General features: G+C 35.3%; 1 non-coding gene across 1 annotated transcript; it reads right to left on the reverse strand.

The window, feature by feature from the left end:
- Positions 1-67,331: 67,331 nt before the first annotated feature.
- LOC115703460 (small nucleolar RNA R71) lies at positions 67,332-67,438 on the reverse strand. The gene has a single exon (XR_004009222.1). It is a non-coding gene; the product is annotated as a small nucleolar RNA R71 (small nucleolar RNA).
- Between the last annotated feature and the right edge of the window lie 76,741 nt (positions 67,439-144,179).

Genomic DNA, 144,179 nt, shown 5'->3' on the forward strand with positions numbered 1-144,179 from the left:
TCCATACATCCGATACTGGTAAACTTTGCCACTGTCTTGGAAAGGACATAACACTTTTCCAAGGTGTAAGAATACCTATCGCTGATTATACCATGTCAGTCTAAATCCAGTGTTCTGACAAATCAGGGAATAAACTTTTGAACATATAATTAAGATTATATTCCACTGTGCTAACAACACTATAATCTTTAACAAACTCATATGTTCTGGACTTAAAAGAAATTCATACATTATATACATATAATCATGAAATAAATCATGTGAACCATGCAACATAAAATGTTATTTCTGATCTTTATTAATAAGTAAATCTGATTATATTAAAATGAGTTTTATTTAGGGCACAAAACCCAACAAACTCCCACTTGCACTAATATAAAACAAAAATTGCATTTCAAATAATCATTAACACCTTGATATACCAATCAAGTGTAATAGTAGTAAACTCCTCGTAATAGGATCTGACAGGTTGAATTAAACATAACCTCTTCTCCACCATTACTCTTCCTTAATCACAAAATCCTTGATAATGTGAAATTCCTCTCTATATGTCTACTCTCTTGGGATAGTGGATTCTATACTTTTGGCAACTACTTCTTGGTTATTCAGGAAGTAACCCTAGTAGTTAAGGCAAGTTGGAACAGTGCCACAAATGTATAGAACTTTCCTTAGACTGAATAAGTACCTTTCCTGCAACTTTAACATTCAGTCTCTTTCTGGTAGAGTAAGAGATTTCAGATAGGTTTTTACACTTCTCCAAAAATCACTACTCCACCACCAAAGTAATCACCATCTTATCAGCAGACTTTCTAGCACACAGGCAAGTCTCGAAATCTGATGTGGTGTAGTCTAAGAGTTTTAAAACCACCCTTATTGACTAACATATAGTTCCTCTTCTTAATCTTAAGATTTACTTGATTTTCTTCCAATATTCCTCTCCTGGATTAATCTGATACTTACTCATTACTCCCACTCAACAGCAGGTGTCTGGTCTAAGGCATACTAAAGCATATCTGCGACCTCTCACTGTTGATTTAAGAAATTCTCTCATGGCTTTATCTTTTCTGGAATAGTTGAGACTTTTCCTTAGATAAATAAAATCTATATCTAAGAAGTTGTGAAGCTTCTATAGATTGCCATTGGAAAGAAAATGCTTCAGCATCTAATGCTTTCATTAGAGTAAGTAATTACCAGGTATACCACAAGCCATAGGTTTAGATAAACTCAAACCTATAATACTAGGAACAGGAAGTTTTGTTAAGTCCATTGAATAGACTAATTATGAACGAAAATTTCCTTTCATGTCCTTGTAACAGAAAACTTTAGGTTGCTCCATGTGAATGGATCAAACCATAGTTCTATTGGCTTTCTTCTTAGTTTCTTATCTTGAAAATCCATTACTTGTTTAAACTCACAATGGATTTTAATCACTAGTGTCTTCCAATTCATAAGAAGGTGAAGTTCCTTGAAACTCTCCCACTACGACAAGGTACCGTGAATTATGTCTAAGAAAACTAAATGGTATTGACCTCTTCGGTTGTGTTAAGACAACAGAGGCAGTGGGATCATCTTGTAACGAATAAGATGATAGAACACTTATGGAATCAAGAAAAAATAATCTCCTTTATTTGCTACTTTATTTTCAGACTTAGTCATTTTCTTAGAAAAGTAGTATTTGTTTAAATAAACACTTTCTTGTCGAATGACTATGGGATGGTCCACCCCTAATCACTTAGAATAGATAACAAACATGCAAATCAGGGTTAGCAGTTCTAGCTTTTCTTAAGATTTCGATTAGGTCATCCATGAATCTAGTAATGATTTACATTAAGTATACAACCATTACATCCTTCTGAAATTATATTACCATAGAAGGATTTAGGCAACAACTAGTAACTAACCATCAATATGCAACTCGAATTTCTGGGGAGGTAAGTTTGGATATAATTCAAAATCAAATTAATGATCTTTGAACTGCACATCTACTAACTTTTTCTCTCCACCCCTATCAGTTCGCAAGATCTTTAACCACTTACCATTGCTAGAAATTCATGAAATTTTTCAAACATTTCAAATTTCTTTTGCATAAGGTAAAATCTAGAGTGATCGTTTTATGAATACAACGAAAACACATATCCACCCCTGAATGTACATCCATCTGCGAATGAGATGAACTTACTTTCACTGGATATAGGCATATTAACTCTTTGCAGAGAATGATCTTGTCAAAACAACTATGAACAAGATACAAATGCCATAGATTTATAAAATATGTGGTTGTATCTTTTGATGACTTAAGTTTAGTTACATCAAAGAGTTCTTAGAATAGTACAAGTGGATTCTGGTCACAAAATACTAAACTCATACAGTTTAAATCCATTGAAAGAAAATGGTTATGAAATACTTATGAAAGTGTAACTGTATAATTAGTAATTCTATCTTGGACCACCACTACTAATCTAACTCTATGATTTGCCTATACAAGTAGGAGATTTCTAAGATTGAGGATTTATGTCATTTTGGGATAGAATTTCGGGAATATAATCATATGCGTCATTTAATTTCTTAAGACAAAATATTGAATGACTTTATATGATTTATAAACCATTCACCCAATGATATGTTGTTAAGCTGATTCCAAAAAGAATAAGCTAAAAGGAATTAGGATAATTTCGTTTTAAATAAGAATCCAACGATGCTCCGATTAGCGAGAGTCAAAGTAATCTTATTTATACAATCTTCTTGTTTCATATTGTAAAATACTAGTCTAAGGTGTCATCAATTGATGAACAACTAGATGTTGCATATACAATATTTATCTTTCGAGATCTAACACTATTATGTTAGTCTAATGGTGAAAATCCATTAGGGATTTATCTCATTAGAAAAACAAACCAAGTTAGACCAATAATGAATATTTGAAATTAAACTACAATTTAATAACAGAAAATAACATGGTTCAATACAAATTCATACACAATTCAGAAATTATGAAGCACGTAGCAAGTAGGAATGACAAGTGAAAATACTAAAACATACAATCTTAAATAATTTTCAAGGTTTTCAACAAACTGATATCAGTGTCCCGTTTAGGCGAGAGTCAAAGCTACCATTCATTGAATAGAGTTGTCAGCTCATCTAAAATGATCAACATTCTAGCAACCTTTTATTTGATCAAGATTGGAAGTCGCGTTGTCCCATTTAGGCGAGAGTCAAGGCTATTCTATCTTATGAGCTTCCACCATTTTTTCATATTCTTGTAAGTCTTATACAGTCGCTACCATTAGGGTGATAAAAACTATATAAAAAAACTTACAAGATTACTTATCTTTCGAGATTAAACGGTGCTAACTTGCTAATGATCGTTCCTCCATTAGGGAGGATTACTCACTAAAACAATAGCTATGTAAAACCAACAATGGAGATCGAATATCCTTATAATAATAAAGCTCATTATTTAATGAAGGTTGTATTTTCTTCTAATATTTATTTTAAATATATATTTATTTAATTCAAATTTCTAATTTAGAATGAACAATTCCAAATATAAATTTTAATTTAATATTTACAAATTATACTTAGATGGATATGAAAATAACGTGAATTATTTCCATCTTAGTAATAATTTCCATAAATATTTAGAAAATTATTCAATTTAAGTTGTTTCAAAATTAATTTAAATTAATTTACAACTCAAATTTAATTTTCTATAAATATATAGTGCATTTCGAAAAATGAAGTGTATAAGAATACTATTTTCGAAAATGCTTTAAAATAAAATAAAAATAAATCCTGGAAAATTACTCTAATTTTATGTTCTCCCAAAATTAATTAAAAATTAATTTTCCGCAAAAAATATAATTTTCCTATTTAATTAAATATATAAGAAAATTTTTAAATATTTAAGTATCATGATTAAGAATCAACTTAAATATTAATTTTCTATTTAATTAAATACACTAGAAAAATACTTCAAGCAAAAGAGATAATATCTATCTAGACTTTCATACACTAATTAATTCAATTTCTAATTATAATATATTTAAGTTCATTTATTTTAATTAATCATTAAATGAAAATATCATTGATTTAAGTTGGTCCAAAATTAAATAAATAATTTTCAACTTTAATCTATTTTTCAAATAAAATTCGAAATTTCTGCAATAAAGAAATGCAATTTCGAAATTTTGGGAAATGATTAATAAAATAAAATAAAATATATTTTGAAAATTATTCAGCTTTAAGTTATTCTGAAATAAGATTCCACACTTAAGATAATTTTCAACTTTAATTAAATAACATGAAAATAACAATATTTAAGTATCATGATGAAAATCAACTTAGATATTGAATTTTCAATTTATTTAAATGTATTAAATTCAAGAAATAAATAATTAAGTATAGAGGAAACTTAATTATTAATTCTAGTTTAATACTAGGAAAATATACTAAACTTAGATTGTACTAAAATTAATTATGAGACAATTAATTTCACAATCTATGATATTTTCTTAATTAAAATTAGAAATAATAATTAGTACTAGAAATAACCATCTAGAATATATGTCATTAACTAAGTGTTTTCCTAAAATTAACTTTAAAATATTACAATGAAAAATAAATTTCATATATTTTAAAAGTTAATTATGTTGCTAATTAAATTTTAATTAGTTTAGACTAATATAATTAACCTAATACAATTATTTAAATAAGGCATATGGGCCTTCACAATTAGGGTAGTTCATGTGAGGGGGAGCTGGGTTCAGTATGTCGTACCCACTTCTATTGGCCCCCAACTCTCACACAAGGCCCAAAAGAGAGGAATTTAACCTTTAAATAAACAATTGTTATTCATTGAATAAGCCCAAATCTAATTGGACCTAAATAAATTTCCTTATGTCAAAATTTATTTTAGCAACCTAGTCTATTTACTTAGTAAAAACTTAATGGGCTTCCTATATGCATCTAAGTCCAAAAGCAAACATATAGGCTCACACAGGTCAAATGATTTGGATGGGCCCTATCATGTTACTAGGTTTACATAGATGAAAGAAGTACAAAATTTACCTGTTACAAATGATTTATAAGATTTATCGTCAATTGGACTATGATTAAAATCAGATCATTGGATCTGTCAACAAGTTAATCATAGCAATTTAGATCAAATAAATAATAGGTTTGTTAAAAAAGTTTTTTGAATAAACAATATAAAATAAACAAACATTGTCCATGTAACAGATGTGATAATAAGATATTAATATAATTAAATTATTATTCTTAAACTAACCAAATAAAGGAAACTAATTTTAAAATATCTAGGTTTATTTGAATTAAATATCAAATAAGATCAATTATTTGAAAGGAAAAAATATTCAATATCACTTTCAGATCTTATAATTTAATAAAATTAAAGTAATAAAATAAACCAATTTTAAAATAGATTTGGTTAGATAATTATTATTTTAGGAGTAAAATAATAAATGAATAATAATTACCATAATTATATGTCAAAATAACTCAAATTAAGCAATATTCAAATCTCTACAAAAATATCTATGTTATTTAAATATTTAAGATATGATTTATAAATTTCTAATAAGGAAAAAAATGATATATATAAAACAATATTATTTTTAAACTTATAATTTATAAATAATTAAATATTTAACAAAATAACAAATTTTGAATTTGAAAATATTATGGTAAGTATATCTATAAAAATATCTATGTTAATTTCAAATTTATTAATTATTTAATTTGTCATATAAGATAATTTTAATATAATATTTTAAATAAAAAGACAAAGTTATCTTTTAATTTAAAATATTTGAAATATAAAAATATCTAATCTTATAATTAAATAATACATAAATATTAAAGAAGTTAACAAATTTTTAAATCTGACCATAATAGGAAATATTCCAAAAAGGCAATATTTAAAATTGGAAAAATTCCAAATTGAAAATATTTAAAATTGGAAATATTTCAATTTAGAAATATTTAAAATTGGAAAAATGCATTTTGGGTAACAATCCCAGGAAAAAATTGGATTTTTGGGGAAAAATCGCAAAAATCGCAATTTTTGGGGTTGGCAGTCCAGGAGGGGCTGCTAGCAGCCCAGACGCGCGCGGAACAGGGGAGGCCGCAGCGTCAGGCGTGCGGCAAAATTCGGTGCATGCAGCATGTTCGTGGGCACTACTCATCACCCCGGAGGTGCAGGGTGCATACGGGCGTGTCACGCGCGCGCGATTGAGCACGCATGCATACCCGAAATCCCGATTTTCCAAAATTCATAACTTTTTCAATTTTTATCGGAATCCAGTTCCGTAAAAAAGAAAATTGCTTAATTTTTCACAAGGAATCCAAATAAAATATTTTCAAAAATCGAAAAAATATTTTTCATGGAAAAACTACTGTACAACATCAACATTCATCAACTAACACATAAACCAACATGAAACCATCCAAATCAACACAAAAACATATCAATCATCGTTTTTATTCATATTACATGAAAGTAAATCGTTACCATGGCTCTGGTGCCAGTTGGTGGAAATTATTTTACCAGGATCTAAATTTACTAACAAGTATGTTTGATTAACAACCTAATATGAATTCTAAAACAATGAAAATAAACACATATAAAGTTTAGAAAACCTTACAGTGGGTGCAGCGGAATATTAGGACTCCTTCCATTTAGATCTCTAGCCCTTGATTCCTTTCTGTAGCAGAGCATAATCAAGATCTGAATCTGGAGCTTCTTTTCTCCTTCTTTAATGCAGAATTTCCATAGTCTTACATACTATGATTGAGATACCACTTGATGTGTGTGGGCACTACTCATCACTCAAGGAATTCGAAATTACATAGAAGAAAAGAGAGAGAGTGGCGGCTTGCTAGTGTTTGAGAAAATAAACAGTAAAGTGTCTGTCAAACCTGAAGCCTTTACCTTCTATTTATAGAATATCACATAGGGTTGAATTATTTGGCATTTAAAATAGAAAAATAAAATGAGAAATAGAGGCAAAGGTGGCCGGCCATGTATTGAGGAAACAAGCCTTCCACTTTTCCAACTTTCCTATTTCATCATTTCTAGTTTCCCATTTTCTCAAAGATTGCCAATTCTCTCTTTCAACTACATAAATATCAAATCTAATTATTTAATAACTATAATTAATTATTTAATAATAAATTGTCATTTATTTTATTTATTAATAAAAACTAATCAAAGTTTCCCAATTAATAAATATACCCTTTAAACTCTCTATTTACTGTTTTACCCTTGCTTTGTGAAAATTCATAAAGCAGACATAGTCAAACTTTTAGAATTTTAATTGATTAATTAAAATCAATTAACTGAGTCTTACAAGCAGTATTGTCTAAACTAGTACGGCGACCATGGGTCTATATAACCGAGCTTCCAATAAGTCGAACCGAATTTACCAAGTAAATTCCCTAACTTATTAATTCCTCATTGAATCCACACATAGAACTTGGAATTGCACTCTCAGTCATATAGAACGCTCTATATGTTCCATGATATAGACACGTCATTATTTATCCATTGTTATAATCTTAATGTGATCAATGATCATCTATATAGATGATTTACACTGTAAAGGGATTAAATTACCGTAACACCCTACAATGTATTTTATCCTTAAAACACTTAACCCTGTATAAATGATATTTCAGCTAAGTGAAATGAGATCTCCACCATTTATTTTCGTTTGGTTAAGCTCGAAGGAAATCATCCTTTACTTTCTATTCGCCAGATTGAAGCTATAGATTCCATATTTATGTTAGCGCTCCCACTCAATTGCACTACCGTGTTCCCAAAATGTACGTATCACCCTGACCCAAAAGTAGGCTTAACTAACAAATCAAAGAACACGGATAACACTCTTGAGATTAAACCTAACCATATCAGGATTAAGATCATTTGATCTAGGATCAACAGGTTATATTGAATTGAATAGATATTATGGTAAGTTTTAATATATCTAATCAAAGTTCAATATCGGTCCCTTCCGATGTATACTCCATACATCCGATACTGGTAAACTTTGCCAATGTCTTGGAAAGGACATAACACTTTTCCAAGGTGTAAGAATACGTATCTCTGATTATACCATGTCAGTCTAAATCCAGTGTTCTGAAAAATCAGGGAATAAGCTTTTGAACATATAATTAAGATTATATTCCACTGTGCTGACAACCTATAATCTTTAACAAACTCATATGTTCTGGACTTAAAAGGAATTCATACATTATATACATATAATCATGAAATAAATCATGTGAACCATGCAACTTAAAATGTTATTTCTGATCTTTAATAATAAGTAAATCTGATTATACTGAAATAAGTTTTATTTAGGGCGCAAAACCCAACAGAAACTTTTAGTCATGTCGCCATGCTCAAATCCATCCGAATTCTTCTCTCCATCGCAGCCGCTTTCGATTATGAAATCTGGCAAATGGATGTCAAGACAACCTTCCTTAATGGGCTTCTTGAAGAAACCATCTATATGGAGCAACCAGAAGGTTATGTTCTTCCTTGGGAGGAAAATAAAATTTGCAAATTAAATAGGTCCATTTATGGACTTAAGCAAGCTTCTCGCTCATGGAATAAAACGTTTGTTGGGATCATTAAAACCTACGACTTTCATCAGAATGAAGATGAACCTTGTGTTTACCAACTCAAGGAAGACCAAGTAGTAGTATTCCTGGTCCTTTATGTTGATGACATTTTGATCATTGGCAACAATTTCAAGAAAATGACTCACATCAAGGAATGGCTAGACACTCAATTCGACATCAAAGATTTGGGTGAGGCCGCCTATGTTCTCGGTATCGAGATTATCAGAAACTGGAAAAGAAGATCCCTTGCTCTCTCTCAAACAACTTACATTGACAAAGTTATAGAGAGATTCTCCATGACTAATACCAATGGGGCGAATATGCCTTCTAGATATGGTATCCGTGTATCTAAGGAACAGTGTCCTACTGATCCTCAAGAGATAGAAGACATGGCAAAAGTTCCTTATGCTTCTGCAGTTGGAAGTATAATGTATGCAATGTTATGCACTAGACCTGACATCTGCTATGCAGTTGGAATCGTGAGCAGGTATCAGTCAAATCCAGGACAGGAACATTGGAATGTTGTTATGAATAATTTGAAATACTTAAAGAGTACAAGAAATTATTTATTAGTCTACAAGGGTCGTGCTTTAAATCCCATAGGCTATATAGACTCAGATTTCCAAGCATGTCTTGAAGACATGGAATCTACATCTGGGATGGTGTTTACTCTTGGAGGTGGAGAAGTGGTTTGGAGAAGTGCGAAACAAACCGCGATTTCGGATTCTACCATGGAGGCAGAATACATAGCTGCGGTTGAAGCAGCTAAAGAGGTTTTCTAGCTTAGAAAGTTCTTCACCAGTCTTGGTGTAGTACCTGGAATGGAAAAGCCTCTAGTCCTGCTTTGTGATAACAATGGAGTTATAGCCAACAGTAAGGAACCTCGGAGCCACAAGAGAAGTAAACATATAGAAAGAAAATATCATATTATCTGAGACTATGTGGCAAGAGGGGATGTACTGGTGGAGAAAGTGGACACACAGGACAACTTAGCTGATCCATTCACCAAAGTCTTGGCAGTGACTGCATTCGAAAAGCACCGTCAGAATTTAGGTTAATTGAAATGTACTAATTAGTTTTATATTAGTGCAAGTGGGAGTTTGTTGGGTTTTATGCCCTAAATAAAACTCCATTTCAATGTAATCCAGATTATTCAATATCAATAAAGTAACAGAAGTATTTTTCAATCATTTGTGTATGTTTTGGTTCACCTTATCAATTGTTTGTCTATTTGATTTATAAATTCATTCAAACCCTTTTCACATACTTGATCATGTTTACTGTGTTGTCAACACAGTGGAAAGTAAACATGACTATGTAAATAAAAGATTCCTAGATTTATCAGAACATTGGGTTTTACTGATATGACAATCTACAACAGAGTTTACTTGCATTTGGAGAAATGCTATGTTCTTTCCAGAACATTGGTTAAAGTTCGGGTTGGATGCATGGAGTATGCATTGGAATGGATCGATATTAAACTTTGAAAAAGATTTATAAAACTTACCGTAATATCTATTCAATTCAATATCACTAAGTTGATCCTTGATCAAATGATCTAAATCCTGATATGGTTAGGTTCAATCTCAAGAGTATTATTCGTGTTCTTTGATTTGTTAGTTAAGCCTACTTTTGGGTCAGGGTGATACGTACATTTTGGGAACACGGTAGTGCAATTGAGTGGGAGCGCTAACATAAATATGGAATCTATAGCTTCTATCTGGCGAATAGTAGGCAAAGGATGATTTCCTTTGAGCTTAACCAAACAAAGAAAGATGGTGGAGTACTCATTTCACTTAGCTGAAATATCATTTATACAGGGTTAAGTGTTTTAAGGATAAAATACATTGTAGGGTGTTACGGTAATCAAATCCCTTTACAATGTAAATCATCCATATAGAGGATCATTGATCAAATTAGGATTATAACAATGGATAACTAATGACGTGTCTATATTTGGAACAGTTGGGTTTTATGCCCTAAATAAAACTCATTTCAATATAATCAGATTTACTTATTAATATAGATCAGAAATAACATTTAATGTTGCATGGTTCACATGATTTATTTCATGATTATATGTACATAATGTATAAATTCATCTGAAACCCTTTTCACATACTTGATCTTGTTTAATGTGCTGTCAACACATTGGAAAGTAAACATGACTATGTGAATAAAATTTCCTAGATTTATCAGACATAGGGTTTTACTGATATGATAATCTACAACAGAGTTTACTTGCATTTGGAGAAATGCTATGTTCTTTACAGAGCATTGGTTAAAGTAAAGCTCAGGTTGGATGCATGGAGTATGCATCGAAAGGGACCGATATTGAACTTTGACTTAGATTTATTAAACTTACCATAATATTTATTCAAGTCAATCTCGCCTAGTTGATCCTATATCAAATGATCTTAATCCTGATATGATTAGGCTCAATCTCGAGAGGCTATTCGTGTTCTTTGATTTGTTAGTTAAGCCTACTTTTAGGTCAGGGTGATACGTACATTTTGGGAACAAGGTAGTGCAATTGAGTGGGAGCGCTATCATAAACATGGAATCTATAGCTTCTATCTGGCGAATAGTAAGCAAAGGATGATCTCCTTCGAGCTTGACCAAACGAACATAAATGGTGGAGTACTCATTTCACATAAGCTGAAATATCATTTATACGGGGTCAAGTGTTTTAACGAATAAATACATTGTAGGGTGTAACGGTAATTTAATCCCTTTACAGTGTAGATCATTCATATAGAGGATCAGTGATCAAATTAGGATTATAACAATGGATAACTAATGATGTGTCTATATGATGGAACATATAGGGCATTCTATATAACTGAGAGTGAAATTCTAAGTTCTATGCGTGGAGTCAACGAAGAATTAATAAGTCAGTGAATTTAAGTAGTAAATTCTTGATCTGCTTATTGGAAGCTCGGATATATAGACCCATGGTCCCCTCACTAGTTGAGACAATATTACTTGTAAGACTCTTTTAATTGATTTTAATTAATCAATTATAATTCTCAAGTTAGACTGTGTATATTTGAGAATTTATCACTTATTAAGGGCAAAACAGTAAATAGATAATTTGAAGGGTATATTTATTAATTGGGAAACTTTAATTAGTTTAATTATTAATAAATAAATTAAAATATATTATTTGATAATTAATTTTAATTATTAAATAATTAGATTTGACATTTATGTGGTTGAATAAAAGAATTGGCAGTTTTTGACAAAATGGGAAACTAGGAATGTAGGAAAAGGAAAGTTGGAAAAGTGGAAAGCCTTGTTTCCACAATGCCTAGGCCGGCCACTTTGCTTCCCTTTTCCCATTGATTTTTCATTTTTTTAATGCCAAGTAATTCAACCATAACCCTATGTGGTCTTCTATAAATAGAAGGTAAAGGCTTCAGTTTTTGAAACACTTTGACAGAATTTTCTTTCACTCAAAAACATGTTCAAAGCCGCCACTCTCTCTCTCTCTACCTTCTCTGTTTTTTCGAAATCCTCTAAGTGATAGAGTAGTGCCCACACACATCAAGTAATACGTCAATCATAGTGAGGAAGGCTGTGTAGAATTCAGATTCAACAAAGAAGGACATTCGGGCTCAGATCTTGATTATACTCTGCGACAGAAAGGAATCAAAGGTTAGAGATCTGAGTGGGAGGAGACAAATATTCCGCTGCACCCAATGTAAGATTTCTCTTACTTTTATGTGTTTAATTTTCCACCGTTTTAGAAGTTCATATTTAGGTTGTTAAATCAACATACTTGTGAGTAGATCTAAGATCCTGGTAAAATAATTCCAACAGTTTCACCATTCACCACGCTTCCCGTCTGTCTGGGATTAACAGCCGGCAGAACCCTTGAACTCCATGGGTCCTGTAATGCCGGATCCAGCGTCTGTGAATTTTCAGGGTTAGACAGGCCTCTATGACTTTGCACCATTATGTTGATGGTTGAGTGTCGAAAAGAGCGATTTGTCATCCTTCTCTCGATGAAAGCACCAAAATGTTGACTTCACTTTTAGCCAACGACAATGAGTCTATTTTATAAGCGATAGACGATATTTCGTAACAAATATATAATAAAGCAATAATAAGACACATGAATTTTATAGAGGTTCAGCCCCGAGCAGTTCGGTAATAGCCTAATCCTCGTTATTTGTATTGACTTAAGAATAAGGAAGAAGATTCCTTTTCTTATAGCTCTTACAACAGTATCTCTGAATATATGATTCTTAGATAATAATATAGTCTTAGCTTAGCTCCGTATCGACTTTAAATCTCTCGGTCCCTTTGCCCAGTGAACATGTATCACTATTTATAAGGCTGGGAAACTTGAGGAGGAAGAGTTTCCTCTCTCGTTACAATGCGCATAAACTCGTGGGATCAATGCTGAATGCAAGGATCGTGGGATTGAGGCTGAGTACACTGATAGTGGGATCGTGTGTATGTCGTATCCACGTAAATTGATCCCTGAGTTATAGGGATTGAGCTGATGACTCATGTTGCGAAAGCTGAATTTGGTAAGTGTTGATTGCTCTGCACGGATCGCTAAATATCTTACTCTGGACATGTCAGTGAGGCATCCTACTCGCCCTATCTTCCCGAGCAGATGTTCCAAGTGGACTCCACGTGTCACCATTCTTGTGATGCCACATTAGAGTGCAAAATTTGGGATAACAGAAAGCATAGCAGACAATAACTGCTCGCGCACATAGTAGATTACTAATTACTTTAATAATATCAAAGGAAAATAAGAGCGATGGAAATGCTTCAAGAGTTTTAATTTTGATTAAAGTATAATTGTTTAATTTGTGAATAAAAAACTCAAGTAAACAAATGTATTATGTTCGAATGCAAAAGTACAAGGCATTACATAAAAGATAAAATAAAAGCAAGGTTAGCCATCCAACTTTGCAAATTTGTCTTAAAAAAGAGCCACAAAGGGCAAACCACTGTCTCGGTCGTATGGCCATTTTCCAAAAAAAAGTTAAAATTAAATAATTAAAAACCAAGCCTACATAGTAGGAGAGTCGGATGGTTCTTCTTTTACTACTTCTCCCGATATCTCGACTTCCTCTTCTACCTTTCTAGCTTGCTCGCAGTAAGCAAGGAATTCGTCTTGGCCCTTCCCAAGAAACTCAAATCCATTTCTGGATTCGCCATCCAGGCTCGATAGAGCGTTTGGCAATGGCATTGCATCGCTCCTTGGTGTCGGCCTCTTTCCCCTCGAGCGTTGCATTGCCTGCATTGAGTTCTTCTTGGAGTTTATGGCATAGCTCGGACTTGTCCTTCGCCTCCTTCTGAGCAGCTTCGAGTTCAACTTTTTTGGCCCTCTTCACCTCCTCGACTTCGTTGTTTAAGTGAGAGATCTCTGACTGTGGCGCGTTCCATTCCCTAGACACGACCTCACACTGACCAATCACCTTCTGGATCTCGTCCTCCAGTTGTTTCATCCAGTCTAGACCCCAGCGTTGGGTGGCAAAGGAAATGAAGGTTTGCTGAAAACAAATGAACAAAAATGCATAAGTATTTTTGGGGGTTGTTAGAAGGAAAAGCAAAACGAAAAGGATAAAGAATTACTGAGATGCCAAAAGCGACGCCTCTCTCGAGCATCTCGTTTAGGTTGCTGTTAGTGATCAAGTCCCAATTGTTTGGAAGGAAGGATCGGATGTGACGCCAACAAGCCGCAGCATACTGCGCAGAATGCTTAGAGCTAGCATTCCCGGCCTCGATGGGCAGAGTCTCAGGCGCTTGGCTCGAAGAGGCAACAACTTGATTTGCTTTGGGAATGGGCTCTTCAGTATGTGTGAGGGCCGAAAGGTGATTCTGAACCTGGTTCTTAAAGGCCTTGAGGTCAATGGTCAGGGAGGCTCGCTGCTTGTTGGCAGTTGTCTTCCTAGGCCTTTGGAGGGGCTCCACGTTGACATCTGAGAAATTTTCCGAGGCAGTCAACCTTTTCATTCCCTTCTTGCTTGAAGAATGTAGAAGGTCCTCGGAATCCATCTATGCGAGACAAAACAATGTGTTAACATTTGTTTAAAAACAAGTAAAAGGGGAAATTAGGAAGTTATTTCCCACCAAAGGGATTTACCATAATCATAAGAAGACAAGGAAAGAGGACTATAGTATTCACTAAAATCTCTATATCCTGTGATCCTGAACATGTCATAGGAATTAATTGGTTCTAAATCCCAGCTCGAAAATATATGACCTGACCTATCAAGCATGGTCCCATACTACTCGGGTATCCCATAGTAGTAGTTAGTACAGCTAATTTGAACGTGGAATTCTGGTTACCAACTATCAAACCTATGTGCAATGCGATCTATGAGGAAGGAATTCCAGGTGTAGAAATTATACTAGCTATCTCGAAAAGAGACTAATGTGGCACGTTCAGCCCTAAGCACTACGGGTGTGTTGGGTTCTATGCCCTAAATAAAACTCATTTCAATATAATCCGATTTACTTATTAATAAAGATCAGAAATAATATTTTATGGTGCATGGTTCACATGATTTATTTCATGATTATATATAATGTATGAATTCTATTTAAGCCCAGAACATATGAATTTGTTAATGATTATAGCGTTGTCAGCACAGTGAATATAATCTTAATTATATGTTCGAAAGTTTATTCCCTAATTTGTCAAAACACTAGATTTAGACTGGCATGATAATCAGCGATAGGTATTCTTACACCTTGGATAAGTGTATGTTCTTTCCATGGAATTGGCAAAGTTTACCAGTATCGGATGTATGGAGTATACATCGGAAGGGACCGATATTGAACTTTGGTTAAATATATTAAAATTTACCGTAATATCTATTCATATCAATATCACCTGTTGATCCTAGATGAAATGATCTTAATCCTAATAGGGTTAGGTTCGATCTCAAGAGTATTATACATGTTCTTTGATTTGTTAGTTAAGCCTACTTTCGGGTCAGGGTGATACGTACATTTTGGGAACATGATAGTATAATTGAGTGGGAGCGCTAACATAAATATGGAGTCTATAACTTCTATAGGAATTTAGAAGTGAAACGATGATATCCTTCGAGCTTGGCTAAACAGAGATAAATGGTTGAGATCTCATTTCACTTCGCTGAAATATCATTTATACGGAGCTAAGTGTTTTAAGGATAAAATACATTGAAGGTTTGACGGTACTTTAGTGCCAATTCAATGTAGATCATCTATTAGAGGGTCATTGATCAAATCAGGATTATAACAATGGATAACTAATAGCGTATCTATATCGTGGAACATATAGAGCATTCTATATGACTGAGAGTGGAATTTCAAGTTCTAAGTGTGCATTCAATAAAAAATTAATAAGTTAGGGAATTTACTTGGTAAATTCGGTTCGACTTAATGGAAGCTCTGTTTATATAGGCCCATGGTCCCATACTAGTTGAGACCATACTACTTGTCAGACTCAGTTAAGTGATTTTAATTAATCAATTATAATTCTAAAGTTAGACTATGTCTAGTTTATGATTTTTCACTATGTTATGGCTTGATTGTGAAGAAATAGTATTTTGGGGTTTATTTGTTAATTAAGAGACTTTATGGAGTCTAATTAATAAATATTATACATGACAATTTTATTTGATAGTTATTTTAATTATTAAATAAATAGTTTGGCATTTATAAGGTTGAATTGGAAAATATGGTATTATTGAAAAGAAGAATAAGTGGTTGAAATAAAGTGGCAAAATTATAACTAGGGATTGGCTCACTTAAGTGTACGGCCAAGTGTGATTTATTGCCCAATATTTTATTCTTTTTTAATCCATTTAATTCAACCCTAACCCTATTGAAGAATAGTATAAAAGGAAGGTTATAGTCTCATTATCCAACAAATGCCTCCAAAGCTAATAACCTAGCTTTTGATGAGACCTCTTCCTTCTTCTTTCTTTTTCAATTTTCAAAAACACTATATCCTATCTTCACAAATATTTTTTCAGCCTTGAGTGAATGAGTGAGTGCCCACACACATCAAGTGGTATCTCAATCATAGTGTGTAAGACTGTAGGAGAATCCAAACAACAAGAAGGAGAATCAGCATCAAAGGAAGGAGAGAAAGAGATCCAGGTTCAGATCTTGGTGATGCTCTGCTGCAGAAAGGAATCAAGGGCTAGAGATCTGAATGGAAGGAGTCATTATATTCCGCTGCACCCAATGTAAGGTTTCCTAAACTTTATATGTGTTTATTTCATTGTTTTAGAATTCATATTAGGATGTTAATGAAACATACATGGTAGTAAATCTAGATCCTGGTAAAATATTTCCTACAACTGGCCTTAGAGCCATGGTAATGATTTACTTTCATGAAATATGAATTAAAACGATGATTTGTGTTGTTTTGGATGGTTTCGTGTGGTTTATGTGCTTATTTGATGATAGTTTAGAAATCGCAATATATGTTACTAAAATATTTTTTATTTCGATCTGGAATAATTTTTTCTGGAAAGTAGACAAAAAAATAAAAAATTTATGCTTTTACAGAACCTAATTTGAATTTTTTATGAATTAGTTATGATTTTTTGAAATTGAACAAAAATATCAGGGTTTGAAAGCACCCTTGCGCGCGCGCATGGGACAAAGCCTTGTCCCAAGCATACCCCTGTCCCGCCCGTGTCCCTCGGTCAGATAGGCTGCATGCAGCCTTGATGCTGGGGTCAGACACCCCAATCCGCGCGCGCAAGGGTATGTGTACCTCAAACTTGTTTTCATCATAACTTTTGATTCAAAAATGGTTTTTCGTTGAAACAAAAGCCAATTTTTGGTAGAATTTTGTATAGAATCTTAATTTTCAATAAAAAATCTAATTGTCATAATAAAATTAATTTTTATTATTTTTTTAATTAATTAAAATTAGTTTCAGATATTAGTAGGATTTGAATTTTGAAAATTTGATTTCTTACAAAGGAGCCTTATGGTTAATTTTGAAATTTTAGATTATTTCATTTATTTTAATTATAAGATCAGATGTTATTTTTTATTAAATTTAAATGATCTTACTTTGATATTAAAATATTATCTTTTAAAATAATCTTGTTCAAATTTCAAAGTTTGCTAACCATATTTTTTTTTTCAAATTTGTTATTTTTTGAAATATATTTTATTAATTAAAATTATAAGATTAGGAATATGTTAAGTTTAACATTTTATCTTATTAGACATTTTTTTTTATTAAAATTTTATTTTGGCAAAAATAACATGAAATTTGAAAAATTGGTTAGTTTAGTTTGAATAGATATTTTAGGGTTTCAAACCTTAAATTTTTCAAACTTATTATTTTTATTTTTTTTAAAATATTCTAACCATATAAAATATCTTATTTTTTTCAATTAGTTTATTTATGTAATATTTAAATTTATTAAATTATAAGACTTAGAATATAATAAAGAAATATCTAGATTTAAAATTCAAGATATTTTATTATATTATCTTATTACAAATTTTAAATAAATTTTAATTTTGAATAAACTTGATATTTGAAAAATTGGTTAGATATTTTTGATTTTCTGTTAGAATTTAGGAAATTTAAGAGTTTGTTGAATTTTGAATTTTTTCAAATATTCTCTAACAACCTAAATTTGAATTCTAGTAAAATATTAATTTTAAAATTTAATTTTTTTTTTAAATTTTAAAATTGAGATATTTTAGCTTACTTTCCAGATATTCCAGATCAGTTATTTGTTTGTATTGTTTGTTTATATATTAATATACAATTTTTTTTTACAGACCTATTATTTATTTGATCTAAATTGCTATGATTAACTTATTGACAGATCCAATGATCTGATTTTAATCATAGTCCAATTGTCAATAGATCTTATAAATAATTTGTAACAGGTAATTTTTGTTATTTCTTTCATCTGTGTAAACCTAGTAACATGATAGGGCCCATCCAAATCATTTGACCTGTGTGAGCCTATATGTTTGCTATTGGGCTTAGATGCATATAGGAAGCCCATTTATGTTTTACTAAGTAAATGGACTAGGTTGCTAAAATAAATTTTGACATGAGTAAATTTATTTAGGCCCAATTAGATTTGGGCTAATTCAATGAATAACAATTGTTTATTTAAAGATTAAATTCCTCTCTCTTGGGCCTTGTGTGAGAGTTGGGGGCCAATAGAAGTGGGTACGACATACTGAACCCAGCTCCCGCTCCCATGAACTACCCAAATTGTGAAGGCCTATTTGGCTTATTTAAATAATTGTATTAGGTTAATTATCTTAGTCTAACCTAATTAAAATTCAATTAGCAACATAATTAACTTTTAAAATATATGAAATTTATTTTTTCATTTAATATTTTAAAGTTTATTTTAGAAAAACACTTAGTAAATGAAATATATTCTAGATAGTTATTTCTAGTACTAATTATATTTTCTAATATTTAATTAGGAAAATATCATAGATTGTGAAATGAATTGTTTAATAATTAATTTTGGTACAATCTAAGTTAAGTATATTTTTCCTAGTATTAAATTAGAATTAATAATTAAGTCTTCTCTATAGTTAATTATTTATCTCTTGAATTTAATACATTTAATTAAATTGGAAATTTAAATATTAAAGTTGATTTTCATCATGATACTTAAATATTATTATTTTCATGTTATTTAATTAAAATTGAAAATTATTTTAAGTTTGAAATCTTATTTCAGAATAACTTAAATTTGAATAATTTTCAAAATATATTCTATTTTATTTTATTAATCTCTTTCCCACAATTTCGAAATTGCATTTCTTAAATGCAGAAATTTCGAATTTATTGGAAAGATAGATTAAAGTTGAAAATAATTTATTTTAATTTTGATCCAACTTAAATCAATGATTTTTTCATTTAATGATTAATTAAAAATAAATGAACTAAAATATATTTAATTAGAAAATGAATTAATAAGTCCATGAAAGTCTAGATAGATATTATCTGTTTTGCTTGAAGTATTTTTCTAGTGATATTTAATTAAATAGAAAATTAATATTTAAGTTGATTCTTAATCATGATACTTAAATATTTGAAATTTTTCTTAAATATTTAATTAAATAGGAAAATTATATTTTTGTAGTAAATTAATTTTATTAATTAATTTTGGGCCAACATAAAATTAGAATAATTTTTTCCAGGATTTATTTTTATTTTATTTTAGCATGCAATTTCGAAATTTGTATTCTTAAAACTTTCATTTTTCGAAATGCGATATATATTTATAGAAAAATTAAATTTGAATTGTAAATTAATTTAAATTAATTTTGAAACAACTTAAATTGAATAATTTTTCTAAATATTTATTGGAAATTATTACTAAGATGGAAATAATTCATGTTATTTTCATATGCATCTAAGTAAAATTTATAAATATTAAATTAAAATTTATATTTAGAATTTTTTATTCTAAATTAGAAATTTTAATTAAATAAATATATATTCAAAATAAATTGATTAAAATAAATATTAGAAGAAAATACACTTTAAATAATGAGCTTTATTATTATTAGGACATTCGATCTCCATTGTTGGTTCTACATAGTTCTTGTTTTAGTGAGTAATCCTCCCTAATGGAGGAACGTTCATTAGCAATTTAACGCCGTAGAATCTCGAAAGATAATATTATTTGTAACCTTTTTATATAGTATTGATCACCCTAATGGTGGCGACCGTATTTGACTTACAAAAGTATGAAACAATTGTGGAAGCTCATAAGATAGAATAGCCTTGACACTCTCCTAAACGGGACAATGCTGGATTCCAATCTTGATCGAATAAAAGGTTGCTAGAATGTTTATCATTTTAGATGAGCTGACAACTCTATTCAATAGATGGTATCACTGACTCTCGCGTCAACGGGACACTGATATCAGTTTGTTGAAGACCTTGGAAATTATATAGGATTGTATGTTTTCGTATTTTCACTTGTCATTCCTACTTGCTATATGTTTAATAATTTATGAATTGTGTATGAATTTATATTGAACCATGTTATTTTTTGTTATTAAATTGTAGTTTAATTTCGAATCTTCATTGTTGGTCTAACTTGCTTTGTTGTTCTAATGGGACAAATCCCTATTGGATTGTCACCATTAGACAAACATAATAGTGTTGGATCTCGAAAGATAAATATTGTAAATGCAACATCTAGCTGTTCATCAATTGATGACACCTTAGACTAGTATTTACAATATGAAACAAGAAGATTGTATAAATAAGATACTTTAACTCTTGCTAATCGGAGCATCGTTGGATTCTTATTTAAAAACGAAATTATCCTAATTCCTCTTAGCTTATTCTTTTCGAATTAGCTCAATAACATATCATTGGATGAATGGTCTATAAATCATTTCATGTCATTCTATATTTTCTCTTAGGAAATTGAATGACGCATTTGATTATATTCCCGAAATTCTATCCCTAATTGTTATAAATCCTCAATCTTAGAAATCTCCTACTTGTATGGGCAAATAAGACTTAGAGTTAAATTAGTAGTGGTGGTCCAAGAAAGAATTACTCATGTATATTTGGTATAAGTGTAAGTCTTTGAATTTAAATTTTAGATTCAAAATAATTTTTTTTTAATACAAGACAGTTTCACTTTCACAAGTGTTTAATAACCATTTTCAATCAATGGATTCAAACTGTATGGAATATGAGTTTAGTATTCTGTGACCAGGATCCACTTGCACTATTCTAAGAACTCTTTAATGTAACTAAACCTAAGTCATCAAAAGACACAACCATATTTTATAAATCTATGGCATTTGTATCTTGTTCATAGTGGTTTTGACAAGATCATTCTCTACAAAGAGTTAATATGCCTATATCCACCGAAAGTAAGTTCATCTCATTCGCAGATGGATATACATTAAGGGGTGGAAATAAGTTTTTCGTTGTATTCTTAAAACGATCACTCTAGATTATCCCTTATGCAAAGAAATTTGAAATGTTTGAAAAACTTTCATGAAATTCTATCAATGGTGAAAAACCATTAAGGTAAGTGGTTAAAGATCTTGCGAACTGATAGGGGTGGAGAAATAGTTAGTAGATATGCAGTTCAAAGATCATTAAATTGATTTTTAAATTATATCCAAACTTACCTCCCCAGAAATTTGAGTTACATATTGATGATTAGTTACTAATCGTTGCCTAAGTCCTTCTATGGTAATAGAATTTCAGAATGATGCAATGGTTGGGTACTTAGTGTAAACCATTACTAGATTCATGGAAGACCTAATCAAATTCTTAAGAAAAGCTAGAACTGTTAACCATGGTTTGCATGTTTGTTAGCTATTCTAAGTGATTAGGGGTGGACCATCCCATAGTCATTAGATAAGAAAGTGTTTGTTTAAACAAATACTACTTTTCTAAGAAAATGACTAAGTCTGAAAACAAAGTAGCAAATAAAGGAGATATTTTTTCTTGATTCCAAAAGTGTTCTATCATCTTATTCGACAAATGATGATCCCACTGCCTCTGTTGTCTTGACACAACCGAAAAGGTCAATACCATTTAGTTTTCTTAGACATAATTCACGGTACCTTGTCGTAGTGGGAGGGTTTCTAGGAACTCACCTTCTTATGACTTGGAAGACACTAGTGATTAAAATCCATTGTGAGTTTAAATGAGTAATGGATTGTCAAAATAAGAAACTAAGAAGAAAAGCCAATAGAACTATGGTTTGATCCATTCACATGGAATAACCTAAAGTTTTCTATTACAAGGACATAAAAGGAAATTTTCGTTAATAAGTCTATTCAATGGACTTAACAAAACTTCCTGTTCCTAGTATTATTGGTTTGAGTTTATCTAAACCTATGGCTTGTGGTATACCTGGTAATTACTTACTCTAGTGCAAGCAACTTACTTTAGTAAGATGCTGAAGCATTTTCTTTCTAATGGTTATAGAAGCTTCTCAACTTCTAAGCATAGATTTTATTTATCTAACGAAAAGTCTCAATTATTCCAGAAAAGATAAAGCCATGAAAGAATTCTTTAAATCAACAGTGAGAGGTCTCAGATATGCTTTAGTATGCCTTAGACCAGACACCTACTGTTGAGTGGGAGTAATGAGTAGGTATCAGATTAATCCAGGAGAGGAACATTGGAAGACAATAAAGTAAATCTTATGTTAAGAAGAGGAACTATATGTTAGTCGATAAGGGTGTGTTTAAAACTCTTAGACTACACCACATTAGATTTCGAGACTTGCCTTTGTGCTAGAAAGTCTGCTGATGAGATGGTGATTACTCTGGGGGTGGAGTAGTGATTTTGGAGAAGTGTAAAAACCTATCTAAAGTTTCTTAGTCTACCAGAGAGAGACTGAATGTTAAAGTTGCAGGAAAGGTACTTATTTAGTCTAAGGAAAGTTTTATAGATTTGTGGCACCGTTCCAACTTGTCTTAACTACTAGTGTTATTTCCTGATTAACCAAAAGTAGTTGCCAAAAGTATAGAATCCAGTATCCCAAGAGAGTAGACATACAGAGAGGAATTTCACAATATCAAGGATTTTGTGATTAAGAAAGAGTAATGGTGGATAAAAGGTTGTGTTTAATTCAACCTGTCAGATCCTATTACGAGGAGTATACTACTACTACACTTGATTTGTATATCAAGGTGTTGAGATTATTTGAAAAGCACATTATGTTTTATATTAGTGCAAGTGTGAGTTTGTTGGGTTTTATGCCCTAAATAAAACTCATTTCAATATAATCAGATTTACATATTAATAAAGATCAGAAATAACATTTTATGTTGCATGGTTCACATGATTTATTTCATGATTATACATATATATAATGTATGAATTCTATTTAAGTCCAAACATATGAATTTGTTAATGATTATAGTGTTGTCAACGCAGTGGAATATAATCTTAATTATATGTTTGAAAGTTTATTCCCTGATTTTGTCAGAACACTGGATTTAGACTAGCATGATAATCAGCGATAGGTATTCTTACACCTTGGATAAGTGTTATGTCCTTTCGAGGGCATTGGCAAAGTTTACCAGTATCGGATGTATGGAGTATAAATCGGAAGGGACCAATATTGAACTTTGATTAGATATATTAAAATTTACCGTAATATCTATTCAATTCAATATCACCTGTTGATCCTAGATCAAATGATCTTAATCCTGATATGGTTAGGTTCGATCTCAAGAGTATTATACATGTTCTTTGATTTGTTAGTTAAACCTACTTTTGGGTCAGGGTGATACGTACATTTTGGGAACATGATAGTATAATTGAGTGGGAGCGCTAACATAAATATGGAGTCTATAACTTCTATAGGAATTTAGAAGTGAAACGATGATATCCTTCGAGCTTGGCTAAACAGAGATAAATGGTTGAGATCTCATTTCACTTCGCTGAAATATCATTTATACGGAGCTAAGTGTTTTAAGGATAAAATACATTGAAGGTGTGACGGTACTTTAGTGCCTATTCAATGTAGATCATCTATTAGAGGGTCATTGATCAAATCAGGATTATAACAATGGATAACTAATAGCGTATCTATATCGTGGAACATATAGAGCGTTCTATATGACTGAGAGTGCAATTCCAAGTTCTAAGTGTGGATTCAATAAGGAATTAATAAGTTAGGGAATTTACTTGGTAAATTCGGTTCGACTTATTGGAAGCTCGGTTTATATAGGCCCATGGTCCCCATACTAGTTGAGACCATACTACTTGTAAGACTCAGTTAATTGATTTTGATTAATCAATTATAATTCTAAAGTTAGACTATGTCTAGTTTATGAATTTTCACTATGTTATGGCTTGATTGTGAAGAAATAGTATTTTGGGGTTTATTTGTTAATTAAGAGACTTTATGGAGTCTAATTAATAAATATTATAAATGATAATTTTATTTGATAGTTATTTTAATTATTAAATAAATAGTTTGGCATTTATAAGGTTGAATTGGAAAATATGGTATTATAGAAAAGAAGAATAAGTGGTTGAAATAAAGTGGCAAAATTGTAACTAGGGATTGGCTCACTTAAGTGTACGGCCAATTGTGATTTATTGCCCAATATTTTATTCTTTTTTAATACATTTAATTCAACCCTAACCCTATTGAAGAATAGTATAAAAGAAAGGTTATGGTCTCATTATCCAACAAATGCCTCAAAAGCTAATAACCTAGCTTTTGATGAGACCTCTTCCTTCTTCTTTCTTATTCAATTTTCAAAAACACTATAGCCTATCTGCACAAATATTTTTCAGCCTTGAGTGAATGAGTGAGTGCCCACACACATCAAGTGGTATCTCAATCATAGTGTGTAAGACTGTAGGAGAATCCAAACAACAAGAAGGAGAATCATCATCAAAGGAAGGAGAGAAAGAGATCCAGGTTCAGATCTTGGTGATGCTCTGCTGCAGAAAGGAATCAAGGGCTAGAGATCTGAATGGAAGGAGTCATTATATTTCGCTGCACCCAATGTAAGGTTTCCTAAACTTTATATGTGTTTATTTCATTGTTTTAGAATTCATATAAGGATGTTAATGAAACATACATGATTGTAAATCTAGATCCTGGTAAAATATTTCCTACAGGGTGACCAACCACATTGATTACCTCGAGATGCTCCTTCTTCAGCTTTTCGAGGGACTTCATTCTGGTGGCTGTGCGCCCGAGCCGCATAATCGTTAATTTCCTCATCGGTTGGGATTGGAACGTGCTGCCACGATGCTTACTTGGGATATATATAGTCACTAGTATAGTCGTTCTTAGCGAGGAGGCCCACAGACCTCAGGTTGACCTCGTTCAAAAGGAACTTAGCCGACCGAAGACCATATGGAAGACCCAGCAGGAGCCTGCGTCGCTCAGCCATCTCGAGAGTAGGAGTTGGTCTTTTTGACATGGCTGTCAAAATAATAAGATTGCAAGCTAGTGAGGCTAAAATTGAAGACATGGAGTAATTTAAAACAATGTCTAAGGCAGATAGTCACTTACTTATTATACTGAAGGTGGTTGTGTTGATTGGGGAAAGGTCGGTCGTCCAAAAGAAGTCATCTTTGAAAGGGGTCTTGTTTGGCAACCCAACAATGATCTACGATCGCATGTGTGCATTCTTCCTCGCAGGGACTGCCTTCACCGAGTAGAGATATACTATTTCTAGGAAAGTGGGGCACTCCCATCCTAAAATTTTGTACAAAACCTTTAAACTTGCAAGGATTCTATATGAAATAGGAACCAACTGGAATGGGGCATTTCCAAGATGGTTGAGGAAGTCCTTATAGTAATCTCGTAGGGGGAGAATTGCTCCAGCCCTGATGTGGTTAAGGCTCCAAGCGCCTATCCCTATCGAGCCACTCGTACTCCCCTCGCCACTGGTCCCCTCGGGTGCTTCGCGAGTAAGAAATTCTAGTGGGTAACAACTAAACTCGCCAAGAGCCACAGATCTAACCCGTCATTGTCATTTTTGGTTAATGCAACAAGTCATTAAGATGCTACCTACGTAATCTCTGATGGCTTGTACCCTCAACTCGATAAATTCTGCCTCGAAGGTAACGTTAGGATCTTGGGAGTCTTTGATTTACGTGGCTGGGAAGTTATGAGTTCAAAATCCATGTCACCTGGTTAAAAAGCAATCCTGACTCTGGGTAAAAGTAAAGGCCTAGCAAAAGGAATAGATGATAAACTGGGAGGTTCAGGCCAAGCAGCATCTCGCAAGAAACGATGTGTGCCTTCTATTATTTCTTGCAAGAAGTACCTATGGCAACTAGCAATATCATCTTGGTGGGGTTTTAGTAAGTGGTCCCTAATATTTGCATCATTTATCTCTATTTGGACTGGAGTTTCAAAATTCTGGGTTTAAACGGGATGGCAAGTTCGCTGGGGCACTCTGGTTCTAAAATTTCTGGACGATAAACTTCTGAACCAGATTGGGACATTATTACAAAAAGAAAGCAATCCAAATTCCTGAATGAAATTTATCAAACCAGAAGCTTATAAATTTGAGAAACCCAAAAGTCTACATTATGCCTAAACCCTAAAAATTACCCAGAAAAGTTTAACCTAAACTCGCCAAAACCAAATATAATGACAAAGGTGCAAATTAAGAAAGTAGTGATCAAACCTAGAAAAGTAAAATAGAAGAGCACATAAGAAATAGAGAAAGATGAATCACTTACTGTTTGAAGTCGGGTTTTGGTGCGATGAACAGTTCTGTAATCGACAATGCAGCAAACGACGTGGTGATCTCTCTGGATGCTGGAGGTCGAAAAACAGGTCTAATGAAATTTGCAAGAAGTAGGACAAAGACAGAGATGACATGCAAAGGTTCAAAAAATTTGGGTGGGGTTTTTTGTAGAAAAATCTCAAGAAATTTTTGAAATGGCAAAGATGAGAAAAGGTGGTGCCTTTTTTGATTTTATACCATTAGGTTGATCTCCGTTGTATTAAGGAGTAAATGATTCACCGGGTAGAAATTAAAAAAAAAAAGTGGAAAAGATGGTTATTTAATGCTCATGATGTGCCTCGAAATCACAAAACCGCACAAAATCAAAGGCATGCATTTTTTTCAAAACAGATTATGACCAAAATACCCTTGGTAACCATTTAAAAAGCACTTTTCACTGAAAAAGACTTTTTAAGGGGCAATTGTTGTACCCAAAATTCGTTTGGTACTTCAGAGGATGACACGTCTAAACCTTGGGGGATACGAATCAACAAATATAAAGGAAATTATATTAAAATATATCAAAAGGAATAACTCATTAAATGCGGAGTTAATAGAGCATATCTATAACTCGCTGACTATATAGTCTCTAGCGAGACAAAGATGTATAAACTATTGATTCACGTATTGACAAGAAAACCATTTCGCATCAGAGGACATAATCGTAAGGATGACATCGATGATACATAGCGAGTCATCAACCTCTCTATGTGTAAAAAGGTATTGACGAGGCGAATAGGCTGTTAGAACAAGAGACTGGGAATAACAGTTCCGCACCCAACCAGGGCATTCATAATACGATTGTTTCATCTGGAACCAATGCCCAGACGACTATAGGAGATGCCACTGAATTACAAAATCTCCGTGATGCTGTTGGACTCATGCAGAATCATAAGAACACCTTGCATCATGATCAGGACGAACTGCGTGCTGCAGTAAATCTTGCATTCGACGAATAAAGGTGCATGTTTGCTGAATGGAGGGATGGAGAGATGGAGGCATTAAGGGCTCACCATGAAGAGATCGAAAATTGTAGTCGACAGGCTACCGTGCTGATACAAAAAGCCTATCAAACTGTAGGTCAGCAGTCACCGAATGTCATTCCCCTGGGTGGAACAGACGAAGATCCAACGATGAATACTTCCCACACTACAAATGGTCAGCCCCCAATCCCCAGTCACGATTTTCGCTCGTGGGCCCAGCAGTAGGCGAGCAGACCTTATCTAGTAATTCATTAGGAGAAGTTATACCTGATGGTTTCAACCAGATTAATGGTGCCATTCCACTCGTCAACCAAGTGAATCAATCGCTAAGGCAACCATGCACTTATGTGTTCGAAAGGTTGGGAGCAACCCATGACCTAAGGAATGATCTGAACAGAAGGAGGGGAGTAGACGAACAAAATATTACGACGAACAAAAGGTAGGGAGCCCGTACTCAAATTCCCGCTCAGAAAGATGCTGACGTAATTCAAATTGACCATAATGCCGAGCAAGTTAGCCCACCCGTACAAGCTCAGCTTGACAAACTGAAAAATATGTTCCACGGCATGGCTGGACAAAGAAACAATGATCTTGAGCTGGACCGAGCACGCGGAACTCCTTTCTCATCAGAGATCAATCTCTTGCCACTGCCCCACAACTTTAAAATGCCGACGTGGAAAATGTACACGGGGAGAGAAGATCCCCTTTCCCATCTCAAGTACTTTGAAATGCAAATGGATTTTTAAGGGGTACGAGGAGATATATGCTGCAGAGTCTTTCCTGCCACTCTATCGGAAGCCGCTCAGCAATGGTATTTCAAGTTGGCTCCTGGAAAGTTTAGTTCATGGAAAAGCTTCTCTTCAGAATTCCATGCACAATTCTCCTCCTCACGCCAACTTCCATTGCATTTGGGAGACTTGGTCGAAGTTAAGCAACGACTAGGCGAGCCACTCCAAGCATACATCAGCAGATTCATGACGGAGGCAACCAAAGTTTCACAGGTAACCGAGGATGGAAAGTTATCCGCGATACTAGGGGGCATCGAAGTCCTCGGTGATCTTTAGAAGGATATAAGGAAGAACGGGCTGGTAGACTCAATGAGTGATTTCCTTGACCGAGCCGAAGGCTTCATCAAGCTCGAAGAAGCCATTCAACGAGCGGAAGGTGAACAAAAGCCAGGCAAGTCAAAGGCTCCTTCCACTGGGACATCCAGCCTGTCTATGGTTTCTCCGGTCAAGGAGTTGCACCTCTAGGAAAAATTCGGCTGCCCCTCACTGTTGGACAAGCTCCGATGAGCATGACTATTATGACACAGTTCCTAATATTGGATGTTCCTTCAGCTTTTAACGTAATGCTTGGTTGGCCGGCCTTGTATGACTTAAAGGCTGTCACATCAATATTTTCACTCGTGCCTGAAGTTCCCAAAAAAGAATGGGGTAGGGTGTCTAACAGGAAACCAGCAGTCTGCACGGGAATGTTATAACCTTGCAGTGGCCAAGGCTAAGAAGGAATTATCTTCCAGCCAGAGCACAGACAAGGGAAAAAACATTCCGAAGTAGGGAACTTCCCAAGGCGGGGATGAAGATGTGGATCCTCGACTTGGGGACGCAAGCAACAATGTTGGACCTGTAGCAGAATTAGAAGAGATCGAGATCGATCCAGCTATCCCGACCAGAAAGCTAAAGATCAGAAAAGGTTTGTTGCTCGAAGTAAAATCAGAATTGATAAAATTTCTGAGAGCAAACCTAGACGTTTTTGCCTGGTCACATGCGGATATGGTCGGAATTGATCCTTCTATTATTTCAACAAAAACGAAGGCTATTGGACAAAGAATGAACAGTAGCCCTGAAGGATGAAGTTGAAAAGTTGCGCAACAACAACTTCATAATTGAAGCTTTTTACTTGGCTTGGGTCACTAATCCAATACTAGTCCCCAAGCCGAACAAGAAATGGCGAGTCTGTATTGATTTCACAGACCTCAACAAGGCGTGCCCTAAAGACTGTTTTCTACTTCCAAGAATCAATCAGCTTGTAGATGCAACAGCAGGGCACGAAATATTAAGCTTCATGGACGCTTACTTGGGCTACAATCAAATCATAATGCATCCACCAAACCAAGAACATACAAGTTTCCGAACATATATGGGTCTCTATTGCAACAAATTCATGTCGTTTGGTTTAAAAAAACACTGGGGCTACGTACAAAAGATTGGTAAACAAAATGTTTAAAGATCAGATCGGGTGAAATATGGAAGTATACGTGGATGATATGCTCATAAAATCCAGAAAGGCTAGGGGCACATAGACGACTTGGACGAATGGTTCAAAGTCCTCAGAAAATACAACATTAAGCTAAATCCCTTAAAGTGTTCCTTCAGAGTCAGCTCGGGAAAGTTTCTAGGCTTCATCGTCAATGCCCGAGGAATTGAAACTAATCCAGAAAAGATTCAAGCCCTCCTGAATATGAACTCGCCAACAAAAACCAAAGAAGTGCAAAGCTTAACTGGTCAGATCGCCACGCGAAAACAAGCAGTTCAAGTGGACAGAAGAGTGTGAAAAAGCTTTCCAAGAGCTAAAGGCACCACTTGCTAAACCTCCCGTACTTTTAAAACCTCTAGACGGTGAGGAACTGGGAATATACTTAGCTTTCATAGAACATGCCGTGGGTGTCGTGCTGATCAGAGAAGAATACAACGTACAATACCCAGTCTATTACATCAGTAAAAGACTCATTGAGGCCGAGGGGCGATATCCGTTGATAGAAAAACTCGCCTACTGCCTCATTTTAGCAACAAGGAAGTTGAGGCCTTATTTCCAAGCTCATCCTATTCGGGTATATACCGACCAGCAACTACAACAAATACTGCAAAAGCTAGATGCTTCTAGACGGTTACTCAAGTGGGCGGTAGAGTTGGGTCAGTACGAAATCACTTTCCAACCCCGAACAGTAATCAAAGGCCAAGCCTTGGCATACTTTGTGGTAGAATGCACAGGCAAGAAAGAAAGCATACCAGATTGCAACCCCGAGCCGGCACCAATACCTCAGCCATGTCACAATGAGGACAAACTGACCTGGAAACTACATGTGGATGGGTCGGCTACAGATCAAATATCTGATGCAGTAATTGCCCTTGTCATGCCTGGGGGGCAACACTTGCACGCTACAGTTAAGTTCGGATTCAAAGCATCTAACAACGAAGCCGAGTACGAAGCTCTAATCGTTGGGCTAAGACTAGCTCGTGTGATGAAGGTCGAACTCATCGAAATCTGCAGCGAGTCACAGCTGGTGGTAAATAACGTATCCAGAGAATATGAAGCTTGGGGAGAAAAGATGATAGCATATCTGACCAAAATACACAATCTGATCGCACAATTCAAAAGCTACGATCTCAAAAAAATTCCAAGAGAAGAAAATACAACTGTAGACGCATTAGCTCGATTGGCAAGCAGCAATGTAAGGGACAAGGCAAACCTGGTTCCTATCCAGTTCCTCGAAGAGCCTAGCATCACTGGCATGGAAGAAATCAAAATGATTGATACATCCCCAAACTAGACGACACCAATCGCAGCCTACCTCAACTCTGGGGAGCTCCCAGATAACCGGAATGAAGCTCGGAAAATGAGAAGGAAAGCTGCACGGTATATCATAGGAGAGGGAGTCATGTACAGAAGAGGATTCTCGATGCCATTGCTCAGATGTGTCACTCAAGACGAAGCTGCATGACTCCTATCTGAAGTTGACGACGGATTCTGTGGAAATCATGCCGCTGGACAGAGCTTATCCAAGAAAATTCTAAGGCAAGGTTACTTCTGGCCAACGATGATTAAAGATTTGAGAGCTTATGTTAAGAAGTGCGACAAATGCCAGAGATTTTCAAAGATACCAAGAGCTCTGCCCAACGAGTTAAGACAGATGCAAAGTCCATGGCCCTTTGCCATTTGGGGAATTGACCTGATCGGACAATTACCTAAAGGTAAAGGTGGGGTGCAGTATGCAGTGGTAGCGGTTGATTACTTTACTAAATGGACTAAAGTAGAACCACTTGCAACCATTACATCAAAGAAAGTTCAAGACTTTATTGTGAAAAACATCATATGCCTTTTCGGACTGCCATACGGAATAGTTTTAGATAATGGCAAGCAGTTCAAGAGCCAGTCCTTCACTGATTTTTGTGCGAACCATGGTATCATCAAAAGTTTCTTCGCAGTGGCGCATCCTCAGGCAAATGGTCAAGTTGAGGCAGTCAACAAAACCTTGAAGGATACACTAAAGAAAAAACTTGAAGATGCCAAAGGAAAGTGGCCAGAAGAGCTTCCTGAAGTTCTATGGTCATACTGTACAACTGAAAAAACGGCAACTGGACATACACCATTCGCAATGGCATACGGTTATGAAGCTATGCTGCCCGTCGAACTCGAGCCACTTTCCCATAGAAGGTTGATGTATGATCAAGGTACCAATCACATACTCCTTGCAGAATCACTTGATGAAATTGAAGAAAAATGAGCAACAGAAAACTTAAAGTTGATGGCCCATCAACAAAAAGTAGCTCGGTATTCCAACAAACAAGTCAAAGCTCAGAAATTATTCGTAGGAGATATGGTTCTGAGAAGGGTATTCCTGAACACCAAAGAAGTTACTACGGTAACAAATACACTTTTCGATCAATAAATGAATAAAGATAGTATGTCAAAATTCAATTGAGTCGAAATTATCAACATGTTTATAATTTGTCATACAATGCGTACAAAAGGTTTGGTCAAACCCAAAACACCGAACAGATAAGCAATATATTTGTAAAAGACAAGTGACCAAGAGTCATACATCTCTTCGGTTACTTGGGGGGCACCTATACCTGTAGAAAGCATTTGGTAAAAATAAAACAATCACGATTGCACGAAAATTATAAACATAGAATGAAATTCATTAAGGATAACAAAAGCACGTAATACCGGGATTAAAAGCTGCTCGGTCAGCGTGTTGTCCGAAAAATGAAAAATAATTTTAAGTTGAATGACCGCTTGGCCGGTCATGATGTCTTAGAAAAGTCCCTGAGGCCGAATAAGATATATCAAATAAAAAGATAAAAAAGAGAAGTGTTTAAGCCGCTGGAGTCTCAGGTTCTTGCTTCGGTTCTTCTGGGCCAACCGGAGCAGGAGGATTTGTTGTTTGAACAGGAGGTGCATCAGCGGCCTGACTGGAGGTTGAAGCAGCTGCCTCAATTTTGCCAAAAGCCACTTGGGACGCGCAGTACTCAAGGTCCATGTCCTTAGCATCGCCCAAGTAGTCGAAATTGGCCTGAGGATTAGCCTTCCAAAAATCAAAGAAGAGCTCAAGTCCGGCTGTCTCCAAGGCATTGACCTTCTCGCTCAACCTGTCCACCTCGGCCGAAAGCTCCCCCTCCTTGGCTTCGTTTTCCTCCTTCATCTGATGAAGAACTGCTCCAAGAGAAGTCCTCTCGTCGTGAAGACTGTTCACCTCAGCAGATAAGGTCTCGATGGTCTCCTAAAAACGGTCAGCAGCCTCGAGATCCTTAGCCACCACAGTGATTTTCTTCTGAGTGGCAAATAGCTTCTTATTAGCTTCAACCAATTCTAACCGAACAACTCTGACTTCTGCCCTGGCTTCTTCAGCATCCTTCTTGGCCAAGTCCGCCTCCGCCTTAAAGGTGTCGGATAGAGCCATTTTCTTGGAAGCAACAGACTTAGCCCGGGAGTAAGTATATGCCAACTTCAGACCAGCCTGCACAAGGAAAAAACTTTAGCATTTGAGCTAAGTAGGGAAGATTAAAGGGAAGCATTAAGAAAGACTTACCCTGGTGAACTCTTTCAAGACTCCGCCCACCAGCAATTCCAAAGAAGAGTCATTGTCAACACCAGCCACTTGCTCACTGACCTAAGGAACAAGCCAGTTCATGTAATGGGCCAGCATCTCCTTGCCCTTTTTGGCCTCTGGAAGCACCGACAAAGGTGGAGTAGGTGCCCGCACCCGTTCAAGATCACTCCTGACCAGTTCAGACCCAACCGTCGGTGGTCCAGATGTTGGAATTTATTTTACCAGGATCTTAGATCTACTCACAAGTATGTTGTTTAACACCCTAAATATGAACTTTCTAAAACGATGAATAAACACATATAAAGTTAAGAAAACCTTACATTGATGCAGCGGAATTAATGTCTCCTTCCACTTAGATCTCTAACCCTTGTATCCTTTCTGTTGCAGAGTATTATCAAGATCTGAGCCCGAATGTCCTTCCCTTTGTGTGTGATCCTTCACAGTCTTCCAATCTATGATTGAGTTACCACTTGTTGTGTGTGGGCACTTACTCTATCACTAAGGTTCGAAATTTATGAAGAAGAAAAGGGAGAGGGGAGTTCGGCTATAGAAGAGAAAGGGAAGGCTCAGTTTTTCTGAAGAGAGAATTTTTCTGACAGAAAAGAATGTTTTCAACTTGTGATTTTACTGAGACATCACTTTCTATGTATAGGCACCTACTAGGTTTAGGTTAGTAATTATTTGGCATTAAAATAATGAAAATGTCAATTTGAAAAACTACTTTAAGTGGCCGGCCATGGTGTGTAATAGGCCCCACTTGGTTTTTGCAGTTTTCACAAATTTTATTTCTATTTTCTCAAAAACGCCAATTTTCCAATTCTAACCATTTAAATGCCAAAACTAATTATTTAATAACTAAAATAGATTATTAAATAATATTGTCATTTAATTTAATTATTAATTAGACATATAAATTCTATTAATAAATAAATAAACCTAAAATCTCTTTTCTTTACAATTTCGCCCCTGCTTAGTGAAATTTCACAAATTAGACAAAGTCTAACTTTGGAATTATAATTGATTAATCACGAATCAATTATTGAGTCTTACAAGCAGTATAGTTTCAACTAGAATGGGGACCATGGATCTATATGCTGAGCTTCCAATAAGTGAACCGAATTTACTAGGTAAATTCTTACTTATTAATTCTTCGTTTAATCCACTCTTAGAACTTAGAATTGCACTCTCAGACTTATATAGAGCATATTATATGTTCCACGATATAGATATGCTATCTCATTTAACCATTGTTATAATCTTATTGTGATCAAAGATCCTCTATATATATGATTTATATCGAGATGGGATAATTTTACCGTTCTAACCCCTCAATGTATTTTGCCTCTTAAAACACTTAGCTACTTGTAAATGATGTTTAGTGATCTAAGAATTAGTCACTTAAACAAGAGTTCATCCATTTACTTCTATTTCACTAAGCTCGAAGGGAATCATCACTTGACTTCTATACACCAGTAGAAGCTATAGATTCCATATTTATGTTCAGCACTCCCACTCAATCATACTATCATGTTCCCAAAATATACGTATCACGTGACCCAAAAGTAGGCTTAACTAATAAATCAAAGAACATGAATAGCACTCCTGAGTTGAGCCTAAGCATATCAGGATTTAGATTCTTTTAATCTTAAGATCAACTACTGATATTGACTTGGAAAGATATGATGGTAAGTTTATAATATCTTAACTAAGTTGCAATATCGGTCCAGTCCAATGTATACTCCATACATTCAAAACTAGTATACTTTACTAATGTCCTGGAAAGAACATAAAACTTACTCCAAGTGTAAGTACACATCATCGTTGATTATCACATTAGTGTAAATCTAAAACACTGATGGAACAGGGACTTAGTCTTTTGATTCATATGATGACAATCACATTCCACTGTGTTGACGATACTGTAATTGTGAATGAACATATGATCTGGACTTAACAGATTTTGTGTGTAAATTTAATAAACATATTAAACCATTAGCATGTAAATTCATGCCAACATAAATCACTTCAAATTTCTTACATTGATAACTAATCAGATTGTAAAGAGTTTTATTTAGGGCATAAAACCCAACAAACTCCCACTTGCACTAACATAAAACAAAGTGTGAAAATAAATCAATCTGTTGTCTTGATCTTCAGATCAAGTGTAGTATATTTGAATCCACCCAAACTTCTGGAAACTAGTTCATAAATACATTTACGAAACATCCTTTACTATATGCTTTACTCATCAAGGGATACTGAAATCCTTACTGTTTTAAAGTACATCTGAATAAACAGAAGACATATCTCTCATATTTTAAAATATGGAATTGAGATAATACAGCGTAGACTTTTCTTCAGTAAAATAACTTTCTGGTAATTTCGAATTTACAAAGTTATTAATCTTCTCTGGTAGAGCTTGAATTATTATAGAATAACTCCTCCACCCCCAGAGTAACCACCATCTCATAATTTCGAATGAGTTGGGGAAGATACTAGGATAACTGATATACAGTTCCTTAATATCTAACATATAGATCACTTTCATAAATCTTTCTTGAATATCTTCTAATGTTCCTTATTTGATTACATCTCAGATAGCTCCCACTCAATAGCAGATGTCAGGTTAAATAATACTTTTAACCTCTTTATTGTTTGGAGAGTTATCTAGTTGTGACTTTTGTATTAGTCTGAAATTTTAAGTTAAGACTAAGTCATCAACATAGCAGACTAGTATTTGAAGTTAAAAATACTTGCTAGAGATTAAGTAATCAAAATTAAGATACCATAAAATATTACGAGAATTAAGAAATCTATGTTCAAGACATTCGAATAGACTGAAATAGAGTTCTTGTATCTTATTCTCATAATTCTGATAAGTTATATCTATCCACATGAATGGTTAGATTTGCTTTTCAGTAGTGTTCTTAAGTTCCTATCACAAGTGTCAACCTAATGAAGATGGGTATAGAATTTTAAAATTCTCCCACTCAATTAAGGTAGTGTGAAACTTTATCAAAGAACTTTTACAAGTATCAACTTTTACTGCAACAGTAAAACAAAATTGGAACATACAATCAAGATCAAGGATTTATATTGATAATAGCTAATTCATTATATTACTTCCATGTTTAAAGAAAATATGTGTTACAAAGGGTATTGTGGAAAGATTCCACCCCTAAGTATATAGACATTATGATCCACCCCTAAAGGTTGTAAAGACCATGATTCTCTAAGGGTTATAGAGTTTATGTGGAGTTGAATATAATCAAGAGTTCATTAGATATAAAAGATCGTTGAACTGCATAGTTTTCTTAACTTTTCTCCATCCTTATCGGATCAAAAGATCCTTTTATTAAACAAATTCTTAATAATTGTATTAGAATTAACAATTATTAATAAACATAGAAATAATTTCTAGTGTTTATTTAATATAACTCTACGAAGAGTTGTAAGTATTATAGAATTTGCATCAATAATAAAGATACTTACACATACAAACATATAAATATAATGTGATAATTGTGGTTTAAGATAAAGTAAATGAAGCTCAATCTCATAAATTGCAATTTGTTTGGATAGAAAATAAAATAAACAATATTAATTAAAAAAAAATGTATTGCAACAATATGAGAAAAACAGGGATAAATATCCCTAACTAAAATTTAAAATCCAAATTGTCTTTAAACTAAAACAACTAATTCAAAAATTAGATAAAAGAGTTTCATCTTCATCTTCGACGATCTTCACCCTTTGTCCAGCTTTCCGATCCAACTCATCTGAGTTCAAGTAGTTTGGCCTATAAGAAGAAGAAACAAATAAACAAAGTTAGTCCAGAATCAATAATCCAATAGGATAATAATTCACTAAAACTCTTAAAGTTTATAGAAAGAAAAACCTTTTTTCTTTGCAAGAAGTTTAGGACATTGGGGTTTCCAATGACCTTTCTCATTGCAGTAGAAACACTTTCCTTTGAGTGTATCACCAGAAGCTGCAACCTTTTTGTTTTTCATGGCTTTAGCACGCTTCTTGGTGTTTTTCCACTTCTTCTTCGATTTGGGTTTAGAAGCAGAGGCAACATTTGCTTCCGGTTTGACCGTCCCATTACAATTCCTAGAATTTTGAGGCTTACTCCCTTTCTTCTTCGGTCCTCCAATCAAATTTTCATATGTCTGAAGGTCATTGACTAACTCATGAAAGTCTATGTCCTTTTTATTCATGACATAATTTGATGTATAGGGCAGAAATGCTGGAGTCAGCCTATTCAAGATAAGACTTACTTTAGTAGTATGATCCATTTCAGCACCATGATCCTGGGCTTCTTGGAAATAACTTTCCATGAGGAGAACATGATCACGCATGTTTTGATGGGGTTCCATCCGTGCATTGATGTACTTCTTAGTCGCGTCAAAGCGAGACTGAAGAGATGCCCTATCGAATAGCTCAGTTAAATTCGTCATTACTTCAGCAGCCTTTTCAGTTTTAGAAAACCGAGTTTTGAGGGTGTCAACCATGCTGGAAAGCATAAAGTATAGACCTTTGTCATTTGCTTTCTGCCAACGCTCATACTTTTCTTTCACAGCTTTGGATGCATTATCCCCCGGCACTTCAGGAGACGGCTCAGTTAACACAAACAAGGCACTTTCTCCTATGAGAGCAATATTAATGTTCTCATTCCATTTAGGAAAGTTACATCCATTTAGCTTATTTTCAGTCAACAGTGATAACATGGAATTCATCATGATTATACAGGATACTACAAAATAAGAAATAGAAATTAACAATGGTTTAACACTGTAACGCCCTACTGCTAAGGCACGCTACAGTGCTTTTTCAATTATTGTGCAATCTTTGCTAATCAAAGAAATTTCTCGAAAAACGTGTCAAATTAAAACTTTTTGCTTTAAATATTAAACTTGTAATATAATATAATATTTACAAATTCCGGGATCCCGATTTCAAACTTTGTAAAATATACAGTTTGAACTTTACATTTCAAAATACATAATTTTCAGGTCATCAGCGACTTTCAAAATATAACTTCCAGATGTCCCGAGACCGAACACTCCAGGTCGCGCCGCTTGACATGTACAATCTCACCCGAGCTCAGGTTCATTCTTGTTCAGCCTTCGCCTTTCCTTTACCTACACATGGAAGCAGAAACTGTGAGTCAACAGACTCAGTAAGAAATGCATATAACACACCATATAATTTCCGACCTGTAAATAGGCGCCCATACACCTATTTACAGAGCTTAACAAATGAGTATGAACGTTCAATACCAGGGTACAACCACTATACCACATACACATCGTACCTCACTGTACGAGTGTTGGTAGGGTTTATCCCGATCGCTGAGTAACACTGAGTGATGTACCACACACCGTAGCATTTTCCCATGCTTGTGTTGGTATCACTGTATCGTACTCACAATCACAACAATCACTGTACCAATACACTCTATAACTTATTCATACAAGTGTTGGTAGTGCTTAACATAATTCAAGCATGCATATATAAACACATATACACACATTCAGATAATCACATCATACATTATACACAGTTCTTACCTGTTTTCTGAATTCAAGTGTGCTGGCCGACCTGAACGGAATTCACGTGCTAGATGGATGCCCTAATCACAATAATTGCAACACAGATGAGTGACTCGCTAAATCACTTTCCGGGACTTAAACTTGAAACTAAAAGTTTCCCTATCGATAAACCTCATGGCAATACCCTAAATATCTCAAAATTGGCCAAAACTAGGGTTCTGGAAATTCCCCCAACAGGCAGACCGGTTCCCAACCGGCAATCCGGTTCTGGGTCACCAACCGGTCGACCGGTTGGTACAGGCCTCCCAGAACCGGAATTCCGGTTCTGCTGCTGGGAACCAAAAATTATCCCCCTTAATTCAATTCAACCCCAAACTTTACCAAACTCTCCAGTATACCTATACAATGCATAAACATCCATTTCCAACCAATAAATCACAGAACAAACCAACAAATCAAATTATGCCATTAAAGCTCAAAGCTTGAGTTTCAAAACTCAAGCTTGCTTAGAATCATTATCAAGCATCAAAACCAGCAGCTAGAACCTTAAATCAATCAATATTGAGCATAACAACTAAACCCAAATCATTTCTAAACCTAACAGCCACTAACCTAACAAATCACCTCTTGAAACTAAGAAAAATTTGAGAAAAAACATAACTAGAGAGCAACTAAAGTTACCTTGGTTAAATCCTCCTTGATTCCTTGCTAAATCCCAGAAAAACAAGATGAAAATTTTGGTTTTGGTCCTTGGTTTGTCCCAGCCGAAAGCAAGAGAGAAAGAGTTCAAGAGATAATCCAATTTTCCAATTTTTCTTCTTTTTTTCTCTTAATTTCTCAAAGGGTTTCTAATTAAATCTTGCTGAAAAGTAATGTGCTAGGTGTCACACACTCATGGCAGCCACCTAATCCACCATTAAACAAAATGTCTAAAATGCCCTTAGACTTAAAACTAGGGTATTTCTAAAGCTAGGGGTAAAATGGTCAATTTCCATAACCCCGCTCAATCCCGATAATTTATTTTCTCTAAATTATTTCCCACTATGAAATAGGGTTCTAAACTTACCCATGTGATCAATCTAGCCATCCATCGCATTTTCCGTTGTCGCCGAGCAAAAATTACAAAATTAACATATTTCACATATAAACTAAATAATACCCCTAGAGTTTAATAAAATCTCCGGAATTGAGAAATTATAACTCTAATATTTATTTCTAAATATTGGGGTCAACATTTAAAATTAATTCACAAATAATAATAAAATAATAAAAATTAGTGCTAATTGCCTTTTCTAATCCACATTACTAGAGCGGTCATTACAAGTATCCCCCCGTTAATAGGATTTCGTCCCCGAAATCTAACCTGAATAGCTCTGGATGTTGAGTCCTCATATCTGACTCCAATTCCCAGGTGGCTTCTTCCACCTTACTATTCCTCCAGAGCACCTTAACCAGTGCAATAGTCTTGTTGCGAAGAACTTTTTCTTTTCTATCCAAAATCTGAACAGGTTGCTCTTCATAGGATAAGTCATGTTGTAGTTCAAGGGCTTCATAACTCAAGACATGAGTCGGGTCTGACACGTATTTCCTTAACATAGAGATGTGAAATACGTCATGAACAGCTGATAATGCTGGTGGTAAGGCTAGCCGATACGCTACCTGCCCAACCTTCTCGAGTATCTGAAATGGCCCAATGAACCTAGGGCCTAACTTACCCTTCTTCCCGAAGCGCCTAATACCCTTCATTGGTGAAACCCGCAGGAAAACATGTTCCCCTGCCTGAAATGTAACATCTTTGCGCTTCGGATCAGCATAACTTTTCTGCCTGCTTTGAGAAGCAAGCATTCGAGCCTTGATCTTATCAATAGCTTCATTGGTCCTCTGCACTAACTCCGGACCCAGGTACTTCCTTTCTCCTGTCTCGTCCCAATGAATAGGAGAACGGCATTTTCTACCATATAACATCTCATAGGGAGCCATCCCTATTGTACTTTGGTAGCTGTTGTTGTAGGAGAATTCAATTAAAGGCAAGTACTTACTCCATGAACCCTCAAAGTCCATGACACAGGCTCGCAGTAAGTCTTCTAAAATCTGGATAGTTCTTTCTGACTGACCATCAGTCTGAGGGTGAAAGGCTGTACTAAACTTTAACTTGGTACCCATAGCCTTTTGAAGACTCACCCAAAATTTCGATGTGAACTTTGGATCCCTATCTGACACAATAGATTTAGGGGCTCCGTGGAGACGAACTATCTCCTTCACATACAATTCAGCATACTGATCCACTGAATATGTAACTTTCACTGGTAGAAAGTGAGCTGACTTTGTGAATCTGTCCACAATGACCCATACAGAATCATACATCCCTGTAGTTCTAGGTAAACCAGTTACAAAGTCCATTGCGATGTCCTCCCACTTCCATTCTGGAAGGACTAAAGGTTGCAATAACCTGTAGGCCTCGATGTTCGGCCTTAATCTGGCGACGGAGTTAAACACTTGGACACATAGTCCACCACATCTCTTTTCATCCCATACCACCAGAAGTAGGGTTTCAAATCCTGATACATCTTGGTGGTTCCCGGATGCAACGAATAAGGCGTGGTGTGAGCTTCATCCAGTATTTCTTTCTTAAGCTCATCAACACTAGGAACACAAACTCGAACTTTATATAACAACATTCCACTGCTCGAGACTGAAAAGCCTCTAGGCCGACCAGCCACTACTTCATCTCGAACTTTAACTATCTCGGGATCTTCCAGTTGTGCCTTTCTGATTCTCTCCAACAGATCAGATTGGAGTGTTAAATTATGTAATCTCCCGACCACGAACTCAATTCCTGCACTAATCATTTCCGAGGCTAGTTGTGGGGCTATCATAACCGTAGTACACACTTGCCCGAGACCCTTTCTGCTTAGAGCATCGGCCACAACATTGGCCTTCCTGGGGTGATACAGTATTTCGCAATCGTAGTCTTTAACTAACTCCAACCACCTTCTCTGCCTCATATTCAAATCTTTCTGGGTGAAAAAGTATTTAAGACTCTTATGATCAGTATAAATCTCACACTTTTCACCGTAAAGATAATGTCGCCAAATCTTTAAAGCAAAAACCACAGCAGCGAGCTCTAAATCATGAGTTGGGTAACGCTGCTCATAATCCTTCAGTTGACGAGAGGCATAGGCTATGACTCTGTCAGCTTGCATCAGAACACATCCCAGACCCTGTCTGGATGCATCACAATAAACAACAAATTTCTCTTGATCTGATGGCAAAGCTAACACCGGAGCTGTTATCAAACGCTACTTCAATTCCTGAAAGCTTGTTTCACACTTATCTGACCACACAAATCTCTGATTTTTCTTAGTCAATTCGGTTAGGGGCATAGAAAGTTTAGACAATCCTTCGACGAAACGTCGATAATACCCTGCTAACCCGAGAAAACTTCGAACTTCTGTCACAGACTTGGGCGTCGGGCAATTCTTCACTGATTCTACCTTGTTTGGATGGACCATAATTCCATTCTTCCCAACAATATGACCCAGAAAGGACACCTCGAACAACCAGAATTCACACTTTTTGAACATGGCAAACAGCTTGTGATCCCTAAGTCGCTGTAACACCATTCGAAGATGATGCTCGTGCTCCTCTTCTGACTGAGAGTATACAAGAATGTCATCGATAAACACTATAACGCAGTTATCGAGGAAATCCTTGAACACCCTATTCATGAGATCCATAAAGGCCGTAGGAGCATTAGTCAATCCGAACGACATTACCAGAAACTCATAGTGCCCATATCTGGTTCTAAAAGCAGTCTTCGGTATGTCCTCCTCCCGAATTCTGAGTTGATGATAACCAGACCGTAAATCAATCTTCGAAGACACTGTCTTTCCCTGAAGCTGATCGAACAGATCATCGATCCTAGGCAACGGGTACTTGTTTTTAATCGTCAACTTGTTTAGTTCCCGATAATCAATACACATTCTGAGGGAACCATCTTTCTTTTTCACAAAAAGAACCGGAGCTCCCCAGGGCGATACACTGGGTCGAATAAACCCAATATCAAGCATCCCCTGAAGTTGTAACTTAAGCTCCTTGAGTTCTGCTGGGGCCATCCTATATGGAGCTTTAGAAACAGGTTCGACTCCAGGTGCCAAATCAATTACAAAATCAATCTCTCGCTGTGGCGGCAATCCCGGCAACTCCTCGGGAAACACATCAAGAAAATCTTTCACCACCCGGACTACCTCAGGCCCAAATGTTTCAGGTCTGCTGGAGTCAAATACTACTGCTAGAAATCCTACACAACCATTGCATAGTAAATCCCTAGCTCTCAGCACAGAAATAACCGGGATCCGAGACCCCTGAACCGATCCAACATAAACAAATGGATCTTCACCTTCCGGCTGAAAAGTCACCATTTTACGCCTACAATCTATACTGGCCGAATACTTGGATAGAAAATCCATTCCCAGTATAATATCAAACTCAGTTAATTTCAATTCTATGAGCTCAGTACTCAATTCCCTATCTTCGATCCTAATCGGCATAGACCTAATGCGCCTATTAGAGATAACCAATTCCCCGCTAGGCATTAGGGTTCCAAACCCTCTTTCTAAAATATCACAAGGCCTACCAAAAAGATCAATCACTCTTGTAGCCACATATGAACGTGTAGCTCCCGAGTCAAATAATACTGTAAATAACAAGTTGTTGATGGGAAGCTGACCTGTCACAACAGAAGGACTGGCTGCAGCATCAGCTTGGGTAATGGCAAACACACGAGCAGGAACCGGTTTCACCTCAGCTTTCGGCTCCTCTTTCTTTGCCTGGGGGCAATCTTTCTTGAAATGCCCCACCATGCCACACAGGAAGCATGTCTTCCGGTTACATTCTCCCGGATGATGTTTCTTGCACCTTGGACACTCAGGATAAGAGTAACCCTGGCGTCCTCCTCTGCCTTGGTTCCCACGGAACCGCTTGCTTTGCCCCGAGCCACCAGAAGCTGGAACAACTTTTCTTTTCTGCTCAGTGGTGGAGTCACCACCATCCCTACCATAAACAGGAGTAGGAACAGTGGGGGTTCCACCGACACTCGGAGTCACCCGGGGCTCTGAAGAAATTTCACTGCACCCTCGGCTCTCAAAGCCTTCTCAACCATATCTGCATACGTGGTTGCTTCAGTAGTGGTAATAACCAGATCATGCCGGATCTTTGCAATCAAACCCGCTAAATATTTCTCTTTCTTACTGAAGTCAGTGGGCACAATTCCTGCTGCCAACTTAGCCAACCGATCAAACTTCGTCGTATATTCAGTGACTGACATTTCCTCAGTCTGAACTAGATCAGTGAACTCTTTCCGCTTTGCACTGCGGACCGCTTCGTTGTAATACTTGGAGTTAAATAACTCCTTAAATTCTTCCCAGGTCATCAGCGTGACGTCCCGAGTGAGGGTTATCAACTCCCACCACACGAGAGCATCTTCCTGAAACTGGAAAGTGGCGCAGGTCACCCGGTCATTTCCAACCACTCCCATAAAATTAAGGATGCGTTCAATCATTGAAAGCCACTGCTCGGCCTTCATCACATCAGGGCCTCCCAGAAACACTGGAGGTGCCTGTTTTCGAAATCTTTCGTACAACGGTTCCATACGGTTGCCAACAACAGGTTGTTCTGCTGGCACCGCAGGAACTGCAACAGCCTGAACCACTTGAGGAGGCACAGCAGGAGGACCTTGCTGCCTCAACCTTTGGATCTCTTCATCTTGCTGGCGGATTCTATCTTGCATCTCAGCAAATCTTTGCTCCCAATCAGGAGGAGCTTGAGGTGGATTTACAGGGCGACCACCCTGAGCTCTGCCACGGCCACGGCCACGAGGATTTTGAGGATTCCCCTGACCGGCTCCGGTCTCAACCATGCCACCCTGACTTCTTGTATTTCGCGGGGCGTCCATTTAATAGGACTTAGCCTGCGAACCCATAAGCCAGGCAGGTTAGACAGCGATCAAAATTAACACCGCTCTTAATAACTTAAAGGCAACACACTTTCTTTTCTTTTTTTAAAAAAATATATTTAATTTAAATCTAATATGCTTCCTAACATGCTTTCACATTCATTTAAAATACTAAACAAGTACGGGCTTACTGAACCGTGAACCGAGCTTTCTTTGATGAAGATTGTACATATCATAGCAAGCTTCGATAGACAAACCTGGCGGCTCTGATACCAAAATTGTAACGCCCTAATGCTAAGGAACGCTACAGTGCTTTTTCAATTATTGTGCAATCTTTGCTAATCAAAGAAATTTCTCGAAAAACGTGTCAAATTAAAACTTTTTGCTTTAAATATTAAACTTGTAATATAATATAATATTTACAAATTTCGGGATCCCGATTTAAAACTTTGTAAAATATACAGTTTAAACTTTACATTTCAAAATACATAATTTTCAGGTCATCAGCGACTTTCAAAATATAACTTCCAGATGTCCCGAGACCGAACACTCCAGGTCGCGCCGCTTGACATGTACAATCTCACCCGAGCTCAGGTTCATTCTTGTTCAGCCTTCGCCTTTCCTTTACCTACACATGGAAGCAGAAACTGTGAGTCAACAGACTCAGTAAGAAATGCATATAACACACCATATAATTTCCGACCTGTAAATAGGCGCCCATACACCTATTTACAGAGCTTAACAAATGAGTATGAACGTTCAATACCAGTGTACAACCACTATACCACATACACATCGTACCTCACTGTACGAGTGTTGGTAGGGTTTATCCCGATCGCTGAGTAACACTGAGTGATGTACCACACACCTTAGCATTTTCCCATGCTTGTGTTTGTATCACTGTATCGTACTCACAATCACAACAATCACTGTACCAATACACTCTATAACTTATTCATACAAGTGTTGGTAGTGCTTAACATAATCCAAGCATGCATATATAAACACATATACACACATTCAGATAATCACATCATACATTATACACAGTTCTTACTTGTTTTCCGAATTCAAGTGTGCTGGCCGACCTGAACGGAATTCACGTGCTAGATGGATGCCCTAATCACAATAATTGCAACACAGATGAGTGACTCGCTAAATCACTTTCCGTGACTTAAACTTGAAACTAAAAGTTTCCCTATCGATAAACCTCATGGCAATACCCTAAATATCTCAAAATTGGCCAAAACTAAGGTTCTGGAAATTCCCCCAACAGGCAGACCGGTTCCCAACCGGCAATCCGGTTCTGGGTCACCAACCGGTCGACCGGTTGGTACAGGCCTCCTCCCTTCCTTCAATGGGAACCAAAAATTATCCCCCTTAATTCAATTCAACCCCAAACTTTACCAAACTCTCCAGTATACCTATACAATGCATAAACATCCATTTCCAACCAATAAATCACAGAACAAACCAACAAATCAAATTATGCCATTAAAGCTCAAAGCTTGAGTTTCAAAACTCAAGCTTGCTTAGAATCATTATCAAGCATCGAAACCAGCAGCTAGAACCTTAAATCAATCAATATTGAGCATAACAACTAAACCCAAATCATTTCTAAACCTAACAGCCACTAACCTAACAAATCACCTCTTGAAACTAAGAAAAATTTGAGAAAAAACATAACTAGAGAGCAACTAAAGTTACCTTGGTTAAATCCTCCTTGATTCCTTGCTAAATCCCAGAAAAACAAGATGAAAATTCTGGTTTTGGTCCTTGGTTTGTCCCAGCCGAAAGCAAGAGAGAAAGAGTTCAAGAGATAATCCAATTTTCCAATTTTTCTTCTTTTTTTCTCTTAATTTCTCAAAGGGTTTCTAATTAAATCTTGCTGAAAAGTAATGTGCTAGGTGTCACACACTCATGGCAGCCACCTAATCCACCATTAAACAAAATGTCTAAAATGCCCTTAGACTTTAAACTAGGGTATTTCTAAAGCTAGGGTTAAAATGGTCAATTTCCATAACCCCGCTCAATTCCGATAATTTATTTTCTCTAAATTATTTCCCACTATGAAATAGGGTTCTAAACATACCCATGTGATCAATCTAGCCATCCATCGCATTTTCCGTTGTCGCCGAGCAAAAATTACAAAATTAACATATTTCACATATAAACTAAATAATACCCCTAGAGTTTAATAAAATCTCCGGAATTGAGAAATTATAACTCTAATATTTATTTCTAAATATTGGGGTCCACATTTAAAATTAATTCACAAATAATAATAAAATAATAAAAATTAGTGCTAATTGCCTTTTCTAATCCACATTACTAGAGCGGTCATTATAAACACAAAATCAATTCAGAAATTATAAGCACACAGCATGTAGGAATGATAAGAGAAAATACTAAAAAATACAATCCTAACTAATTTCCAAGGTTTTTCAACAAACTGATATCAGTGTCCCGTTTAGGCGAGAGTCAGAGCTACCATCTATTGAATAGAGTTGTCAGCTCATCTAAAATGTTAAACATTCTAGCAACCTTTTATTCGATCAAGATTGGAATCCAGCGTTGTCCCGTTTAGGCGAGAGTCAAGGCTATTCTATCTTATGAGCTTCTACCATTGTTTCTTATTTTGCAGGTCAAATATGGTCGCCACCATTAGGGTGATGAATACCATATAAAACACTTACAAACTACTTATCTTTCGACATTAAACGGTGCAAAATTGCTTATGAACGTTCCTCCATTAGGGAGGATTACTCACTAAAACAAACGCGATGTAAAACAAACAATGGAGATCGAATATCTTAATAATAATAAAGCTCATTCTTTAAAATGTATTTTCTTTATTATTCTAATAAAATATATTCATTAAATATCGAATTTAGAATTAAAAGATTCTAAATTAGAATTTAATTTAATATTTATAAAATTATACTTAGATAGTGATTGAAATAAAAGGAATTATTTCCATCTTAGTAGTAATTTTAAATATAAATATTAAGAAAATTAATTTAAGTTGTATTAATTTAAATTAAATTGCAACTTAAAATAAATTTTCATGAGAATATATATTTATTGTATTTTTGAAAAGAAAGTATAAAATTATACTATTTTTCGAAAATACTTAAATAATAAATACTTAGAAAAAATACTTCAAGCAAAATTATCACCTATCTAGATTTTCCTTTGACTAATTAATTCAATCTCTAATAATATATTTTAAATATTTATTTCAAATTAATCAATAAATGAAAAAATCATTGGTTTAAGTTGGTCCAAGAATTAATTAAAATAAATAATTAATTTACAACTTAATCTATTTTTCAAGATAAATTCAAAATCATCTTTACATAACTAAAATGCAATTTCGAAATTGATTAATAAAATAAAGAAAAAATATATTTTGAAAATTATTTAAATTTAAGTTGAAAAATTAAATTTCAACCTAAAAATAATTTTCTATTTAATTAAGTGTCATGAAAAATTAATATTTAAGTATCATGATGAAAATCAACTTAGATATTTAATTTTTCAATTTAATTAAATGTATTAAATTCAAGAAATAAATAATTAAGTGTAGAGAAGGCTTAATTATTAATTTCTAGTTTAATACTAGGAAAAATATACTTAAATAAAATTGTACCAAAATTAATTATTTAAATAATTAATTTCACAATGTATAATATTTTCCTATTGAATATTAGAAATAATAAGTAGTCTAGAAATAACTATCTAGAAAATATCTTATTTGACTAAGTATCTTTTCAACAAAAATTTGAAAAAAAAAGTATATAATTTAAGTTGTTAGAAAAAATTTAGAACTTAAATATTTTCAAATTTAAATTTAATTAAATATCAAAAATTAAGTTGTAACCACTTAATTTGAAAAATATTTCATTTTAAGTTTAAAAGTAACTTAAAAAGTATCTTAAGAATCTTTAATAACTAATGCCTAGAATTCCTCAACTTAATTTTAAATTTAAATAAAATATTCAAATTTAAGTTAGATAAGAAAAATTAGTTAAAATAACTAATGTATAACTTAAATAGGAGTATTTAATTAATTAAGTTTCAGAAAGAATCTAGTTAGTTAAAATTCGTTATTTAATTAAATACAAGAAAAATACAAATAGTTTGTCTAGAAATAATATCTAAAACTAAAAGTGTTTTTCTTAAAATTAACTTTTAAAATATTAAAATGAAAATAAATTTCATATATTTTCAAAGTTAACTATGTTGTTAATTCAATTTTATTAGGTTAAACTAATTTAATTAACCTAGCACAATTATTCAAATCAGGCAAATGGGCCTTCACAATTGGGGTAGTTCATGTGAAGGGGTGCTGGGTTTAGTATGTCGTACCCACTTCTATGGCTCCCAACTCTCTCACAAGGCCCAGAAGAGAGGAATTTAACCTTAAAATAAATAACTGTTATTAATTGAATAGGTCCAAAAACTAAATGGACCTAAATAAAATCTATGATGGTGTGACATTTTATTTAGCAACAACCTATATGCATCTATATAATAAAATAAACATATAGGCTCACTCAGGCACACATTTGGATGGATCCTATCATGTTGCTAGGTCATACACAGATGAAAGAAGATTGTAAAATTTACCTGTTACAAATTATTTACTTGACCAAGGGAACCACGAGTTAAAATCAGATCATTGGATCTGTCAACAGGTTAACCATGACTATTTGCAATCAAGCAATAATAAGTTTTATAAGACTTACATACAAGCTAAAACCACATACTCCTGCAACAAGGTTAGCTGGATAGTTGGATGTAGGATTTATTTAATTTTAAATAATTAAATTTCGAAAAATAATTAAATAATAAAAAAAATTAATTTTCGAATTTAAAAAATAAATAAATATTTCCTTTCGAAATTAATAATAAAATAATATTTAAATTAAACCTACAATTTTGAAAAATTAGGTTTCAATTAACCTAAATATCATTTTAAAATTTGCTAACTACTTTTAAAAAATTAAATGTTATTTTATAAATAAAAATTAAATAAAAAAGAAAAAAGATAAATAAATATCTTTTTCAGATTTTATGATTTAATTTAAATAAATAAAATAACAAAATTTAAAAGCTAGCAAAATATCTTACATCTATTTGAAATATCATGATTATAGTTATCTTATTTTAAATTTAAATAAGGTCAAATTATTTAAAAAAAAATTAATTTAAAAAATTTAATATCTGACCTTAAATTTAAAATTAAGATAAGATAATTAAGCAAAAGGATAGATATTTACTATTTTCAAATTCAAATTACACTAATATCATTAATTAAATTAAAAAAAAAATTATTAATTTAATTATGATAATTAGAATTGAAATAGGAATAGTAAATGTCTAAATACAAAACTACACAAAAAATCGAAAGTTAAATCCATGAAAAAGCATGAAAAATCGAAGAAAAACGAAAAAAATGCGAGCTTTATGGACAGTATGTTGTGCATACATGTCCGCGCGCGCATGGGGAGTGCTTGGCCGAGAAACCTCGACGCAGGGAGGAGTTTGCAGCATTTTCGCGTGCGGATGAGCGGTTCAGACAGGCGCTCGTCGAGCAGCGTGTGTGAATGCGTGCTGTCCGCGCGCGTGGCCCTGTTGCACGATCCTCATTTTTTCCGAAACTTCAAAAAATCATAACTAATTCAAATTAAATTGTAATTGAGTTCTGTAAAAAAGTAAATTGCTTAATTTTTTCCATACTATCCAGTAAAAATAAGTTCAGAAATGGAATTTTAATTATTTTTCACGAAAATTCATAAACATCAATCAATCATCATATAACACTCAGCACAACATGAAACCATCCAAACAACAAACAATCGTTTTAAAGTCCAAATTTCTTGCAAGAAAATCAATTACCATGGCTCTGAGGCCAGTTGTTGGAATTTATTTTACCAGGATCTTAGATCTACTCACAAGTATGTTATTTAACACCCTAAATATGAACTTTCTAAAACGATAAATAAACACATATAAAGTTAAGAAAACCTTACATTGATGTAGCGGAATTAATGCCTCCTTCCACTCAGATCTCAAACCCTTGTATCCTTTCTATCGCAGAGTATTATCAAGATCTGAGTCAGAATGTCCTTCTCTTTGTGTGTGATCCTTCATAGTCTTCCAATCTATGATTGAGTTAGCACTTGCTGTGTGTGGGCACTTACTCTATCACTAAGGTTCGAAATTTATGAAGAAGAAAAGAGAGAGGGGATTTCGGCTATAGAAAAGAAAGGGAAGACTCAGTTTTTCTGAAGAGAGAATTTTCTGACAGAAAAGAATGTTTTCAACTTGTGATTTGACTGAATCATCACTTTCTATTTATAGGCAATTACTAGGTTTAGGTTGGTAATTATTTGTCATTAAAATAATGAAAATATCAATTTGAAAAACCACTTTAAGTGGCCGGCCATGGTGTGTAATGGGGCCCAATTGGTTTTTGCAGTTTTCACAAATTTTATTTCTATTTTCTCAAAAATGCCAATTTTCCAATTCTAACCATTTAAATGCCAAAACTAATTATTTAATAACTAAAATAGATTATTAAATAATATTGTCATTTAATTTAATTATTAATTAGACATATAAAGTCTATTAATAAATAAATGAACCTAGAATCTCTTTTCTTTAAAATTTCGTCCCTACTTAGTGAAATTTCACAAATTAGACAAAGTCTAACTTTCGAATTATAATTGATTAATCACGAATCAATTATTGAGTCTTACACGCAGTATAGTCTCAACTAGAATGGGGACCATGGATCTATATGAAGAGCTTCCAATAAGTGAACCGAATTTACTAGGTAAATTCCTACTTATTAATTCTTCGTTGAATCCACTCTTAGAACTTAGAATTGCACTCTCAGACTTATATAGAGCATATTATATGTTCCACGATATAGATATGCTATCTCATTTATCCATTGTTATAATCTTATTGTGATCAAAGATCCTCTATATAGATGATTTACATCGAGATGGGATAATTTTACCGTTCTCACCCGTCAATGTATTTTGCCCCTTAAAACACTTTGCTACCTGTAAATGATGTTTAGTGATCTAAGAATTAGTCACTTAAACAAGAGCTCATCCATTTACTTCTATTTCACTAAGCTCGAAGGGAATCATCACTTGACTTCTATACACCAGTAGAAGCTATAGACTACATATTTATGTTCAGCACTCCCACTCAATCATACTATCATCTTCCCAAAATATGCGTATCACCCTGACCCAAAAGTAGGCTTAACTAATCAATCAAAGAACATGAATAGCACTCCTGAGTTGAGCCTAAGCATATCAGGATTTAGATTCTTTTAATCTTAAGATCAACTACTGATATTGACTTGGAAAGATATGTCGGTAAGTTTATAATATCTTAACTAAGTTGCAATATCGGTCCAGTCCAATGTATACTCCATACATTCGAAACTAGTATACTTTAATAATGTCCTGGAAAGAACATAAAACTTACTCCAAGTGTAAGTACACATCATCGTTGATTATCACATTAGTCTAAATCCAAAACACTGATGAAACAGGGACTTAGTCTTTTGATTCATATGATCACAATCACATTCCACTGTGTTGACGATACTGTAATTGTGAATGAACATATGATCTAGACTTAACAGATTTTGTGTGTAAATGGAATAAACATATTAAACCATTAGCATGTAAAATTCATGCAAACATAAATCACTTCAAATTTCTTATATTGATTACTAATCAAATTGTAAAGAGTTTTATTTATGGCATAAAACCCAACACCAGACTCCTTGGACTTGGCAGCTTTGGGGGTAGAGGGGTTTGCAGCAGTCAGCTCCTCGGAAAGATCAATGACCTCCTAGGAAGGCCTATTTTCCTTAGTAGAGGACCCCTCACCGCCCTTAGACTTCTTGGCCGGAGGAGAGGCGCTAGAGCTTCCACCCATTCTCTTCTTCAAAACCTCAAACATTTGTCGAGACATGTCTGTACAGAACAAAAAATAACATGGTTAGAAAACAGACATCAGAAACATAATGCATGAAAGTCAAGAAGCTCAAAAACAAGAGAAAGTAATATGCAAGGTGACTGCCCAAACAAGATTCGAAAGTTCATCATCACCTGACATCGATCTTATTTCAGACATAACAGCTTTCCCTTTTCAAAACACGGAAGGAAATGGCCAAACTAGTGAAATGGGCTCCCTTATGCGAATCGCATGTTCAACAGGCCTGGGCGAGGCCAAGAGTTTCTTCTTCCTCTTCAGTGGAGTCACCCGCTCTTCCTCAGCATCATCCTCGGGATTCAAGGGCTCCTGAGCATACTACTCAGCCCGTGCACCTCCTTTCAACTTAGCTTTGCGCTTAAGTTGAATGAGTTCAATCTCTGGATGAGCTAGTTCGGTCCGGCCAGCACCAGATTTGCTCTTCTTCCCCGTCATGGACTTAGAGGTAAAGTCCTTGAGATAGAACCCGTACCTCACAAAGTTATCCTTAGAGGTCAACTGGATAATATTCAAGTCTTCTGCCGGAAGCCAGGTAAGTTTTAGCGCTCTATCCCTAAAAGCAAGAGTGAGAGGAGGGCGGTGATAGGTCGGAATCTGCTGGAACCGAGTGCGAGTGATGCCTGTGCCATCCACCATGAAGTACTCATCAGTAAAGCGCCCAATCTTGCTGATGCCCTTATCGTCCGTGCCCGTCAACCACTTAAAGCCTGGTTGAGAGAAGTACAAGTACCCTGACCTGCCTTGCTTAGGGGTGGACCTCAAATCGATGTACCAAGCAACCTCGTGGGGAGAGGGCATACCCCATTTCTGGGAGGCATAGAGGACGAAGAGGGCAGACAGATACTTGATGCCCTTAGTAGTGAACTGGGCTGGGCAGAGGCCGAAGAAGTCTGCCACATCCTTAAAATATTGATGCAAGGGCACCCAACCAGGCGTACATCCCCCTTTCAGGGTTTGTGGCACGATTGTTGTAGGCGAGAATGTAGCAGTCTAGCTCACCCAGGTATTTGCCCTGGTCAAGAGTTCGAAGGTGTGCCTCCGTAATCTTGGACAGAAGGCTTACCCACCATGCGCCCAAGCGACCCTGCCTTCTATGAGGAACAATCGTAGCAAGCTCCTCACTGACATAGTCCATGCCCTCAACCAGGACGTCTCCGTTAGCATCGACTTGCTCCCCAGCCTCGTTTTACTCCCCATAGTTTGGGGGTGCAACCTCTGCCTTTTCCTCCTCCTCAGAGGAACTGTCAGGACGTACATCGTCCTGCCCCTCAATCTCCTGGACCTCAGCGTCCCCTTCATGATCCTCCTCCATCTGGACGGCTGGATCCTGTTCGGCGCGTGGTAGAGTGGCGTGCCGAGCCACTTGGGGGTCAAACGCGTCAGCCAGACGCGTCAGCCAGACGCGCAGTTTTCTTTGTACGAGCCATCATTCTATGGCATTGTACAGGGTTTGAAAAATGTCCTTCGCTAGAGGGAGGAGGACTAGAATAAAGACGAGGATGATCTTCATGCAGAAGTTGAAGCAGGTCCTGGTCGATCCGATGTCCGTTGTGCCAAGACTCACCTGAGTTCATCTACAAAAGACAACGCACAAGATGAGTGTTTGGTAAGAATATCGAACGATAAACAAGCAAATATGCTAACCAGGAGTACTCAACAGATTAAAGAACGATTATGTTTGAAGAAAAGTCAGAACTCAAGAAGTTAAAATTTTCTTGAGTTAGGGCAAAAAAGTTCATGAAGCTTAGAGTAAGCAAGATAGAAGATAGATGTTACATAGATCAAAAACAAATGTTATGACTGTAAAAACCCACGAAAACATGATAAAGGAGAATCGCAAAGGTTTCTAGGCCTAGGGTTTCCTAAACATTTTTCTACAGCAAAGTAGAGGATGTAGCTGACATATAAACATGCAAACATAAGCATAAAGGAAACCAGAGACTTACTCAAAGATCAGATGTCTGTGTGCGAGCAACGTCAACCCAACAAGTAGTCTATATAAGAGCACTTCGGCAACTTTGAAGTTAAGAATCTCTCTTTTCGCTCTGAAGTCTACTTAGCAATGAAAGGTGACGAAAATGAGTGTATGTGCCAATGCTGCTTGGTATTTATAGGTAAGTCACGAAAAAAGGTAACCATCTCAAAGGAACCTCAAACACCTCAGCTTCCCTCCTTAAAAACGAATATGGGAAATAAAAAATAATCAAGTGCAGCCGTCAGCCGTGGAGAGAGAAAATCGGATTTCGAAATATTAAGTCTCAGAGCATTTATTAGCCGAAAACTAAAAGGACGCCCAGTTAGCCTCACATCAAGTCTCGGACGGTCGCCTCGACACGTGTCCCCATCCAAAAGCAGAATCAGCTCGGATAAAGTCTACACGCAACTTTGGAAGTCCTGTACAGACTTAGGGAGAAAATTTTATCCCAATTTTTGCACTCCGACGTGGCATCATGTGAATGGTGACACGTGGAGTCCACTTGGAACATCTGCTCAGGAAGTATAGTCCGAGCAGGATACCTTGTTGGCATGCTCAGAGCAAGATATTCAGCAATCTGCGAAGAGCAATCCCTATAATTCAGGGAACAATTTACGTGGATATGGCATACACACGATCCCGATATCAGTGTATTCAGCCTTAATCCCATGATCCTTGCATTCAACATTGATCCCACGATCTTTCTATTTATACCCATTGTAACAAGAGGGGAAACTCTTCCTCCCCAAACCTCCTAGCCCTATAAATAGTGATGTATGTTCACTAGGCAGGGGATCGGTGAGCTAAGACTATACCTTAAATATATTATCTAAGAATTATATATTAAGAGATATTGTTGTAAGAGCTATAAGAAAAGGAATCTTTCTCCTTGATCTTAAGTCAATACAAATAATGAGGATTAGGCTATTACCGAACTGCTCGGGGCTAAACCTCTATAAAATTCCTGTGTCTTTTTATTGTTTTATCATATATTTGTTATTATAAATCATTTATCGCTTGTAAAACAGACTCATTGTCGTTGGCTAAAAGTGAAGTCAACACTACCTTAACTAGTTAGAAAATCTCGTATAGGTGCCCAAGCCAAATGGCTCATGGCGCACATGCGTTGATTTCATTAATTTAAACAAAGCATGTCCTAAGGACAATTTTCCTTTACCAAACATTGACCAACTTGTTGATGCTACCGCAAGTCATGAGCTTCTCAGCTTCATGGATGCATACTAGAGATATAACCAAATTCTGATGTATGAACCAGACCAGCAGCATACCTGCTTCATTAATCCAGATCGAGGTTTGTATTGTTATATGGTAATGCCATTTGGTTTGATAAATGCAGGAGCAACGTATTAGAGACTTGTGAACATGATGTTTGCAGATTTAATTGGCGAGACGATGGAGGTGTATGTTGACGATATGCTCGTAAAATCTCAACATGTGAAGGACCGTCTCATTCACCTGGAGGCCATGTTTAAAATCTTGTGACAATAAAAAATGCGACTCAACCCCCTCTAATGTGTCTTTGGAGTGGGCTTAGGAAAATTCCTTGACATTATGGTAAATAACCGAGGAATCGAGGCTCATCCCGCAAAAATAAAAGCTTTGGTGGAGATGCTATCTCCAACCAAACCGAAAGAATTCCAAAGCCTTACAGGTAAAGTCGCTACATTAAATCGCTTTATATCACGTTCCTCGAATAAATGTAAAGAGTTTTTTCAAATTCTACAAGGAAATAAAACATTTCATTGGACTAAAAAAGTGTGAAGAAGCTTTTCAGGCCCTCAAAACGCACTCAGGGCAACCCCCGATACTTTCCAAGCCGATTCCTGGAGAAGTCTTATCAATCTACCTCGCAGTGTTCGAATACGCGATTAGTTCAGTACTAATCCACGAAGACCAAGGTAGACAACATCCGGTATACTATGTGAGTAAGCATCTCTTAGATGCTGAAACTCGTTATCTACGAATGGAACGACTGGCATTTGCATTGCTAATCACTTCAAGAAAGTTGCGACCTTACTTTCACGCCTTTGCAGATTTTAAACTCGAATTTCCAAATGACGGAGTGGCAGTAATCACAGAATAGCGAGTTGATCCCGACGTACTAACGGGCAAGGGGTGGACTTTGTACGTTGATGGGGCATCCAACAGTGAAGGATCAGGGGGTGGAATAATCCTCATAAGTCCCAACAATATAAAGGTACACACTGCCCTTAGATTTGAGTTTTCTGCATCTAACAACGAAGTCGAGTATGAGGCTCTGATCGCAGGATTAAAACTCGCTCTTGAGATGAAAGTCGAGTATCTTCAAGCATTTAGTGACTCACAGATCATGGTTTTTCAAGTCAACGGAGAGTACCTAGCCAGAGGAGGTCGTTTGGCCAAATATCTTTCTTATACTTGTGAGTTATGACAAAAGTTCAAAAAGATAGTTGTTTGTAGAATACCTCGTGCTTATAATTCTCATGTAGATGCTCTCGCCCGATTGGCCTTGACAAGAGAAGCTGAATTACTCTATGTAATTCCTGTAGATGTATTAACTTACCCAACAATCAATCGAGAGGAGATGATGGAAATTGATACAGTCAAAAAAGTCATCTGGATGACCCCGATAATTGACTACTTGAAAACATGAATGCTTCCTGAAGATAAAACTTAAGCCAAAAAACTGCGATATCCAGCGGCTCGGTATGTCATTTATGATGACAAGCTCTATCACAGATGCTTTAGTCAATCGTTACCCAAGTGTATCGATGGGACTGAGTGCAATTATATACTCCGAGAAGTGCACAGTGGAATCAGCGGTAACCATGCTGGTGGCAATTCCCTTGCTTTAAAGATCATTAGGCCAGGATATTACTGGCCAACATTGTGAGCAGATACAGCTAGCTTCGCCAAAAGATTCGACAAGTGTCAGTGAACAGCTACTTATGTACACAGGCCACTGAGCCAATTAAATTTTATCACTAGTCACTAGCCCTTCGCGGACTGGGGCATAGATTTAATTAGACAATTATCAAAAGGAAAAGGAGGGGTAAAATACGCCGTAGTCGTTGTTTATTACTTCAAAAAAATGGGTTGAAGCCAAGCCTCTTGCAACTATAACAGCCACCAAATTGCGCGAGTTTGTCTACAGCGCCATCATCTGCAGGTTTGGCATCCCTTGTAAGTTAATTTCTGACAATGGTAAACAATTTGACTTTAAGGAGAAGCACAAACTATGCGATGAATTGGGGATTCAAAAAGCTTTTTCGGCAGTCGCATATCCACAGGGTAATGGGCAAACAGAGGCAGTTAACAAGATCATTAAGCATACAATCAAAGGTAAACTCGAAGAATGAAAAGTGACATGGCCAGAAGAATTTCCTAAAGTTCTATGGTCGTATAATACAACTCCTCGATCCACGACTGTTGAAACCCCCTTCTCGCTCTCTTATGGGTGCAAAGCCATGGTGCCAGTAGAAGTGGGAGCAGGATCTCTAAGGAGATATGTTTTCAACATCAATAGTAATACAGAAAATCAGTTGTTACAGGTCGATCTTCTAGAAGAAAAGCACGATCAGGCTCATTTGAAAAATGCAGCCTATCAGCAGTGAACAACTCGTTATTTTAACTCGAAGGTCAAAGAACGAAGGCTGGGAGTAGGTGATTTAGTTTTGTGAAGGGTCATGCCAAACACACAAAACTCAGCACATGGAGTTTTTGGGGATAACTAAGAAGGACCATACCTAATCGCTGAAAAAATCGGTAGTGCAACTTACCGATTATCAGACCTCGATGGAACAGTGATCAAGAGAGCTTGGAATGGAGAGAGTTTAAAGTATTACTATCAATATTACTCGCATTGTTTTTTTACTTAGTCAATTTATTTTGATAAATTTACTAAGTATAGGGGGTATAACCTACCATTGTACTATTGATTATTATATTGAAATTTTTGAAGTTTTCATAAATTTTTATCTTCTTCGCAAGTTTTACATTCTAAGTTATTACACCAAGCTGTAATGATAAATTTATTGCGAATAGAAGTATCATCAAAATAGCAGTTTAGATTATGCGAGTACCCATGTGCCGCTTAATAAATATGCAAAAGTAAATATCCTCGAAAGGATATAGTGTTAGATAAGTAATTAAAATTTGTCTGAAGTCCAAAACTCGAGTACCCATGTACTGCTAACTAAAAAAAAGTTAAAGTTTGACAATTATAAAAAAGAACATAAAAAAGTTAAGGAGCTGGAGTTTTAGGATCATTTGCGACCTTGCTTGCAGCACCATCAGTGACTTCCTCTGTATCCGCGTTCTTGGCCTCTTCAGGGAAAAGATTTCTCCCACATCCTTGAGTTTGGGTAGGCGACATAGCACGAAAAAGCCTCGGCTATTTTAGCTGCTTCCGCCCCAAGGACTATGAAGTAAAAATTGACAATTTGGACAAAGTTATGTGGATGTAGTTAGAAACAGCTGATTGTACTATCTCTTCCCATACTCATCGCGATCACGAGTCCATTCCTCAACTCTCAACTCTGAGAGCTTGGCTTTTTCCTCTGCTTGCTTAGCCTTCTCCTCTTCCTACTCCTTGGCCTTCCTGAGGTCTTCGACGTCTTTCTCCTTTGAAGTCACTTCAAACTTCAATTGCCTCACATTCTCCTGTAGAAGGGTGTTCTGCTTCCTCAAGAGATTGAGCTCCTTAGTACCTGTGACGAAAGCCTTCGAGAACATGGTCATGAACTAGGAGGCCAGTTCTACGGAGCGCGACATCAATTCCTCAGCAGGAAATCCCTTGACCTTGGACACAAACACATCACTCACGAACTTGTCCTAGAGAGTTATGAAGTTGTGAGCCCTAATAGCAGGGTCGATCATGACCTTCTTCCTCTTGTCTTGGGTGATTTTGACCTACTTCGAGGAGTCAGCCACGGGAGTCACCAAAACCTTGCTCTTCCTCTTCTACTGGATAACAGGAGAAGTCGTCGCAGTTCTAGCCTTAGGTTTTCGGTTGAGAATCGGAGCCTGCTTCAGGAACATCATTTCTGCGAGCAAAGCAATAGGATAAGTATAATTTTTATACTGTAAAATAACATGTATATACTCAATGTATTACCTGATGTTGGTCTTGATGTTTGTTTACATAGACGCTTGTCTATTCTTTCTTTTTATTTCTCAGAAGGCTCCTTGTATATGGCTCTCGTTGAAGGCTGGCGTTCTTAGGAATAGGCTTGTGTTCTCGAAATTTGGCAGTCGTACATAGCAATCGCCAATCGCGATCCTGAATAGGCAAGTTACCTAGAACTTCAGCAATTTCTCTGTGAACAGGGTCCAAAACAAGTCGAGTTGGCCTATATGCGATCAAAAAAAGACAAACATTAGCGACTTTGAAAGGTAATAAAAATATACTAAGTGTTGAGATACGTGACGTACTAGGTCGATAATTGAAGTCAGTCCTAACTCCTGGTACTTTAAACGCGTAGAATCACTTAGATTTCCAATCCCCCATATTGGAAATCATGCCTTCTACCCCATTAATCTTAGAATTTTCCCATGTACTAAAGCAGTAGAAGCCATTGTTGTGGCCTACATTTTTTATATCGTAAAAGTAGCTAAAGTCCTCCATCGTCGGCTCCCCTTGGACATACTCCATATACATCGCATAGAATCCTAGAACTATGCGATAACTATTTGGGGTTAGTTAGAAGGGAGAGACATCATAATGTCTGAGGATGACTTTAACGAAAGGATGAAAGGGTAAAGATACCTGCATCGAAGAATAGGGATTGAAAAAACCACGTCTTACGTGGTAATGATCGCAGGGTTGGTAAAGGGGAGATGGGGTCTTAGAGATGCTGAAGGATGCATGGTCCCTATTCGCACCAAATTCAACCATGGAAATGTGTTCAGGTCAGATTTGGTAACTCACGAGACCGGGTCCTCGCAAGAGAAGGGTTCATTCAGTTGAGCATCGTCAACTGAGTTTGTTTCACTACCCTCAGCACCCTATTCCTCCTCTAACACGTAGTCAGCAAACTCGAAGTCTTCTTCCATTTCTTCGACTTCGATGTCAGGGGCATGCCTCGAATGAGTGAGATACTCATGAGCTCACACCGTAGATTCACTATTGCGAATCTCAACTGTCACTGGCTCAGCGAGTTCCTAAACCATCCTATCTATTTCGTCAGTAGATAGCGAGCCATGACGCATAGCCCTGGCATCAGGAACCTCCTCCTCAAAGATCAAGGTGGGTATAAAGCTATCGCTCTTCTCCAGTTCATCAGCGAAGGCCCCACCTCCAAAATCGGGCATCTGACTATCTGATAGGACTCTCATCTGAAAGATAGAAGATCTTTTCAGTGTGGTGAAAGTGCGAGAATAACACAAGTGACCTCACCCGCATAAAAAAATTCAAAAATTATAAAGGATTAACTAGACATCTCAAGAAATGGCTGGGTGTATCTGTTGGGTTTTATGCCCTAAATAAAACTCATTTCAATATAATCAGATTTACTTATTAATATAGAACAGAAATAACATTTAATGTTGCATGGTTCACATGATTTATTTCATGATTATATGTACATAATGTATAGATTCATCTGAAACCCTTTTCACATACTTGATCCTGTTTATTGTGCCGTCAACACATTGGAAAGTAAACATGACTATGTGAATAAAGTTTCCTAGATTTATCAGACACAGGGTTTTACTGATATGACAATCTACAACAAGAGTTTACTTGTATTTGGAGAAATACTATGTTCTTTCCAGAACATTGGTTTAAGTAAAGCTTAGGTTGGATGCATGGAGTATGCATCGGAAGGGACCGATATTGAACTTTGACTTAGATTTATTAAACATACCGTAAAATCTATTCAAGTCAATATCGCCTAGTTGATCCTAGATCAAATGATCTTAATCCTGTTATGATTAGGCTCAATCTTGAAAGGCTATTCGTGTTCTTTGATTTGTTAGTTAAGCCTACTTTTAGGTCAGGGTGATACGTACATTTTGGGAACACGGTAGTGCAATTGAGTGGGAGCGCTATCATAAACATGGAATCTATAGCTTCTATCTGGCGAATAGTAAGCAAAGGATGATCTCCTTGGAGCTTGACCAAAAGAAAATAAATGGTGGAGATCTCATTTCACATAAGCTGAAATATCATTTATACGGGGTCAAGTGTTTTAAGGATAAAATACATAGTAGGGTGTTACGGTAATTTAATCCCTTTACTGTGTAGATCATTCATATAGAGGATCATTGATCACATTAGGATTATAACAATGGATAACTAATGATGTGTCTATATGGTGAAACATATAGAGCATTCTATATACTGAGAGTGCAATTCTAAGTTCTATGCGTGGATTCAACGAAGAATTAATAAGTCAGTGAATTTTAGTCCTAAATTCTTGATCTAATTATTGGAAGCTCAGTTATATAGACCCATGGTCCCCCCACTAGTTGAGATAATATTGCTTGTAAGACTCATGTAATTGGTTTTGATTAATCAATTATAATTCTCAAATTAGACTATGTCTATTTGTGAATTTTTCACTAAGTAAGGGCGAAATTGTAAAGAAAGAGTTTATAGGGGCATATTTGTTAATTATGATACTTTGTATGGTTCAATTAATAAATATGATAAATGACAATATTATTTAATAATTATTTATAGTTATTAAATAGTTAGAATTGGCATTTAAATGGTTGAATTTGAAAATTGGCGTTTTTGAGAAAATTAGATGCAGAAAAGGTAAAACTGCAAAATTGCAAAAAGTGAGGCCCAAATCCACTAAGCATGGCCAGCCACTTTTGTAGGAAATTTAATCTGATATTTTCATTATTTTAATGCCAAATAATTCAAACCTAACCCTAGTGGAATGCTATAAATAGATAGTGAAGGCTTCAAGAAAATTACACTTAAATTTTTCTATTTTTCCTTCAAAAAAAACCTGAGCCTTCTCTCTCCCTATCTTTGGCTGACCTTTCTCTTTCTACTTCCCTATTCAATTTCGAAAATATTAGTGTGAGAGTAGTGCCCACACACATCAAGTGATACCTCAATCATAGTGAGGAAGATCGTGAAGAAAGATCATCAGCAAAGGAGTTTCAGCATCAAAGATTCAGAGAAAGAGATCCAGGTTCAGATATTGATAATGCTCTGCTACAGAAAGGAATCAAGGGCTAGATATCTGAACGGAAGGAGTCATATTATTCTGCTGCACCCAATGTAAGGTTTCTTAAACTTTATATGTGTTTAATTTATCGTTTTAGAAAGTTCTTATTTAGGATGTTAATAAACATACTTGTGAGTAGATCTAAGATCCTGGTAAAATAATTTCCAACAGTATCTCAATAACATAATGATCATGTCGCTACATGAGAATTAAGGTAGTGAGACACACCCACCATTTCAAGAACTCAGCCAATCCTCCCAAGGTATAAGTCGCACATGTGTAACTAACAGTATGTCTCAAAAAAATGACTGGGAGTTTCCCCATGATCCAAGGGGCATGTGTTTCTAGCATGACCATAGAGTTACTGGGACACCCCCACCATTTCGAGAAACTTGGTCAGTTCCAACATGCGACTAAAAAGCAAGAAAAGTAAAAATTGGCCGCATGTCTCAAATGGCTGGGTGTATCACAGTGACCCAAGGAACATGCATACACTTGCATGAACATTAATTTACTGTGACACACCCACAATTCAAAAGACTCAGCCAGTCTTCGCAACAAAAGCATATATAAATTAGAAGGCTAAAAATAAACCCTAAGTTCTAACAGGGATTAAAATAGCTAAATTTCAGATTTGCTAAAATATTCAGAAGTGTATGCGAGTATTCAAGATGTTCATCACGAACGTCGCGAGTATTTAGAATATTCAATAAAAAAATGCGAACACTCAAGGTGTTCTTCCTGAAACCCGTGATTAGTCAAGTTTTAGGTCCATATTTTCTAGAGAAATGCCTAGTTTTGTTAGAAAGAAAATAAGGTTCCATATATATTTCCTATTGTCTCATGCGTTTTCTACCTCCTAAAGCGCAAAATAAAGATTGATTTTCAAAATAAAAGGAAAATGGTTGCAAATAATTTTACACTAACCTTGAAAGTGTCGATATTCTTCAGTAAATTCTGTTAGAATCAGAAGCTTCCAAGTACTTTTCAAAAATAAAAAAGGAGAATTGTGAAAGAGGTTTTCAAAGGTTTAAAAAATCAGAGAGAAAGGAAGAGAGAAACGAAAAATGAGAGGGAAAAAGTGAAGGATCATTCCATATCAAAAGGTTTTAATACCATTATCCCACATTAATTGGGATGGAGACACGTGGCAAGAGAATGCCTAAGGTCTCACAATCCAACGATTATCCATAACCACGCCTACACAAATGGGTTAAGTATAATGATTGCAGCCATCTTTTCAAAACCCTCGATTAGACAACCAAAAGTCACCATCTCGTGACACCCTTTTGCCTGCCTCTTGCTTATAGTTTCCCTCATGACATAAGCTGTCAGTCATGAAACTAGGCGCATGTGTTATAGTGAGAATTTCTCACCTAGAAACTCGAGGTCGGACTCCTAAAAAAATGACACGTGGACTCACTCTCCTCAAAGAGGGCTGAGATGTTAGTAAGAGAGAGACTTCTTTAGTGCAAACCTCGCCTGAACCAGACTCAGTGAGATGATGTGACCTTGACATTGTCTAGTCGCATTCGTGTAGCTTGCATGGAGCAGTACCGAAGATCAGGTTAAGACTCACATATACCAAGATATATGTGAGGACTATAAAGGTCTTCCTGCGAAGAGGAAAAGATTGCTTCTGTACTCAAGGAGCTGGTCCGGATGACCCAACAACCTTGATAACTCAATAAGGACACGCCTTATCACAGGATGTCCGTATAAGTGACTCGAACAGGACGCAGACATCCCAAACTTGACTAGTCTTGTACGCATCATAAGCCTGTCAGCTTATGAAAGAATATGAATAGACAACTCGTACTATAGAAGTCGCATACATTGCTGTATTTAGTGAATTGGGCTGAAACTGTTCTTCATTTATTGTATTTACGTTTTTTATTGATTTAAATGTTATATTCAATGTATAAACAGATTGATAATGAAAACAATCTCTGTGTAATCAAAGGACACATGCTTTGTATATAAAGGAGTGATTGTTAGGTTATAATTAACCTATATTTCGGGTCTTTAAAGTTAGCATTATCTCGTCTATTGGTGTCTTTTGGAGCAGTTTTACGCTTGATTTTCATTATTTCAGGTTCCCGGGGTGTTAAAGTTCGAATTCAGTCAAATGGCGAAAAACTGGGACAAACTTGGAAAAAATTGGAAAATTCGGTTCCTGAAGCATCAGTAGTCGCGACCTCCAGAGAGCCAGGTCGCGACCCTTTTTCCTGGTCGCGACCCTGGTCGCGACTTCGTAAGTTAGGCAGAAACTCGGTTTTTCGAGTTTGGCCTGTAGTCGCGACCAGCTTAAATGCTAGTCGCGACTAGGTACGGAAATCGCAGATTTGACCTAATTTTGATTTTTCACTCAATTGGAGGCTCACCACTCATCCCTATATAAGGAATACGACATTAAAGGTCAAAGGGAAGCAAAAACAGACCTAATAGTGGAGGCAAAGTGGAGAGGAAGCTATCTTGAAGACCCGGAGCGATACCACCTTCTAGTTTCTTTCTTTTACCCTTTTTATTCTTCTTTATGTTTGTTTTTATTTCTGAATTAATCATGGATGTTTTTAGAGTTATTATGAACTAAATTTCCCAATAAGGGAGGATGATGAATGTTGTTTAAGTTTATGCCTAGTTAATAAATAATTGCCATTCCTTCATCTTATGTGTGAATACTATCTTTATTTGTGTTTAATTTCATGTGCAAGCTTGATCACCTTTTACATGCTCTATGATCCTAATTCGAAATCTGAAAAGTGAGAATTAGGAATGCTAAAATTTGGATAGTCTAGGTTTTGATGTAAAACGAAAGTATTTACATAGCCTAGTGACTAATAGATTATTGCTTAATGCTGATTTTGTGTTGATCTAATTAAGAAGTTAATTAGAGGACATATTATTTAGAACCTAAAAGATCTGAAAAGAGTTAGGTTAATTTATAATCTGTCTTTCACATTGAGATAAGGATAGCAATTAGGCTTTAACATAGGTAACTTATCAACAGGATTCACCTCCCTAATCTCTCATCTTGATTAATCTTCGTTTATTTTCTCTTTAATTTCTGAGTTATTTACTTTTAAAATTGCAACTTATTATTTTACCAAATAGAATCATAATTATAATTTAGTAGTACTTAATCCAATTCCCTGTGGTTCGACCTCACTTGCGTGAGATACTACTTGATACGTACACTTGCGTAATAAACAGAATTTTCGTAACAAGTTTTTGGCGCCGTTGCCGGGGAATTGTTTAAAGATTGATATTACACAAAATTATACTAACTTCTACTTTGGTATATTTTCTCTTGCTGATTTTTCTAACCCTTTTCTTGCAATAATTTCTTGATCTATTTCAGGAATCATAAGTGTATGCGTCGTCAAGGACAAGCAGTGATATTACCAGTTGATCCCGAAATCGAGAAAACTTGTAGGAGAAACCGAAAGAACAAGAGGCAAGAGGGAGTTTCAGCAACTGCTGAAACTTCAGACATCATGGCTGCTAATGCTGCAAACAATGGAGGCAATAACGGTAACAATGGTGGCGCAGTAGAAGATCAAGCTAATGGCCGCAGCTTGAGAGATTACATTCTCCCTACTCTGACGGGAGTGCAGTCGTGTATCAGGCCACCGGCAGTGGATGCAAATAACTTTGAGATCAAACCTGCCATACTTCAGATGGTGCAGTCTTCAGTTCAGTTTGGTGGCCTCCCTTCTGAAGATCCTAATCTGCATCTCTCTAACTTCATGGAACTTTGTGAAACCTTTAAAGTTAATGGAGTTAGTGATGATGCTATTCGACTGAGACTGTTCCCATTCTCACTAAGGGAACGAGCCAAAAGTTGGTTTATTTCTTTACCAACTCATTCTATCAACACTTGGGAGGAATTGGCCCTGAAATTCCTATCCAAGTTCTTTCCTCCTGCAAAGATTGCCAAGCTGAGAGCTGATATCAATAACTTCACCCAACAGGACAGTGAATCTCTTTATGAAGCATGGGAGAGGTTCAAGGACTTACTGAGAAAGTGCCCTAATCATGGGATTGAGAAGTGGATGCAAGTGCACAACTTTTACAATGGGTTGATGAATGAAACCCGAACACTCATAGATGCCGCTGTTGGTGGAGTTTTCATGAGGAAAAGTGCTAATGAGGCCTTTGAATTACTTGAAGAGATGGCCATGACTAACCAACAATGGTCAACAGAAAGAGGTCCATCTAAAAAAGTTGCAGGTGTGTATGAAGTGGATGCTATTACCAAGTTGACAGCTCAGGTAGAGGCCCTAACAAAACTGATAACTATTCAAGTAAAACAAGCTCAGGTGGTTTGTGAGCTATGTGGAGGTCCTCACCCCTATGAGGAATGTCCGGTGGATGTGAATAGTTTACCAATGGATCAAGCAAAAGCCATTGGAAACTATGCCCAAAATAATAATTATGGGCGCAACCAGCAAGCGTTCTACCAGCAGAGAAATCAGCCCCAACAAAACCAACAACAGCTGCAACAACAAAGTCCTAGTGGAGGATCCAATATCCAAGCTGATTTATTGCTCCAATTCATGATGGAGACTAGATCCTCTATTAAAACTCTAGAAACTCAGATGGAACAATTGGCTACTCAAGTGGCAAAACAAGCTCAAGAAAATTCACCTAGCACTAGTGAGGTAAAAGGACAAGAGCAATGTAAAGCAATCTCCTTGAGGAGTGGAAAGAGTTATGATGGCCCGAGCCAAGCAAAGCCAGAGATTGAAGAAGATGAACAACCAGCACCGACAACAACAAAGAAGAAGACTAATGACAGTCTTCAACAAAAAAAAACTCCACCACCCATCTGCATTGACCATCACATCAAAATTCCTTATCCTCAAAGACTTCAGAAGAATAAGATAGATAAGCAGTTTTCAAAATTCCTTGAAATATTCAAGAAACTGCATATCAACATCCCATTCATAGAGGCTTTGGAACAAATGCCAACTTATCTAAAGTTCATGAAAGATATCCTATTTAAGAAAAGAAAGTTGGAAGAATTTGAGATGGTGGCACTTACTGAAGAGTGCAGTGCGGTCCTGCAAAAGAAACTACCACCCAAGCTAAAAGATCCGGGTAGTTTCAACATCCCATGCTCAATAGGGGGTTCTATACAAACAAAAGCTTTATGTGATCTGGGAGCCAGTATCAACTTAATGCCCCTATCAATGTTCAAAAGATTAAAATTAGGGGAAGCCAAACCCACAACAGTTACTTTACAAATGGCATATCGGTCTTTGACTCATCCTCGGGGTATAATTGAAGATGTCTTGGTAAAGGTTGGTAAGTTCATCTTCCCTGCTGATTTCTTAATACTTGACATGGAAGAAGATGAGAATATTCCTATCATCTTGGGAAGACCATTCCTAGCAACGGGAAGAGCATTAATTGATGTACAGAAGGGGGAGTTAAAGTTGCGTGTTCAAAAAGAAGAAGAGACTTTCAAAGTATTTGCTGCAACTGAAATTCCTACTTGTTGTCGACTGGAAGTTGTAAAGGATGGTCGAGAAGTCACTACCAACAAGACGAAAGGGAAGTCTAAAGAACGATTTCGAACTGTTCGACGACGTATGAAAAGACTGTTGTGTGGGAAATATGAAGGTGACTCTCAATCTAAGGAAAGCTTTAAAATTTGCAACATTGGAGGTCAGTTTTCTTCGTTTGGCACAAAGGCCCTCATGGATGCGAGAGGTGGATTCTACCCGCCACCACCTCCACCGCCATACTGATGTGGCGCTCAGGTAAGTTTCCTTTCCTTTTTCTTTAATGTCACATTGGGGACAATGTAATATTTAGTTTGGGGGGAGATGCTTAAAAATTTTAAATTCTGCACTTTAATTTCTGCATTTTAATTTTATGTTTTAGTTTTTTGTTTTAGTTAAGGAATGGCAATAAGCTTGATGATAGTTGTATACTGCTGATTAGTGTGATGTGATCTGAAACTGTAAAATAACTGTGTGCTTGATTTTGTTAACTTTTTGGATTAGTTTGGATGCTTAGAAACCTGTGTTTTTCTGCAAATACTCAAGTTGTGAAAATTGTTATAACTGTTTTACTATGGTTTGTGGTAAGATTGACAGGATAGCTTAGAACTTGCATGTTTATTCTTTTGAGGCGAAATCCTTGATAGTGTTCAACTGGAATATGACTTAGGCATTGGTTGGATAGTTTGAGCCTTTCAAGCCTACCATAATGTATATCCCTAGTTACCCTTTTGAGCCTTAACCTGTTGTGTTTTCACCCACTGATCTGAAATGTTGCAACCACACTATTAATTTTTATTCTCACCATGATTATCAATGATATCATAAGCTACATGATTAGTTTGGGGGAGGAGAAACATTTAGTGTGAGGAAATAGTGAGAGGGAGAAAAACTTGTAAGATTGAGAAGAGAAAAAATTGTGTAATTCAATGTCACTGAAAAAAAAAATATGAAAAACAAAAAAAAAACACAATGAAAAAGTAAAAATATGTGTTCAAAAAAAAATAATAAATAAAGTATATGATTTCAGTGATGTTGGAAAATAGTAAATATATCTTCTCTCAATCTTGGTAGATGTGGGAGCACTATGGGGTATTGAAAAAGAAAAGTAAGAAGCTTGTGGGTTCTGTTTGTGCGCTTATGATATTTTGAGCCAAAATTGTTTTTTTGCCTATCCCTGAATATCTGAGTCATATCACCTAAACCTTGAAAAGACCTAATGATTCCAAAGAATACTGTCAACATTAGTGGAGAAAGGTAAGCATGCAAGCTTATGAGTTATCGGATTGTGGAATTAATGGAAAGAGTAAAACTCTTATAACAATGTTTCACATTTGAGTAGATTGTTGCAGTTGTACATAGTGATTATAATTGAACATCCGAGTTAATTGTTAGAGTTAGTAAGATCAAAATTCTAGTTTATGCAAGGAAGAAAACAGAGCATGAGTCAGCAGTGTAGTGATTATCTGATAGCGTAGTTAGTTTTTTTTATCTTACTCGGGGGCGAGTAAGAATCTAGTTTGGGGGATTTTGTTAGGTTATAATTAACCTATATTTCGGGTCTTTAAAGTTAGCATTATCTCGTCTATTGGTGTCTTTTGGAGCAGTTTTACGCTTGATTTTCATTATTTCAGGTTCCCGGGGTGTTAAAGTTCGAATTCAGTCAAATGGCGAAAAACTGGGACAAACTTGGAAAAAATTGGAAAATTCGGTTCCTGAAGCATCAGTAGTCGCGACCTCCAGAGAGCCAGGTCGCGACCCTTTTTCCTGGTCGCGACCCTGGTCGCGACTTCGTAAGTTAGGCAGAAACTTGGTTTTTCGAGTTTTGCCTGTAGTCGCGACCAGCTTAAATGCTAGTCGCGACTAGGTACGGAAATCGCAGATTTGACCTAATTTTGATTTTTCACTCAATTGGAGGCTCACCACTCATCCCTATATAAGGAATACGACATTGAAGGTCAAAGGGAAGCAAAAACAGACCTAATAGTGGAGGCAAAGTGGAGAGGAAGCTATCTTGAAGACCCGGAGCGATACCACCTTCTAGTTTCTTTCTTTTACCCTTTTTATTCTTCTTTATGTTTGTTTTTATTTCTGAATTAATCATGGATGTTTTTAGAGTTATTATGAACTAAATTTCCCAATAAGGGAGGATGATGAATGTTGTTTAAGTTTATGCCTAGTTAATAAATAATTGCCATTCCTTCATCTTATGTGTGAATACTATCTTTATTTGTGTTTAATTTCATGTGCAAGCTTGATCACCTTTTACATGCTCTATGATCCTAATTCGAAATCTGAAAAGTGAGAATTAGGAATGCTAAAATTTGGATAGTCTAGGTTTTGATGTAAAACGAAAGTATTTACATAGCCTAGTGACTAATAGATTATTGCTTAATGCTGATTTTGTGTTGATCTAATTAAGAAGTTAATTAGAGGACATATTATTTAGAACCTAAAAGATCTGAAAAGAGTTAGGTTAATTTATAATCTGTCTTTCACATTGAGATAAGGATAGCAATTAGGCTTTAACATAGGTAACTTATCAACAGGATTCACCTCCCTAATCTCTCATCTTGATTAATCTTCGTTTATTTTCTCTTTAATTTCTGAGTTATTTACTTTTAAAATTGCAACTTATTATTTTACCAAATAGAATCATAATTATAATTTAGTAGTACTTAATCCAATTCCCTGTGGTTCGACCTCACTTGCGTGAGATACTACTTGATACGTACACTTGCGTAATAAACAGTGATCCAACATGAAATGGACAAGATAGAAATCCCTTGCAACAGTGGACTAGCAGACCGTGATCTGACTGAACCACTATATTTCCTTGTGTTCTTTATATTTCCAGTACGTCTGTGTGTTCATAGCTTGAATACTCGCCATTTTAGGTTGAGTACTCGCACATTTTCCGTTTATATCTTTATTATATTATTTAATTTGGTGTTGTCTAAATTCCTTCAACGACATCAACCTCAAAGTGTAGGAACCTTTGTCCCTCCACAACCACATGGAAAGGGAACTTCAAGGCGCCAAGAAAAGCGCCTTATGCCACCTATGCCAGAAGATGAGGGACAAGTCCAAGATTTCCTCATCCCCGTCTAGGGAGCGGCCACCATTCAGATCTGTACCTGTCGATGAGGTATTATAAGAAAGTGAAACTTTGCGCGCCCAGTTGGCAGAAAGTTTGAGCCACAACAGAGAACTCCAAGAGCAAGCCCAAAGGCATGGAGACCAACCCCCTGTACCAAGAAATCCTTCTCCACCTAGGAGAAGAAGGGGTCGCCCAAGGATAAGAGATGCTCCCATGAATAATCCAACAAGGAGGGGGGACCATCAACCTTTACCCAATGTTGGAGCCCATGCAAGATATGCACTAGAAACCCATGTACCATTACATGGGAGTGGTCATGAAACTCATCGGACACAAACTATTCCTCCTAGTTGTGAAAATAATAACATAGATAAAGAGGAAATGAGAGCCCATCCTTCTCCAATTCGAGCACCACTGTCACCTATAAGGTAACCCGATCCAAAATTTGTACCACTTCGGAAGAGCCAAGGCGGTCCACCTCCCGTGGTAATGTGCCACATGCTCAACCACCTAGAGGGCATAGGCGACAAGTATGTTTATTAACACCCTAAATATGAACTTTCTAAAACGATGAAATAAACACGTATAAAGTTTAGGAAACCTTACATTGGGTGCAGCAGAATTAAATGACTCCTTCCGTTCAGATCTCTAACCCTTGTATCCTTTCTGTAGCAGAGTATTATCAAGATCTGAACCTGGATCTCTTTCTCTGAATCTTTGATGTTGAAACTCCTTTACTAATGATCTTTCTTCACGATCTTCCTCACTAAGATTGAGGTATTGCTTGTTGTGTGTGGACACTACTCTAATCACTAAGGGGTTTCGAAATTATCAAGGAAGAAGAGAGAGAGAGGGTGGCGGCCAAGGTAGAAAGAGAAGGGCTCAGGTTTTCTGAATTAGAAATGTAATTTTCCTGAAGCCTTCACTACCTATTTATAGCATTCTACTAGGGTTAGGTTTTAATTATTTGGCATTAAAATAATGAACATATCAGTTTAAATTGCCTACAAAAGTGGTCGGCCATGGCTTATTGGGTTTGGGCCTTGTTTTTTTGCAATTTTGCAGTTTTAACACTTTTGTATCTGATTTTCTCAAAAATGCCAATTTTCTAATTCAACCATTTAAATTCCAATTCTAACTATTTAATAAATATAAATAATTATTAAATAATATTGTCATTTATCATATTTATTAATTGAACAATACAAAGTATCATAATTAACAAATATGCCGCTAACAAATCAAAGAACACGAATAGCCTTTCAAGATTGAGCCTAATCATAACAGGATTAAGAACATTTGATCTAGGATCAACTAGGCGATATTGACTTGAATAGATATTACGGTAAGTTTAATAAATCTAAGTCAAAGTTCAATATCGGTCCCTTCCGATACATACTCCATGCATCCAACCTGAGCTTTACTTTAACCAATGCTCTGGAAAGAACATAGCATTTTTCCAAATGCAAGTAAACTCTGTTGTAGATTATCATATCAGTAAAACCCTATCTCTGATAAATCTAGGAAACTTTATTCACATAGTCATGTTTACTTTCCAATGTGTTGACGGCACAATAAACAGGATCAAGTATGTGAAAAGGGTTTCAGATGAATTCATACATTATGTACATATAATCATGAAATAAATCATGTGAACCATGCAACATTAAATGTTATTTCTGATCTATATTAATAAGTAAATCTGATTATATTGAAATGAGTTTTATTTAGGGCATAAAACCCAACAAACTCCCACTTGCACTAATATAAAACAAAAAGTGCGTTTCAAATAATCTCAACACCTTGATATACAAATCAAGTGTAGTAGTAGTAAACTCCTCGTAATAGGACCTGAAAGGTTGAATTAAACACAACCTTTTCTCTACCATTACTCTTCCTTTAATCACAAAATCATTGATAATGTGAAATTCCTCTCTATATGTCTAATCTCTTGGGATACTGGATTCTATACCTTTGGCAACTACTTTTGGTTAATCAGGAAATTAACACTAGTAGTTTAAGGCAATTTGGAATGATGCCAAAAATGTATAGAACTTTCCTTAGACTGAATAAGTACCTTTCCTGCAGCTTTAACATTCAGTCCCTCTCTGGTAGACCTAGAGACTTCAAATAGGTTTTTACACTTCTCCAAAATCACTATTCCACCCCTAGAGTAACCACCATCTTATCAGAAAGATTTACTAGCACAAAGGCAAATTTCGAAATCTGATATGGTGTAGTCTAAGAGTTTTAAACACACCCTTATAGACTAACATATAGTTCCTCTTCTTAATCTTAAGATTTACTTGATTGTCTTCCAATGTTATTCTCCTGGATTAATCTGATACCTACTCATTACTCCCACTCAACAGCAGGTGTCTGGTCTAAGGCATACAAAAGCATATCTAAGACCTCTCACTGTTGATATAAGAAATTCTTTCATGGCTTTATCTTTTCTGGAATAGTTAAGACTTTTCCTTAGATAAATAAAATCTATACCTAAGAAGTTGTGAAGCTTCTATAGATTGCCATTAGAAAGAAAATGCTTCAGCATCTTACTAAAGTAACTTGCTTGCATTAGAGTAAGTAATTACCAGGTATACCACAAGCCATAGGTTTAGATAAACTCAAACCTATAATACTAGGAACAGGAAGTTTTGTTAAGTCCATTGAATGGACTTATAAACGAAAAAAAAATTTTATGAACTTGTAATAGAAAACTTTAGGTTATTCCATGTGACTGGATTAAACCATAGTTCTATTGGCTTTCTTCTTAGTTTCTTATCTTGACAATCCATTACTTGTTTAAACTCACAATGGATTTTAATCACTAGTGTCTCCCAAGTCATAAGAAGGTGAGTTCCTAGAAACTCTCCCACTACGACAAGGTACCGTGAATTATGTCGAAGAAAACTAAATGGTATTGATCTCTTCGGTTGTGACAAGACAACAGAGGCAGTGGGATCATCATATATCAAATAAGATGATAGAACACTTTTGGAATCAAGAATTAAATATCTCCTTTATTTGCTACTTGTTTTCAGACTTAGTCATTATCTTAGAAAAGTAGTATTTGTTTGAACAAACACTTTCTTATCTATTGACAATGGGATGGTCCACCCCTAATCACTTAGAATAGCTAACAAACCATGGTTAACAGTTCTAGCTTTTCTTAAGATTTTGATAAGGTCATCCATGAATCTAGTAATGATTTACATTAAGTATACAACCATTACATCATTCTGAAATTGTATTACCATAGAAGGAATTAGGCAACGACTAGTAACTAATCATCAATGTGCAAATCGAAATTTCTGGGGAGGTAAGTTTGGATATAATTCAAAAATCAAATTAATGATCTTTGAACTGCATATCTACTAACTATTTCTCCACCCCTATCAGTTCGCAAGATCTTTAACCACTTACCTTAATGGTTTTAACCATTGCTAGAAATTAATGAAATTTTTCAAACATTTCAAATTTCTTCGTAAAAGGTATAATCTAGAGTTATCATTTTTAGAATACAACGAAAAACTCATATCCACCCCTGAATGTACATTTATCTGCGAATGAGATGAACTACTTTCAGTGGATATAGGCATATTAACTCTTTGCAGAGATTGATCTTTTCAAATCCACTATGAACAAGATACAAATGCCATAGATTAAAAAAAATGTGGTAGTGTTTATGATGACATAGGTTTAGTTACATCAAAGAGTTCTTAGAATAGTGCAAGTGGATCCTGGTCACAGAAGACCTAACTCATATTCCATACAGTTTGAATCCATTAATAAAAGATGGATATTAAACACTTGAGAAAGTGTAACTGTATTGTATCTGGAATTAGAAATATAAGAAAATTTCTGTTTTGATTCTAAAATTAAAGTCAAAGACTTAAATTCAACCAAATATAATGAGTAATTCTTTCTTGGACCACCACTACTATTTAAACTCTAAGTCAGATTTGCCCATACAAGTAGGAGATTTCTAAGACTGAGGATTTATATAAATTGGGAATAGAATTTCGGGATTATAATCATATGCGTCATATAAAATGACTTGAAATGATTTATAGACCATTCATCCAATGATATGTTTTTAAAGCTAATTCGAAATGAATAAGCTAAGAGGAATTAGGATAATTTCGTTTAAAATAAGAATCTAACGATGCTTCGATTAGCGAAAGTCAAAGTAATCTTATTTATACAATCTTCTTGTTTCATATCGTAAAAATACTAGTCTAAGGTGTCATCAATTGATGAACAGCTAGATGTCGCATATACAATATTTATCTTTCGAGATCTAACACTATTATGTATGTCTAATGGTGAAAATCCACTAGGGATTTATCTCATTAGATAAACAAGCCAAGTTAGACCAACAATGAAGATTCGAAATTAAACTACAACTTAATAACACAAAATAACATGGTTCAATATAAATTCATACACAATTCAGAAATTATAAACATATAGCAAGTAGGAATGACAAGTGAAAATACTAAAACTTACAATCCTAAATAATTTCCAAGGTTTTCAACAAACTGATATCAGTGTCCCGTTTAGGCGAGAGTCAAAGCTATCATTCATTGAATAGAGTTGTCAGCTCGTCTAAAATGTTAAACATTCTAGCAACCTTTTATTCGATCAAGATTGGAATTCAGCGTTGTCCCGTTTAGGCGAGAGTCAAGGCAATTCTATCTTATGAGCTTCCACCATTGTTTCATAATTTGCAAGTCAAGTATGGTCGCCACCATTAGGGTGATCCATACCATACAAAACACTTACAAACTACTTATCATGCGAGGTTAAACGGTGCGAAATTGCTAATGAACGTTCCTCCATTAGGGAGGATTACTCACTAAAACAAACGCGGTGTAAAACCCACAATGGAGATCGAATGTCTTAATAATAAAGCTCATTATTTAAAGAGAGTTGTATTTTCTTTGATTCTCTTTATTTATTCTATTTAATTTAAATATATATTTATTTAATTAAAATTTCCAATTTAGAATGAAAAATTCTAAATATAAATTTTAATTTAATATTTATAAATTTTACTTAGATGGTTATGAAAATAACATGAATTATTTCCATCTTAGTAATAATTTCCAATAAATATTTAGAAAAATATTCAATTTAAGTTGTTACAAAATTAATTTAAATTAATTTACAACTCAAATTTTATTTTCTATAAATATATATATTGCATTTCGAAAAATTTAAGTATTTAAGAATACAATTTTCGAAAAATGCATGTTAAAATAAAAAATAAATCCTGGAAAAATTATTCTAATTTAATGTTGGCCCAAAATTAATTAATAAAATTAATTTACAACAAAAAATATAATTTTCCTATTTAATTAAATATATAAGAAAAATTCCAAATATTTAAGTATGATGATGAAAATCAACTTAAATATTAATTTTCTATTTAATTAAATACACTAGAAAAATACTTCAAGCAAAAATATCATCTATCTAGATTTTTCTTTGACTAATTAATTCAATTTCTAATAATATACTTTAATTCAATTTATTTTAAATTAATCAATAAATGAAAAAATCATTGATTTAAGTTTATCCAAGAATTAATTAAAATAAATAATTAATTTACAACTTAATCTATTTTTCAAGATAAAATTCGAAATTCTAGCATTTAAGAAATGCAATTTCGAAAATTGATTAATAAAATAAAGAAAAAAAAATATATTTTGAAAATTATTTAAATTTAGTTGAAAAAATAAATTTCAACTAAAAATAATTTTCTATTTAATTAAATGTCATGAAAAAGAAATATTTAAGTATGATGATAAAAATCAACTTAGATATTTAATTTTCAAATTAATTAAATGTATTAAATTCAAGAAGTAAATAATTAAGTGTAGAGAAGGCTTAATTATTAATCTCTAGTTTAATACTAGGAAAAAATATACTTAAAATAAATTGTACCAAAATTAATTATATAAATAATTAATTTCACAATGTATAATATTTTCCTATTTAATATTAGAAATAATAAGTAGTCTAGAAATAACTATCTAGAAAATATCTTATTTGACTAAGTATCTTTTCCACAAAATTTGAAAAAATATCTAATTTAAGTTGTATTAGAAAAAATCTAGAACTTAAATATTTTCAAATTTAAATTTAATTAAATATCAAAAATTAAGTTGTAACCACTTAATTTGAAAATATTCAATTTTAAGTTAATATTGAAAAGATATTAACTTAAATAATATCTAAAGAATCTTAATAACCAATGCCTAAAATTCCTCAACTTAATTTTGAAATTTGAAATTCAAAAGATATTCATATTTAAGTTGGTTAGTTGTAGATAACTAAATGTCAACTTAAATAAGAATATTCAATGAAAAATTTAAATTAAGTTCCAGAAAGAATCTAGTTGGTTATAATTCTATATTTAATTAAATACAAGAAAATACATATAGTTTAGCTTAGAATAAAAAATTCTTTAAACTATAATTTTCTTAAAGTAATTTCAAAATAAATGAAATTAATTATGTTGCTAATCAATTTTATTAGGTTAAACTAGTGTAATTAACCTAGTATAGTTGTTCAAATCAGGCAAATGGGCCTTCACAATTGGGGTGGTTCATGTGAGGGGGTGCTGGGTTCAGTATGTCGTACCCACTTCTATGGCTCCCAACTCTCACACAAGGCCCAAAAGAGAGGAATTTAACCTTAATAAGAACAACTGTTATTAATTGAATAAGCCCAATAACTAAATGGGCCTAAATAAATTCTATCAAGAACTATGATAATTTATTTTAGCAACAACAACCTATATCTATCTATAATCAAATTAAACACATAGGCTCACACAGGCACACTTTGGATGGGTCTTATCATGTTGCTAGGTCATACACAGATGAAAGAAGATTGTAAATATACCTGTTACAAATTATTCACTTGACCAAGGGAGCCATCAGATCATTAGATATGGCAAAAAGTAACCATGGCTATTTGCAATCAAGTAATAATAGGTTTTGAAAACTTACATACAAGCTAAAACCACATACTCCTGCAACAAGGTTAGCTGGATAGTTGGAAGTAGGATTTATTTAATTTTAAATAAATAATTTCGAAAAATAAATAATTAAAAAATATTTTAATATTCGAAAAATAAAATAAAATTTAAAAAAAATTTAATTTCGGAAATAAAATTTAAATTTCGAAATTTAAAAAAAAATATTTAAAATTAAACCTACTTTTTGAAAAATTAGGTTTCAACCAACCTAAATATCATTTCAAAATTTGCTAACTACTTTTAAAAATTAAATGTTATTTTTAAAAATAAAAATTAAATAAAAATTAGAAAAGATAAATGAAATATCTTTTCAGATTTTAAATTTAATTTAAATAAATAAAATAACAAAATTTAAAAGTTAGCAAAATATCTTACATCTATTTAAAATTACATGATTATAAATATCTTATTTTAAATTTAAATAAGGTCAAAATATCTAAAAAGATTTAATTAAAAAAAATCTTAAAAGATAAGATATAATTAAAAATATCTTAAAAGATTTTATAAATATCTTATAAAATCTGACCTTAAATTTAAAAAAATAAGATATAATCAAATTTAAAAATAAGATAGATTTTTAAGCAAGAAGATAGATACTTATTCTATTCAAATTCAAATTACACTAACATCTTGAATTAAATTTAAAAAATATTAAATTAATTCAAAATGATAATTAGAATTGAATTAGGAATAGTAATAGTATAAATACAAAACTATACAAAAAATTGGAAGTTAATTCCATGAAAAAGCATGAAAAATCGAAGAAAAACAAAAAAATTCGAAACTGTACGGACAAATTTGCGATCGCAGGAAAAAATCAGCACAGCCCCGATTTTTTCAAATCTTCAAAAAATCATAACTAATTCAAATAAAACCCAAATTAAGTTCTGTACAACGCTAACTTGCTTAATTTTTTCCATACTATCCAATAAAAATAATTCCGAAGATAAAATCGCAATTATTTTTCACGAAAATTTCACAAACATCAATCAATCATCAAATAACACTCAATACAACATGATACCATCCAAAGAACATACAACCAATCGTTTTAAAGTCCAAATTTCTTGCAAGTAAATCAATTACCATGGCTCTGAGGCCAGTTTCTAGAAATTATTTTACCAGGATCTTAGATCTACTCACAAGTATGTTTATTAACACCCTAAATATGAACTTTCTAAAACGATGAAATAAACACATATAAAGTTTAGGAAACCTTACATTGGGTGCAGCGGAATATAATGACTCCTTCCGTTCAGATATCTAGCCCTTGATTCCTTTCTGTAGCAGAGCATTATCAATATCTGAACCTGGATCTCTTTCTCTGAATCTTTGATGCTGAAACCTCCTTCTTGCTGAAAGTCTTTCTTCACGATCTTCCTCAATATGATTGAGGTATCACTTGCTGTGTGTGGGCACTACTCATACACTAAGGATTTCGAAATTCAAGAGGGAAGAGAAAGAAGAAGTGGCAGCTAAAGATAGGGAGAGAAAAAGGCTCAGGTTTTTCTCTGAAGGAAAAATAGAAAATTTAAGTGTAATTTTCCTGAAGCCTTCACTATCTATTTATAGCATTCCACTAGGGTTAGGCTTGAATTATTTGGCATTAAAATAATGAAAATATCAGTTTAAATTTCCTACAAAAGTGGCTGGCCCTATACAAGTGGATTTGGGCCTCACTTTTTGCAATTTTGCAGTTTTATCTTTTCTGCATCTGATTTTCTCAAAAACGCCAATTTTCTAATTCAACCATTTAAATGCCAATTCTAACTATTTAATAACTATAAATAATTATTAAATAATATTGTCATTTATCATATTTATTAATTGAACCATACAAAGTATAATAATTAACAAATATGCCCCTATAAAACTCTTTCTTTACAATTTCGCCCTTACTTAGTGAAAAATTCACAAATAGACATAGTCTAATTTGAGAATTATAATTGATTAATCAAAACCAATTACATGAGTCTTACAAGCAATATTATCTCAACTAGTGGGGGGACCATGGGTCTACATAACCGAGCTTCCAATAAGTAAATCAAGAATTTAGCACTAAAATTCACAAACTTATTAATTCTTCGTTGAATCCACGTATAGAACTTAGAATTGCACTCTCAGTATATAGAATGCTCTATATGTTCCACCATATAGACACATCATTGGTTATCCATTGTATAATCCTAATGTGATCAATGATCCTCTATATGAATGATCTACACTGTAAAGGGATTAGATTACCGTTACACCCTACAATGTATTTTATCCTTAAAACACTTGACCACGTATAAATGATATTTCAGCTTATGTGAAATGAGTACTCCACCATTTATGTTCGTTTGGTCAAGCTCGAAGGAGATCATCCTTTGCTTACTATTCGCCAGATAGAAGCTATAGATTCCATGTTTCTGCTAGCGCTCCCACTCAATTGCACTACCGTGTTCCCAAAATGTACGTATCACCCTGACCTAAAAGTAGGCTTAACTAACAAATCAAAGAACACGAATAGCCTTTCAAGATTGAGCCTAATCATAACAGGATTAAGAACATTTGATCTAGGATCAACTAGGCGATATTGACTTGAATAGATATTACGGTAAGTTTAATAAATCTAAGTCAAAGTTCAATATCGGTCTCTTCCGATACATACTCCATGCATCCAACCTGAGCTTTACTTTAACCAATGCTCTGGAAAGAACATAGCATTTCTCCAAATGCAAGTAAACTCTGTTGTAGATTATCATATCAGTAAAACCCTATGTCTGATAAATCTAGGAAACTTTATTCACATAGTCATGTTTACTTTCCAATGTGTTGACGGCACAATAAACAGGATCAAGTATGTGAAAAGGGTTTCAGATGAATTCATTTATTCGATGATAACCATTTATTCGATCAAGATTGGAATTCAGCGTTGTCCCGTTTAGGCTAGAGTCAAGGCAATTCTATCTTATGAGCTTCCACCATTGTTTCATAATTTGCAAGTCAAGTATGGTCGCCACCATTAGGGTGATCTATACCATACAAAACACTTACAAACTACTTATCTTTCGAGATTAAACGGTGCGAAATTGCTAATGAACGTTCCTCCATTAGGGAGGATTACTCACTAAAACAAACGCGATGTAAAACAAACAATGGACATCGAATGTCTCTTGGTTAGAAGCTCATTATTTAAAATAATATATGTATTTTGTATAATCATTTTATTCGATATTATAATAATGAAAAATTACAAACTAAAGTTGGTTTAAATAAAAAATCACCTTCAATTAATTTTCAATTATTATTTAATTCGAAAAATAAATTCGAATAAATATCGAACAAGTTCCATATAATAATGAAAAATTACAAATGAAAATTGATTTAAGTAAAAAATCAACTTTAATTAAATTTCAATTATTATTTAAATTTGAAAAATAAATTCGAATAATAAATGGAACAAATTTGAAAATATCTTGTTTAAGTTGTTTTAGAATAATCTAAAAAATCAACTTAAATATCTTTAAAATCAGATTTAATTAAATTAAAATTAAGTTATAACCACTTAATTTGAAGATATTCCATTTTAGGTTAATATTCCAAAAGATATTAACCTAAAAAATATCTATAATATTCCATTTTAAGTTAATATTCGAAAAGATTTTAACTTAAAAAATATCTGAAGAATCTTAATAACCAATGCCTAAAATTCCTCAACTTAATTTTGAAATTTTAAATCCAAAAGATATTCAGATTTAAGTTGGTTAGTTGTAGATAACTAAATATCAACTTAAATAGGAATATTTAATGAAAAAATTAAATTAAGCTTCAGAAAGAATCTAGATGGTTATCATTCTATATTTAATTAAATACAAGAAAATACATATAGTTTAGCTTAGAATATAAAATTCTTTAAACTATGGTTTTCTTAAATTAATTTAAAAAATAAATGAAATTAATTATGTTGCTAATCAATTTTATTAGGTTAAACTAGTTTAATTAACCTAGCACAGTTATTCAAATCAGGCAAATGGGCCTTCACAATTGGGGTGGTTCATGTGAGGGGGTGCTGGGTTCAGTATGTCGTACCCACTTCTATGGCTCCCAACTCTCACACAAGGCCCAAAAGAGAGGAATTTAACCTTAAAATGAACAACTGTTATTAATTGAATAGGCTCAAAAACTAAATGGGCCTAAATAAAATCTATCAAGAACTATGATAATTTATTTAGCAACAACAACCTATATGCATCTATAATGAAATTAAACACATAGGCTCACACAAGCACACTTTGAATGGGTCCTATCATGTTGCTAGGTCATACACAAATGAAACAAGATTGTAAATATACCTGTTACAAATTATTTACTTGACCAAGGGAGCCATCAGATCATTAGATCTGGCAAAAAGTAACCATGGCTATTTGCAATCAAGTAATAATAGGTTTTGAAAACTTACACACAAGCTAAAACACATACTCCTGCAACAAGGTTAGCTGGATAGTTGGATGTAGGATTTATTTATTTTAAATTAAATAATTTCGAAAAATAATTAATTAAATAAAAAGAAAATTCGAAAATTTTAAAAATAAATTTCAAAAATTTCGAAATTAAAAAAATTTAAATTTAAAATTAAACCTACAATTTTGAAAAATTAGGTTTCAACCAACCTAAATATCATTTCAAAATTTGGTAACTACTTTTAAAAATTAATTTTTTTTTTATAAATAAAAATTAAATAAAAAATTAAAAAAGATAAATGAATATCTTTTTCAGATTTTAAATGTAATTTAAATAAATAAAATAACAAAATTTAAAAGTTAGCAAAATATCTTACATCTATTTAAAATTTCATGATTATAGTTATCTTATTTTAAATTTAAATTATGTCAAATTATTTAAAAAAAATTAATTTAAAAAATTTAAAATCTGACCTTAAATTAAAAAATAAGATAAGATATAATCAAATTTAAAAAATAAGATAGATTATTAAGCAAAAAAGATAGATACTAACTATTTTTAAATTCAAATTACACTAATATCATGAATTAAATTTAAAAAATATTAAATTAATTCATTGTGATAATTAGAGTTTAATTAGGAATAGTAATAGTATAAATACAGAACTACACAAAAAATCGGAAGTTAATTCCATGAAAAAGCATAAAAAAACAAAGAAAAACGAAAAAATTGCAAGTTGTACGGACGGGATGCAGTGCATACCCGTCCGCGCGCATGTGTTGGGTGCTGGGCCGAGTTTGCTCGGCGGAATGCGTGTCACGCATGATTTCCACGCGCGCAGGTGGGATTAAGCTCAACCCTATCTTTTTTCGAATCTTCAAAAAATCATAACTAATTCAAATTAAATCGAAATTGAGTTCTGTAAAAAAGTAACTTGCTTGATTTTTTCCATACTATCCAATAAAAATAATTCTAGAAACAGATATTCAATTATTTTTCACGAAAATTCACAAACATCAATCAATCATCAAATAACACTCAATACAACATGATACCATCCAAAAAACATCAAAAAATCGTTTTAAAGTCCAAATTTCTTGCAAGAAAATCAATTACCATGGCTCTGAGGCCAGTTGTTAGAAATTATTTTACCAGGATCTTAGATCTACTCACAAGTATGTTTGTTAACACCCTAAATATGAACTTTCTAAAACGATGAAATAAACACGTACAAAGTTTAGGAAACCTTACATTGGGTGCAGCAGAATTAAATGACTCCTTCCGTTCAGATCTCTAACCCTTGTATCCTTTCTGTAGCAGAGTATTATCAAGATCTGAACCTGGATCTCTTTCTCTGAATCTTTGATGCTGAAACTCCTTTGCTGATGATCTTTCTTCACGATCTTCCTCACTATGATTGAGGTATTGCTTGCTGTGTGTGGGCACTACTCTAATCATTAAGGGGTTTCAAAATTATCAAGGAAGAAGAGAGAGATAGGGTGGCGGCCAAGGTAGAAAGAGAAAGCCTCAGGTTTTCTGAATCAGAAGTGTAATTTTCCTGAAGCTTTCACTACCTATTTATAGCATTCCACTAGGGTTAGGTTTGAATTATTTGACATTAAAATAATGAAAATATCAGTTAAATTGCCTACAAAAGTGGCCGGCCATGGCTTATTGGGTTTGGGCCTTGCTTTTTTGCAATTTTGCAGTTTTAACACTTTTGTATCTGATTTTCTCAAAAACGCCAATGTTCTAATTCAACCATTTAAATTCCAATTCTAAGTATTTATTAACTATAAATAATTATTAAATAATATTGTCATTTATCATATTTATTAATTGAACCATACAAAGTATCATAATTAACAAATATGCCCCTAACAACTCTTTCTTTACAATTTCGCCCTTACTTAGTGAAAATTTCACAAATAGACATAGTCTAATTTGAGAATTATAATTGATTAATCAAAACCAATTACATGAGTCTTACAAACAATATTATCTCAACTAGTGCGGGGACCATGGGTCTATATAACCGAGCTTCCAATAAGTAGGTCAAGAATTTAGCACTAAAATTCACTAACTTATTAATTCTTCGTTCAATCCACTCATAGAACTTAGAATTGCACTCTCAGTATATAGAATGCTCTATATGTTCCACCATATAGAAGCATCATTAGTTATCCATTATTACAATCCTAATGTGATCAATGATCCTCTATATGAATGATATACACTGTAAAGGTATTAAATTACCGTAACACCCTACTATGTATTTTATCCTTAAAACACTTGACCCCGTATAAATGATATTTCAGCTTATGTGAAATGAGTACTCCACCATTTATGTTCGTTTGGTCAAGCTCGAAGGAGATCATCCTTTGCTTACTATTCGCCAGATAGAAGCTATAGATTCCATGTTTATGTTAGCGCTCCCACTTAATTGCACTACCGTGTTCCCAAAATGTACGTATCACCCTGACCTAAAAGTAGGCTTAACTAACAAATCAAAGAACACGAATAGCCTTTCAAGATTGAGCCTAATCATAACAGGATTAAGAACATTTGATCTAGGATCCACTTGGCGATATTGACTTGAATAGATTTTACGGTAAGTTTAATTAAATCTAAGTCAAAGTTCAATATCGGTCCCTTCCGATGCATACTCCATGCATCCAACCTGAGCTTTACTTTAACCAATGTTCTGGAAAGAACATAGCATTTCTCCAAATGCAAGTAAACTCTTGTTGTAGATTATCATATCAGTAAAACCCTGTGTCTGATAAATCTAGGAAACTTTATTCACATAGTCATGTTTACTTTCCAAAGTGATGACAACACAATAAACAGGATCAAGTATGTGAAAAGGGTTTAAGATGAATTTATAAATCAAATAGATAAGAAATTGATAAAGTGAACCAAAACATACACAAATGAATGAAAAATACTTCTGTTTCTTTATTGATGTTGAGTAAAATAGATTACATTGAAATGGATTTTTATTTAGGGCATAAAACCCAACAAACTCCCACTTGCACTAATATAAAACTAATCAGTACATATCAATTAATCCTAAATTCTGACGGTGCTTTTCAAAAGCTGTCACCGCCAAGACTTTGGTAAATGGATCAGCTAGGTTGTCCTCTGTGTCAACTTTCTCAACTAGTACATCCCCTCTTGCCACGTATTCTCTGATAATGTGATACTGCCTTTCAATGTGTTTGCTTCTCTTGTGGCTTCGAGGTTCTTTACTGTTTGCCACAAATGAATGAAAAATACTTCTGTTTCTTTATTGATGTTGAATAACATAGATTACATTGAAATGGAGTTTTATTTAGAGCATAAAACCCAACAAATAACCCTATGGCGTTGGTTCCTGTATAAGACCCTATGACAAGCAGCCCCGTAAAATAAAAATAGAAAGGGACTAAAAAAGTTTATTTAAAGAATAACTAATTCACCCTCAGAAGCAAATTAAACTTTAAAATAACTTAGGGGCATTTTAGTAATTTTACTAATCCATCAAATCGACATTCTAAAATTCTAAAGTAGTCTCGAATATCCTCAAAATAATTCATTCCTTAATGTTGTGACATTTCTGACCACATCGTTAAATTTCCACAGTCGCCGGGCCCGAATAAAATATTTTTAGTTTAAGAATGGTATTCCCGATACCCACATATCTCAATATAATCTCTGTAATTAATAAATTACGCTTAATATAATCACTTAATAAATCCTCACTAATTACCCTAAGTAAGATCATAATCTTACTTCATTACAAAAATAATTACATATTTAATAAAATATGTCTATTTAGTATCATTTTATTTTTCTGGGATATTAACACTATCCCCTCCTTCTAGGAACTTCGTCATCGAAATTTACCTGAAAAGCTCAAGACACTGCTCCCACATCTGCGACTGTAATTCCCAAGTCCCTTTTTCAACCTTGTTGTTCCGCCATAACACTTTAACTAGCGGAATAGTCTTGTTCCGCAACACCTTTTCCTTCCTGTCTAAAATCGGTACTGGTTGTTCTTCATATGACAGGTCTGTCTGAAGCTCAATGTCTTCATAACTTAAGACATGAGTTATATCTGATACATATTTCTGAAGCATCGAGACATGAAACACGTTATGAATCCCAGATAAAGCACAAGGTAGAGCCCACAGATAAGCTACCTAACCTACTTTCTCAAGAATCTCGAACAGAGCAATAAACCTGGGACTCAACTTTCCTTTCTTCCCGAATCTTTGAACTCCCTTCATTGGGCATACACGAAGGAAGACAAAATCCCCAATTTGGAATTCAACATCTCTATGCTTTTCAATAGCCTCACTCATTCTTTGGACAACTTTAGGTCCAGGATACCTGCGTTCATCGGCTTCATCCCACTGAATGGGTGAGCGACACTTCCTTCCATAAAGCATCTCATAAGGAGCCATGCCAATGGTACTCTGATAACTATTGTTATAAGAAAACTCAACCAGAGGTAGGTACTTGTTCCAAGAACCTTCAAAATCTATTACACATGCCCTCAGCATATCCTCAAGTATCTGGATAGTCCTCTCAAATTTACCATCGACATGAGGATGAAAAGCTGTACTAAATTTTAGTTTAGTACCCATTGCTTGCTATAAGCTTTCCCAGAATTTGGATGTAAATTTTGGATCTCGATATGAAACTATCGACTTTGGGGCACCGATATACAAATCAGCATATTGATCCACTGTATACGTTGTTCGCACTAGTAAAAAATTGTGCAGACTTTGCATATCGATCAACTATCACCAAAATAGAGTCATAATACCCTACTGTTCTGGGCAATCCCACCACAAAATCTATGGTGATGTCTTCCCATTTCCACTCGGGAATCTTTAGAGGCTGAAGCAAACTTGGTGGCCTCTGACTTTCTACTTTGATTTGCTGGCAGGTTAAGCATCTTGACACATATTCAACAATATCCCTCTTCATACCCGGCCACCAATAAAAAGCTTTCACATTATGATACATTTTGGTTGTACCCGAGTGTAAGGAGTACGGTGTGGTATGAGACTCATCAAGTATCTCCTGTCTGATATCTTTGTCATTCGGTACACAAATTCTATTCTTGTATCGCAATAATCCATCAGATGAGAATGAAAAATCTTTTGCCGACCCAACCTCTTACTTCTCCTTATGTCCCTGTAACTCAGGATCACTTTGTTGTGCCACTCTAATTCTTTCCAACAAATCAGACTGCAAGGTAATATTGGCAAGTTTTCCAATCACAAATTCAATTCCCGATATAGTCATATCCTCAGCCAACTCTGTTGAAATTTTCTTTAGTTCACAGACTTGCCCTGGTCCTTTTCGACTTAGAGCATCCACTACCACATTTGCTTTTCTAGGGTGGTAGAGAATCTCGCAGTCATAATCTTTGACCAGTTCTAACCATCGTCGTTGCCTCATATTTAAGTCCTTTTGAGTAAAAAAGTACTTGAGACTTTTGTGATCCGTATAAATCTCACACTTCTCACCATATAGATAGTGACACAAAACTTTCAATGCGAAAACAGCTGCTGCCAATTCAATATCATGGGTAGGATACCACTGTTCATACTCTTTCAATTGCCTGGATGCATAAGCAATAACTTTCCCGGACTGCATAAGAACTCAACCTAACCCCTGTTTGGACGCATCACAATAAATCATAAACTTTTCATCACTTACTGGTAAGGTTAATACAGGAGCAGTAATCAACCTTTGCTTCAGTTCCTGGAAACTACCTTCACACTTATCAATCCAAATGAACTTGCAGTTCTTTCGGGTCAACTCTATTAAGGGCGTAGAAATCTTTGCAAAGCCCTCAACAAACCTTCTATAATATCCTGCCAATCCCAGGAAACTTCTAACTTCAGTTGCTGACTTAGGTCGAGGCCAGTCGCGTACCACTTCAATCTTTACTGGATCCACTAGAATACCATCTTTACTTACCACATGCCCCAAGAAACTCACCTGAGGTAACTACAATTCATATTTCTTGAATTTGGCATACAGCTTATGCTCCCTGAGACGTTGTAACACCATCTGAACATGTCTTTCGTGAGTCTCTTCTGAGTCTGAATAAATTAGAATATCATCAATAAAGACAATAACAAAATCATCCAGAAAGTCTTTGAACACTCGGTTCATCAAGTCCATAAATGCTACAGGGGTGTTTGTTAATCTGAAGGACATTACTAGAAATTCATAGTGTCCATACCGGGTTCGAAAAGCTATCTTGGGAATATCCTCTTCTTGAATCCTCAACTGGTGATTACCAGATCGAAGATCAATCTTGGACAAGACAGTCTTTCCCTGTAGCTGATCGAATAAGTCATCTATCCTTGCCAAAGGATACTTGTTCTTCACTGTTAACTTATTCAACCCGGTAATCAATGCACATTCGTAAAGTTCTGTCCTTCTTTTTCACGAACAAAACTGGTGCACCCCATGGCAAAGTACTTGGTCTTGTAAATTTTAAATCCATCATTCCTTGTAATTGTACTTTTAACTCTTTTAGCTCCGCAAGTTCCATCCTATAGGGAGCTCTTGATACTGGCTCTGCCCCTGGTATTAGATCAATCTCAAAATCAATTTCACGTTTTGGTCCCGGTAACTCCTCTAGAAAAACATCTAGAAATTCTTGAACTACTGGGACATGCTCCAGTCGCGCTGGTGGTTCCCTGGTAGTATCCACTACATTTGCTAAGAAACCAACGCACCCCTCACACAAAAAATCTCTTGCCTTAAGCGCTAAAATTAAGGGAATTTGGGATCCCTGCATCTTACCCACAAATACAAAGGGGTCTTTGCCCTGAGGCTGAAAAGTTACCATCTTTCTTTTGCAATCAACAGTTGTGTTGTATTTCTCAAGCCAATCCATACCCAAAATAACATCAAAGTCCTCCAAATTTAGTTCTATCAGATCAACTAATAACACCCTTCCTTCCACAAATACTAGAAGGGGTTCACCCACCTACTGGAGATAACCAACTCTCCTGTAGGAAATAAAGTTCCAAAGTCTCTAGCAAGTACATCACTAGGCCTATTCAATTTCTCAATTATTCTACTTGAAATATAAGAATGTGTCGCACCAGAATCAATCAGAACACTCAATAAAGTGTTGGAAATTATTTTACCAGGATCTTAGATCTACTCACAAGTATGTTGTTTAAACACCCTAAATATGAACTTTCTAAAACGATAAATTAAACACGTATAAAGTTAAGAAAACCTTACATTGATGCAGCGGAATTAATGTCTCCTTCCGCTCAGATCTCTAACCCTTGTATCCTTTCTGTAGCAGAGTATAATCAAGATCTAAGCCCGAATCTCCTTCTTCTTTAAGTTTGATCATTCACTGTAAAGCCCGCTTAGTTAATTTGGAAATTAGCAGTTATTTGTGTTAATCAGGAAATTATTTATAGCTATTTAAATAATTTATCATTGTTATTTATGGAATTCAGATATGCATAATTATGTCATCAGCAGTTTTTATATTTCGCATTCGTGTCCCGTATTTTGGAACGCTAGCGTTTGCCTCGCAGAAATCACAACTTAGTATGTTAGTATTTTGGGGGACGGGTTTTAGACATTGGGAATGTCGGGAATGGCCGGGAATTTAGAATGTCCCAAAAATACCCCTTTAGTATGATTTTAGTGATTTTATGGTGGGGGGCAAAATGGTCTTTTTGCCCCATTAGTATTTTTTGTCTTATGTGAATTAGATGAATTAAATGTTATTTTTAAATAACCTTTTTGGCTGAAATGGTTTTATTAAGTTGATATATTATGACATTTATTCTTTTTCCAACACTTAGCTTATTTTGAAAAAGAAATTCCAAAAACTCACACACAATCACTCTCTCTCTTTCGGCCATCTTTGAGCAGCAAGGAGGGGGAATTTTCTTGGTGATTCAAGTCTTCATTGTGTTGATTTTTGTGATCCTTAATTGCTTGTAAGTGGTTCTCAACCTTTCTTTGTGTTTTTACTTGTTTTTCTTGAAAAAAAAAGATGATGAATGCATGTGATTGTGGAATGTTGTTGCTGCTGTAATTAGTTCTTGTTTTCTGAGTTTAAGCATGTTAGTTTAGGGTTGTTTTGATGCTTGATTGCTAGGTTGAGCATGCTAGATGAAAATGTGTGAAAATTGATGATTTTTGTGAGAAAATGCATGTTTTGTTTCTGTATAATTGCTGGTTGTTATTGTTAGTTTGCAGAGGGTTTTTCTTGCTTAGTTAAGTAGAATTAACTAGGCTAGGGTGCATGCTAGTGGGTTTAACCAAGTTTGAGTTCTTGAACTCAAAGCTTGGTCTTCAATGGTGAAATTTGTTTGTGAGGTTTCTGGGTAGGTTTGAGGCCTTGGAATGGTCATTTGGGACCTATGTAGGAGGTCTGGAAAGTTTGGGACCATTTGGGTTCGAATTGGTCGAGTTATGGGAATTTTTGGTTCGTCGCTCGCGAGGAACCGATTCCGGCCGAGCATCCGGATTCCGGATGGGGTTCGCATTTTCTTCAGAACCGGAATTCCGGTTGGGCAACCGGACTTCCGGATGGGGGATTTTTCAGAACCCTAGTTTTCCTCGTTTTTGGGTTTTTAGGGGTATTGCCATGCTTTTTATCGATAGGGAAACTTTTAGTTTCGAGTTTTAGTCCCCGGGAAGTGATTTAGCGCGTCACTTATAGTGTTGTGGTTTTTATGGTTTAAAGAGCCGTAATCCGCCGTTCCGCCTGCTGGGCCAATGTTGACCGCACACCCGAAATCGAATCCGTGCAAGATTAGTATAACAAGATGCATATGTAGTTTACATGTTTAGCGTGCATGTGTGAAGCCTCCGTTAGTTTACATTAGATATGTATTTAGGCTTCGAACCACCCAACCCCGTCACGCTTCTGCACAGCCGGAGTATGACCGCAGCCGGAGTATGACCGGCTCGACCGATCAGCCGACACCGGTTGGTGGTTCGCGCTGACCTATCCCGTCTGGACATGTGCTGGAGTATGACCAGCACTCGAGTATGACCGGCTCGACCGATCAGAGGATACTTGTCAATAGTACCGTCCCCCGAACGTTCAAAACCTCGGCACCATGTTGGACATGGCAAGAGTGCTCGCACCATGTTGGACATGGCAAGAGCGGGACTCCGCATCGTGTTGGACACGGCGTTCGCCTTTATGTATGTTATTATTATGCTTTTCTTACCGAGTCCGTCGACTCACGCTTAAGTTCATGTGTAGGTAAAGGCAAGGCAAAGCTTGCCGATGGACCGTGAGCGAGCTTATGGGATTGTACATGTCGGGGCGGTTAGGCCCGAGCGTACGATCCTCTGGGATGCCAGGCTGAGATTTTTGTAACTATTGCCGTTAGATGACCATATTTTGATGTAAAAGTTGAACAAGAAAACGTTTGTAAATATTTTTATAAATCTAGATCCCGAGACTTTTGCAAAACTAGCTTATAAGTTTAATGAAAAAGTAAAATTTTAATTAATCACGTTTTTCCATAAACCTCGTTGATTAGCAACGAGCCGCACAAGACGTTTAAAAATCACGTAATACGCCTAAGATAGTTGTGGTGTTACAATTTGGTATCGAGTCGCCTGTGTTGTCTTCCGAAGATCGTCACGACATGTACAATCATCATCACAGCTAGCCTCTGCTCACGGTTCGCAAGCCTTTATTGCTTTAGTAGTTTATTTTATTCAGCTTATGAAAAAGAAAAGCCCGTTAGGAAGCATGTTAAGAATCGATAGTAGAATAGGCGCATGTTTCATTTCTAATTTCCAAATTAAGCGCATTAGTAAGCTCGCTCAATACGACCTGATATGCCAACTCTTGGTTTCGCAGCGCGTTCTAACTAGATGGACGCCAGGCGACTACCGTGAGTCAAGGCAACTCAAATTGGGGTCGAATCGGGGGAGAGGGAGCTCGGTTTCCCCCACCTCGCTGTGGGCCGAGGTGAGGTCCCCGAGGCGGTGGCTCGTGGCTCCGGGGGTGATGAGAACCCGCCACAAGCCGCTGCCTGTGCTTCCCTCGATCGTGGAGCCCCGACCGGGAGCCGCGGTTTGCGGAGATGCAAGCCCGGATCGAAGAACAAGACCTCGAGATTCCGAGGTCGAGACATGCCAGGTGCCTCCGCAGCCCAAAGGCCGCAGTTCCACGCACTGCCCTCGCCGCCTGTGCCGAGATGGTAGTGGCGGCCCAGCATCGGAACCTTTATATGAGCGGCTCGAAGCAAGCACCTCCGTATTCCCGGAGGTCCGTATGTGTCGAAAGCCGAGCAGCGGGCTTACGGTGATCACCACAATTCGAACTTTATGGGTGTCACCGCAACGACAGAGTGGTGTGCGCCACATTTCGGGCCCAGTGAGGATGCCCCGGTATGGTGGGACATGGTGTCTCGCATTCACGACGTCACCACCATGACTTGGGAGAGGTTCCAGAACTCTTCAACGCGAAGTACTACAACGAGGCGTTAGAAGCGCCAAGAGAAAGGAATTCGTTCACCCGACCCACGAGAACATGAGTGTCACCGAGTATACTACTCGCCTGACCGCTGGCGAGGTTAGCCTCGGGAATTGTGCCGACCGACTTCAGAAGGAGAAGTATCCGGACGGATTGCATCCCAAGATCGCATGACCCGATGATTACCACAGACGACAAAGACCACCTACGCCGCTCGATGGTGGAGAAGGCACCGGCGAGCCGAGGGCGCAAGTGGGGTGCATGTCGCAGTCGGCCTAGTACTCCGATTAGTGGCGGAGCTCCTACTCCTCCTGCATCAGGTTTCAGCAGGGGAGTAGTGGTTCTGCCCATTGATCGAGGAAGAGGGCACCCACCGTCTTCCCGGCGGCTCGAGTCGAACAAGAGGTTCCGAGGGAACCGGTAACGGCAGGAGTCGCCCCGGTGGTAATGAGACCCGCTTCTCCTATCCCGAGTGCCCTAGCCGCAAGAGGCACCATCTGGGGTGAGTGCAAGGCGGTGGATGCTTTCATTGTGGCATGCCCTAGGCACTTCAAGAGGGAATGTCCCAGCTCCGCCGTAGGCACCGAGAGCTCCACGGCATTCACCTCCCGTGGTATTCGCGATCACGCAGCCGATGCGTATGCCACCCATCAGCTTGTTACAGTCGATTCTTTATTAACGACTCGCTTATCTGCCGTTTGATTCCGGGGCTACACGTTCTTATGTGGCGGCCGAGTCTTTAGTAAGTCAAGTAGACCCTATGATAGATATGAGTCGTGGTTTGGAACCCCGTTACCCTACGAGAATTGGTTATCTCCAATAGGTGGATTAGGTCTATGCCGATCGTGATAGATGGTAGAGAGTTGAGCGCCGATCGATAGAGATGAGCTTAGTCGAATTTGATATTATTTTAGGAATGGATTTCCTATCTAAATATTCGGCGAGCATTGATTGCAAGAGAAGATGGTGATCTTCCAACCGAAAGTGAAGAACCGTTCGTATTTGTGGGTTCTGCCTCGTGGATCTCGGATCCCGTGATCTCGGCTATGTCGGCCGAGAGAATTATTGTACGGTGGGTGCTTAGTGGTTTCGGCCGTGGTGGGTGGACACCACTCGCCGTACACCATTCGCCGTAGGACATCGCGTGGTTCGGAATTTTTGGACGTTTTTCCCGAAGAACTTCCAGTGGTTACCACCTCGACGGGAGATTGATTTCGTAATGGACTTGGCACCAGTGGGTGGATCCGGCTTCTAAAGCCCCGTATAGGATGGCTCCAAATGAACTTAAGGAGTTAAAGATTCAGCTCCAGTGGGTTGCTTGACATGTGGGGTTTATTCGGCCCCAAAGGTGTCACCTTGGGAGCTCCGGCTTTGTTCGTGAAGAAGAAAGATGGCTCTATGAGGATGTGCATCGACTACGTAGAGTTGAACAAGCCGATCCCGTGAAGAATAAATATCCATTACCTAGGATCGATGACTTGTTCGATCGCCTTCGTGGGAAGACGGCCTTCTCTAAGATTGATCTCCGTTCGGTTATCATCGCCTGAGGATCCGAGGGGAGGACATTCCAAAGATCGGCTTTCCGCACTAGGTATGGACACTACGAGTTTCGGTTATGTCATTCGGACTAACCAATGCTCCCCGCAGCATTCATGGACTCCGATGAATAGAGTATTCAAGGATTTCCTCGATATCCGTGTAATCGTGTTTATCGACGACATCCTCGTGTACTCTCGGGCCGAAGAGGAGCATGAGTTACATCTTCAGATGGTACTGCAACGACTTCGAGAACATAGACTCTACGCCAAGTTCAAGAAATGTGAGTTCTCGTTGTCTCGTGTGTCCTTCCTAGACACATTTGTGGGTAAGGATCGGATCAAGGTGGATCCCGGGAAGATCGAATCCGTCGTGGATTGGCCGAGACCGAAGACAAGGATGCAGAGATCGAAGCTTCTTGGGATTAGCCGGGTATTACCGTAGGTTCGTGGAGGGGTTCTCCAAAATTTCAATGCCCCTAACCGAGCTTACAAAGAAGAATCGCCGATTTATCTCGGACAGATAAATGCGAAGCTAGTTTTCGTGAGCCGAAACAGAGATTGATTACTCGCTCCGTACTAGCTTTGCCTTCTGACAAGGAGAAGTTCGTGGTCTATTGTGACGCATCCAAACAGGGTTTGGGGTGCGTATTGATGCAAGCCGACGGTTATCGCTTATGCCTCCCGTCGCTAAAGGATTATGAACAACGATACCCGACTCATGATTTAGAATTGGCCGCAAAGGGTTTTTGCACCGAAGATTTGGCGCATTACTTGTATGGGGAGAAGTGCGAGATCTATACCGACCATAAAAGTCTCAAGTATTTCTTTACTCGTAAAGATTTGAACATGAGACAAAGGCGTTGGTCGGAATTAGTGAAGGACTATGATTGTGAGATCCTTTACCATCCCGGAAAGCCAATGTAGTGGCCGATGCCCCGAGCGTAAAGGGTCCCGGCAAGTAGCTAGCATGGTTCGCATCTCACTCGCCTAGCGGGATATGGTTAGATCCAAGATCGAGCTCGTGGTAGGTCGCCTTCACAACTTAACGCCGCAATCCGATCCGTTAGAAAGAATAAAGGTCGCTCGCACGTCGATCCGAGTTAGTGAAGATCCGAGATGAGGTATTGGCTGGTCAAGCCAAAGACTTTTCAAGGTCGTGACAAAGGGGATGCTTTTGTATAAAGCCGTGGTTTCAGTGTCCCGAATGGGCGGACTCGAGGAACGAGATCTTTGAGGAGGCTCATTCTACTCCATATTCTCTACATCCCTAAGCACCACCAAGATGTACCAAGACTTGAAACCGTACTTCTGGTGGAACGGTATGCAGAAGAATTTGGTAGAATTCGTTTCGAGATGCCTCACGTGTCGGTTCACAAGGCCGAACATCGAGACCAGCAGGGTTGCCGCAGCCTCTAACCCTACCGCAGTGGAAATGGGAGGACATTACGATGGATTTTCAGTGGTCGGGTTACCTAGGACCACGGTATGTATGACTCCATCCGGGTAGTGGTGGATCGATTTACGAAATTCGCTCATTTTCTCACGGTTAGAACAACGTTTACAAGGATCGCCAAGGCAGTTATACGTCGTGAGATAGTGAGACTTCACTAGGTACCGAAGTCTATAGTTTCGGACAGGATCCGAAATTCACCTCCAAATTTTGGCAAAGTTTGCAACGGCAATGGGTACAAAGCTAAAATTCAAGATGCGCATTCCATCCTCGGGACAGATGGTCACCCGAAAGGACAATTCGTATATTGGAGGACATGCCGAGAGCCCGTGTTATGGACTTTGAGGGTTCATGGAATAAATACCTACCGTTAGTAGAGTTCTCTTATAACAACAACATCGTGAGTACGATAGGGATAGCACCCTATGAACCGTTGTACTCGTAGGAAGTGCAGATCCCCTATCCACTCGGGATGAGACAGTGGAGAGGAAATACCTAGGTCCGAGTCGGGCCTAGCGGACCAATGAGGCAATAGAGAAGATTAAAGCTAGAATGCTTGCCTCCTGAGCAGCATGTAAGAGTTACGCAGATCCGAAACGTCGAGATGTTGAGTTCCGAGTAGGGGACCATGTGTTTTTGCGAGTATCTCCGATGAAGGGGATTAAACGTTTCGGGAAAAGAGGCAAGTTATGCCCTAGATTTACAGGACCTTTCGAGATTCTCGAGAAGATAGGTCAAGTGGCATATCGTTAGCATTGCCTCCAAACCTTTATCAAATAGCACAACGTATTTCATGTCTCAATGTTGAGAAAATACGTCTCGACCCCTCTCATATACTCGCTATGAGTGGCCTTCAGCTTCGCCGATATGTCTTACGAAGAACAAAACAAGGCATCCCGGATAGAAAGGATAAAGTCCTTCTGGAATAAGACCATAGTGTTGGTCAAGGTTCTCTCGAGAAACGCAAGGTGGAAGAAGCCACTCCTGGAGCTAGAATCAGATATGCGAGCTCAATATCCAGAGTTATTCAGGTTAGATTTCTGGGACGAAATCCTTTTAAGGGGGATAGTTGTAAAGCCCGCTTAGTTAATTTGGAAATTAGCAGCTATTTGTGTTAATCAAAGAAATTATTTATAGCTATTTAAATAATTTATCATTGTTATTTATGGAATTCAGATATGCATAATTATGTCATCGCTAGCTTTTATATTTCGCATTTCCTATGTCCCAGATTTTGGAACGCGGCGTTTGGCTCAGTAGAAATCACAACTTAGTATTTTAGTATTTTGGGGACGGGTTTTAGACATTGGGAATGTCGGAATGGCCGAATTTAGAATGTCCCAAAAATACCCCTTTAGTATGATTTTAGTGATTTTATGGTGGGGGGCAAAATGGTCTTTTTGCCCCATTAGTATTTTTTGTCTTATGTGAATTAGATGAATTAAATGTTATTTTTAAATAACCTTTTTGGCTGAAATGGTTTTATTAAGTTGATATATTATGACATTTATTCTTTTTCCAACACTTAGCTTATTTTGAAAAAAGAAATTCCAAAAACTCACACACAATCACTCTCTCTTCTTTCGGCCATCTTTGAGCAGCAAGGAGGGGGAATTTTCTTGGTGATTCAAGTCTTCATTGTGTTGATTTTTGTGATCCTTAATTGCTTGTAAGTGGTTCTCAACCTTTCTTTGTGTTTTTACTTGTTTTTCTTGAAAAAAAAAGATGATGAATGCATGTGATTGTGGAATGTTGTTGTCGTAATTAGTTCTTGTTTTCTGAGTTTAAGCATGTTAGTTTAGGGTTGTTTTGATGCTTGATTGCTAGGTTGAGCATGCTAGATGAAAATGTGTGAAAATTGATGATTTTTGTGAGAAAATGCATGTTTTGTTTCTGTATAATTGCTGGTTGTTATTGTTAGTTTGCAGAGGGTTTTTCTTGCTTAGTTAAGTAGAATTAACTAGGCTAGGGTGCATGCTAGTGGGTTTAACCAAGTTTGAGTTCTTGAACTCAAAGCTTGGTCTTCAATGGTGAAATTTGTTTGTGAGGTTTCGTGTAGGTTTTGAGGCCTTGGAATGGTCATTTGGGACCTATGTAGGAGGTCTCGGAAAGTTTGGGACCATTTGGGTTCGAATTGGTCGAGTTATGGGAATTTTGGTTGCTGCTCGCGAGGAACCTAATTCGTTGAGCATCCTGGATTCCCGGATGGGGTTCGTATTTTTCCGTAACCGAATTCCTCGGGTTGGGCAAACCGGATCTCCGGATGGGGGATTTTTCAGAACCCTAGTTTTCCTCGTTTTTGGGTTTTTAGGGGTATTGCCATGCTTTTTATCGATAGGGAAACTTTTAGTTTCGAGTTTTAGTCCCCGGGAAGTGATTTAGCGCGTCACTTATAGTGTTGTGGTTTTTATGGTTTAGGAGCCAGTAATCCGCCGTTCAGCCTTCGGCCTACTGTTGACGGCACACCCGAAATCGAATCCGTGTAAGATTAGTATAACAAGATGCATATGTAGTTTACATGTTTCGCGTGCATGTAGGAAGCCTGTTAGTTTACATTAGATATGTATTTAGGCTTCGAACCACCCAACCCCGTCACGTCGGCATTGGGCCGGAGTATGACCAAGCCACGGAGGGACCGGCTCGACCGATCAGCCGACACCGGGTTGGTGGTTCGTTGCTATTGACCTATCCCGTCTGCAGCCGGAGTATGACCAATGGGCACGGAGTATGACCGGTTCGACCGATCGTGAGGATACTTGTCAATAGTACCGTCCCCTGAACGTTCAAAACTCAGTACCATGTTGGACATGGCAAGAGGTGCTCGCACCATGTTGGACATGGCAGTAGCGGGACTCGGTATCGTGTTGGACACGGCAGTCAGTTTTATGTATGTTATTATTATGCTTTTCTTACTGAGTCTGTCGACTCACAGTTTAAGTTCATGTGTAGGTAAAGGCAAGGCAGTTGCTGATGGACCGTGAGCGAGCTTATGGGATTGTACATGTCGGGGCGGTTAGGCCTGGAGCGTACGATCCTCGGGACAGCAGGGCTGAGATTTTTGTAACGGTCGTTAGATGACCATATTTTGATGTAAAAGTTGAACAGTAAAAACGTTTGTAAATATTTTTATAAATCGGGATCCCGAGACTTTTGCAAAACGGTTTATAAGTTTAATGAAAAAGTAAAATTTTAATTAATCACGTTTTTCCATAAACCTCGTTGATTAGCAACGAGCTGCACAGTACGTTTAAAAATCACGTAATACGCCTAAGATAGTTAGGGTGTTACATTCACAGTCTTCCAATCTATGATTGAGTTACTGCTTGCTGTGTGTGGGCACTCACTCTTTCACTAGGGTCACGAAATTGATGAAGAGAGAAAAGAGAGGGATGGTTTCGGCCAGGTATAGAAAGTGGGGAAGGCTTAGTTTTTCTGAAGAGAGAAATTTCTGTCAGAAAACTAATAAAAGCATGTGTTTGACTGAGCCATCACTTTCTATTTATAGGCAACTACTAGGTTTAGGTTAGGAATTATTTGGCATTAAAATAATGAAAAAATCAATTTGAAACTCCACAAATAGTGGCCGGCCATGGTGTGTTAGTGGGCCCCACTTGATTTTGCACTTTTATCAAATTTTATCTCTATTTTCTCAAAAACGCCAATTTTCCAATTCTAACCTTTTAAATGCCAAAACTAATTATTTAATAAATAAAATAGATTATTAAATAATACTGTCATTTAATTTAATTATTAACTAGACATATAAAGTCCATTAATAAATAAATAAATCTAGAATCTCTTTTCTTTACAATTTCACCCCTGCTTAGTGAAAAATCAAAAAATTAGACATAGTCTAACTTTAGAATTATAATTGATCAATCACGAATAAATTAATGAGTCTTACAAGCAGAATGTTCTCAACTAGAATGGGCACCATGGATCTATATGCTGAGCTTCCAATAAGTGAACCAAATTTACCAAGTAAATTCCTACTTATTAATTCTTCGTTGAATCCACTCTTAGAACTTAGAATTGCACTCTCAGACTTATATAGAGCATATTATATGTTCCACGATATCAATATGCTATCTCATTTAACCATTGTTATAATCTTATTGTGACTTAAAGATCCTCTATATAGATGATCTACATCAAGATGGGATTTCTTTACCGTTCTCGCCCCTCAATGTATTTTGCCCCTTAAAACACTTAGCTACCTGTAAATGGTGTTTAGTGGTCTAATAATTAGTCAGTTAAACAAGAGCTCATCCATTTACTTCTATTTGCTAAGATCGAAGGGAATCATCGCTTGACTTCTATACACCAGTAGAAGCTATAGATTCCATATTTATGTTCAGCACTTCCACTCAATCATACTACCATGTTCCCAAAATATACGTATCACCCTGACCTAAAAGTAGGCTTAACTAATAAATCAAAGACCATGAATAGCACTCCTGAGTTGAGCCTAAGCATATCAGGATTTAGATTCTTTTAATCTTAAGATCAACTACTGGTATTGACTTGGAAAGATATATATATATAACGGTAAGTTTGTAATATCTTAACTTAGTTGCAATATCGGTCCAGTCCAATGTATACTCCATACATTCGAAACTAGTATACTTTACTAATGTCCTGGAAAGAACATAACACTTACTCCAAGTGTAAGTACACATCATCGCTGATTATCACATTAGTGTAAATCCAATAAGACTGATGAAACAGGGACCAATTCTTTTGATTCATATGATCACAATCACATTCCACTGTGTTGACGATACTGTGATTGTGAATAAACATATGATCTGGATTTAACTGATTTTGTGTATAAAAGTAATAAACATATTAAACCATTAGCATGTAAAATTCATGCAAACATCAATCACTTCAAATTTCTTATATTGATAACTAATCAGACTGTAAAGAGTTTTATTTAGGGCATAAAACCCAACATAAAGTTCCAGCAACAGAAAGCTGACCTATCACAGTGTAAGGGTCGGCATCAGCCTCGGCCTGAGTCAGGGCAAACACCCGGGCAGGAGTAGGTGTATCATGCTTCTTTTGCTCTGGGGGTAGCAGCTGTGGGCACTTCCTTTTCATGTGACCCACTACGCCACAGTGGAAACAGGCCTTAGCCTGATACTCGTCCTGGTGGCGCCTTTTACATCTCGGACATTCAGGAAAAGTCCGCTAGTTTTCGTTCCCACCACGACGGAAACCTTGGTTACCCTGGAACCTTTTGTTTGGGCCTGCAGCTGATGGTTCATTAGGCCTTTTCTTGCGGTCACCGGGATCAGTACCCCTACCAGAACCAACACCTAATTTTTGCTTCCACGAATCTCTTCTGGCAATATTTTTCTTTCCTATTTGATCTTCTGCACCCTCAGAAATAAGAGCCAGTTCAACTATCTAGGCATAAGTCCGAGCAACCCCAGGTTGTTTAGAAGCAACAATCACCTCTCGCGCGATGTGTTCATCCAACCCTCGGATAAACTTTGCTTTTCTAGCAGCTTCAGTAGCCACCTCATCTGAAGCAAATTTTGCTAGTCAATCAAACTTAGTGGCATACTCTATCACTGTCATGCTGCCTTGAGTCAATCGTATAAACTATTCTGCCTTTGCTGCCTGAATAGACTCATTATAGTACTTCTCATAAAACAAGGCCTGGAAGGCATCCCAGGTCATGTTATTCAGGTCATGACCCTGAGATACAATCTCCCACCAAATGTGGGCATCATCTCGTAGCATATAGATAGCGCACCTGACCCGGTCATTATCCTCGACACGCATAAAATAAAAAATGGATGCTATCATACTCATCCATTGCTTCGCCTTGAGTGGATCAGCACCACCCTCAAACAGTGGCGGGTTTTGCTTCTTGAACCGCTCATAAAACAGTTCCAAACGATTCCCTGCATCCGGTGGCACTACTAGAGGTGCCGGAGGATCGGGATTAGGGTTTAGAGTAGGCTGAGCTCGCTGCTCCCTCAATCCTCTAATTTGTTCACCCTGCTGCCGGATAGTCTCTTACATAGTGGCATATAACTCTTCCCAGGTTGGTGGTGATCGAGGGTTCTCACCCTCACCAGCAACCCCGAGCCCAGCTAGCTCGCGGTTACCCCTACTATAATGAGTCTATACACCTACAGTCACATTCCAGATAATATCAATACCGATAAGTATTTCCATATATCATAGTCCTTCCAACACATTTCAACTATTAACACAATTCATATAATCAAGCAATGAGATAATTAACAAATTATCTATTAACTAAAAGCTTACTGAACCATGAGTCAAACGAGTCTTCCAGCCGATGTACATATCAAACCCGTCTTCAGGACCTAAAAACCTTGGCGCTCTGATACCATGTTGTAACGCCCTATCCAACAGGGACGCCACGTGTTTGTTTTTTTTTACAAAATTCTTATTTTATATACTATATAATTTAACAAAAAGTGTGGGTAATTAAATTTTGATAATTAAATACAGACATATAAAACTGCTTTATGGTAAAAGATAAGTAATATTAAGTATGGGGTTCCCATGTTTTCAAAGTATTTTACAAACTAGTTTAATAGTATTTTTACAACATAAACTTTGCATTCCCAAAATACATTCAAAATAGAGATCCTGTTCACTGGGCCGTGCCACTGCGGCTGATATGTACATTGCTACTACGATGCTGCTCAACCTTTGCTTTCCCTTACCTGCACCATAAAGCACCCGTGAGTCACAGAGACTCAGAAAGAAAAGTGAATAAAATAATGACCAGTAATATTCAGCAATTAAATCTCAAATTAACTTGCATACACATTTACATAATATTGCAAATACAACTCTTGTACTTTATAAAGTACCCCTTTACCACTCGTCAACCACGAGCTATATGTCACTACCGTTGCCCGATGAAGCAAACGATAAGTAAGAAACCTATCTGTAGTTTCAAGAGTAATTACTCGTAACGGTAATAACCGTTCCCAACCCTAGGTCATAACCTAGGCTCAACAAACATCTAATCAGAGTCTTGATAATAATTAAGGCCATACCCATTCAACCATTAATATTTAGCAACAGACTGTGCTTACCACTTTTCTGACCTTAGTTCAGAACTCAAGTGTACAAGCCGACTTGCGTGGAAAAACAAGCTAGGCAATCCCTGGTCCTATGTCACGACAACTGAAACTCAATGGATACCTTAATCCAAAATTCAAAAATAAACCCTAACTCAAAACCAAGCATAAGTTAACTCACAACAACTTCAAAATAGGCCAAGCATCCCATAAACAAACTAAAACAGATGATACGCAACTCCACGGGCCAAAAAATGAACCTGAAGAAAACCCAGAAATTTGCCCTACAGGGCAACCGGTCGACCGGTTCTAGTGCACCAGAACCAACCGGTCGACCGGTTCTGGCAGACCAGAATTTCTTGGGTTCTCTCCTTCAAATTCGACACAAAACTCTTCCAAACCTAACCAAACTTTCCAGAACAGTATAATATCATAAATATAATATATCCCAAGCTTCAAATTACAATAGTTCAGTCTCTAACTCAAAATCATATGCTCAAGTGAAAGAAACTAAATTCCTTTAGCTTCTTCAAACATAATACAATCCAAACAGCCATGAAATCAACTAAAACATGTATAAAAAAACCTAATTCAACTAAGAAATCATACTCAGAACTTATCTAACCCTACAGCCTTGAAAACTAATAAAAACTATCAAAACCTAGCTTTAGAAACCTATGAAATCACCAAAAATATGAGGACGAACTTACCTCAAGATTCTAGGTTGGCTTGGGGTTAGATTTAGCTTGAAATGAGACTTGCTGAAGAAAAAAATTCTCAGGTGTCGGCTGGTTCAAGCAGCTTTCACGAGAGAGAGGAAGAGTGGAGGTTGTATTTTTTTAGTGGTTACTTAGCTTCTAAGTAATTTATAGTAAGGTTCTTCTTTCGTTTTTTTTTTAATATACAATCAGCCCCCTAAAATAAAAATAGAAAGGGACAAAAAAAAGTTTATTTAAAGAATGACTAATTCGCCCTTAGAAGCAAATTAAACTTTGAAATAACTTAATGGCATTTTGGTAATTTTACTAATCCACCAAACTGACATTCTAAAATTCTAAAATAGTCTGGAATATCCTCAAAATAATCTATCCCTTAATGTCGTGACATTTCTGACCACATCGCTAAATTTCTACAATCGCCGAGCCCGAATAAAATATTTTTATTTTAAAAATGGTATCCCCGATAGCCACATATCTCAATATAATCTCCGTAATTAATAAATTACGCTTAATATAATCATTTAATAAATCCTCACTAAATACCATAAGTAAGATCATAATCTTACTTTATTACCAAAATAATTACATATTTAATAAAATATGTCTATTTAAATATCATCTTATTTTTCTGGGATATTACATTAATTTACAAAAAGCCATATCCAAAAGCTATTATTGACGAGATGAGGGAAGAGTGGGCGATAGATTTGCTTCCACACTTTTAGAGTTATCACATTGTGGGTCATTAGTTAATTTTTTTTTAAAAAAATTATTATTTATGAAAAATATTTAGTTACAATATCAATTAAATGTATATTATTTTTTTTATTATAATATTTGTTAATTTTGTTATGTATATATATCTTTATCAAATATTATAAACATTGTGATATCTATGATAGTTTAAAATTTGTATTTTTTTATGTGTATTAATTGAGTTAAGTTAATTATAAGTAATTTGTTGGAAAAACTTATATTATATAATATAAATAATTATTTATAATATAATATAAAAATAAAGAAATAAAATTAATTTTGCAGCATTTAATTTAGAAAAAAAAAATAAAAAAATCTAGTTTCAAGTCCAACTTAGCTGGACTAGAAAAAGGTTCCCTGAGTGGGATTATTTTTCAAGTCAATCATTGTTGGACTAGAAATGTTTTTCTAGTCCAACAATTAAGTTTCATGTTGTGGGACAGCTTTTTAAGTCCAATAATATTGGACTAGAAATGTTTTTCTATTCCTAGAAAAATATCTTTTTTATGTCCCATGCTATTATGTCCAACACAAAAGGGACTAGAAAAATTTATCTAATCTATGTTGGTGGACTAAAAAGGGGGTTTTCAACGTAGAGACTAGTTGGCAGCAAGGGAATGCAACAACATGGCAATGAAAAGTCAACCCCATCCTTGGACTCAACTTTTCCAAGCCACTACTTTTTAACACGCCTGCTAAGGCAATAAAGTGGCTAGGAGACGCCACGTGGGGCAACCATTTTTAGCTTTGATTTACTTTTCCCATGATTGAACAATGTTATTAGTTTTTAGTTGTCAAGTGTCATTTTAAGAGCACAACATTTAATTTCTTTTTAGACATTAAGTCATTTATTTTTCAATAAATGTTTACACTTTTTGCAAAAATATTTCTTTTGTAATGTTACGTCCTCACCCAAACAAGTTACAAAAGTAACCCAATACTTTTATAACTTGAGGGGCATATATGGTATAGTCCATAACTATACTCCACCACTCCACAAGATAAATCTCAAAGTCATTGCCTACACTCTACCACTCCACAAAATAAATCTTCAAGTCATTGTCGACAAGATAAATCTCAAAGTCATTGCCGACACATCACTTTATGAGCATGGGATTTAAAAAAAATTGCCATGAATATTTTTTCAAAAATATCATCTTGGACAGGGGCAAAGTCAGTATATCGACGAGATAAAATAAATCTCAATTTCATTACTAACACGTCACTTTAAGAGCATGGAATTTTAAAAAATTTCACCATGAATATTTTTTCAAAATTTCATCTCTGACATGGGGCAACGTTGGTACACTGACGAGATAAAAGACAAATGAGGGCACTCCAAGGAGCCATAACTCAAAAAATTTTGCTTACCAAAGACATCTCGAATGGCCTACATTAGAGACTTTGACAAGTGGGTTGCATGCTAAAAATGAGTATCCAAAGAGTTATGATCCATGTCGACAACTTGCTCAAACTAGCAAAAATGCAAGCCACCATTGGCAACAAAATTAATGTTATCTTTAAAATCTCACATTACAAAGATAATAAGCATGGGAATAAAATAAGCAAAAAATATATTCAACTTAAAATTCTAAAGTCACCAAGATATGGAATTAGTTTAAGTTATATATGCTTAAAAAAATTCCAAAGATGTGAAAAAGACTTGTTAGTTTTAACTAGCAAGCACTCCACACTAAGTGGACCATAAAGTGAACCCACCCATGTGGGCCCTAAATGTCGATACATAATAAAAATAGATTTATATGGCAAAAGAAGATAAATACTAATATGTTCTCACATAGGTAATAAAATGCCTAAAGTTGCTCAATGGAAAGCACTGCCATAAGGCAACTCTTGCATGGAACACTACAAGACAAACAAAGAAGACTAAACAGCCTAAAGTCAATATGAGAATGGTAGTGCTCTCCGAAATCAGAGACCACTGTCAACATGCCAACACCTAATCTGTTAAATACTGAGGTACCAAGTGGTCTCGGTATTTGACTTGTTTGGTCGGTGGGTTGGCCTAAATTTTCATTCTGGATGAAGTTATTAGGTATAACTCCACCCGAAGAGTGGTCAGGTAGGATTTGGTCGTCTACTGCTTGGCCCCACAGGTTGGACCTGTGGCCAAGGATTGGACGACTGACCATTATGAACTTGGGCAGTATGCCCAGTAGCATACTCTTATGTACTGCTTAGTGGGATACTGGATGCGGTAGCTAGTTGCTGATTAACGACTTGGTAGGCCCGCCTTATCAGTACTGTAGCCTGCCTCTTGCAATCATCGATGGCTGCTTGCTGAGCCTTCAAAGTTTCCATCTCTCTGTCCCTCCACTTTATAAACTTGCATCGCTGCTCATCTAACGCAAGGTTTATAGTAGCACGGAGATCCTCCATGTCATGATGCAAAGCATTATTATGGCTTTTTCCTGAACCCTAGTTTTGCCCGTTTTTGGGTTGCTAAGGGTGTTAGCATCCTATTTATCGATAGGGTTATCCTTAGTTTCAATTTTCAATCCCCGATAGATGTTTTAGCGTGTCGCTCATCCAATTTTGAATATTATGGTTTAGGGCCCTGTAAAGCGTCGAGCTGTGTTTCCACTCAGGCTGATCGACACACTTGAGCACGGAATGAGGTAAGATAGCATAATAGCGTATATATAAATATATGCTTGTTTTAACTAGTTACACTACTAACACATATTGTTTATGTGATTTTAAGAAAATTTTTGTTTGGATTCTAAAATTAAAGTCAAAGACTTAAATTCAACCAAATATAATGGTAATTCTTTCTTGGACCACCACTACTAATTTAACTCTAAGTCTGATTTGCCCATACAAGTAGGAGATTTCTAAGATTGAGGATTTATATCAATTGGGAATAGAATTTTGTGATTATAATCATATGCGTCATTTAATTTCTTAAGAGAAAATATAGAATGACATGAAATGATTTATAGACCATTCATCCAATGATATGTTATTGAGCTAATTCGATATGAATAAGCTAAGAGGAATTAGGATAATTTCGTTGTTTAAATAAGAATCCAATGATGCTTCGATTAGCGAAAGTCAAAGTAATCTTATTTATATAATCTTCTTGTTTCATATTGTAAAAATACTAGTCTAAAGTGTCATCAATTGATGAGCAGCTAGATGTCGCATATACAATATTTATCTTTCGATATCTAACAATTATGTATGTCTAATGGTGAAAATCCACTAGGGATTTATCTCATTAGATAAACAAGCCAAGTTAGACCAACAATGAAGATTCGAAATTAAACTACAACTTAATAACAGAAAATAACATGGTTCAATATAAATTCATACATAATTCAGAAATTATTAAACATATAGCAAGTAGGAATGACAAGTGAAAATACTAAAACATACAATCCTAAATAATTTCCAAGGTTTTCAACAAACTTATATCAGTGTCCCGTTTAGGCGAGAGTCAAAGCTACCATCCATTGAATAGAGTTGTCAGCTCCTCTAAAATATTAAACATTCTAGGAACCTTTTATTCGATCAAGATTGGAATTCAGTGTTGTCCTGTTTAGGCGAGAGTCAAGGCAATTCTATCTTATGAGCTTCCACCATTGTTTCGCAATTTGCAAGTCAAATATGGTCGCCACCATTAGGGTGATCCATACCATATAAAACACTTACAAACTACTTATCTTTCGAGATTAAACGGTGCGAAATTGCTAATGAACGTATGCCTGTCCATGGGCGCGCAAGGGGCTGCATGGGCGTGTAACCTCGGCGCAGGGGGCTGCTAGCAGCCTCTCCGCGCGCGCACGTGCCCTGTTGCTCAACCCCGATTTTTTCGAAACTTCAAAAAATCATAACTAATTCAAATTAAATCGAAATTGAGTTCTGTAAAAAAGTAACTTGCTTAATTTTTTCCATACTATCCAATAAAAATAATTCCAGAAATAGATATTCAATTATTGTTCACGAAAATTCACAAACATCAATCAATCATCAAACAACACTCAATACAACATGATACAATCCAAAACATCAAACAATCGTTTTAAAGTCCAAATTTCTTTCAAGAAAATAAATTACCATGGCTCTGAGTCCAGTTGTTGGAAATTATTTTACCAGGTTCTTAGATCTACTCACAAGTACGTTGATTAACACCCTAAATATGAACTTTCTAAAACGATGAAATAAACACATATAAAGTTTAGTAAACCTTACACTGGGTGCAGCGGAATATAATGACTCCTTCCGTTCAGATATCTAGCCCTTGATTCCTTTCTGTACCAGAGCATTATCAATATCTGAACCTGGATCTCTTTCTCCGAATCTTTAGTGCTGAAACTCCTTCTTGCTGAAAGTCTTTCTTCACGATCTTCCTCACTATGGTTGAGGTATCACTTGCTGTGTGTGAGCACTATTCTCACACTAAGAATTTCGAAATTCAAGAGGGAAGAAAGAGAGAGGGAGTGGTCGGCCAGATATGGAGAGAGAAGGCTCAGGTTTTTCTCTAAAGGAAAAATAGAAAATTTAAGTTTAATTTTCCTGAAGCCTTCACTATCTATTTATAGCATTCCCCTAGGGTTAGGTTTGAATTATTTGGCATTAAAATAATGAAAATATCAGTTTAAATTCCCTACAAAAGTGGCCGGCCATGCATAGTGGATTTGGGCCTCACTTTTTGCAATTATGCAGTTTTATCTTTTCTGCATCTAATTTTCTCAAAAACGCCAATTTTCTAATTCAACCATTTAAATGCCAATTCTAACTATTTAATAACTATAAATAATTATTAAATAATATTTTCATTTATCATATTTATTAATTGAACCATACAAAGTATCATAATTAACAAATATGCCCCTAAAACTCTTTCTTTACAATTTCGCCCTTACTTAGTGAAAATTTCACAAATAGACATTGTCTAAATTGAGAATTATAATTGATTAATCAAAACCAATTATATGAGTCTTACAAGCAATGTTATCTCCACTAGTGCGGGGACCATGGGTCTATATAACCGAGCTTCCAATAAGTAGATCAAGAATTTATTACTAAAATTCACTAACTTATTAATTCTTCGTTGAATCCACGCATAGAACTTAGAATTGCACTCTCAGTATATAGAATGCTCTATATGTTCCACCATATAGACACATCATTAGTTATCCATTGTTATAATCCTAATTTGATCAATGATCCTCTATATGAATGATCTACACTTTAAAGGGATTAGATTACCGTTACACCCTACAATGTATTTAATCCTTAAAACACTTAACCCCGTATAAATTATATTTCAGCTTATGTGAAATGAGATCTCCACCATTTATTTTCGTTTGGTCAAGCTCGAAGGAGATCATCCTTTACTTACTATTCGCCAGATAGAAGCTATAGATTCCATGTTTATGTTAGCGCTCCCACGCCATTGTACTACCGTGTTCCCAAAATGTACGTATCACCCTGACCTAAAAGTAGGCTTAACTAACAAATCAAAGAACACGAATAGCCTCTTGAGATTGAGCCTAATCATAACAGGATTAAGATCATTTGATATAGGATCAACTAGGCGATATTGACTTGAATAGATATTACGGTTAGTTTAATAAATCTAAGTCAAAGTTCAATATCGGTCCCTTCCGATGCATACTCCATGCATCCAACTTGATCTTTACTTTAACCAATGCTCTGGAAAGAACATAGCACTTCTCCAAATGTAAGTAAACTCTGTTGTAGATTATCATATCAATAAAACCATATGTCTGATAAATCTAAGAAACTTTATTCACATAGTCATGTTTACTTTCCAATGTGTTGACAGCACAATAAACAGGATCAAGTATGTGAAAAGGGTTTCAGATGAATTTATACATTATGTACATATAATAAATCATGTGAACCACACAACATTAAATGTTATTTCTGATCTATATTAATAAGTAAATCTGATTATATTGAAATGAGTTTTATTTAGGGCATATAACCCAACAATTTATCATATTTATTAATTGAACCATACAAAGTATCATAATTAACAAATATGCCCCTAAAACTCTTTCTTTACAATTTCGCCCTTACTTAGTGAAAAATTCACAAATAGACATAGTCTAAATTGAGAATTATAATTGATTAATCAAAACCAATTATATGACTCGTACAAGAAATATTATCTCAACTAGTGGGGGGACCATGGGTCTATATAACCGAGCTTCCAATAAGCAGATCATTAATTTATAACCTAAATTCACTGACTTATTAATTCTTCGTTGAATCCACGCATAGAACTTAGAATTGCACTCTCAGTATATAGAATGCTCTATATGTTCCACCATATAGACACATCATTAGTTATCCATTGTTATAATCCTAATTTTATCAATGATCCTCTATATGAATGATCTACACTGTAAAGGGATTAGATTACCGTTACACCCTACAATGTATTTTATCCTTAAAACACTTAACCCAGTATAAATGATATTTCAACTTATGTGAAATGAGTACTCCACCATTTATTTTCGTTTGGTCAAGCCCGAAGGAGGTCATCCTTTACTTACAATTCGCCAGATAGAAGCTATAGATTCCATGTTTATGTTAGTGCTCCCACTCAATTGCACTACCGTGCTCCCAAAATGTACGTATCACCCTGACCTAAAAGTAGGATTAACTAACAAATCAAAGAACACGAACAGCCTCTTGAGATTGAGCCTAATCATAACAGGATTAAGATCATTTGGTCTAGGATCAACTTGGCGATATTGACTTGAGTAGATATTACTGTAAGTTTAATAAATCTAAGTCAAAGTTCAATATAGGTCCCTTCCGATGCATACTCCATGCATCCAACCTGAGCTTTACTTTAACCAATGCTCTGGAGAGAACATAGCATTTCTCCAAATGCAAGTAAACTCTGTTGTAGATTATTATATCAGTAAAACCCTGCGTCTGATAAATCTAGGAAACTTTATTCACATAGTCATATTTACATTCCAAAGTGTTGACAACACAATAAATAGGATCAAGTATCTGAAAAGGGTTTCAGTGAATTCATACTTTATGTACATATAATAATGAAATAAATTATGTGAACCATGCAACATTAAATGTTATTTCTTATCTATATTAATGAGTAAATCTGATTATATTGAAATGAGTTTTATTTAGGGCATAAAACCCAACAGGCCCACAGTAGGTGGCTATGTATTGGCCTGTTCAGGATTTGTCCCTGGTGGTCCTCTCATATTCCTAGGGGTTTGTACGTTAGGATCCATCACCATTCTGCAAATTTGCACCACCATCCTGTACGCCTGTTAAGACTTAAGACAAACAACAAACTTGGGTTTTTGCTCTCAATGAAAGCACCAAAATGTTGACCTCGCTTTTAGCCAACAACAATGAGTCAATTATTAAGCGATTAAGAATATAATTAAAATAGAGCAAAAACGAATAAGTAATAAAGAACACAAGCTTTTAAAGAGGTTCGGCCCAGTAAGTGTGGTAATAGCCTACTCCCCTTAGATTGTATTAACTTGAGACAAAGAACAAAGTGTTTTTCTCCTTTAAAGCTCTTACAATGAAATCTCTGAGTAATTCTCTTAGATATCTCTCTCTAAAGAAATTCCTTTGATTCCCTTTAAAGTAAAGCTAAGTCACTATTTATAGAGCCTTAATGCATGAGGGAAGGTTTCTCTTTTGCTTACAATGTATAAAATAGGAAATAATATTCATTACATAATTATGATACACAAAATAGGAAATTTGAACAGGTTGTCATATTCCTCTGACGTAATCCCACGATTCTAAGGATTGTCTTCGTGCTTGGACTTCACGAGATCATTCTAAAGTAGCTAAGTCCTGATAAGTAGTTCGAAAAGCTAAACTTGCTCTTGCTCAGATAATCTACCTTCCACTCTGCTCGGGTAATTAGAGGTATACAAGCAGATGTATAGGATAAAGGCTGTTTGGGACATCCATCTCCGTCCAGATGCGAAGAATGTAGGACATGTGTCACTTGTGTATTCTGCCACATCATACTGCAAAAAATGGGATAACATTATGTGTATTAAGTATATTAATAAAAAATTTCCAAACATATATGATATGCCAACTAAGGTGATTCAAATGAAAAAAGAAGGAAATTTATTCTGTTAACGCAGATTTTCGTTAACCAGATATGAGCCTTAACGATGATAAGTTTGCACAGAAAAATAAAAATGGTGAAAAAAAAATTATGAACACAAAGGTTTTTTTACATGGTTTTACAGTTAAAATTCTGCATAGTCCACGAGTCAATCTTATTAGATTTCTGATACCGTTCTAGGGCTTTTTTCTCTTATGATTTTTTCGTCCCTTTTTCAGTCTAACTTGCCTCTATTTATAATTACATAGGTAGGCATTTAATTTCAGAGTTGACTGATATCTTTACAATTTACAACAATTATCCTCTAAAATTGTAAGGTTTGATTACATATCACGTAAAATAAATGCGGTTAATATTTGAATATCACACAGTTGTGATTAGTCTGGTTTTACTGGGTCAAAGTAAACGTGTATTAAACACGTTATAAATCATAATATTCAGGAATGTCTCGGTAGGAACTCAGTATCAATAACCTTGATATTGAGTTGGAGCTTTTCCCATAACTTTCTGAGGTTGATAATGTTAATCTCGCTGCTTCTGCTCTGAAGACATAATGCTCCATATGACAATCGCAGTTCTTGGTGATGAGGTGAACTTCAACAACCAATTTGAATGTCAGCTTCTATCCGAGAAAACTGGCTCGATGTGAATCTCATTGAAAGATGCCTGGAGTTGACTAGTGAAGCTACTGCGAGCATGTCTTCTTATGGCGAGATGGACACCTCGCTATCACTTGATTTGGTTTACCTGTCTGTTATACTTAGTTTGCATACTGTATATTATACGCTGAGCGCCTTCACAGTCATTATATCTCATCCACGTAATGAGGTTAGTGCCTCGTCTTGTACATTTGAAGTTACATGATTTCTCGTTGGTGCACAAGGAAACAGTTTGTAAATCTTCATCTCGCATAAGACTATTCAGTCACCAGAGTTGTAAATATACTCTGTTAATTATGCTTTTAACGAGTTATTCTACCTCAAATGTAATTATAATAACGTGCCTGGGTTTGTATTTTTCCCAGCATGACATGTGTCTTCCTCTGATGTGTTAGCCGAATTTTGGTATAACAATTGCCCCTTAAAAAGCTCTTTTTAATAAAAAGTTCTTTTTAATGATTATAAAGGGTATATTTGTCATAATACCTTTTGAAAAAAAGCATGTCCTCTGATTATGGCAGTTTTGCGGTTTCGAGGTATGTTGATCTCACTTTTAGTAAGTGACAAGTAGTTTATAAGGATTGAAATATAATAAAGCAATATAAAGACACAGGAATTTTATAGAGGTTCAGCCCCGAGCAATTCGGTAATAGCCTAATCCTCTTATTTGTATTAACTCAAGAACAAGGAGAAATGTTCCTTTTCTTATAGCTCTTACAAAAATATCTCTGAATATGAATTCTTAGATAATATCTTTTAAGTAAAATCTTTTGACCCTTTGCTCAGTGAACATGCATCACTATTTATAGGGCTATGAGCTTGGAGATGAAGTATTTCCCTTCTCGTTACAATTGATATAAGCAGAAAGATTGCATAGTAAATACAGAATACACTGTTCGTGGGATTTGGATAACTTTCCATATCTCTGCAATTTCATCCCCAAGTTATAGGGATTTCTTTGATGACTCACGATGCGAAAGCTAAATTCGCTAAGTGTTGGTTACGCTGTGCGGATCGCTGATTGCTTTGCTTCGAGTATGCATATGAGGTATCCTGTTCGGACTATATTCTGTGAGCAGGTACTCGTAGTCGAGTGCACGTGTCACCATCATGTGATGCCACGTCAGAGTGCAAAAATTGGGATAACAAGGTACATCAGCATTAAATGACCATCTTTTCCACTTCTATTTTGAATTTTGATCCGTGGGGTCAAACATCTCTTTGATCTGAAAAAGGAACCACCTTTTCATTATTTCCTCCATTTTAGAAATTCTAAAAAACTCAAGCTTCCTTGCTAATAAACCAACGTCGAGTTTGCTCGAGAATTTGCATGCCATCTCTGTCCTTGACATATTTTCTGCGAGTTTCCTCCGACTTAAATTCTGACTCCACACGCTCGAAGAGACCCTCACCACATCTAAAGATTCGCAGACCGAAGAGTTGTATTTCGTTCCAAACCCCAACTTCGAAGAGTAAGTAGCTTTTCTTCTTGGTATCCTTTATGTTTATTATGCTGCATTTTTGGGTTTAATTACTGCAGTATTTGTTTATATCATTGTCGTCTCATTTGGTTTTAGCAACTTTTATGGTCAAACTGTATTTGGGTCAATAGTAGGGGTTAGGCAATACGTAGGTTTTTAAGAACCTTCAACTCACCACCTTCAGGTTTGATAAAATTCTTTCTAGGGATTGGGATTGCTTTCTTCTTGTAGCAATGTCCCAATTTTGTTCAGAAATTTATTGTCCAGAAGATTTAGAACTTGAACTTCCTAGAGAATCAGCCATCCCTTATAAACCCAACCCTTCAAAACCTACATCCAAATTAGAGTTAAACGATAGTAGGGTAAGGGAACACTTAGTGAAAGTTCATCAAGAAGATAATGCTATTCGCCACAGGCGCTTCTTGCAAGAAATCATCAAAGGCAAATGCCGTTTCTTGCGAGATGCAGCTTGGCCAGAACATCCCAAAGTGTCTTCTATTCCTTTGGCTAAGCCTTTATTTTTACCCAAAGTCACTATTGCTTTTGAACCAGGTGACTTGGACTTTGAAATAATGTGTCCCCAGCCACGTACATCAAAGACTCCCCAGGATCCTAACGTCACCTTTGAGGCCGAGTCAATCGAATCAAAGGTGCAAACTATCTCAGGCTACACAGGTGATATACTGAGGACCTGCGGAATCAAGTATGGGTGAGTATGCCAAGTTAGGTCAGTGCAAGCTATTGAGCTTAGTTGCTACCCTCATGCGCATCTTACAGGTGAGGCCTCTAAAGGAGCTAGTGGCAAGACCAGCACCAGTGGCTCGACTAGTATAGGTTCATGGAGCCTTAAACATATCAGGGCAGGGGCCATAATTCCCCTCCGTGACTATTTCAAGGATTACGTAAACTACCTTAGACTTTCCCCATTCCAACTAAACCCTGTCTCCTACAGAATTCTCGCCAATTTGAAGGTCTTGTATAAATTCTAAAGTGGTAGTGGCCTACGCCTATGGAAATCGACTATCTTTACTCTGTTAAGATTGTTCCTGTTGGGATTTATGCACTAAATAAAACCTATTTCAATATAATCAGATTTACTAGTTAATAAAGATCAGAAATCACATTTTATGTTGCATGGTTCACATGATTTATTTCATAATTAGATTTAATGTATAAATTCTATTAAGTCCAGAACATATGAATTTGTTCATGATTATAGTGTTGTTAGCACAGTTGAATATAATCATGTTTATATGTTCAAAAGTTTAATTCCCTAATTTGTCAGTTCACTGGATTTAGACTGGCATGATAATCAGCGATATGTATGTTTACACCTTGGATAAGTGTTATGTCCTTTCCAGGGCATTGGCAAGTTTACCAGTATCGGATGTATGGAGTATACATTGGATGGGACCGATATTGAACTTTGATTAGATATAATAAATTTACCGTAATATCTATTCAATTCAATATCACCTAGTTGATCCAAGATCAAATGATCTTAATCTTGATATGGTTAGGTTCGATCTCAAGAGTGTTATTCGTGTTCTTTGATTTGTTAGTTAAGCCTACTTTTTGGTTAGGGTGATACGTACATTTTGGGAACATGGTAGTACAATTGAGTGGGAGCGCTAATCATAGATATGGAATCTATAGCTTCTATAGGTATTTAGAAGTGAAATGATGATTTCCTTCGAGCTTGCAAAATAGAGATAAATGATAGAATGTTCATTTTAGTGACTATATTAATTCACTATAATATCATTTATAGGTGGTAAGTGTTTTAAGGATAAAATACATTGAAAGGGTGTAACGGTAATTTTATCCCTACGCAATGTAGATCATCTATAGAGGATCATTGATTATTGGGATTATAACAATTGATAATTAATAGCGTATCTATATCGTGGAACATATATAGCATTCTATATAACTGATAGTGCAATTCCAAGTTCTATGCGTGGATGCAACAAGGAATTAATAAGACAGTAAATTTACCTTGTAAGTTCTGGGTCTGCTTATTGGAAGCTTGGTTATATAGGCCCATGGTCCCCATACTAGTTGAGACCATACTGCTTGTAAGACTCATATAATTGATTTTGATTAATCAATTATCATTCTAAAATTAGACTATGTCTAGTTTATGATTTTTTCACTAAGCAAGGGCAAAATTGTGAAGAAAAGAGATTCTAGGTTTCATTTATTAATTAAGAGACATTGATTAGTCTAATTAATAAATATATTAAATGACAATATTATTTAATAATTAATTTTTAGTTATTAAATAATTTGAATTGGCCTTTGAGTGGTTAAATTGGAAAATTGGCGTTTTTGAGAAAATGGGATGAAAAATGACAAAATGGAAAAATTACAAAGTGGGGCCGGCCACTATGTGTGCGATTTACCATTTATTTTCTATTATTTTAATGCTAATTAATTCTAACATAAACCTAGGTGGTTACCTATAAATAGATAGTGATGACTTAAGGAAATTGATTGATGATACATCACATTCCTTCAGTAAAATTTTAAGACTCCTTCCTATAGCAAAACCAAAACCACATCCTCTCTTTTCTTCTTGAATTATTCAACCTTGAGTGATAGAGTGAGTGCCCATACACATTAAGTGGTATCTCAATCATAGTGTGTAAGACTGTGAATAATCCAATCAACAAGAAGGAGAATCAGATTCAAGAAGGAGAGAAAGAGATCCAGGTTCAGATCTTGATAATGCTCTGCTATAGAAAGGAATCAAGGGCTACAGATCTGAACGGATGGAATAATTTAATTCTGCTGCACCCAATGTTAGATTTTCTTAAACCCTTATGTGTTTATTTCATTGTTTTAGAATTTATATTAGGATGTTAATGAAATATACTTATTAGTAAATCTAGATCCTGGTAAAATATTTCCAACAACTGGCCTCAGAGCCATGGTAATGATTTACTTTCATGAAATATGAATTAAAATGATGATGTGTGTTGATTTGGATGGCTTCATGTGGTTTATGTGTTATTTGATGAATGTATGTGTTGTACAAACATTTTTTCCATGAAAAATATTTTTTCTGTTTCTCAATATATTTTATTTGGATTCCTTGTAAAAAATTAAGCAATTTTGGTTTTTACGGAACTCGATTCTGATAAAAATTGAGAAAGTTATGAATTTTCGAAAAATCGAGTTTAAGGGGTGTCGAGTAGGTGCATGGAGTGCACCAGGCGCTCAGACACACACGCCTACGCGCGCGCACGTTCAGACATCTTAACTGTCTGAACCCGTGTCTTGATGCAGCACCTGGCCCACGATGACGCTGCGTCCGCCCATGTTTGCCGCCCAGACACCCTGCAATTCCTCTTTCCGCGCACGCGTCTCTGGCATTTGCAGCCTCCTGGCACATATAGAGCGTTCTATATAAGAGGTACTGCAATTCCAAGTTCTATGCGTGGATGCAACAAGGAGTTAATAAGACAGTGATTTACCTTGTAAGTTCTGGGTCTGCTTATTAGAAGCTCGATTATATAGGCCCATGGTCCCCATACTAGTTGAGACCATACTACTTGTAAGACTCAGATAATTGATTTTGATTAATCAATTATCATTCTAAAATTAGACTATGTCTTGTTTATGAATTTTTCACTAAGCAAGGGCAAAATTGTGAAGAAAAGAGATTCTAGGTTTTATTTTATAATTAAGAGACTTTGATTAGTCTAATTAATAAATATATTAGATGACAATATTATTTAATAATTAATTTTTAGTTATTAAATAATTGTAATTGGCATTTGAGTGGTTAAATTGGAAAATTGGCGTTTTTGAGAAAATGGGATGGAAAAATGACAAAATGGCAAAATTGTAAAGTTGGGCCCAATCCACATCCTATGGCCGACCACTATGTGTGCAATTTACCATTTATTTTTCTACTATTTTAATGCTAATTAATTCTAACCTAAACCTAGGTGGGTACCTATAAATAGATAGTGATGGCTTAAGGAAATTGATTGATGATACATCACATTCCTTCAGTAAAATTTTGAGCCTCCTTCCTATAGCAAAACCGAAACTACATCCTCTCTTTTCTTCTTCAATTATTCAGCCTTGAGTGATAGAGTGAGTGCCCAGACACATCAAGTGGTATCTCAATCATAGTGTGTAAGACTGTGAAGAATCCAATCAACAAGAAGGAGAATCAGATTTAAGAAGTAGAGAAAGAGATTCAGGTTCAGATCTTGATAATGCTCTACTACAGAAAGGAATCAAGGGCTAGAGATCTGAACAGAAGGAGTCATTTAATTCCCCTGCACCCAGTGTAAGGTTTTCTTAAACCCTTATGTGTTTATTTCATTGTTTTAGAATTCATATTAGGATGTTAATGAAAGATACTTGTTAGTAAATCTAGATCCTGGTAAAATATTTCCAACAGTTCCAACGAGGAAGAATGTCGTAGGGGGCTTTTTTTATCTCGGTACTCACTCTAGCGAGCCTAAAATTATTGTGGACTTGCCAAACAAAATGCCTTTCAAAGACAACTTCTTTTGGACAACTGGCCTCTTCCCAATCGGCTCAACCACCTTCCACAAAATTCGTAAGCGATTTTTTTCATTGGGCTCAGTTAGATTGATCCATGTCTTTTCATTCTAAGTTTCTTACTAAGGTTTTGTTTTTGATAGCCCTCTCAAAAAGACCCGTCCCTACTCCCGAGATGGTCAACTGACACAGGCTCTTGCGGACTCTTCCTCATAGCCTTAGGTCGTGTGACTTTATTCTGAGCGAGGCCAATCTGAGATTTGTGGGCCTCCTTACCGACAAGGAGTTTACTTGTGATTATAAATTTCCCAAATATTCTTCTTGGTAGTAGGTTCCCATTCCAGAGGAGGATAAGGGCTGGAATTGCGTGGCTCGGGCACAATACCTTCAAAACACTGTCCCTCGGGAAGCCGGTGAAGGAGCATCGCGAGGTAATCAATGTGGTTGGTCACCCACAATATTTACGGCTGAGTGTAACACATTAGTTACTTTCCAAGATAGCTGCCTTAATTTTTATATTTGGAATCCCCTCCTCGTAGACCAAATTGCTCATAGGTTTGATAACTGATACCCTAGATTCCATGTTCAGATTAATTGTAACGAGTCATATTATGATATAGCCGAGCAATATGGCAAGTCATATAGACACGAGCTGGGATTTAGAACCAATCAAGGCATTTGATATATTCAAGATTATAGGTTGTAGGGATTTTAGCGGATACTATGGTCCTTCTACCCCCTCTTCTAGTGATAGCTCGCCTTCTAGTGGCTTTGGTAAATTCCTTAGGTGGAAAATCATACTCCACACTTCTCTTTCATTTGCCTTTAAATAATTTGAATGTTTTATTTTGCCTCGCAAACATGCATTTTGAGGATGTCATGGAACGGAAAGGGAAGAAAAAGGGAACCAATCTAGGGCCTTCTGCAGATACTGAGGTGGAGCCTTCCAAAAGGCAAAAGAAGACCATTGCCCACAAAAAGAAGAAGATATCGGAGCCTATCGACCTTGAGGTCTCTAAATTTGAGACTCGTGAACAAACTCCTCCTCTGATCGATCCCAATACCAAAGCGCCTCCTCCTAGCACAACTCATGCCCCTGCTTCCTCGAGCGAGGCCATTGAAACATTATTTGTCGTAGCAGGGAAGACTCGTTCGGAATTTGCCCAGTTGTTTGGGACTGCCTGCTGGCGCTAACTCAAGGCTTTCCTCCCCCACGATTGGGATCTAATCAATCTCGAGAATCTGAAGGAAATGCTTTTGAGGAGCTTGCATCATGCCCTCATCGTAAGTTTACTGTATTAATCCATATATTTCTTCTTTCTTTTTCCTCCATTTTTCTAATATTCATTTGCTCGTAATTCTCCAGGCTTCTTTCCTCTCTTTTTCCTCCCATTGGCGAATCCTGGAGAAGCTCAAATACCTGGAGAGCGAGGTCCGAAAGTCACTAGCCCAATGTGAGGCCGTGATTAAATAATGGAACGACGCTTACCATGAAATCACCCGTCTCAAATAAGAAGCTGAGAGGTCGAAGAAAAGCCTTGAAGAAGCCGAGAAGGCCACAAAGATCAAGACTAATGGATACAATGAACTTATGAAGGTGCTTGCGGGGAAAGAGGCTGAAACCAAAGAGCGATGCAACAAGGTCGGCCTTTGTACCGTTTATCGAGCCTTGATGGCGAATCCTAACATGGACACAAGCTTCTTGGAGGAGGATGAGGAGGACATTTTGGCTTATTGTCAAAAGGCCAGGAAGGAGGAGGAAGAGGCCGAGGCAGTGGTAGAAGAAGATCCATCCAAGTCTCCTACAATGTAGGCTTGGTTTTTATTTATCTCTTTCTTCTTCTTTTTTTTTGTGGAAATGACTTTAGAGCTGAGACAATGGTTTCCCCTTGTGGCACTTTTTGTAAAGACAAATTTGCGAAGTTGGATGGCCAGCTTTGCTTTTTATTTTATCTTTTAATGCATCGTACTTTTATGTTTGATTTTTGACATGTGCTTGTTTGCTTGCATTTTATTCACAATTTAAACAATCATATTTTGATCATACACAAAGTATTTTATGTTAGGTTTTATGCCCTAAATAAAACTCCATTTCAATGTAATCTATTTTATTCAACATCAATAAAGAAACAGAAGTATTCTTCATTCATTTGTGTATGTTTTGGTTCACTTTATCAATAGCTTGTCTATTTGATTTATAAATTCATCATAAACCCTTTTCACATACTTGATCATGTTTATTGTGCTGTCATCACATTGGAAAGTAGACATGACTATGTGAATAAAGTTTCCTAGATTTATCAAACACAGGGTTTTACTGATATGATAATCTACAACAAGAGTTTACTTGTATTTGGAGAAATACTATGTTCTTTCCAGAACATTGGTTAAAGTAAAGCTCAGGTTGGATGCATGGAGTATGCATCGGAAGGGACCGATATTGAACTTTGATTTAGATTTAATTAAACTTACCGTAAAATCTATTCAAGTCAATATCGCCAAGTTGATCCTAGATCAAATGATCTTAATCCTGTTATGATTAGGCTCAATCTTGAAAGGCTATTCGTGTTCCTTTGAATTGTTAGTTAAGCCTACTTTTAGGTCAGGGTGATACATACTTTTTGGGAACACGGTAGTGCAATTGAGTGGGAGCGCTAGCATAAACATGGAATCTATAGCTTCTATCTGGCAAATAGTAAGCAAAGGATGATTTCCTTCGAGCTTGACCAAACGAAAATAAATGGTGGAGATCTCATTTCACATAAGCTTAAATATCATTTATACGGGGTCAAGTGTTTTAAGGATAAAATACATAGTAGGGTGTTACGGTAATTTAATCCCTTTACTATGTAGATCATTCATATAGAGGATCATTGATCACATTAGGATTATAACAATGGAGAACTAATGATGTGTCTATATGGTGGAACATATAGAGCATTCTATATACTGAGAGTGCAATTCTAAGTTCTATGCGTGGATTCAACGAAGAATTAATAAGTTAGTGAATTTTAGTGCTAAATTCTTGATCTACTTATTGGAAGCTCAGTTATATAGACCCATGGTCCCCCCACTAGTTCAGATAATATTGCTTGTAAGACTCATGTAATTGGTTTTGATTAATCAATTATAATTCACGAATTAGACTATGTCTATTTGTGAAATTTTCACTAAGTAAGGGCGAAATTGTAAAGAAAGAGTTAACAGGGGCATATTTGTTAATTATGATACTTTGTATGGTTCAATTAATAAATATGATAAATGACAATATTATTTAATAATTATTTATAGTTATTAAATAGTTAGAATTGGCATTTAAATGATTGAATTAGGAAATTGGCATTTTTGAGAAAATCAGATACAAAAGGTGGTAAAATTGCAAAATTGCAAAAATCAAGGCCCAGTCCACCTAGCCAGGGCCGGCCACCTATGTTATCTTTTTTAAATGATTTTTTCATTATTTTAATGCCATATAATTCAAATCTAACCCTAGTGGAATGCTATAAATAGATAGTGAAGGCTTCAGGAAAATTACACTTTCTGAATCAGAAAAACCTGAGCCTCCACTCTCTTCTCTAGCCGCCACTCTCTCTCTCTATTCTTCATCTATATTTCGAACCTCTCTTAGTGATTAGAGTAGTGCCCACACACATCAAGCAATACCTCAATCATAGTGAGGAAGATCGTGAAGAAAGATCATCAGCAAAGGAGATTCAGCATCAAGGATTCAGAGAAGAAGATCCAGGTTCAGATCTTGATAATACTCTGCTACAGAAAGGAATCAAGGGTTAGAGATCTGAACGGAAGGAGTCATTATAATTCCGCTGCACCCAATGTAAGGTTTCTTAAACTTTATATGTGTTTAATTTATCGTTTTAGAAAGTTCATATTTAGGATGTTAATAAACATACTTGTGAGTAGATCTAAGATCCTGGTAAAATAATATCCAACAACTGGCCTCAGAGCCATGGTAATTGATTTACTTACATGAAATTTGGACTTTAAAACGATTGTTTGTATGTTCTTTGGATGGTATCATGTTGTATTGAGTGTTATTTGATGAATGATTGATGTTTGTGAAATTTTCGTGAAAAATAATTGTGATTTCGATTCTGGAATTATTTTTATTGGATAGTATGGAAAAAATTAAGCAAGTTAGCCTTTTACAGAACTCAATTTGGATTTTATTTGAATTAGTTATGATTTTTTGAAGATTTGACAAAATCGGGACTGTGCTGATATTTTTCTGCGATCGCAGAACTATCCGTACAGTTTCGGTTTTTTTCCTTTTTCTTCAATTTTTCATACCTTTTCATGAAATTAACTTCCAAATTTTTGTATGGTTTTGTATATATACTATTACTATTCCTAATTCAATTCTAATTACCATTTTGAATTAATTTAATCTTTTTTTAAATTAATTCAAGATATTAGTGTAATTTGAATTCGAATAGAATTAGTATTTATCTTTTTGCTTAAAAATCTATCTTATTTTTAAATTTGATTATATTTTTTTAAAATTTAAAGTCAGATTTTTTAGATATTTATAATATCTTTTAAGATATTTAAGATATTTTAAAAAATATCTTTTAAGATATTTATAAAATCTTTTAAGATATTTAAAAATATCTTATCTTTTAAGATATTTTTTTATTTTTTTTTATAAAATTTTTTTTAAGATATTTTGACCTTATTTAAATTTAAAATAGATATTTATAATCATGTAATTTTAAATAGATATAAGATAAAAAGTAGGTTTAATTTTAAATTTTTTTTTTATTTTCGAAATTTAATTTTAAATTTCGAAATTAATTTTTTTTATTTTTCGAATATTAAATTTTTTTTAATTATTTATTTATTCGAAATTATTTATTTAAAATTAAATAAATCCTACTTCCAACTATCCAGCTAACCCTGTTGCAGGAGTATGTGTTTTAACTTATGTGTAAGTTTTCAAAACCTATTATTACTTGATTGCAAATAGTCATGGTTACCTTTTGCCAGATCTAATGATCTGATGGCTCCCTTGGTCAAGATAATAATTTATAACAGGTATAATTTACAATCTTCTTTCATCTGTGTATGACCTAGCAACATGATAGGACCCATCCAAAGTGTGCCTGTGTGAGCCTATGTGTTTAATTTTATTATAGATGCATATAGGTTAATGTTGCTAAAATAAATTATCATAGTTCTTGATAGGATTTATTTAGGCCCATTTAGTTTTTGGGCCTATTCAATTAATAACAGTTGTTCTTATTAAGGTTAAATTCCTCTCTTTTGGGCCTTGTGTGAGAGTTGGGAGCCATAGAAGTGGGTACGACATACTGAACCCAGCACCCCCTCACACAAACTACCCCAATTGTGAAGGCCCATTTGCCTGATTTGAATGACTGTACTAGCTTAATTACACTAGTTTAACCTAATTAAAATTGAATTAGCAACATAATTAATTTCATTTATTTTGAAATTAATTTAGAAAATCATAGTTTAAAGAATTTAATATTCTAAGCTAAACTATATGTATTTTCTTGTATTTAATTAAATATAGAATTATAACCATCTAGATTCTTTCTGGAACTTATTTTAAATTTTTTCATTAAATATTCCTATTTAAGTTGATATTTAGTTATCCATAACTAACCAACTTAAATCTGAATATCTTTTGAATTCAAAATTTCAAAATTAAGTTGAGGAATTTTAGGAATTGGTTATTAAGATTCTCTAGATATTTTTTAAGTTGATATTTTTCAAATATTAACTTAAAATGGAATATCTTAGATATTTTTAGGTTAATATCTTTTTGAATATTGACTTAAAATATCTACAAAATTAAGTGGTTACAACTTAATTTTGAATTTAATTAAATCTGATTTGAAGATATTTAAGTTGATTTTTTAGATTCTTTCTAAAACAACTTAAACAAGATATTTTCAAATTCGTTCCATTTAAATATTCAAATTTATTTTTTTGAATTTAATTAATAATTGAAAATTAATTAAAGTTGATTTTTTATTTAAATCAATTTTAATTTTTAATTTTTCATTATTATATTATGGAACTTGTTCGATATTTATTTGAATTTATTTTTCAAATTAAATAATAATTGAAAATTAATTAAAGTTGATTTTATAATTAAACCAACTTTAATTTGTAATTTTTCATTATTATAATATCGAATATTATGATTATACAAAATACATATATATATATATATTTTTTAAAATAATGAGCTTTTAATCAAAAGATATTCGATCTCCATTGTTGGTCTTACAATAGTTAAACTTATTCAATATAACCTCGAGACGCTAGACTTCGTCCCCCTATGGATGGTTATTCGTTGAACACTTTTAACACCGTAAGATTTCATTTGATAAGTGTTTTGTGAGTTTTCGTCTCTATTTAGACTCTCCCCTACGGTGACTACTTAGAGATAAACTCATAGAACATGAAACAATGGTGGAAGCTCATAAAATGAGAATAACCTTGACTCTCGCCTACCGGGACAACGTTGGATTCTCATTTTGATCGAATAAAAGGTTGCTAAAATGTTTATTTTAGATGAGCTGACAACTCTATTCAACTAATGTTATCTTTGACTCTCGCCTCTTAGGGACACTGTATTTCATTATGTTGGAAACCTTGGAAAATAACTATGTTAGATTTAGTATTTCTATAACATATGTCATTACTTCTTATTTTCTAAACTTGTGTATGAATTTTGAACCAAAACCTTACTGTTTTATTGATGTGTTGTAGTGTCTATAATCCCCTTCTCATTCCACTCCTAGTTAATATCTTAGCAATTGAACTTGAAGTTATAAACTCCTTGTCAGAGTAATACTTCATATGCTCATGATGGACTTTAAGTTCCAGAAAGCAGGTAAGCTGGGAATTGTTCACTCTGAAGAGCAAATAGTTCATAACTCCATAAATCCTACTACTTCAAGCTTAGTTGAGAAGATAAGAGAAAGTGATTCTACTTCCTCAAGTTATACTTCACAACAAAATGAACTAGCAAGAACAACAATTAACAAACGAATAAGCAGTAATGCTTTAGTCTTCGAATCATGTGTGTTAGAGAATGATAAATCCATTTGGATTCCTGATTCTGGGTCTACAAACCATGTAAGTTGTTCATTGCAATTGCTTGAGAATTGGAATTATTTGAAATCCGGAGAGTTGAAACTTAAAGTTGGTAATGGAGAAATGGTTTCGGTTAGAGCTAGAGGAAAAGCCAAACTCAAGTTTCAAAACAAAATTTTGGAATTAGACAATGTCTTATACATTCCAAATTTCAGTAGAAACTTGGTTTCTGTTTCATGCTTACAATTGCAACAATACAAATTAGATTTTTCGGATTCTGGTTCTACCATTTCTCGAAATGACATTCAGATTTGTGTTGCATCCATGGAACAAGGGCTTTATGTTCTTAGACCAGAAACACCATTTGCTCTACATAACGAACTTTTTAAAGTAGCTAAACCTAGAAACCACAAAAAGCAAAAGATCGATGATGATAATGAAACATATCTATGGCATTTACGTTTAGGTCATTTAGGCTTTGATAGACTCAATAGGCTAACCAAAGACGGTCCATTGAAAAATGTCGTCTTAGGTGAACTCGCGCATGCGAGTCCTTCCTGGAAGGAAAAATGACTAAACGTTCTTTCTCTGCAAAGGGAGAGCGTGCCAAAATCCCTCTAGGGTTAGTGCATTCCGATGTCTGCGGACCTTTGAATGTCAAAGCCCGAGGTGGTTATGAGTACTTCGTCACTTTCATTGAGGATTACTCTAGATATGGACATATTTACCTTATGCATAAGAAATCTGAAACATTTGCAAAGTTTCAAGAATTTCATGCTTTGGCCCAAAACCAATTAGGTAAATCATTAAAGATCTTGCGAACTGATAGGGGTGGAGAATATATGGATATGCAGTTCAAAGATCATTTAATTGAACTTGGAATTGAATCTCAATTAACCGCCCCTAGCACTCCACAAGAAATGGAGTTGCGGTAAAGACGGAATCGCACGCTTTTGGAAATGGTTAGGTCTATGCTTAGTTTTTCAACTCTACCTACGTCCTTCTGGGGATATGCAATTCAGATGGGAACTGACATTTTAAATGTTGTTCCATCTAAATCAATCCCTAAGACACCTTTAGAACTTTGGAATGGTCGTACACCTAGTTTACGCCATTACAGAATCTGGGGGTGCCCTGCTCATGTCTTAAGAAAGAAAGACGGCAAACTTGAGTCACGTACTGAAGTTTGCATGTTTGTCGGTAATTCTAAAGAGACTAGGGGTGGACTATTTTATAGTCGCAAGGATGATAAAGTGTTTGTTTCTACAAATGCCACTTTCCTTGAAGATGACTATATTAAGAATTTCAAATCACAAAGTAAAGTAGTGTTGGAGGAAATGCTTTCAGATATAAGTCCTTCCAATGTTCCGTTCTCTTCCACACGAGAAGAGGACAATCCCACTCCCTCGCCTGAACAACCGAGAAATATACTACTAAAGTTTCTGTTCAGAAGACAACCGTACCTCGTCGTAGTGGGAGGGTTTCAACAAAACCTGCTCGTTATGGCTTGGATGGTGAAATCAATATGGTCGTAGGTGACGGTATTGATGACGATCCATTAACCTATAAACAGGCAAGGGCTAGTCCGCAACGGAAACGATGGTCAGCCGGCATGGATTCAGAAATGGATTCCATGAAAAAGAACAAAGTCTGGGTATATGTAGACGCACCTGACGACTATCACCCGATAGGATGCAAGTGGGTTTACAAGAAGAAAAGAGCAGCTGGAGGCGAAGTCGAAACTTTTAAAGCTAGACTTGTAGCCAAGGGTTATACCCAAAGAGAAGGCGTGGACTATGAGGAAACTTTTAGTCCTGTTGCCATGCTCAAATCCATCTGAATTCTTCTCTCCATAGGCCTTTGCTTTCGATTATGAAATCCGGCAAATGGATGTCAACACCGCCTTCCTTAATGGGGTACTTGAAGAAACCATCTATATGGAGCAACCGAAGGTTATGTTCTTCCTGGGCAAGAAAAGAAAGTTTGCAAGTTAAACAAGTCTATCTATGGACTTAAGCAAGCTTCTCGCTCATGGAACAAAAGGTTTGATGAAATCATCAAGACCTACGGCTTTCTTCAGAATGAAGATGAACCTTGTGTTTACCAACTCAAGGAAGACCAAATAGTAGTATTCCTGGTCCTTTATGTTGATGACATTTTGATCATTGGAAACAATATCAAGAAAATGACTCACATTAAGGAATGGCTCAACACTCAATTCGAAATGAAAGATTTGGGTGAAGCAGCCTATGTTCTTGGTATTCAAATTATCAGAAACCGGAAGAACAGATCTCTTGCTCTCTCTCAAACTGCCTACATAGACAAAGTCTTAGAGAGATTCTTCATGAACAATGCCAATGGGGCAAACATGCCCTCTAGATTTGGTATTCGTCTATCTAAGGAACGAGCCACCGATCGATCCTCAAGAGATAGAGGACATGGCAAATATTCCCTATGCCTCTCAGCTTGGAAGTCTAATGTATGCAATGTTGTGCACTAGACCTGACATCTGTTATGCTGTTGGAATTGTGAGCAGGTATCAGTCTAATCCAGGACAAGAACATAGGAATGCATTTAAGTATATTCTGAAATACTTAAAGAGTACAAGGAATTTTGTGTTAGTCTACAAGGGTGGTGCTTTAAATCCCATAGGCTACACTGATTCAGATTTCCAGGCAAGTCTTGAAGACAGGAAATCAACATCTGGGATGGTGTTTAATCTTGGGGGTGGAGCGTTGGTTTGGAGAAGTGCTAAACAAACCTCGATATCGGACTCAACTATGGAAGCTGAATACATAGCAGCAGCCGAAGCTGCTAAAGAACTTGTCTGGCTAAGAAAGTTCTTCACCAGCATAGGAGTTGTTCCTGGAATGGAAAAGCCTCTGGTACTACTCTGTGATAACAATGGAGCAATAGCAAACAGCAAAGAACCTCGAAGCCACAAGAGAAGCAAACACATTGAAAGGAAGTATCACATTATCAAAGAATACGTGGCAAGAGGGGATGTACTAGTTGAGAAAGTCGACACAGAGGACAACTTGGCTGATCCATTTACCAAAGTCTTGGCCGTGACAGCCTTTGAAAAGCACCGTCAGAATTTAGGATTAATTGATATGTACTAATTAGTTTTATATTAGTGAAAGTGGGAGTTTGTTAGGTTTTATGCCCTAAATAAAACTCCATTTCAATGTAATCTATTTTATTCAACATCAATAAAGAAACAAAAGTATTCTTCATTCATTTGTGTATGTTTTGGTTCACTCTATCAATAGCTTGTCTATTTGATTTATAAATTCATCTTAAACCCTTTTCACATACTTGATCATGTTTATTGTGCTGTCATCACATTGGAAAGTAGACATGACTATGTGAATAAAGTTTCCTAGATTTATCAGACACAGGGTTTTACTGATATGATAATCTACAACAAGAGTATACTTGTATTTGGAGAAATACTATGTTCTTTCCAGAACATTGGTTAAAGTAAAGCTCAGGTTGGATGCATGGAGTATCCATCGGAAGGGACCGATATTGAACTTTGATTTAGATTTAATTAAACTTACCGTAAAATCTATTCAAGTCAATATCGCCAAGTTGATCCTAGATCAAATGATCTTAATCCTGTTATGATTAGGCTCAATCTTGAAAGGCTATTCGTGTTCCTTTGAATTGTTAGTTAAGCCTACTTTTAGGTCAGGGTGATACATACTTTTTGGGAACACGGTAGTGCAATTGAGTGGGAGCGCTAGCATAAACATGGAATCTATAGCTTCTATCTGGCAAATAGTAAGCAAAGGATGATTTCCTTCGAGCTTGACCAAACGAAAATAAATGGTGGAGATCTCATTTCACATAAGCTTAAATATCATTTATACGGGGTCAAGTGTTTTAAGGATAAAATACATAGTAGGGTGTTACAGTAATTTAATCCCTTTACTATGTAGATCATTCATATAGAGGATCATTGATCACATTAGGATTATAACAATGGAGAACTAATGATGTGTCTATATGGTGGAACATATAGAGCATTCTATATACTGAGAGTGCAATTCTAAGTTCTATGCGTGGATTCAACGAAGAATTAATAAGTTAGTGAATTTTAGTGCTAAATTCTTGATCTACTTATTGGAAGCTCAGTTATATAGACCCATGGTCCCCCCACTAGTTGAGATAATATTGCTTGTAAGACTCATGTAATTGGTTTTGATTAATCAATTATAATTCACGAATTAGACTATGTCTATTTGTGAAATTTTCACTAAGTAAGGGCGAAATTGTAAAGAAAGAGTTAACAGGGGCATATTTGTTAATTATGATACTTTGTATGGTTCAATTAATAAATATGATAAATGACAATATTATTTAATAATTATTTATAGTTATTAAATAGTTAGAATTGCCATTTAAATGATTGAATTAGGAAATTGGCATTTTTGAGAAAATCAGATACAAAAGGTGGTAAAATTGCAAAATTGCAAAAATCAAGGCCCAGTCCACCTAGCCAGGGCCGGCCACCTATGTTATCTTTTTTAAATGATTTTTTCATTATTTTAATGCCATATAATTCAAATCTAACCCTAGTGGAATGCTATAAATAGATAGTAAAGGCTTCAGGAAAATTACACTTTCTGAATCAGAAAAACCTGAGCCTCCACTCTCTTCTCTAACCGCCACTCTCTCTCTCTATTCTTCATCTATATTTCGAACCTCTCTTAGTGATTAGAGTAGTGCCCACACACATCAAGCAATACCTCAATCATAGTGAGGAAGATCGTGAAGAAAGATCATCAGCAAAGGAGATTCAGCATCAAGGATTCAGAGAAGAAGATCCAGGTTCAGATCTTGATAATACTCTGCTACAGAAAGGAATCAAGGGTTAGAGATCTGAACGGAAGGAGTCATTATAATTCCGCTGCACCCAATGTAAGGTTTCTTAAACTTTATATGTGTTTAATTTATCGTTTAGAAAGTTCATATTTAGGATGTTAATAAACATACTTGTGAGTAGATCTAAGATCCTGGTAAAATAATATCCAACAACTGGCCTCAGAGCCATGGTAATTGATTTACTTACATGAAATTTGGACTTTAAAACGATTGTTTGTATGTTCTTTGGATGGTATCATGTTGTATTGAGTGTTATTTGATGAATGATTGATGTTTGTGAAATTTTCATGAAAAATAATTGTGATTTCGATTCTGGAATTATTTTTATTGGATAGTATGGAAAAAATTAAGCAAGTTAGCCTTTTACAGAACTCAATTTGGATTTTATTTGAATTAGTTATGATTTTTTGAAGATTTGACAAAATCGGGGCTGTGCTGATATTTTTCTGCGATCGCAGAACTATCCGTACAGTTTCGGTTTTTTTCCTTTTTCTTCAATTTTTCATACCTTTTCATGAAATTAACTTCCAAATTTTTGTATGGTTTTGTATATATACTATTACTATTCCTAATTCAATTCTAATTATCATTTTGAATTAATTTAATCTTTTTTTAAATTAATTCAAGATATTAGTGTAATTTGAATTCGAATAGAATTAGTATTTATCTTTTTGCTTAAAAATCTATCTTATTTTTAAATTTGATTATATTTTTTTTAAATTTAAGGTCAGATTTTTTAGATATTTATAATATCTTTTAAGATATTTAAGATATTTTAAAAAATATCTTTTAAGATATTTATAAAATCTTTTAAGATATTTTAAAATATCTTATCTTTTAAGATTTTTTTTTTTTTATATAAATTTTTTTTAAAGATATTTTGACCTTATTTATATTTAAAATAGATATTTATAATCATGTAATTTTAAATAGATATAAGATAAAAAGTAGGTTTAATTTTAAATTTTTTTTTATTTTCGAAATTTAATTTTAAATTTCAAAATTAATTTTTTTTATTTTTCGAATATTAAATTTTTTTTAATTATTTATTTATTCGAAATTATTTATTTAAAATTAAATAAATCCTACTTCCAACTATCCAGCTAACCCTGTTGCAGGAGTATGTGTTTTAACTTATGTGTAAGTTTTCAAAACCTATTATTACTTGATTGCAAATAGCCATGGTTACCTTTTGCCAGATCTAATGCTCTGATGGCTCCCTTGGTCAAGATAATAATTTGTAACAGGTATAATTTACAATCTTCTTTCATCTGTGTATGACCTAGCAACATGATAGGACCCATCCAAAGTGTGCCTGTGTGAGCCTATGTGTTTAATTTTATTATAGATGCATATAGGTTAATGTTGCTAAAATATTTTATCATAGTTCTTGATAGGATTTATTTAGGCCCATTTAGTTTTTGGGCCTATTCAATTAATAACAGTTGTTCTTATTAAGGTTAAATTCCTCTCTTTTGGGCCTTGTGTGAGAGTTGGGAGCCATAGAAGTGGGTACGACATACTGAACCCAGCACCCCCTCACACAAACTACCCCAATTGTGAAGGCCCATTTGCCTGATTTGAATGACTGTACTAGCTTAATTACACTAGTTTAACCTAATTAAAATTGAATTAGCAACATAATTAATTTCATTTATTTTGAAATTAATTTAGAAAATCATAGTTTAAAGAATTTAATATTCTAAGCTAAACTATATGTATTTTCTTGTATTTAATTAAATATAGAATTATAACCATCTAGATTCTTTCTGGAACTTATTTTAAATTTTTTCATTAAATATTCCTATTTAAGTTGATATTTAGTTATCCATAACTAACCAACTTAAATCTGAATATCTTTTGAATTCAAAATTTCAAAATTAAGTTGAGGAATTTTAGGAATTGGTTATTAAGATTCTTTAGATATTTTTTAAGTTGATATTTTTCAAATATTAACTTAAAATGGAATATCTTAGATATTTTTAGGTTAATATCTTTTTGAATATTAACTTAAAATATCTACAAAATTAAGTGGTTACAACTTAATTTTGAATTTAATTAAATCTGATTTGAAGATATTTAAGTTGATTTTTTAGATTCTTTCTAAAACAACTTAAACAAGATATTTTCAAATTCGTTCCATTTAAATATTCAAATTTATTTTTTTGACTTTAATTAATAATTGAAAATTAATTAAAGTTGATTTTTTATTTAAATCAATTTTAATTTTTAATTTTTCATTATTATATTATGGAACTTGTTCGATATTTATTTGAATTTATTTTTCAAATTAAATAATAATTGAAAATTAATTAAAGTTGATTTTATAATTAAACCAACTTTAATTTGTAATTTTTCATTATTATAATATCGAATATTATGATTATACAAAATACATATATATATATTTTTTTTAAAATAATGAGCTTTTAATCAAAAGATATTCGATCTCCATTGTTGGTCTTACAATAGTTAAACTTATTCAATATAACCTCGAGACGCTAGACTTCGTCCCCCTATGGATGGTTATTCGTTGAACACTTTTAACACCGTAAGATTTCATTTGATAAGTGTTTTGTGAGTTTTCGTCTCTATTTAGACTCTCCCCTACGGTGACTACTTAGAGATAAACTCATTAAACATGAAACAATGGTGAAAGCTCATAAAATGAGAATAACCTTGACTCTCGCCTACCAGGACAACGTTGGATTCTCATTTTGATCGAATAAAAGGTTGCTAAAATATTTATTTTAGATGAGCTGACAACTCTATTCAACTAATGTTATCTTTGACTCTCGCCTACCGGGACACTGTATTTCATTATGTTGGAAACCTTGGAAAATAACTATGTTAGATTTAGTATTTCTATAACATATGTCATTACTTCTTATTTTCTAAACTTGTGTATGAATTTTGAACCAAAACCTTACTGTTTTATTGATGTGTTGTAGTGTCTATAATCCCCTTCTCATTCCACTCCTAGTTAATATCTTAGCAATTGAACTTGAAGTTATAAACTCCTTGTCAGAGTAATACTTCACATATGCTCATGATGGACTTTAAGTTCCAGAAAGCAGGTAAGCTGGGAATTGTTCACTCTGAAGAGCAAATAGTTCATAACTCCATAAATCCTACTACTTCAAGCTTAGTTGAGAAGATAAGAGAAAGTGATTCTACTTCGTCAAGTTATACTTCACAACAAAATGAACTAGCAAGAACAACAATTAACAAACGAATAAGCAGTAATGCTTTAGTCTTCGAATCATGTGTGTTAGAGAATGATAAATCCATTTGGATTCCTGATTCTGGGTCTACAAACCATGTAAGTTGTTCATTGCAATTGCTTGAGAATTGGAATTATTTGAAATCCGGAGAGTTGAAACTTAAAGTTGGTAATGGAGAAATGGTTTCGGTTAGAGCTAGAGGAAAAGCCAAACTCAAGTTTCAAAACAAAATTTTGGAATTAGACAATGTCTTATACATTTCAAATTTCAGTAGAAACTTGGTTTCTGTTTCATGCTTACAATTACAACAATACAAATTAGATTTTTCGGATTCTGGTTCTACCATTTCTCGAAATGACATTCAGATTTGTGTTGCATCCATGGAACAAGGGCTTTATGTTCTTAGACCAGAAACACCATTTGCTCTACATAACGAACTTTTTAAAGTAGCTAAACCTAGAAACCACAAAAAGCAAAAGATCGATGATGATAATGAAACATATCTATGGCATTTACGTTTAGGTCATTTAGGCTTTGATAGACTCAATAGGCTAACCAAAGACGGTCCATTGAAAAATGTCGTCTTAGGTGAACTGCCAGTATGCGAGTCCTGCCTAGAAGGAAAAATGACTAAACGTTCTTTCTCTGCAAAGGGAGAGCGTGCCAAAATCCCTCTAGGGTTAGTGCATTCCGATGTCTGCGGACCTTTGAATGTCAAAGCCCGAGGTGGTTATGAGTACTTCGTCACTTTCATTGAGGATTACTCTAGATATGGACATATTTACCTTATGCATAAGAAATCTGAAACATTTGCAAAGTTTCAAGAATTTCATGCTTTGGCCCAAAACCAATTAGGTAAATCATTAAAGATCTTGCGAACTGATAGGGGTGGAGAATATATGGATATGCAGTTCAAAGATCATTTAATTGAACTTGGAATTGAATCTCAATTAACCGCCCCTAGCACTCCACAGCAAAATGGAGTTGCAGAAAGACGGAATCGCACGCTTTTGGAAATGGTTAGGTCTATGCTTAGTTTTTCAACTCTACCTACGTCCTTCTGGGGATATGCAATTCAGATGGGAACTGACATTTTAAATGTTGTTCCATCTAAATCAATCCCTAAGACACCTTTAGAACTTTGGAATGGTCGTACACCTAGTTTACGCCATTACAGAATCTGGGGGTGCCCTGCTCATGTCTTAAGAAAGAAAGACGGCAAACTTGAGTCACGTACTGAAGTTTGCATGTTTGTCGGTAATTCTAAAGAGACTAGGGGTGGACTATTTTATAGTCGCAAGGATGATAAAGTGTTTGTTTCTACAAATGCCACTTTCCTTGAAGATGACTATATTAAGAATTTCAAATCACAAAGTAAAGTAGTGTTGGAGGAAATGCTTTCAGATATAAGTCCTTCCAATGTTCCGTTCTCTTCCACACGAGAAGAGGACAATCCCACTCCCTCAGTTGAACAAACTGAGAAATATACTACTAAAGTTTCTGTTCAGAAGACAACCGTACCTCGTCGTAGTGGGAGGGTTTCAACAAAACCTGCTCGTTATGGCTTGGATGGTGAAATCAATATGGTCGTAGGTGACGGTATTGATGACGATCCATTAACCTATAAACAGGGAATGGCTAGTCCGCAACGGAAACGATGGTCAGCCGGCATGGATTCAGAAATGGATTCCATGAAAAAGAACAAAGTCTGGGTATATGTAGACGCACCTGACGACTATCACCCGATAGGATGCAAGTGGGTTTACAAGAAGAAAAGAGCAGCTGGAGGCGAAGTCAAAACTTTTAAAGCTAGACTTGTAGCCAAGGGTTATACCCAAAGAGAAGGCGTGGACTATGAGGAAACTTTTAGTCCTATTGCCATGCTCAAATCCATCTGAATTCTTCTCTCCATAGCTGCTGCTTTCGATTATGAAATCTGGCAAATGGATGTCAAGACTGCCTTCCTTAATGGGGTACTTGAAGAAACCATCTATATGGAGCAACCAGAAGGTTATGTTCTTCCTGGGCAAGAAAAGAAAGTTTGCAAGTTAAACAAGTCTATCTATGGACTTAAGCAAGCTTCTCGCTCATGGAACAAAAGGTTTGATGAAATCATCAAGACCTACGGCTTTCTTCAGAATGAAGATGAACCTTGTGTTTACCAACTCAAGGAAGACCAAATAGTAGTATTCCTGGTCCTTTATGTTGATGACATTTTGATCATTGGAAACAATATCAAGAAAATGACTCACATTAAGGAATGGCTCAACACTCAATTCGAAATGAAAGATTTGGGTGAAGCAGCCTATGTTCTTGGTATTCGCATTATCGAAACCGAAGAACAGATCTCTTGCTCTCTCTCAAACTGCCTACATAGACAAAGTCTTAGAGAGATTCTTCATGAACAATGCCAATGGGGCAAACATGCCCTCTAGATTTGGTATTCGTCTATCTAAGGAACAGTCACCGACTGATCCTCAAGAGATAGAGGACATGGCAAATATTCCCTATGCCTCTGCAGTTGGAAGTCTAATGTATGCAATGTTGTGCACTAGACCTGACATCTGTTATGCTGTTGGAATTGTGAGCAGGTATCAGTCTAATCCAGGACAAGAACATTGGAATGCAGTTAAGTATATTCTGAAATACTTAAAGAGTACAAGGAATTTTGTGTTAGTCTACAAGGGTGGTGCTTTAAATCCCATAGGCTACACTGATTCAGATTTCCAGGCAAGTCTTGAAGACATGAAATCAACATCTGGGATGGTGTTTAATCTTGGGGGTGGAGCGGTGGTTTGGAGAAGTGCTAAACAAACCTCGATATCGGACTCAACTATGGAAGCTGAATACATAGCAGCAGCCGAAGCTGCTAAAGAACTTGTCTGGCTAAGAAAGTTCTTCACCAGCATAGGAGTTGTTCCTGGAATGGAAAAGCCTCTGGTACTACTCTGTGATAACAATGGAGCAATAGCAAACAGCAAAGAACCTCGAAGCCACAAGAGAAGCAAACACATTGAAAGGAAGTATCACATTATCAGAGAATACGTGGCAAGAGGGGATGTACTAGTTGAGAAAGTCGACACAGAGGACAACTTGGCTGATCCATTTACCAAAGTCTTGGCCGTGACAGCCTTTGAAAAGCACCGTCAGAATTTAGGATTAATTGATATGTACTAATTAGTTTTATATTAGTGAAAGTGGGAGTTTGTTAGGTTTTATGCCCTAAATAAAACTCCATTTCAATGTAATCTATTTTATTCAACATCAATAAAGAAACAGAAGTATTCTTCATTCATTTGTGTATGTTTTGGTTCACTTTATCAATAGCTTGTCTATTTGATTTATAAATTCATCTTAAACCCTTTTCACATACTTGATCATGTTTATTGTGCTGTCATCACATTGGAAAGTAGACATGACTATGTGAATAAAGTTTCCTAGATTTATCAGACACAAGGTTTTACTGATATGATAATCTACAACAAGAGTATACTTGTATTTGGAGAAATACTATGTTCTTTCCAGAACATTGGTTAAAGTAAAGCTCAGGTTGGATGCATGGAGTATCCATCGGAAGGGACCGATATTGAACTTTGATTTAGATTTAATTAAACTTACCGTAAAATCTATTCAAGTCAATATCGCCAAGTTTATCCTAGATCAAATGATCTTAATCCTGTTATGATTAGGCTCAATCTTGAAAGGCTATTCGTGTTCCTTTGAATTGTTAGTTAAGCCTACTTTTAGGTCAGGGTGATACATACTTTTTGGGAACACGGTAGTGCAATTGAGTGGGAGCGCTAGCATAAACATGGAATCTATAGCTTCTATCTGGCAAATAGTAAGCAAAGGATGATTTCCTTCGAGCTTGACCAAACGAAAATAAATGGTGGAGATCTCATTTCACATAAGCTTAAATATCATTTATACGGGGTCAAGTGTTTTAAGGATAAAATACATAGTAGGGTGTTACGGTAATTTAATCCCTTTACTATGTAGATCATTCATATAGAGGATCATTGATCACATTAGGATTATAACAATGGAGAACTAATGATGTGTCTATATGGTGGAACATATAGAGCATTCTATATACTGAGAGTGCAATTCTAAGTTCTATGCGTGGATTCAACGAAGAATTAATAAGTTAGTGAATTTTAGTGCTAAATTCTTGATCTACTTATTGGAAGCTCGGTTATATAGACCCATGGTCCCCCCACTAGTTGAGATAATATTGCTTGTAAGACTCATGTAATTGGTTTTGATTAATCAATTATAATTCACGAATTAGACTATGTCTATTTGTGAAATTTTCACTAAGTAAGGGCGAAATTGTAAAGAAAGAGTTAACAGGGGCATATTTGTTAATTATGATACTTTGTATGGTTCAATTAATAAATATGATAAATGACAACATTATTTAATAATTATTTATAGTTATTAAATAGTTAGAATTGGCATTTAAATGATTGAATTAGGAAATTGGCATTTTTGAGAAAATCAGATACAAAAGGTGGTAAAATTGCAAAATTGCAAAAATCAAGGCCCAGTCCACCTAGCCAGGGCCGGCCACCTATGTTATCTTTTTTAAATGATTTTTTCATTATTTTAATGCCATATAATTCAAATCTAACCCTAGTGGAATGCTATAAATAGATAGTGAAGGCTTCAGGAAAATTACAATTTCTGAATCAGAAAAACCTGAGCCTCCACTCTCTTCTCTAGCCGCCACTCTCTCTCTCTATTCTTCATCTATATTTCGAACCTCTCTTAGTGATTAGTGTAGTGCCCACACACATCAAGCAATACCTCAATCATAGTGAGGAAGATCGTGAAGAAAGATCATCAGCAAAGGAGATTCAGCATCAAGGATTCAGAGAAGAAGATCCAGGTTCAGATCTTGATAATACTCTGCTACAGAAAGGAATCAAGGGTTAGAGATCTGAACGGAAGGAGTCATTATAATTCCGCTGCACCCAATGTAAGGTTTCTTAAACTTTATATGTGTTTAATTTATCGTTTTAGAAAGTTCATATTTAGGATGTTAATAAACATACTTATGAGTAGATCTAAGATCCTGGTAAAATAATATCCAACAACTGGCCTCAGAGCCATGGTAATTGATTTACTTACATGAAATTTGGACTTTAAAACGATTGTTTGTATGTTCTTTGGATGGTATCATGTTGTATTGAGTGTTATTTGATGAATGATTGATGTTTGTGAAATTTTCGTGAAAAATAATTGTGATTTCGATTCTGGAATTATTTTTATTGGATAGTATGGAAAAAATTAAGCAAGTTAGCCTTTTACAGAACTCAATTTGGATTTTATTTGAATTAGTTATGATTTTTTGAAGATTTGACAAAATCGGGACTGTGCTGATATTTTTCTGCGATCGCAGAACTGTCCGTACAGTTTCGGTTTTTTTCCTTTTTCTTCAATTTTTCATACCTTTTCATGAAATTAACTTCCAAATTTTTGTATGGTTTTGTATATATACTATTACTATTCCTAATTCAATTCTAATTATCATTTTGAATTAATTTAATCTTTTTTTAAATTAATTCAAGATATTAGTGTAATTTGAATTCGAATAGAATTAGTATTTATCTTTTTGCTTAAAAATCTATCTTATTTTTAAATTTGATTATATTTTTTTTAAATTTAATGTCAGATTTTTTAGATATTTATAATATCTTTTAAGATATTTAAGATATTTTAAAAAATATCTTTTAAGATATTTATAAAATCTTTTAAGATATTTTAAAATATCTTATCTTTTAAGATTTTTTTTTTTTTTTATAAAATTTTTTTTAAGATATTTTGACCTTATTTAAATTTAAAATAGATATTTATAATCATGTAATTTTAAATAGATATAAGATAAAAAGTAGGTTTAATTTTAAAATTTTTTTTATTTTCGAAATTTAATTTTAAATTTCGAAATTAATTTTTTTTATTTTTCGAATATTAAATTTTTTTTAATTATTTATTTATTCGAAATTATTTATTTAAAATTAAATAAATCCTACTTCCAACTATCCAAATTAACCCCGTTGCGGAGTATGTGTTTTAACTTATGTGTAAGTTTTCAAAACCTATTATTACTTGATTGCAAATAGCCATGGTTACCTTTTGCCAGATCTAATGCTCTGATGGCTCCCTTGGTCAAGATAATAATTTGTAACAGGTATAATTTACAATCTTCTTTCATCTGTGTATGACCTAGCAACATGATAGGACCCATCCAAAGTGTGCCTGTGTGAGCCTATGTGTTTAATTTTATTATAGATGCATATAGGTTAATGTTGCTAAAATAAATTATCATAGTTCTTGATAGGATTTATTTAGGCCCATTTAGTTTTTGGGCCTATTCAATTAATAACAGTTGTTCTTATTAAGGTTAAATTCCTCTCTTTTGGGCCTTGTGTGAGAGTTGGGAGCCATAGAAGTGGGTACGACATACTGAACCCAGCACCCCCTCACACAAACTACCCCAATTGTGAAGGCCCATTTGCCTGATTTGAATGACTGTACTAGCTTAATTACACTAGTTTAACCTAATTAAAATTGAATTAGCAACATAATTAATTTCATTTATTTTGAAATTAATTTAGAAAATCATAGTTTAAAGAATTTAATATTCTAAGCTAAACTATATGTATTTTCTTGTATTTAATTAAATATAGAATTATAACCATCTAGATTCTTTCTGGAACTTATTTTAAATTTTTTCATTAAATATTCCTATTTAAGTTGATATTTAGTTATCCATAACTAACCAACTTAAATCTGAATATCTTTTGAATTCAAAATTTCAAAATTAAGTTGAGGAATTTTAGGAATTGGTTATTAAGATTCTTTAGATATTTTTTAAGTTGATATTTTTCAAATATTAACTTAAAATGGAATATCTTAGATATTTTTAGGTTAATATCTTTTTGAATATTAACTTAAAATATCTACAAAATTAAGTGGTTACAACTTAATTTTGAATTTAATTAAATCTGATTTGAAGATATTTAAGTTGATTTTTTAGATTCTTTCTAAAACAACTTAAACAAGATATTTTCAAATTCGTTCCATTTAAATATTCAAATTTATTTTTTTGACTTTAATTAATAATTGAAAATTAATTAAAGTTGATTTTTTATTTAAATCAATTTTAATTTTTAATTTTTCATTATTATATTATGGAACTTGTTCGATATTTATTTGAATTTATTTTTCAAATTAAATAATAATTGAAAATTAATTAAAGTTGATTTTATAATTAAACCAACTTTAATTTGTAATTTTTCATTATTATAATATCGAATATTATGATTATACAAAATACATATATATATATTTTTTTTAAAATAATGAGCTTTTAATCAAAAGATATTCGATCTCCATTGTTGGTCTTACAATAGTTAAACTTATTCAATATAACCTCGAGACGCTAGACTTCGTCCCCCTATGGATGGTTATTCGTTGAACACTTTTAACACCGTAAGATTTCATTTGATAAGTGTTTTGTGAGTTTTCGTCTCTATTTAGACTCTCCCCTACGGTGACTACTTAGAGATAAACTCATTAAACATGAAACAATGGTGGAAGCTCATAAAATGAGAATAACCTTGACTCTCGCCTACCGGGACAACGTTGGATTCTCATTTTGATCGAATAAAAGGTTGCTAAAATGTTTATTTTAGATGAGCTGACAACTCTATTCAACTAATGTTATCTTTGACTCTCGCCTACCGGGACACTGTATTTCATTATGTTGGAAACCTTGGAAAATAACTATGTTAGATTTAGTATTTCTATAACATATGTCATTACTTCTTATTTTCTAAACTTGTGTATGAATTTTGAACCAAAACCTTACTGTTTTATTGATGTGTTGTAGTGTCTATAATCCCCTTCTCATTCCACTCCTAGTTAATATCTTAGCAATTGAACTTGAAGTTATAAACTCCTTGTCAGAGTAATACTTCACATATGCTCATGATGGACTTTAAGTTCCAGAAAGCAGGTAAGCTGGGAATTGTTCACTCTGAAGAGCAAATAGTTCATAACTCCATAAATCCTACTACTTCAAGCTTAGTTGAGAAGATAAGAGAAAGTGATTCTACTTCCTCAAGTTATACTTCACAACAAAATGAACTAGCAAGAACAACAATTAACAAACGAATAAGCAGTAATGCTTTAGTCTTCGAATCATGTGTGTTAGAGAATGATAAATCCATTTGGATTCCTGATTCTGGGTCTACAAACCATGTAAGTTGTTCATTGCAATTGCTTGAGAATTGGAATTATTTGAAATCCGGAGAGTTGAAACTTAAAGTTGGTAATGGAGAAATGGTTTCGGTTAGAGCTAGAGGAAAAGCCAAACTCAAGTTTCAAAACAAAATTTTGGAATTAGACAATGTCTTATACATTCCAAATTTCAGTAGAAACTTGGTTTCTGTTTCATGCTTACAATTGCAACAATACAAATTAGATTTTTCGGATTCTGGTTCTACCATTTCTCGAAATGACATTCAGATTTGTGTTGCATCCATGGAACAAGGGCTTTATGTTCTTAGACCAGAAACAGCATTTGCTCTACATAACGAACTTTTTAAAGTAGCTAAACCTAGAAACCACAAAAAGCAAAAGA

This window comes from Cannabis sativa, chromosome X, assembly GCF_029168945.1.
Source record: "Cannabis sativa cultivar Pink pepper isolate KNU-18-1 chromosome X, ASM2916894v1, whole genome shotgun sequence".
NCBI classification, from domain to species: Eukaryota; Viridiplantae; Streptophyta; class Magnoliopsida; order Rosales; family Cannabaceae; genus Cannabis; species Cannabis sativa.